The following is a 138,081-nucleotide window of genomic DNA, read 5'->3' on the forward strand; positions in this document are numbered from 1 at the left end:
AAGATGGGAATGATCCTCGTGCCCTCAGGCCGCACTGCATTATGAACACAAACCATTCAGAAACTATTTCCTGGACAGTTCCAGTAATTATTGTGAACACAGTTCACTCTGTAGTCTACCAATGAAAGATAAAGCCGTGCCATGCAAAAAAAAAAAAAAAACCCATCTGTGACTCTAATCCCAAAACACCACATTCTTCTGACTTGGAACTTTTCTCATAATTCACTGTTTTATAGTCGGATAACTCAAAGCATTTCTTGTTCCAAAGCATCTCGGCTGTATGGAGTCAGCTTACACATCTAAAAAGGCACAGCATGCTGGAAAGTAAAGAGTTTTGTGAAACAACATACGCTCCTGTCGAGACGTCGCTTTCAAAAAAAATCTCCGATGGCATCCAACATAACTGACATGGTGTCTATGTGCTTTCAACAGCAGCCACCAACAGCTCCGATGTGTGCAGCTCCGATCCCGCATCAGTCCACAACAAGACAACACTAATCTTTAAGATCAAGTATATTTGATCTCCTCACTTTCCAATCTGTTGGGATTACAGTCAAAATAAGCTTATATTTTCGATGAGATATTGAAATGTCTCACTTTCAACACATCATTTGATCATATGTTGTTTTATTGTAAATAAAAATGGCTTATCTTTTTTTACATTTAAAACACGAGTGTAATATAATGACTATGTTTTGACACGATTATGTGTAACGCTATTGTGTACACATCTAGTGTATACATACAATTGTGTATATGTATATAGAGTTATTGCATTCACACCAATGTGGATATCTATTTTGGACTAGTATTCATCTTGACATATTTAGATATTTTTGTGTACAAGTGTGTGTCATATAAACACATCTATGCATATCCAGATGCTTGTATATGGATAAATTACCTGGAATCATGCAGCTATAGTGGGTCATTGTGTGTATGTATCTATGTTTGTAAAACTACTGTGAACCAGTAAATAAGAAAACCCACGTGTATACTATCTATGTGTTGGTATTTCTGTTGTGTACCGTGTCCGTCCATCTACCTGCCACCTATTAATCCACCTCGGCGTTGATTTACATTAAATTCATGTGTAGATTAAAGTCTGTATTTAATTTCTCTGCTGTGTTCCGTTGTCTTCCAGCTCGGTGTCCGCTGGGTCCTAAAGCCCGTTCCCTCACCCACAACCAGCAGCTGTCAACCGCTCGGACAACATACAGTCAAACATAACACCACCTCGGTACTTCGAAAGCCGCGATACTTCCTCCACTTTACCTTTCTCGTTTCGAAACACCATCGTGGTCAAAACCGACAGCGCAACCGTGATCGAGCAAAAGGCGAGAGTGTGAATGAGTGGAGGCATGTTCATGTTGTCAGACCTCCACCTCCACCCCAGCAGCCGCACTACTACAACCACCAACCTGCTGCGGAGCCGCGCTTCCACGCTGACAAGAGAGCTCCAGTGATCCGGATCATGAGGCAGGACCCCGGGCAAGCAGGACAGGAAGAGACCGGCGGGTGGTGCTTTCACAGTCCGCTCGGAAACTCCTCTATTCACGGAGGAGGTAGAGTTCAGTGCGGCGAGCCGTGTCCGTCGGAACTGCAATACCGCCTGTGGCCGCTAGTGGCACATGGAAACACATCAGAACTGCAGTCCCCTCTGTGGCCGGTAGAGGCGCTGGGAACGATGGCTTACGCTTACTTACGAGGAAAATATTTGAATTTGGAATAACAGCAAAGTAGGGACATTGTTTTGAGAATAAAACAAAGATTTTATTGATGATGAATAAATAAAGTTCTAGATTTTGAAAACCAACCTGCACTGTAAAAAAATCATGTAACCATACCAATAACAAAGGAGAGATGTTAAGACAGAATAACATAGGATAAGATCAGACTTTATTAGTCCTACATGCGGAAATTCAGTCATCACAGCAGCTCCATATTTCACAAATACTTAAAGACAATTAGGATAGTTGCACACAAGAGAATAGTATATATATATAGATACATACATACATACAGTATTTATAAAACACGAATAGTAGTAGCAATTCTTACAGTATTCACTGTTCCACAGTGCCAGGACAGTTGCATTTAGACACATTCCGTTTCCTCCTGATGTTAAAAGGCATATCGCTCTCTTAACATCAACAGCTTGATATCAGCTGTACAGGTTGGATCAGCTTTTTGCTGTTTGTGACAATTTTATACACAAATATCTCAAGTGTGCAGATATTGTGACAAGGACGTAGCATCTGCTGACAAAGTAGAGACAGGGTTAGTAGTTTATACCCCGAGAACACTAAAGTTGGGATTTTTACCCAATTCTGAGAATTATTTGCATTTGTTTTACTCGTTTTGGCTCCTGCAGTCTAACCAATTTGATCCATTTCAATATCAAAATGAGCTTTTTAATGACATTCTTGCTTCTAACTTTTTAATATCTTTTAGACTTTTTAAAAAATATTTAAACTTTTCTAAAAAAAAAAATCCCATGTAAACAGATGGAGAAAGTTTTTTTTTTTCTTTTTTATTCTTGAGCCCACACCTCTTTTAAACCTTCACCAATTTAAACAATTCAACTTTTAAAACATTCAACTTTTAAAACTGTTTTTTATAAACCTCTTTAAACTCCTGCATATCTTTCAAACTTTTTCAAACAATTAAACTTTTTAAAAATTATTTTTAACATTGAAGTAGACGGGAAAAACCTTCAACCTTTAACCTCCATTAACTTCATACCGCTACAGGCTCGTCTCACTTTCAGCTAGAAACGTTATAACTTTTAAAATGTTGCCACATCTGCCCAGTATTCAGGCGACACCGGAGTCCCGCCAGTCGTGCGCACCCAAATGCTGCTTGCAACTTTAATTCTAATTTATTACCAAAAACAAAATAACCCTTTTTTGTTGTTGTTGATTTTTTCATTTCAGTGCCTTTTCCTCCCAGTTAATTGTTATTTACATATTATCTTATCTGGGTTTCATGTCCAGCTTGAAATAATGGTTTTAAACGTTTTTGTCCGCACACTTTGTTACATTTGTCAAACCTTGACAACACAATCCTAGAACATACTTTTCATTATTTCATAAATACAAATAGGGGAGGGGTCATACATGATATCTTTCCCAGCACGTGTTGTTGTTTTTCACTCTAATCTTTGTAGGCTATAGTCAGACCTCAGTTTGAAAACCACACACACACACACACACACACACACACACACACACACACACACACACACACACACACACACACACACACACACACACACACACACACCGCCCACCGGGACGGTCTGGTATAACTAATCAGGCGCACTACCTGGGAGTAGAGGCGCCCAGCGTTTAGTCTTGTAGGCAGGATCACGCCACGTCAGACCAGTGGGGATTAATTTATTCTCTACTACAGTGATTCTTAACTGGCGGGTGGTTGCGACCCTTTTTCGGTCGACTGCTTGTTTTCATCAAGTTTTCTTACATGTGCTGATTGAGAAAAGGAAAAACCCAGGTTGGATTTTATAACACAGAGGGCAAAAATAAACATATATGTGCATTAAAAAAACACTTGGGTTTGTTTAAAAAAAAGAAAAAAAAAAGTCTGAAGATACTGAAGTGAAGTGGAGGTTTTCATAAACAAGCAGCTAATCCAGTATAAACAGTATGTCTTCCTCACATCCCTTTTGCTGGTTATCTAAACTGGTTTCTTTGTTGTGATCTATCTTATGTCAACGGATTTAAGAAGTTGAATATTTCCTTGTTATTGGAGGTTTGACGGTGAAGTCTAAGCCAGCCTAGTTTAAACCCATTGATCTAAAACACCTAAATAAAAACTAAGTAATAAAGAGCAAATTGACAAACAAGCTGCTGCATTGTCAAGCAGTGCAGAGAGAAAATAAATCAATTGATCGATACAAATAACAGCAATGGGAATCACATTTATTTTTGAAAAGAAAGAAAAAAGACATATATGTGTCTATGCATGTACATTAGAGAAAAATCTAAAGTTATTAGTGGCCATTTACTTAAAAATGATTTTGTTTTTAACTGTGATCTTGCAGTTAAATTGTCCTCTTTCCCTCCATTGAGGAGCACCGTGATAATCTTTCTTCGTAGTTAACAGTAGGAATCTCCATAATAATATGCGGTTATTGTCTATGTCTTCATGTGTGGTAAGCGGGTGGAGCGCAGTACACCTGAGCTTCAATCTCTGCACTGGCTGCCTGTGGGTCAAAGGATTGACTTTAAAATTCTACTTTTGTCTGTAAAGCTTTGATCGGTCTATGACCTGAAAACATCTCAGATTTACTTGTAGAATGCGAAACATCCAGAGCGGTGTACCAAGTGTTTCCAGAGACAGAAGCAAACGAGGTGAAGCAACTTTTAGTTCCTACGCTTTTCACCTGTGGAACAAACTTCCTGAGCACCCGAGGGCTGCAGCCCTTAAAACACTATTATTTGCTCAGGCTTTCCACTAAACAAAACACTTGACTTATTCTATTTACCTTCATCTTAATAAGGTTTTTACTTCATTTACTGTCCTTTTGACTGATTTCTTAATTGCCCTGTTTTAATGTATTGCCTTCGTTTCAAGGTGAAGCGTTGTGGTGCTATAGAAAAAAAAAAATGTGCCTTGACTATGATGGTTTTAAAGGCAATTAATGATATGTCCAAACATCTTGTTTTTTGATATCCTGCCTGTGTTCTTAAAGTTTTGTGAGTCCAGAAATGTCTTGCCACAGGACGAATAACCCGGCAGGCCTTTCTGGCCTGGCTGCCTGACAGACTGCGCTCAGGGTGAAAAGAGCGCTTCACGCTGCTCACCTACTTCCCGTTTCACCTCGTTACTTTCAGAAGTTGAGGCTCAGATTGGAGCGAAGTCACTCCGGGACCTGGCACAAATGAACTTCCCTTCATCAGCCTCGGTGTGTGGGAGGAATCCACCGAAGAAACCACATGATCGCCGACACTTTAGTCCTGCGTCGCTTCTTCTGCCGTAAAGACATTTAAAGAAAACGATCCTCCTCCTCCTCCTCACCATCACCGTTATGCCCAACGTTTCCAAGATGAAGAAGCCGGACGTGAAGGTGGTCCTGCTCGGGGACATGAACGTGGGGAAGACGTCTCTGCTCCACAGGTACATGGAGAGGAAGTTCAAGGAAACCATCAGCACCATCGGAGGGGCGTTCTTCCTCAAGCAGTGGGGGCCCTACAACATCTCCATCTGGGACACGGCCGGTAAAAACCCGCATTTCTCTCCTCTCCTGTGTTTACTGGCTTTACCTGAGCCACACGCCTGGTCACCTGAGGCCAGGGCCACAGGGCACGTGACCACTTCAACACACTCACCTTAAAAACACACGCTTCGATCTGACGTACAAAATGTCTTTTCTCTAAATTGTGGCTTCAAACTTTTTGTTTTTGATAAAGGGCCTGGTTTTATTCCCCCTCCCCGTCCGTCAATCTACTTTATCGTTGACGGGAACAAACATGTTCCCGAATCAACACAACAAACATGTAATCGTTCTTTGCCTTTACAATGTAAAAGACTCCAGAGAGCAGGACAACACGTCAGATCATCAACAAACGCATAGATTAATATAAGCAATTTAAGTTGCATATAACAGGAAACAAAACAGAAGAAAAAAAACAACCTGGAATATAATTTGGATTGTTTTGATTAACGTGTATAAGATCTTTGCGTTAGATTTGAGATCATTATAAAAGAAAAATAGAATTTTTGGGATTGACTTTACAATCTGATTCCTAACTTGGCCAAAACGTATCATACTTTCTGTAATGTGACTTAGAAATGGTTGTAAAGTGCAAACATTTACAGAAGAGGAATATGATATAAGGGACAAGTGGTTTGGCTTGTTGTGATTAGTCTACATCAGGGCTGTCAAACGCATTTTAGTTGAGCCACATTCAGCTCAATTTCATCTAAAGAGCGCCGGACTGGTAGAATGGTTCCATAATATTTAAATTTAAAGTTTTAAAGTTTTACTTTATTGTGGCACAGAGTATGCTTGATGGAAATGTCTCTAGTTTTAACAACACAAAGTGATTACTATAAAAATCGTATTGCAATCTTAACATAAAGTGAATTTTAATGAAACTTTCTGGTGCAAAATACAATCAAATGTCCCCAAAAAATGTTTCCTACGGCTGCTGACGGGCCTCATGTTTGACACTCCTGGTCTAAACTGTCTAAATATTCATGCTCCATCCCCATTATGACCTGTGTGGAGGCCATTCCACTTAAACGGTTAACCAGTATATTTGATTAAAGCTCTGACATTTTGAAGCGACTACAGTAAAGTAAACCCAGTGCAGTCGATTTAGTGACATTTGCCCTTTAGAAAGGAATCAAAACTTAAAAACATTAAACCTCAGTCCTATTATTAGGCAAGACGGCCACATTTCCTCATAATCCACACTTAAAGTAAACGGAAGAAGCAATGGTGTGCTGATCGTGTGGGATTGCAAAATGAGAATCAGTGGTGACAAGAGTTCATCGGTTTTTTTTCGAAGAATCTATAGAGAAATACCTCTCATTTTGAGACAATTTAAATCTCTAAGTTGTTAAAGAAGTGCGACTTCAGCCAGTTTTAATTGCATTAATTGTTTTTAAGGTTGAAAATGTAATGAAAGGTGTTTTAAATTGACCGAGTTGACGTCTCGAGTGAAATATCTGAAATCACAATGACTTGGATAAATGAAAAAAAAAAAACACTAATACAAAGAGGAATGACTGTAGGAAAAGCATTTGCACTTCTTGATGGGTACATTGATTAAATCGCTCGGTTCTCATATGAATACTTTCTAAACAGTCAGTCTAAATCAGCATGTTTCCTGCCGCTGAACAAGTTTTCTTAAAAACAACAACAAAAAAAAAATCTTTCGCTTCTTCTTCTATGTTGCTCAATTTAGGAGTGATGTGACCGAGTCAAAGCATCTGTCAAACATGTGCTTTTACACACACACACACACACACACACACACACACACACACACACACACACACACACGTTGTTTTTTCCACGAAACCCTCCGATGTGAGAGGCGAAGAAGAGTCAGATCGTCACTCCGACTCTTTGTAAAAAAAATTGAGCGATCCCATTTCAGTTCATTTCGTCACAAAACTGAAATGTGTGAGCTTTCATGACTCTTATTGTCTCCAAAGTGACACAGCCTGTCCGGTTCCAGCCGGTGCTGAGCCTTTCGGTGGCTTCTGATTCTCTGGGTACAGCAGTTTCCTCGCACAGTCGAATACATGTATTTAAAATGAGCCGGTCCCTCTCAAATGCCCACACTAGCAGACGTGAGTGTGTTTGTCTTGTGATGGACTGGCGACCTGTCGGCCGGTGGCCCTGAATCGGACAGTGCTATGTGGAAGATGAATGGATGGATGAACTCATTTGTTTTCTTTCTCCCGGCAAGTCATTAATCCGGTTACCGCTGATGAATTAGATCACAGCTTCTTTACTTCCCAGTAATGTACAAACGCGAGTAACGGTAAATGTTCTCAGACAAACACAATCCTCTCAAAAAAAAGAACCATGACCATGTCACCGGTGTTCCTCTTCCTGTCTGCGCTCTGCGACCTCTGTGACAGATCCCTGTGAAGTTCATTCAGTTGATTCCGTTGAGTCACTGTTGGAGAATTTCCAGACCATAAAACTGCAGATAAGCGTTACAAGCGTTTTTTTTTTTTTTTTTTTTTTTCTGTAGTCTTTCAGTTTTTGGATCTGACCGCAGAACAATGTCATGCTGCCGCATGCTTCCCACTGATAAACGCCCTTTTTTTTTTGGTTTCTTTTTTCCAGTTACACTTACAATTCACACTTCCCCCTGGTCCTCCTAATAGTCACATGCTGAGGTTATGACGGGAAGACTTGACTCCGCTTGCTTCAACCCATCTTTTCCCAGCTCTGCAAGTAGTCGTATTGTCCAACACAGTGCCTGCGGGGCATTTTCGTAAAATAGTGATCCGTACAAACGTGATCTTAATGACAGCTATTGACTTTCCAAGACACATTTTTATGAGTATAACTTTGAACGTCTCAACATATGTTCAAACTGTCATGAAAGATATTTAGAGAATAACTTGAGATGAGTTCAGACTTTCAGTTTGGACGATATCGGGTGAACATGCAGAATGAGATACTATGTGAAGTATTACTTTAACAAATGTGATTTATTAAGTAGCATTACTCTTTCTGACTTGTGTCCTGTGGCGGGTATGAAATAAGAAAGTGCTATTTGTAATATTTATTAAATGAGATAATCACACATTTTCTTGTTTAATTAAAAAAAAAGAAGGGGGGACTCAAACGTTTCTGTTCAGTTGCTTTTATGGTGATGATGAGCTTTGATTATTTAACTTTATATTTGTTTGCCAGCCTTGTTGCATGCAGTATATTGTGCAGCCCTGAGCACGGTGGTGTTGTGGTTGGCCGTCTCACCTCACAGCAGAAATCCCCGCCTCAGAGTGGAGTCGACGTGCTCTTTTACCGAGTGTGTGGGTTTCCTGTCGCTGGTTTTAATGTCCCTGTGGTGGTTTGTGTGTCTCTGTGTGTGTGTTTGCACTGTGACGGACTGACGATTGAAAGGATGAAGCGGCATAGAAGATGGAAGGATGTTGTGTCTCCTGCCATAGTAACTCCATCTTGAACTTGTTTTAGCCCAACGTATATTGTTATTAAGAGTGAAACATTTATTCTATTCAGAAAGTGTGTAACTTGTAATGCTTTTGTGGTACTTGCGTTCCATTGAAGTAGCTCAGCAGCACGTGAAAAGAGCCGAGAAAAGTCCCAAGCAAATGCTGGGAACTTACTTTCTTTGTCACATACGACGGGAAACGGATTGTTTTGTGGTTCTGGACGGATGTGCAGATAAAGCAAAACTAACAAATGATTCTCACTCTGTATTTACAGTTGCCACATAAATACGAGCTGAAAGGCTACAGCCCTGCAATAAAAGGCTACAATTATGGAGGTCGCATGTTCCCTTTTTAAAAAAACAAAACACTTTCAGAGGTTTTATTTGGCTTTATCAGGCCTTTTGTGGTGATGTTGAAGCGTATTGTTAGACTGAGAGCTGGGAACTATCTCCAAATTGATTTAAGTGAACATCTTTTTATAACCCTTTAAACAAAAAGTTGAACATTATACCTCTTGTGAAAACTGCTATACTGTACTATATGTTGTATGAGGCTGCGTTAGTGTTGGTCCTGTCTAATTAACTGAGAGTTTGACCTGCCGTGGCCACACACACACACACACACACACACACAATGTGCCCTTTCAGTAGTCCTGCATATTTCAACAACAAAGCTTGCTTCTGTTTTAAAACTGCTGACTGTCTTGCACAAACCCCCCCCCCCAACAACTTGCTTCAGTTTATCACTGCTGAGTCTTCCTGCTGCCAAACAGCCATTTTAAGTGTGTTGTCCTCCTCTTGTCCTCTCAGGCCGGGAGCAGTTCCACGGTCTGGGCTCCATGTACTGCCGAGGCGCCGCCGCCGTCATCCTCACGTACGACGTCACCAACTGGCAGAGCCTCGCCGAGCTGGAGGAGCGCTTCCTGTCCCTGACCGACACCGCTCTGCACGACTGCATCTACGCCTTGGTGGGCAACAAGGCCGACCTCACGGACCACGAGGCCCAGCTTTTACAGGACTGTGACGTACAGGCGGAGGATCAAACCGACGGCCTGGACACAACGGAATCGCAGCTGTTGTCCGCCTGCCCGACTCCCCCCGACTCGCCTGCGTCCTTCTCCAGCATTCACAAGCAGGTAACCCACGAAGACGCGATGGCTCTGTATGGGCGAATACTGCGTCATAAAGGCCTGGATGAGAAAAGCAGTCTCCCTGCAGAGACGATGTGCTTCGAGACGAGCGCCAAAACCGGGTTTAACGTGGACGCCATGTTTGAGACGCTGTTCGACCTGGTGCTGCCTGCCATCCTGAAGAAGAGGAACGAGAACCAGAGGTCTTCCACCGTGAATCTGGAGGAATGCAGGGAGGTCGCCAGCAAGCGCTCTAGATTTGGCTGCTGCTAAGAGTAAGCAACGGAGCTGCAACCAGCAGGACAATCGACAAGTCGGCCTTAGCGCCACAATACTGTGACGGTACCTCGTTTTTGCCTTGAGTGAAACCAGCATTGACCACGACCCCCACACCTTTTTGATGCTGTGAAGATGGTTTGGAAAAGCGAATGCATTTCATAATTTCCAGTTGTTTTTTTTTTTTTTATTGTTTAAGCGTGTGTGTGTGTGGGGAATGGAAGTAAAGCCTTTAAATCCTTACCTCTGTTATGACTGAAACTGCACTTCTGTCCCAAAGATGTGTCTGTGCGCAAATCGCACAGATTAAAAGTCAATCACTGTTTTACTTTAGGAATTTCACAGACTTAAGGGCACTAATTAATAAATGGGTGGCACATTGCACTGTTTCTTTCTTTGTATAGTTTTTCTTTTGTATTTCAGTTGAATTTTAGGGTTCCATGTTAAGCTCCCAATTCACTTCAATTCCATGTTCTCAGTCTTTATTGCTGATCTTTGATTTATGAGCACTTTGGGGGTTTTCAGTGAGTGTACAAATGACGGCGTTGAACTTTTATGCATTCTCTCGCAATAAAGATTTTCTTATTTTGCAGTTTGTCTGCTCTCTGCAATCACAATTGAAATCACACGAGTTTAAAGAAACGAGGTTTAATCGTCACAATCGTGTTATGAAAACAAGGTGAAATGATATGATTAAAGCTGCAATTGTCAGTATTGCCACGGTCTGATCAGTCTGTTTATTTACCAACGAGATTGCCTCGGTAAAGTTGGACATCTGACCTACTTACTGTTTACTGTGTAAACTGTAATCAGGATTTGCTGCAGTCAGACTCTGATCCTGAGTGTTTACGTTCTGTGCCGTTGGCAGCTTGAATGCCCTCAATGATTAATAGTTTTGGAAGGAAAATGAGTTCAAGAAGCGGCGTGGAACCGATGGATGGAGGAGGGGGCGAGCCGTCGTGTAAAAATGAAAGGAAGTCAGATAACGTGGTAACTAAAGGGTTGAAGTAATTTTAGAAAGCAAAACTTCACAACTTTGTTTAAAAAAGACAAATAATGTAATGAAGACAAAATGAAACGTAAGAGCATAACAAATGTTACAGATGTACCAGTTATATCTTACTAGTTGTGTATTGTTATTGGTTAGATGTTCCACTAACTTAAATACTGTGTATATACTGTATATTTGCCATTCAAACAAAATGTACTACTTGTGAGCTCAGAGTTAATTGCTTAAGTTTTATTCTGTTTGAGAGGTGGCGGCTCGGCTTTACATGTATTTGATGTGTTTGGTCCGATCGGCTGGTGAAGTAGCTTTGATCAAAGTTTTGATCAGTTTTAATAAGAGGAGAGTAAAAATTATTTAGGGTCTAGTCACACCAATCTCAGAAAATAGCACCTGGAGGCTGGTAGAACAAAATCAACATTTAAAAAAAAAAAAAAAAAAAAAGTAAAGTAGAAGTCAAGTTCATTCAGATGGTATAGACATAATCAGTGCATGGTGTGAACACATAGTATAGTGAAATAGTTATAGACGTTTCTGCGGTTGATAAATGCTTAAAACAAGTTAGTGGTTTGCTGAAGTTTTATATAACAAAATAAGCTTTGTAGAGCAACAAAGTCAAAGCAAGATAATACTATCAATAGCATCAACCTACACAGTTGTTTCAGACTTGTAATGGCACCTTCTTTAACTCTAAACAGCTGTGAAGAAGCAAAGTTAGTGGCTTTCTGCGGGCCGAAGACCCAAAACGATAATAAAAAAAAACAAATCTCTGGTTAAACGGAAGCGGTGTGTACATATGTGCATCTTTGGTTCAGCTGTAGTGTACGTTCTCTGATAGTTATTGTGTAGCTGAGGTAATAAGTTAAAAAGCACCAAACCACATTTAATACACAATAATTGCTTCCCCTATAGTGCTGTTGTTTTCAGTACAGGGATTTCTTTTCTTTTTTTTTAATCTACAGTGTCGCTCAAGGCAACACACACACAGTCATTGCATATCTGAGCTCCGTGGCTCGCAGAGCAAGTTTCCCCATTGACACTGGTCTGAGTGATTCAGATCCCCTCCTTCGTTTGACAGGTGTAGCACAACGATAGGTACGACACTACGCCACCGTCAGTGGAAAAACTTCCATCGGTCTGTGAGACCTTCTCACAAGTTCTTCATGCAGACCTGACACCGGCTGATATGCGACAGGAGCTGGCCCGCCTTAAGCGTCTCTGCAGCCGGCTCGGTGTGGAACGACTGGTCCACCGAGGTGAGCCAGAAGCTGTGCTTGTTGGCAAAGTAGTGGCACGTTCCCATGGCCCCCCCGTTGCACTCGATGAATGGTGTCGTGCGGAAGTCCTCCAAGCAGGAGCCGGGCGACGACAAGGACTGACCGCCGCCTTCATTTCCTGCAGCTGTGTGCTGTAAAGATAAAAGGCGAGAGAGTTTCAGTGAGGAGGGTGTAAGGTCAATGTCGAGTCACTCGAGCACCAGTTAATGCTTCGCCTGGCTTCAGAGGTTTGGCCTTTCACTGATTCACTGATTCTGTTTGGTTGGTGGTTGCATGGGTCCAGGTGTGCAAGTTTGGCTTGAACCTGCATGACCGGATGACCACACTGACAACTAATGACTCGAAATAAATGTGTGAAATGTGTTGATATTAGAGTAAATTGTGATATCAGGTTGAGCACACCACAAGGTACCAGTCAAGAGCTTCAGCCATTGTTCTTCCTAATTCTTTGCATGACTCAATACACCATCCTGTGGTGCAAATTATATTGCAAGACCAGACATTATTGAAGAAAACTGTTTTAGTAAGTAGAATAAAGATGCCTGTAATCAGTGAACTGGTCTTCATCACCTCAGGGGACAATAATACATCTTTTATAGCATATAAAAAAATTTTTTGTTTAGCATTTGTTGCTTTTTGTTTTCACTTGGCTTAAGTTATTGTCATTGAACAATAATCTGTGAAGCACTTTGAAATGTACCTTCAAGTCAGGCTTTAGGTCTATCTCTCAGCAGCCTGTTTTCATATATTCTGAAAAGTTCACAAAACAACAAACAAAAGTAAACTGGGCTTCACCATAAGGAAGGAGTAGCCGATCCAGAGGCTGCGCCAGCCCGCCGGACACTGTGGGATAGTGATGTCCTGGCTGTGAATCGCAATGGCGACCGATGGAGCTTCACATACGGAGCAGCGGCTGATGTACGGTTTGATCTCTCCCTCCTCCACGGGCATCATGGGAAGAGGAGCCGTCGTTGACAGCCAGTAGGACTTATCATTTCTGCTGGCGTAGTAGCAAAGGTCCCCGGGATTGCAGTACAGGAAGGGCATGGAGCTGAACTTTGGGAGGCAGGAGCCAGCCAATCCTGGAAAGAACAAACAACCAAATAATTAGATTGAGACCCTGATTACTTTTAGCATGCTTCTGTCAGCAAGTGAACCCTAGACACGCAAATGAAACAAAATAAATGTCCAACCTATTGAGTGTAGGTATGAGCCTGGTGAAGAAATGCTTTGTTCTCATATCTAACCCCAAGGATAATCATTTTTAAACAGTGTCAACAGCAGGACTCAGATTCAAAAGGTCGGATGGTGGTTTTAGTGTATTTCACATCTAATTAGATCGTATTTCCGTTCCCTTGTACAAAGACCTGATTAAAAGACAAAATCTGGTTACTTGCTGGGAAGGGAATGTTAAAAACAGGCTTTGGCTGCAATTCTTAATTGAATCAGGGTGGGAAAAAAAACAAGGACTGCAAAGCATTATATAAAGCATCCATACAAGGTCATAGAAAACACATCATTGGCCATCTTTCATGTGAGTGAATAATCAGTTCATTATTTTGTAACAGAAGCATGTGAAAATCTCCAATAACTTCAGTAAGATAACTCCTGTTTGTATTCCTCCTCCGGGGAAAACTGTAGATGCATTTCCACTGCACTTGCTTCCTCATTGCTCATTTTCCCGCGCTGTCACAATTAATGGACTCAAAGTTCTACCATTAAAGATTGTGTTTCCCCCCAGTATTATTATTTATTTCAAAATGTAATTCTGAAATCAGAAAGTTGGTCAGTCTTGCAAAAACAAGAAGTGACTTATTCCACCTTTTTGCGACGACTGAACTTGTTATTCTGTTGTTCAGGACTCGGGAATCGGTTATTCAGACTTCAAGAAGCAGGTGATTAGTTAATCGTTCTGTCAAATTTAGAAAGTTGCTTATTCTGCATGTGGAAACTAAGAAGTTGCTTGTTTGCCTTTCACAAACCCATACTATTAAGCTTTTCCCAATCTTAAACATTCACTTTATACCGACAGGACTTACCGAGGTCCTGGTTGTGAGCCTTCTCTTGGCCCTCCAGGTATAGCAAACTGTAGCCGTCCCACAGTTTAGACATGCCCACTGGACACATGGGGGTCTGCTCTGACTGACTGTGTTTCACCAGCAAGTACCCCACGCTCACACTGCGCCCAGGCATCCCGGGTAACCCAGAGACACCCGGGGTACCGCGGTGACCTATTGAGGAATAAAGAGTTCATTCAAGCTGTCTTTTGTGTGTGTGTCGATTCGTTATCGTTTATACAACACATTTACATACTACACATATCTGACAAAATGAGCAACTCGTGCAAATTGACCTAAAAACAAAATTTCATTCAGAAGTTATCAGTCCATTAAGAAAGAAACTATTAAAACTCCTTTGTGACTGTTACTCAATCTTTTAATCCAGGTTTACTAACCTAATCCCAAACAGCCAAACAGTAAAAGACTCACCTTCCATGCCTTGTAGACCAGAGTGACCCATTTGACCATACTCTCCACGGAATCCAGGCGTTCCTGGTGTGCCACTGATCCCAGGCATGCCTTTCTGCCCAATCGGTCCCATGAACCCTGAGACGTACCAGGATACATGCTTCTTATTGACCAGTACAATTTGATGTCATTTTAAAGTACATTCAACAGAAAATGCAATATGACGAGAGCTGACCTGCATCTCCAGGAGGGCCGTGTGGTCCTGGTTCCCCGCTGCCCCCCCTTGGTCCCACGATGCCCTGCGGTCCAGGAGGACCCCTCACCCCTGGAACTTTGATGGGAAGTGGAATAGAACCCGGTGTGCCTGGCTGCCCACGGACACCTGCAGCGCGCATAGATCATCTGAATAGTGAACTCCACAAAGTGCTCGATGACCATTTTTTAGCATCTGGTTGGTTCCAGTTTTTCTATTTCTTTTTTTTTTTTTTTTTTTACACTTTTCAGAAGCTTTCAAACAGGAAAAAACTTTTAACTGAGTTTCTCATATTTTGAACTATATTTTGATATTTAGTCTTACAATTGATGGCTGCAGTTCCTCTGTATAGAAGACAATCTTAGTCCTTCTGCATTTTTGATATATGAACTAAAAATGGGTTTATACATTTAATACTTAAACACAAAGGTCATTTGTAGCTTTCTTTTTTTTGCAGATGATACCCACCTTTATTTTCTATTTGTCCCTACTTTTAAACTTTTTTTTCCCAAGTCTATGCAAAAAAATATGACTATATATAGTTATATAAATCAATTTGAACTGGTCATCACAAGCATTTATACAATTGTAACTTTATATTCCAGCTTATACATATCAAAGCATTCAGAAAGCTAAAATCAGACTGCTCACAGACGTGCATGAACCAGGACACATCACTATAATCCTAGCTTTGCTACAGTGGCTACTAACACTTTACACCTAATATTAAGGTTGAATTATTATATGTTTAACCTCAAATGACCAATCAACTCTCTGTGAATGATACCATAAAATAGATTAAATACAGAGGGAGAAGAAGTACTTGCTATTGGGGAAAAACATGTTAGCCTCTAATGTTAAAAACACATTTTCATATCTGTGTTAGGAAATGAACTTTTGTCAGTTACCTTCAATTGTTTGAATTTTATTTGTTTTTCTTTCAATTTTGCAGTAAGTACATTGTACTTGTTTTGAAAGATGCTCCCATATATAAGCGTACTCTAGAATTGACGGTGAAGAAAGAGAGACATAAATATATATATGGAAAATAGACGGATTACGTGCATAACTAACCTGTCTGTCCAGGATTTCCTTTAGGACCGACAAGCCCTCGTTCTCCCTTCACACCAGTTACGCCAGGATATCCCATCAACCCTTGTTCTCCCTTCACACCTGTCAGAGAAAAATGATGAGGAGGCAGCAAATTAGGTTGAAGATATGGGTGGAACCAGGCACTCTATATAAAAGATAATTAACAGGTAACAGCAAAACCTAGTTAGTAATTTAGAGTGGCTAAATTTAAAGTAATAATATTCTGAATGAAAAATAACATAAATATTCTTGCAGGAACAACTTCAGCTGCATCTTTGACACTGTCAAGCACTAGTTTTTAGTTTTCTTTGCAGTTGTTGACTGATGATTGTCATTTCAATATACAATCGGACAAATATAATATACAATAAATCGGACTTTAGACATCAGCTCATTTAGCACTGGACTGACTGAGGAACTTTATGGTTTTAAAGTTAGAATCCAAAGTCAAGCTGTTGTTAAACTTAAAAATGTAATCCATACCTTTTTTCCCAGACACGCCATTAGACCCCCTGTATCCCCCTGGACCACGCTCTCCTTTGAATCCATTGTTACCAGGTACCCCAGGAAACCCATTTAATCCTGGTATTCCCTTTTCTCCCGGTAGACCAGTCACACCAGTATTTCCTTTGGATCCCGGGAAACCTGAGAAACAAATTATTTAATTGTCTCCAATCAAAGGAGGGATAGCACTTAATAGTAATTGTACTTTTTTTTTTCTCCCTTTTTGAGAAATTTCCCACCTTGTAATCCCATCTGTCCTTTAAAGCCAGGATCCCCACTCCATCCGGGTCTGTCTGTCTTCCCATCCGGTCCTACTGGGCCACGGAATCCTGCTGGTCCAGGCTGACCATAGTCGCCTGCATAATTAAAACATCGGATTGTTTCAAACTTCTCCTGGAGTTGGACAGTCTTTTAATACACAGGAGTGAGGACTGACCTTGAGGTCCCTGGGAGCCTTTCAAACCCGGCGTGCCATGAACACCCGGCTGACTGTTGGGATCGCCGCCGTCTCCTTTCTGTCCTTTAAGTCCCGGCTCCCCAGTTGAACCAACAGTGTCCACACCTAATGTGATCGGAACACATGTTTCAGAAAAACTAAGCATTGATATCCTCTTTCTTCTCTGAATTTGCTGACATCTGTAATATATCTTATTAATATAAATGAAATGAATCTAGTTGTCTTTGCTTGGACTTCTTTTGGTCGGAAACAACATTTAAGGAAGAAGAATACCCAACAACAACTCTAGTTTTGGTAAAGCTCCAGATTTTGATTGCCTACAAACTAGACTTTACTGGAGTCACCGACATCCTCACATCCTCACATCGGCGCAAATGAATTGTGGTTTGTCAGCTTCGAGAACACATTTCTCATTTTCCATGTCCTCAACATTGACAAGTGACTTTGTGACAGTGATAACTTCAAATATCATTGGAATCTTGCCGCATTCTTGTCGCTTCCCTTTCAATTGTTTTTGTTGGCTTTTACTGGGGTTAGGTTTTTTTTTTTTATTTACCTCCCGCTCCGCTAAGGCCCTTCTGCCCTTTCAGTCCATGTAATCCATACAGACCCTTGATTCCTGGGTTACCTGTAAACAACATACGAATCAAGAAAAACAGTGATGTAACTTGAAGAAAAAGAAAAAGATGATCCTGTTCTCATCTTGTTACCTTTGTTTCCTGGGAAACCATCATAACCTGGATGTCCATCTTTTCCAGGAAATCCCGGAAATCCTTTTTGACCTTGGTTACCAGAAACACCCTTCTGCCCGTCTGAGCCTACAAAATAAACATTGGCATGTTAATGCAGGTCTTTTAGTCTAGTATGAGGTAGTGTAAGGGGATATTTTTTATTTGTTTTCTTTTACCTGGATAGCCAACGGCTCCTGGATCGCCCGGTGTTCCTTTTTTCCCATCTATTCCATCAAAACCAGGTGTCCCTCTATCACCAGATGTGCCAAATAACCCTCGGTCACCTGTATGAGTTGCCAAATTGAAATTGATCTTAAACCAAAACCAGAGGAAAACAAACAATCCCATTTAAAACAATGGATGTACCTGTCTGTCCTGAGAATCCAAGCTCTCCTCTCAATCCAGGAAATCCGGGAAGGTCTATACGAAGGCCCTTCTCACCTGTAATTTAAACAAATAATTTGATGTATTTTAATCACTGACACTCAATAGAGTTGAACAGTGTGAAAGTCTATCTATATGTAGTTTAACTCGGAGGTTGTACCTTTTACGCCCTTCCTTCCTTTGTCGCCTGGTGCACCATAGGCGCCAGGGCTTCCTTTAGTTCCCTGAAATGTCACATGCAGTCAGTTTGTCAGACTTGAGAATGTGTCGCTCTCCTCATCGTGATATTACCTTGCTGAGCATGTACACGTCAACAATGTGACATAAAACAATACAAACATATCCATGTAAGCTTCCAGTCACGTGTTATTGTAGGATTCAATATGACTGTGGGTTTGCTCACCGTGTTGCCAGACATCCCATCAAATCCCATAATTCCCCGGTTTCCCGTCAACCCCGGCATTCCTTTGATCCCCTGAAGCCCCTCTGCGCCTGGATCTCCAAGTTGACCTTTCACATTGCTGGGATCTCCAGGAAGACCGTGATATCCTTCAAGGCCGGGCACCCCGGGGAAACCCTTGAAACCTGTTGAAAACAACAAGACATGACATGCAGTTGGCCAAAACAAGTGAAGTGAAAATCCAGTTGGATTGAAGCCGCTCACCTCTTGGTCCAGGGAAACCTTGACTTCCCCCAGGTCCACTGTCCCCCTTGATTCCCTTCATGTCAACAATAAGCTGTGCAGAGACGATGGGTTTATTTCCAGGCAGCCCCGGCATACCTCGATCGCCTACATCACGGCGGAGAATAAGTTAACGTGTCAGTCACAATGTTTATGTGCATGGCTTATTTGTAAGAACTGCATTGAACCACCTCACCTTTCTCTCCACTTTGTCCAATAAATCCTTTCGGGCCCACTTGGCCTTGTTCTCCAAAGTCTCCTTTTTTCCCAGAGAAACCCTTCACGCCTACAGTGCCTCTGACCCCCTCGAAACCCCCCATACCTGGTGACCCCTTCTTCCCTGAAAACAAACAAGTCCCAAAAACAAACATTTTACCAATACTGTTTGAAACAATGTTTAAATACAGTACTTAATGTTAAATAATATTCTTCTTGATAAGCTGTGCAGGAGCAAATTAGCTCGGAAAACATATCGCTTTTGGTTGGTTGATAAAAATGTGGGCTGAGTATCATAACAATCAGGTTTTAGAGATAATCTCAGAGAAAAGATATCTCAACATGTGGAAAAGCATTTCAAACTTGCACATTTGAGCAATATTCTTCCTTATTACGAGAGGATTTAGGCTGGTTGTTATTGAGTTGGACCAGTTTTATATGCGACTGATGAGCTGAGGAACAAACCTTTCATTCCCGGAGGTCCTGGACGTCCAGGTGTTCCGGACGATCCTGGATCACCGGATGATCCAACGTCTCCAATGGCACCATTGCTGCCAAATTCTCCCGGGACCCCTTTCAATCCTATTGGACCTGGTGCACCAGGGTCTCCTTCAGGTCCCCTCCCTCCAGTTAAACCTGGTGCACAGGAGGATGTCCCAGAGGTAACCGGGTGTCATACGTGAATGCAAACATTTCTAACACCTTGTGTGTGTGTGTGTGTGTGTGTGTGTGTGTTTTCCTAACCTGGCTGTCCGACTGCACCACGTGGTCCAGGTTGACCTGCATAGCCAGGATCACCGGGGAAACCGTATCTTCCTGCCGGACCAGGTCTTCCTTCCTCTCCCGGCTGGCCAGATGGTCCACTGGTCCCCTTAAAGCCGATCATACCAGGCATGCCGTCCATTCCTGGACAAGAAGATGACTAAGTGAACAAAGTTTTCAAAATGATTAATATTATTTTTAAGTAACAGGGTGAACAGAGAGCCCACCCCCATATCCTGGATTTCCTGGGTCGCCGATGTAGCCTTTATCCCCCTGAAGTCCAGGCAGTCCTCGATCACCAGGTGCTCCAGGTGAAGCGTCCAAGATCTCTCCATGGATGCCCTTTACACCTTTTGCCCCGTATCGGCCAGGCACACCGTGCGTCCCGGGGTTTCCTATTGAACCTTTGGTGCCAGGGACGCCAAAGTCTCCGCGGGGGCCTGCAAAACCTGTAGCGGTGAAAAAAATCAAATAAAATCAATAGCAAACACAATTGAGTAACCAAAGTTTAGGTTTTCCAGTTTTTAGGGTCACTCCTTACCTTGTGGTCCAGGAGAGCCGCCTGTGCCTCGATCACCCGGTTGTCCCTTTTCTCCGTCTGCTCCAGAAAAGCCAGGGCTTCCTTTTGGACCAGAAATACCTGCAGGACCAAGATAATAAACATGGCATCAACGTGGCCCAAAACTGTTTTCTTGTAGAAAACATTAAGCACTTGTGTCTCATGTTACCTGAGGCTCCTGGTAATCCACTCGGTCCTGGAGGTCCAGGCAGTCCAGGGGGTCCAGGATAAGTATCGCAAGGGCCTGACACGAAATCAGAGATTTTCAGTATTCAAGCCGACATTGGGATTGACTTGAAAGACTAGATGTGAAAACATAATTAAATAAATAACTATAAACTACTTTGATGCAGGTGAGTCAGACTGTTGCCCAGCGTGGAATATTTTCAGACCATTATCGTTACATTACCTGATATTCATTGAACACCTATGATCAAAAACTGTAAACAGCTGAAAAACCATCATGCGGACATTCGAATCAACCACGAGCAAAGCAATACTGCGCCGTTACAGAGAAAGCAACAACATGAAAAGGTTCTTATACCAGCTACCTGTTACATCCACCTGTCCTCCATCTCCTGTCGGACTACAGCCGCCTTTCAGTTGCAAATGAGAGAGAATGAAAGAGAGAGGCATTCGGAACAAGAGTTATTCAAAAGCACAAGCATGATTTCAAACAAGCTCAGCTGCAGCTGGTTTGAAAGATGCAGCCCGTGCATCAGGGAGACTTCAGGATGCGCAGAAAGAAATGTCAATAAAATGGCAAAATATTATCCTGTCATGCTGACTTTATGATATAGTTTCTTTTTTTAATTTATTTATTTTTATCACAAGCCATTAATATTCATTCGCTTTTTAATTCCTTTGCATTAAATTACAAAAGAGAGCATTTTAATAGAGGCAAAGCCAAATGAAATTCTTAGTAGAGTGAAAACGGGGATGATCCCATTTAAGGGCTTGCAGGAGGAGTTTGCGACAAGAAAAATGCAACTGAATTACAACAAAGGCGGCGGCTGTTCGCTGCCTCTCACCTGGAGCGCCAGGGGTCCCTTGAACTCCATGATACCCAGCATTGCCGTCATCACCAGGTAAACCGCGCTGACCTTTGACGCCCACCAGGTCTTGACCGGGTTCCCCCCTCAGCCCGTCTGCACCAGGTTGACCAGGGCTACCCGGGTAACCTCTGTCTCCTTGTTTCCCACTGACTCCCTCGCCCTGGTCACACGAGCCGGCACAATTAATAAATACACTGCACGACAAATATGTTACTTATTGTGAGACGCGAGCAAACAAGACAATCTTTACTTCTGTCACCTGCTTAGGATAACGGAGAGATAGATAGATAGATGGATGGATGGATGGATGGATGGATGGATGGATGGATGGATGGATGGATGGATGGATGGATGGATGGATGGATGGATGGATAGATAGATAGATAGATAGATAGATAGATAGATAGATAGATAGATAGATAGATAGATTTTAGGTGCAATTTTGGCGCTGGGTGGGCAATATGGCTCTTTTGGTGATAAAGGTTGCAGACCTCCGTATTCTCGCACACCATTGAGGTAACGGAGGTTCAGCTGCCTCAGGCTCACCAGCTGAGCCACAACAGCGAGGCACAATGTAGGTAAAGTGAGCAAAAAAAACAGAAAATCACTGCATTGGATATAAAAGTGATGAATGGAGAAAACTGGTGAACTCACTGGAAGACCTCGGCTGCCAGGAAAGCCAGGCAGGCCATTTCGACCGACGGCACCCGGAGATCCAGGCTCACCATCTCTTCCTGAATCCCCCTGGTCTCCAGGATATCCTGTGGGACAACAGAAACACATTGACAGACACAAATACGATGACGGCAACCCACTTACGAAATGAGCTGAAATACACCCCGTACCTTTCTCTGTGATGGTCAACGTCTCCCCTTTTCGACCTTTAGGTCCCGGCACACCGCCGAGTCCAGAAGGTCCCTAAAACACATCGGAAACCAAGTGGGAAGGCGTTCAAATGGTTTGAAATTCAGAAACGAAGGAGGAAGATGTGAGAATATTTCTCTCTTACAGCGTAACCGTCCTGCCCGTGGCGACCCGGATCTCCTTGGTCACCTTGGCGACCAAACTCTCCCGTCATCCCGGCATCGCCTTGAACTCCAGCAGGACCCATTGAGCCAGGGTTCACATTGGTGCACAAACAGTCTCCGTGGTCTCCTAAACATGTCAAACAACAACAGCCAGGTCAGATTACAATGTTACAGATATCTAAAAAAGCATATTACAGTAAAATATAGCAACTGAGATTTATTTGCTGACTTACTTGTGAAGTCAAAGTAAGTACATTCCTTCTATTCACTGAATATCATGATCAATTATGTTTTTCTTTATAAAGTTTGCCAAAACCAGCCGCTTCCTCAGGCAGCACCGTTTCTGCAGAAATTCTCCATCGTCAGTTTTTGCCTAAAAGCACCTTGTGTTTGACACAATGAGGAGTCGTCGTACGCCACCTTTTCTTCCTTTGAATCCTGCGTTTCCGGGCCTCCCTCTGCCTCCTGCGGCTCCTTTGGAGATGTTCTCCCCTGGAGACAAACAGCACAATAAATGACCCTTTAATAAACAAGGAGAAAAAGGTATCACTGAAACTGCTCAGACCATTCGGTCATTCACTCACATGTTCCTGGGAGTCCTGGAGGGCCTCTGTCTCCGGGGCGCCCGTCGATTCCCGCACTTCCAGGGGCGATGGCGGAAAATCCTTTTCCCCCCCGTTGGCCTTTTTCTCCTCCTTCTCCTTTCGAACCAAACGGTCCGAAGAAATCCCACGCTGATAGATAACAGAGGGAGATCAGGTTCTGAGGCAGGAGGTTAGTGAGTGTCCAGCTCATTATAATCTCATCAATATTTGGCTACGAGCATTGGCGCCATCCTCTGTTCAGTCGTGGGTCTCATGAGTTACATTACATTAGGGTTGCATAGGGGTTGCTTTATTTCAGTAAGAAATAAAGCAACATCTAGTGGACAAATCTGGAACAGCAGTTACTCTGATTAATACATTTTTATCTCAGGCGATGTTCCAGTTTTCCTTTGTTTCTACAGCTTTCTATCATTCATTATTTTCATTTTAGTTCTTGTGAGGCCCTTTGTAACACGGCTTTTGATAAATAATTAAATGCCCTCACTCTAAACCCTACAACATCTGTATGACAAACAGCTGAAAGTTTGTAACAAATCTAATGCTTCAAAACCAAGTTCTTCTATTTGCTTCCTTTAGATCTAATCTGTTGCCAGCTGTTTAAAAAAAAAGCTATTTTTTGCAGGAATCTTTTGGAGTATTGAGACTGTCTTCTTAGCAAATCTAGATTTTCTCCGGTTGATATCCACCGAACAAAGTAGTTTAGTGAGTTAATCATTTCGTACCATCTAATTATAGCTTCTTCAGTTTTCTAAAATCCATCATTAAAGCTTCTGAAGATTGTAGCTTTTTTGTGAACTTGTTTCTTATCATTTATTCATATCAAGTGCTGCACTGCAGGTATTTTTAGGGGCTCCATTGAAATATATATATATATATATATATATATATATATATATATTTTAATTGTTAATTAGATTAATGGCAGTCCATGTTAAATCAACCTAACAATGATTCTGTTACTCTTGTCCATTGGGTGTCTTTTTAAGGTTGAACTACTAGACCAACTACTACTACTACTACTACTACTACTACTACTACTACTAATAATAATAATCATAATAATAATAATAATAATATTAATAGTAATAAATGTGAAGTATTTAACAGCGTACTTGTTATGTAGCATAAAAAACAGGAGGATGACTCTCATTGTGTAGCTTCCCTGAACGAACCTTGTTGCTGTGTATCATAGGCCAGACGTCCTGGTGGTCCGGGGATGCCTTGGTCTCCTATAGGACCTCTCTCTCCCTGTGGGCCCTGCTCACCTGGAGGTCCACTTTGACCCCCTAGTCAATACAAAAGGACACACAACATTAGTTCATCAAAAGTGTTGAGCCACTGTGGCAATAATATGAGACTGTGAAGCTCCATCACTCCTCAGGTTGGCTGAGGTAATGTTGTGTATTTTACTAAAGGTCAACAGTCACATGTTTTCTTGAACTCTTGTGTTTTACTCTCATGACACAGCTTCAGAAATATCACTCATTTCCCTATTGAGTTCCACTTCATGACGTCACAGTCAGCTCTATCTAAAAAAGTCTGTTTTGTAATGACTATTTTGTTCATGTTGTCAACTTGGGTGGTGTTTCCGTCACGTGGAGTCTGGTCCTGGGGGTCTTTCTGTGTGCAGCACCCCTCATTTCCTCCCACAGTCCAGAAACATGCAATAGTGACTCTAAATTGCTTCTAAGTGTGAATGTGGGCGTGTATGATTGTCTCTTTTTCCAGTGTGATTGGCCAGCGGTCTGCGCGGGGTGTGTCCTGCCTTCACCCACAGCAGCTGGAACGACTTGGATAAAGAGGTCTAGAACACTGATGGGCGGATTTATCAACTTACCGCCTGAAGACCACGGCCACAAAGAGCCTGATGTAATCAGCTCTCCGGCTTCACCTTCTTCTCCCTGAAACACAAGCTCACTGTCAGACTTGCAATGGTCAGCAGTTTTGAGTTTTCTGCTTCCTTTCTGTTTATCTTCCTGTCTTTTATTAAATTTTTATTTAAACAGACAGTTCATGGTATTTCTGGGAAACACTGGTTCCTTTTTTGTTCAAGAGTAAAGCTTTGTGGGTTTAAACAATGACTGAATGCACTTTATGAATATAAATGAACGACGAACTCATTCAAGTGCCAAGCTCATATTACTGTGGATAGTAACATAGTCCTCTCTCTGCACAAAAAACATAAATTCAAAAAAGGAATCTAACAAAGTGAGCAGCAGCATTGAGTCCCACTGCTCACAGTTAGGTATTTATATCTATAACATACACAATTAACTATGACGAGGCGACGTTAAATTCAAAGATTATTTTCCCTAAAGCGATCAATACCCAGATTTCAATCCATATTTCTTTATAAAAACTGTTTCATGGGATGGTTTTTAAGTTGTATCAGTAAATATGTTTTTGCCGAGGACTCTAATTAACTGAAAAGCTTGTTTTTATGTATTCACAAGATTGTTCAAGATTAGTTGACAAAAGAAAGATGATTACTGTGGAAGGATTTTATTTAATTCTGCTTATTGTTGTTGTTCTGTTTCTGTTCTTCAAATTGACGTATAACCCAGTGAAGGGAGCGTCAACAGCCATCCACTATGTACTTATTGTATGTACAAATATTAAATGTACTTGTAACTGTGTAAGTTTACCTTACGACCAACATAACCCTTTGGTCCCGTTTCACCAGTGTCGCCCTAAAAACAGAGTTGAAAGCATTCAAATACAAGTTCTGAACAATATAATCACATCTTATCTTTGACTTTTTTTTTTTGCCATTCTTTGTTCATCTGTGCTCGGAACTCCGTGTATCAGTACATGCACAACCTCAACTTTTTTTTTTATAGGCGAGCAACCTTATTTAGTAACTTCCTGCTGCATTCAGCTCATAATGATAAGAGAGCGACAATCACATCACGCATGCATGACTAAACAGATGGGACGTTTGGTACGTGTTGTGAGTGCGTGATTTCTGGAATGTGGAAAGTTACGACACTTCTGCTTTACACTTCTCATAAAACCACAAATAGTGTTGGGTTTTTAACCTACGTCATAAAGACATTAGTACTCAGTAGTATGCAAGATGATTGCGTTACCTACAAAAACATCTATAGGAAATTTATCAAACTTACAGACTTTTTATTATTATTATTATTATTATTATTATTATTATTATTAATTAGGACGATTGTATGTCAATCTTAATACAATTTAATAATCTTTAGAAGTCAGTTTCATAGAACTCACTTCTAAAGCACACAGATAAACCAAGCAATGAATAAGCTTTTCTCCATTTCTGAATCTGTCTCTTTCATCAGCTGAGAAATGTACTTCAGGTCTGTTGCTCGGTCTTAGAGGTGTTCAACATAATATCAGTGCGGCCGATCAGGTACTAGGGATTAATGAAGATTCAACATTTCTCTTCGGCCACACAAACTCACTCTCGGTCCAGGTCTTCCCACTCCACCCGACGGACCCTGCAGCAGAATATGACACAGGTATTGATATTTATTCAAGCTCAGCACAAAGTTCAGAGGTTGAAAATCGGTAGGAATGAGCTTGTGCTCACCCGTAAGCCCGGGGAGCCAATCAAACCAGTTTCTCCTGTGTTGTAAACCTGAAATAAACAAAAACAAACAAACACTAAAGGAATCCAATCTGGATTTCTGTTTATGTACAATTCCAAAAAATCCTGATGACATATCTACCGGGTCTCCTTTTTCTCCTTTGAGTCCTTTTTCTCCAGGAGGCCCCTAAAATCAAGACAGTACAATTAATATAATGACACACATTTATAAAGAATTTCATATTTGACAAACTATATTTTCAGGACACTTAAAGAGCCAACTTGAGCACCTGTTGATGTTCAGTAGGGGGTCCAACATGTGGACGGGTAGCATTTCCTGGGGGTCCTGGAAGGCCGATTTCCCCCTGTTGTGAAAGCAGGAAGTGCAACGAGAGTCAAACAATTCAAACAGAAACGAATCATCACCGTCCAATATTATACAAAGTTGTAAGGAGTAAACGAAAAGATGGAAGTTTAAATTAAAAACGTCTGCCATCCAACTAATATGAGGAAATCACTAAACCGATTCCCTGCGTCAATGTTTAAGCAGATTTTTGAACTTTTGCATGAAATCAAACGGTTGGGATGGAGCATATAAACCTGCACAACTTTTTAATTGTAATTTTCTTAAATTGGAGCTGTGAAATAGTTTGACTTAAAGGATCGTTGAAGAAAACGCTATCAGAGAAGCCTGCCAACACTGTTTTTAGTACATCGACAAAGAGTCACAAGCTCACAAAACAGTGATTAAAAAAGGAATTGAGTTAATATTTAGTTTAGAATCTCGGCACAAGTAAGAAGCAGAATAAAAATTAAAACACTGAAAATAGTAGGGCAGTGATTGTCTCGGTTTGATGTTTCATTCCTTGTGTTACTGTTGAGATTCGGACTCTGGTTTCAGGCTCCTTGACTTCCTCTTCTCGTGTCTGATTGCTGCCCTGATGTGTTTCACCTGTGTCTGGGTATGTGATTGTCTGCACCTGGTGACAGTAGAATATCTACTGGGTGTCTTCTGTGTGTTCTGGTTGGTGGCTCATCTGTGTTCCTGTGTGCTGCCTTTCAGTGCCTCAGTAATTATCTCCTGGGATCTTGTCGATGTTTGGTTTTTCTTGTCGGGAATCTGTTCCACCAATGGCGGTGTCTGACGTCCTCAACCCTCCCGAGCCAAAGTTAAAAGCGAGAGCCCCCAAACTATATCCTCACCAAAAACCTTAAAATCCTAATCAATATACATAAATTGATTTGATTTTTTTTTTGCATGCAAACACAAACCGAATCGTTATCATCCACTTGCTTTAGAAAAAAGGAGAAATCAAAGTGTAGGAAGATGAACTTCAGGCCCACTGCACCATGTCATACTGGCACTGTCTCACGATAAGTCATTGTTGTTTGAATGCTTCTTAACATATGAGATCCATAAGCAAAAAAAGTTGTTTGATACTTTCAATTGGAAATATCTGCAACTGTTTCAAGACCAATTTTCTAATTTTGTTATCACACTTGCAATACTGAGATCGTTTTAAGGGAATAATTAATAGTCGTCCCCCCCCCCCCCCCCCCACCAATCCAGTTTTTCCATTCCATTCTGATTCTGTTCACTCACTTGATCTCCTTTGACTCCTTTAAACACTCTGGTCATTGTCCCCTGCACACGGAAATAAGACACAAACACATATCTCACCATTAATTTTTTTTTTTTACTTGCAAATGGCACGAACGATATAAAATAAGATACAACAAACAATTAAATCTAAAAAAGGATTTCCTGTCGTCGCCTTACCTTTGGGCCACGGGGACCGGGAGGCCCTGGGGGACCCTAGCAGGGGAAACACACATTTTGAATGACAGATTCTGATCTGACGATGCAGAATTTAAGCAACTGATACATGTGTAGAAGAGACACTCACCTTTGGTCCTGGCAACCCTCTGTTACCTTCCCATCCCAGATTTCCTGGAGGACCCTGAAAAAAGTAAAAAAAAAATATTAATAAAAAATGAACCACAGTTGTATGAAAGCAAGATCTGGATATTTAACGGGATTAGATAAACAGTCTTACAAATATCCCGTTCAGTCCTGGTGTTCCTGGCTCTCCCTGAGGAGAGATGTGTAGAGATACATGCAGTTATAGAGAGATATACTGTGATGTTTGCAGTCCTCACTCAGTTTAATTTGAATTTGTCTTCCTCACCCTGAAACGCTGCATGTACACACTCATCTCCAAAGCGTCTCCTTTTTGTCCTTTACCCCCATTTTGTCCCTAAAAGTTCCAAAAAAACAAGGATACACAGCAGTGAATAATTAACTCAAGGTGTTTGGGCTCTACAATCCGAACAGGTTTGAGGTACTCACAGGAAATCCAGGCGCACCGTTGTAGCCCACTTGCCCTAATGTCCCTGCATCTCCCTGGGTGCCGTTGCAGCCGTCTGCTCCGGGCTTTCCTCGGGGTCCGGCGTGTCCCGGGTGGCCCTGCAGGGAGAAACACACAATCACAATGGATACTCTGCCAGCAAACAGCCACCTCATACCGCAGAATAATGTACGAACTTACAGGAATTCCATCGTTTCCAGAGAACCCAGGCACGCCAGTCATTCCCTGACAAGCAATAAAAATCCCTTATTTAAAAAAAAGATCATCACCATAATCTTCAGTAGTTCTTGAAAATCCATCGATATAAGGAAAAGATGTTTTACCACGTTTCCTTTTTGGCCTATGTGGCCACCGCGACCTTGGTCACCTTTGTGCCCCTTTGGCCCCTGGATGCCGACTTCTCCTGGTCTCCCTGGAGGACCCTGAGACCCCTGAGGACCAAGAGGCCCCGGAGCACCCTGATATATTTAGAAGAAGAAGAACAAATGGTTTAAATCACCTTCAGACTGTACATTCAGTGCATTGAATAAAGTGAAAATTAGCATAGCTGTGGAGTCTGGAGTGTGTTCACAAACATTTATGTGTTGAAGCAACAAAATCCAACAGATCATAAGTGCACAAGCTCCTAAATAATCAGGACTAGAAACAAAATACACTATTCACGTTATGCACAAGATCAAATTGTGCTTCAGCTTTATCATTACACTATCTAACATTAACAGATTTCAGTGCAAATACACCACATTTGAACACTAGTACTAGTTGCAGCCAAGAGTCGAAGACAAGTAAACACACATGCATGCATCAACTTTACAGCGTCATCAGGCAATGAAAGTAAATGCAAAAGTGACCGTTGCTCTTTATATGTGTTTTAAAACTGAAGTCAGGGTCAACGATGACATTCAGGTTTTCACTGCAGATCAGACTTTTGTGTTTCTTCACAATGTTATTATGACACTGTCTAGTCATCGACTTCATGCCTTTGATGAAATTGAAAATCAATTTATAGAGGTAGGATTAGAATTAATGAGTCAGTTTGAATAATGTGGGGAGGAGAAATTGCTAATATTTATGTTCAAATGTAAAGAGTAAATGTAAAAACAAAACACAGAAAACTTAAAAAACACACACTAAGTAAAGTACACCTGATAAATGTACTTATATACAATAACAATGTACAGATAATTTGTGTTTTTCCACATCCGTTATTCACCTTAAATAAAAGGAACAAAGGAACAACATTTCATAAACAATAAAGCTCACGAAACTCTCAAAAATAATGTTTGACATTTTTCTGTGAACCACTAGAGGGAGACATTTACTTCCACGTTTTTCGTGCCACTCTACTGCCATCTAGTGCTAAAAGTGTGAACTACAAATAGCAGGATCTCTGAAGAAAGTTCCTGCAAACTATTTATGAGAACACGCTGTAATATCTAAATTTTAAGTAATATCAAAACGTGTATTCATCTCTGAAGAGAAGGATTTAACAAAACAGAAGGAATTTGGAAGAAAAAACTTGAAGCCTGAATATCTCTTCTCACTGTGAGTAAATCATGGCACATGAAAGAGACCTGTCAAGACCATTTCACACATGCACATTGTTATTCCAAGTCTGATATAGCACAGAGAGGAGATTATCTTGAGGTAAATAAATCCAGACTCTGCTCTCATATGTGGAAAAAATGCAGCTCAAGTGGCTGTTGAGTCTTATTCAGACTATTTAAAATTTCAGACAGCCGCCTAATCGCTAATGGAAGTTAAATATAACAGTGTGATTATGATACTCAGAGTGATGAAAGAGAGAAGGCAGGCGTGTAGATATGAAAGGAGAAGCATGAGCCCTGCAGTGGCAGAAATGTCACTTTTTATTTTCAGTTTCTTCTCTTTGCCAGAAATATGGCTGCAAGTACAACTCGGGACACAATGAAACGGTCGTTACTGTGGAGGCTTTGTTTAGTGATGGTGGGGTGACTGGGGGCAACTTAAAGGTCAGGTGCAGTCCCCGGAGGAATGGAAAACAGGTGCTTCACACACTCAGGAACAGTGTGACAGTCAGCAGAGGGGCTCGAAGCACAGAACGAGTCGTTATGGAAACCGGCAAAATACAAAAACAGTGTTTTTTTAGTTTTTTTTTTACAAGGGTCGAAAAACATGTCAGTGTGGAGATACCATGGGAATTTTGTGTATTTGTGTAGACTGGGGGCTCCTAGCTGGTGATCTCAGTGGTTTGGGGGTCTGACGGTACTCAGAAACAGCGATGTTGCTTGTCCCCAGAAAAGAACTGCTCCGGGTTGTGTTTAATGAAGCCAGAGAATTAATCAAAACTGCGGGAAGCCCAAACAACGTCAGACAAGAACACAAACAAGCTCACAGACAAACATGATGCAGATGGAGTGAGGTGAAGATGGGGGAGTTGATGCGACCTTTGTGGAAGACAAAACCAAGAGGAGGCAGGAGCTATTAATTAATTTATACAAAACTAAACACAAACAATATATATTCTAACTGAGCCGCTGAGGCTAGGGTAAGGTGATAGGGCTTGACAAGAAGTAGTTTTAGCTGAGTTTAGTTCAACGCAGTGTCAGCAAAATGCATGTAACACATGTATCTATGTGCATGTGTGTTGTGCCCCTGTACCAGTGGGGCCTTAAATGTGAGCGCACCCCGGTGAGTCATGTTATTGTGGGGGAAAGAAAATGTCTCCGTTAGGGAAATCAACAGATTTTGAGTAGATGACATAGTGTGAGATTATGGTAAAGGTTCGGCAGGCAGTTACGGCTGAGATTAAAGTAAAGAAATGACTGCAGGTTAATGTGTGATTCCCACTAGGCATAGAAATACAACATGTGCTTGTGTGTCGTATCCTGAGTTTTGTATCGGTGTTGCTGCCTGTAGAGAAAGCAACCGGCAACAGCTCTGCCAAAACAACTCAAACTGAGCCTGAAACTTTTTACATTCACACATATTAAGCAGCCAAACTGCTGCCATGACATTGCACCTGCAGAATCAATCAGGGTGTGACGACACTGACGTATGATATATCTTCCCCACAGAGGCAATGGTATCAAAATTACTCGCTATTGTTCGAAATGCTAAAATGATTATTTGGAGTGAAACAAAACACCAACTAAATGAGAATTATCTGCAAAGTAAAAATTTGTTTAGAAATCGATAATATGAACCTTGGAGATACACTTGAGAAACCAGGAAGCTGTCAGGATGATTATAGAGGTCACATTATGCAGCTTTTCAACACTTTCACATGGTCTCGTTGGTCCAAAAACACTGTATTCAAAGTTTCTGGCCCCAAATCCAGGTTTTCTTAGATTTTGAGCCATTTGAATATTGGATCATACCAGCTGCATTCAGAATCTGCTGTGTCTGTGTGAGCTGGACTGGCTCCGCCCACACATGCCCATCTTGGGATGAGATGTACTTCCTTTCATGGTGCCATGCCCCAGAGCCGACCTGCGGGAGGGTCAAAGGGAGGACCTACCGGGATTGGCTAAACCCCCAATGACACTATATAGGGTTTGATTTCTGATTGGCTCGTTGGAGCAACACACTTTTTAAAAACTGAAACAAGCCAGGGAGAGAGAGGACAGACTTTCTTCACTTCTGGGTCATCATTCCAGCTATGGGGCCACATGTTCCCATCAGAAAGTGAATTTTGCACAACATGACCCCTTTAGGAAGTTATAAATTAGTCCTGTAAATTACAAGTCTATGCAATGACTATTAATCTGAAATCCCTGTGAACACGAGCTGTGAGTGCACATGCCGAGTATGTACAGTATGTGCAAATCTATTTTTACTGAGATACTGCATAGATAATGTGTGTCTAGTTCCATTTTATTTGCACTTCTTTATACTGACCAACGGGGATTGTTTCAGGCAGCTTGACTGGCTCTTGTTGAGTATGCACCGACAATAAGGGAAAATGTATCTTCGTCTTTAATATTTAAGTTTCAAGAAACACAAATATTCTCCCGGCCAAAACACAACCACATGGCGGGGATAAGAGTCATGCATACAGTCTCAGTCCTGCCAAAGTAGCTTCCCATGCAGTTCCTGTTAAGGTCAGAAAAAGCATGACACTATCTCAGGCAGAAAGAAATCACGTCACTGTAATACTGTGCCCATGATCGAAAGCTTATTATTTTAGAAAAGTGATTGATAAATGTGTACTGTGGGATTTAATGTCAGGATGACTCAGAAGAGAGTCTTTAATCTCTTCCTCATTTATTCATAGAATGTAGGGAATTCAGGTTTGAAATCCAGTTGCAGCACAAACTGCATTCATTCTTAAACTATCCTTATTATGATCCAGAATATGATATCAGAATTTTTCTGGATCAAATGTTTAACTTTGTTTTAGAGCAAACAAGCAAAAAAAATACTACGTTCCATAAAGTCTGTATTTACAAAACACGAACAAGTAATTTTTCAATTTCAACATTATTCTATTTCTAATGAAGAGTCCAGATGTAAAATACAGTGAAATGAGCAAAAACCATGCCTTCGATTTGCCGCCTAGATTTCACTTAATTACTAATCTGTTCCAACATTTGCAACTTCTAAACGCTTGCTATTGGTAAAACAAAAATTTTGTAGTTTTTTTCCCCCTCTCAGTTCAGAAATGTGATTATTATTCTGTAGTTTTCCTGGAGTGATGGTCCCTTCAGGCAGATGAAGTGAGATGATCTCAACGTGAAAACACAGCTGTAATTCGTCATCTCAACAAAACGGACGGAAATGATCAGGCTGACTAATTTTCTGAAGATAAATGAATCTGTCGAGGCAATGGCTTTGTGATCATTCACATAGATAAGGTGTAGACAAATATACAGTGACAGAGGAGAGAAGGAGCGCGAGCTGGAACGGAGCCGTGTAATTAAAAAAAAGCAGGACTATTTGGATGATGGTTGTGTGAACCGCTCTTTGTCTTTCTGTGTCGCTGAGCAAGAGAGATGAAATATACCCGTCTGATAACTGATAGCTGTGGGGACATTATTTTAGTGCATGGTTTAAATCTAAACTCTAAAAAACCTGATGAAAAACCTCCATCACGCCCACGTTTGAACGGCAGAGCGAGCAAAGTTTTCCCCCAAAACAAACAAACAAAAAAACAAAAAAATAAAACGGAAAATGTGTAACAGAAAATAGAAAAAGAGCTGGAGAAATACTTATGTTATTGTTAACATGAAAAATAAATAAATAGAAAAAATAAAGAAGGTGAATCTTGGGCTAAAACCACAATGACCAGCACTGGATTAACCAATTCACAGTTGGTTCTTAAACAGCAGCTGCAGGTTGAGGTTTAGTGCCGTTAAATTCACATCTATGCATGATAAAAAAAATAAAAATGCATTTAACTCCTGTGTCACAACCAGTAATGTTATTATGGCGAATAACAAAAAAAATTCCAATAATGTAAAAATTGGCCAATGGCACAATACCTGCCATTAATGTACTCTCTCAATGATGGTAGTAGGACATCTTTAACTATTTCATTACTTTATTGCCAGTTATTATGTTATTTTTGGCACAGCAGTGTGACTTATATATATTTTTTCCCTCTTCATGACATATTTTTTGACTTGTACTCAGATGCGACATACAAAATGCAGTATTCTCTCCACCTCTGGGCTGACCTTGGGACCTCCTCCCAGTTGAATGTGCCTGGTAATTCTCTAATGAGAGGGTGAGGGTTAAGACCACCACCCCCAGGCCTGCACGGTTCCAAGGGTTGTTTATTGTGTTCCTTGTTCATGGGGCATCAAACTAATCTCCTGTTTATTGAATCTTCACGTTTTTGTTTGGTGCAAACAAATAGAATAAGCGCATTGTTCCAATCTGTGTGCTTCTTTCCTAATTTGCAGGTTTCCCTGAGGAGGAGTCACATTCCAACATGGTGATTAAACGACCCGCTCTACCAACTCCCACCAACAGCCATCCTCACTTCCAAAAAACATTTCCGCCTCCTCATGTGAGTCCCGAAGACCGAGTGACTCTTTTGCAAAGAGAAGATAAAAATATTCAGGTGGATGATATTGGCTTTAACAATGACGTTGGTTCGTGGTGCACATATTTCAATCTGAGAAAATTAAGCAAAAATATTGTCATTTATAGGATTAATTTGCGAGATGTGAACATTTAACAGGTCAGGTCAAAGTTTGTGTCTCCTCTCATAGTGACTATTACACTCAAGTATATATTTAACAGCTTCCCACAGTGACTGAGATATTCCTTTATCTCGAAAATATTTGCCTGGTCTTCTTAACTTCTTTATCCCAGCACACTATTGGGACCAATTTGGGGTTCAGCGTCTTTCTTCAAGAAAATCGATTGTGACTGTTTTTTCTGCAAGATGCCTCCTTCTTCTTCTTCTCCTCCTCCTCCTCCTCCTCCTCCTCCTCCTCCTCCTCCTCCTCCTCTTTTCTCTCCTCAGGCCTCCCCACTCGTTGATTAGCGGTTCTGCAGAGCCCCACTTCTTCCATTCAAACGCACTCCCCATTCTTATCTACTCACAGGACTTCCACCCAGCATTTCCTCCCCTCTTCTCCAAACTCTCAAGTGCTCCCACATCCGTTTATTAACCTCTCGCATCCCTTCCTGTCGCCGCTGAGCGGAGGTAACAAAGTGCGAGCCGACAAGTGAACCACAAAACTGACCAGCTCGTCCCGAAAAAGTTTGAATCTGCGTGGAATGAGTCTGAGATGAGCTTCATCTTGTGATTTACCGAAGGACACCGAGCACATGTGCACGCTGGTCTGGTCGGGTTTGAATTCCTGCTGTTTTTGAAGGCTGCTCTATGACTTTAACAGATCATAAAGCTCAGGAGACACGTAAACAGTCTGCGCTCCCTTATTTTTGTTTTTGTCACAGATGGCTCGCGTCAGTCCTTTGGCTTCTCATCTCAACACGTTCCTCTTGTGAAAGTATCACAACTATTTTCCAGAATGTTTGACCTGATGCAAGAGCTGTTGACTGTAAAATATTTTTACAGGAATTTATTGGAATCTGACTATTGTTTCTCGATGATTTATATCGATAGTACAAGTTTCCAATTATATCATTTGTACAAGTTTTATTAATAGACTTTTTACTTTTAATACGGATGTTTGTTGACTTAAATCCAAAGCATGAGGCTATTTGTGTAAAATACATCCAAATAGTTTTGAAACAGGCTGAAAGGGAAAACATGTAAAGCAGCAATAACACCAACACGGCCTTTCATTGGTGTCTGTTTCTCATCAGCTCACTTCTCACCTCATTTTAGGGGCATAAAGTACCACACACACAAAATGCACCAAACACACAGGCACACACGGAGGTGTCTGATGACATGATGCTGATTAAATAAAGTCTGGAATTCTATTTTTCTCCTCTGGAAAAATGATAAAAATGTAGACAAAGAAGACAGCTGCTGCAGGAACGTGTGAGGATGATCCTGAGCAGCCCCAATAAGAGAGCTGGTGCTCGGAGCACAGCGCAGACTTGTGACTGATGTGAAAGGAACGTCTGGACACTGAGTGATGTGGTGCTGCTGAGGAGTAGAAGATGACTTCGGGTGGTGCTAACCCTAACCCCAACCTCCACGGGTGCAGGTGTAGGGCAGGTTGCAGTCATTCATGTCTTGCACAAGAGTGAACGGCGTCAAAATCAACGGAAAGCAGCTTAAGTAAAAATGTGTGATTTAAAAAAATTGCTTTTATGAGAAAAGTGAAAACTGTATCAGTCAGTAGTGATCATCGGAGTAGTGCATATTTTGAAACTTGAGCTTTTCTTTATGTATTTTCTAGAGTGAACAATGTTATCTGAAGGAAATATGAAAATATAGGGAAATTGAATTGTGTTATTTTTGAAGTATTTCCAGTGTGAACATGAACACCATAGTGTTTGCCCTCTGAGCTTTAGCTGAGCAGCTACTATTATCAGTTTGTGTATTTGATTGATGCATTATTCTGAGAAAATATTAGAAACGTTTTTGTGGCATTCAACACGTATGGAAGACGCTCCAATCAGTGACGAGTATCAATACCTACTTACAATATGTGCAATATGTTCGGGTGAGCACTCGGTTTTGCACTTGCAAAAATAATGCTACCAAGTGAAAGAGGAATACTTGTGTTTTTATTCTTCTTCTTGTTGTGTGCTTGTATTTTCTCTGGGCTCTTCATGCAGTGTTGGGTTGTGGAAGACTCTGAGCACATCGCTGCTGACAGTGAATAAAGACTAGTGAACACACACACACCTAGGGCCAGTTCAAATTAAGCGGGGATTTCTTGATACTTGCAGTATCAATATGCTTTCTCACGTCAGCACTTCACCTCTCGAAACTCCTTGAAGTGTCTTCATGATATATGACCCACATGAAAAACACTGCTGAGAAAATCTCTCTTTTTCACACACACTGTAGAAAATGCAGTAACCATATTATTCTCTCCCTGTGCCCCACTGCCTCCCCTTCTGTGTGCGTGGGTGTGTTTGCTTTTTCTCATTCCTAAATCAGCGATCTATTCAAAGTTCTCCCGGCTGACACCATAAATTTCATCGGGGTCCAGACTGTCCCCCGGGGTGGACGTTTCTGGAATGAACCGCTCAGAAACAGGATGGGAACGCACAGCCCAGCATGCAGACCTCTGACCTCACAGTGGAATAAAAGAAATCAATAAACAACTGGCCGGAACTGCGCTGGTATTCCATCTGTCTGTTATCATCTGACTGGAAACGAAGCAAAAACATCCCTGGTTTGGGTCTTTGTGTTCGTCTGAGCAGTTTGCATGGTCACCCTGTGTGTGAAGGAGATTTCTAGGATGGGATGAGTTGAGATTACTCTAAATGACCCAGGAGTGTGTGTGGTTGTCTGTCTCTCTGTGTTTACTTGTAAAAAAAGACTGGTGACCTGCACAGAGTGTACTCTGCCTTCATTAGTCAGCTGGGACCGCAGCTCACTGAGACTCTTGTTTGGAAAAAGCTGTAAGGAATCATTAAAGATTAAAAATGTCCAACAAGATAGAAACTGCAACAAATCAAAGAAAAATTCTTATGGGAGATAAACAGAAAAATCATCAAAAGAGCTAAACATTCGCCAAATACTTTTAATGTAGCCGCTTTAATTGGGCATTTTATTAATGTTAATCTTCAAAATCTGAAAAAAAAAATACCCTCCTATCTGCAGGATACACATGCATGCACACATCAAGTTTCCAATGTTTTGGGAGTCACACCTGCTCGAATGCCTGTTTTCTATCTACACTATTTATCCAGCTCTGCCGTTACACATCCACAAACAATGTTAATACCCCGTGCCTGCGTTGGCTTGCCCTCCTGGTGGTTGTTTACACTGGATCTCCTCAGAAATAACACTGTATTCTAAACAGAGAGCCACACGGGCAGAGAGGACCGGTGCTGCGCTGCAGGGACCCTCACCCCCTGATGTCATTAGTGATGGACAGGAAGCTGACAGCTTCATACTTCCTGAGACTGAATACGTACCATCACATTACCACACTCGCTCATTGTAAACTCCTCAGGGAAGCTTAAAATCGTAGTCGGTGAAGGTTGAAGAAATGCCACAAGTTAGAGGTGGACGACTGATGAGTAATTCCCAGCAGGTGTTGAGAAACACGGATGAATTGAGGCTCGTGTGCGACTGAAATGAGCTCATTTGTCCAGAAATTCACCCAAACATCCTGCATCCGTCAAGTATAAGACTGCTTCTAAAGGCATCGTTCAAAAGCAGGTTGTCATTGCAAGTTTCCATACATCCATTTTTATAGACAGCTCTAATATAAAGTCTGCAATCTATCAGAACATAGCTTTTTTTGTTTCATACATTCATTCCCTGGAAATAGCTTTCATGCATGTAGTGGGTGACAGTGGGTATGTGGCAGGCCAAAGTGACACTTCTAATGTGAATGTATCTTACTGAAATGTCATGTTGATGAAGATTTTTGTTTTTGGAAGACAGTCACATTGTGAACATATGCATATTCAATGAAATACTTACTTCTCTCTCACCACATAAATATAATCAGTCATATCTTGTGTCAATGTACAGTATATCCTCGTCAATATTCATCATATGTTGCATTTAGGCTGCAAAGTTTTCAGTCTATACACTAGAAAGAATTTCAGTATGGATATTAAACATAGCAAGGAGAGCAGCCAGAGCAAATCTACCCACACATACGACACAAGATAATGATCAATTTATCCCCATGAATTCAGTAAGCTTTGTGTTTAGTCACTTCACAGATGTTTTTCGAGTACAAATTTAACCAAAATATTTCCATATTCCTACACTTACCCACAAGTATTTAGTTGTTTCGGCATTGTTTGGTGAAAATATTAAAACCGCTCTCTGTTTTAACAACTAACTTCCAAGAGAGTGGTTTATATTGTGTCTGTGTGCTCTCAGGTCCCCAGACCCCGAATCTAACCGGAGAGCTTCTAACTGAAAGGTTTTCATCCAAATTCAAGTTAAACCGCCACAAACATTTACATAATTGCTGATTTTCTATTAGAAATGAACAGTTGATGGAGTCAGTTTAGCAGTTGGAAGCGGGTAAACCATTAGAACATGAAGAAATTGATTACAAGAGCAATCAGACCTGAAAGAAATGGAAACTTTAAGGAGCGAGGAGTTTAATGTTTATCACGATTAATCACCACTTGAGTTCTGCTTCTATTCCACATTGTTATATTCTGTATCAATAAAACTTTCCACTGAAATCAATCAGTGTTGTGCATGTTTATACACAAGCACTGTGATAAACGATGTTGTGTTTGAGAGAACAGGGTTCACACACTGCTTATTTTCTCCCTCCCACAAGTGTCTAATCGCCTCGGGAAAAACGGTAACGGAGCGTCTACAATTCTCAGATGCAGCGCTTCTCCAATCTCAGGAGTCACACCGGTGTGAGGAGAAGTGGTTTCAACATGGTGATGCTTAAACCGGCTCAGCTGTCGAGATCTGACCTGAGCTTCATGACGCGACTGAGCGAAAAGTAAATCACTGAGGGACGGAGTGAAGGAATCGAAGGCGAGAAGAAAACAAAGGAAGGAAAAGTGTGAGAGAAACCAAGGTGAAGGGGAAATGTTAGATTAAAAAAAAAAAGAAAAAGAGGAAAACAGGATGAAGGCTCAAGAACGCATCCGTATGACTAAGGGAAGATAAATAAGGTAAAGAGAAGAGAACAGAAAGAAAGAAATAAGGGACATGAGGCTCGGAAAATGACCCGCCGGCTCCTCTTTCTCTCTGACTCCCACAATCGCTTCAGTGGATTTGGTCCCACTGCTATGTGACCCGGCTCATTTGTTTTTCTTGGACACATTTTTCCTAGACTCATTTCCTGAAGATTCGCATCCTTTTACGTGTGATGCCCGGGAGGAAAAAGGGGGCTCATCCCCCCCCCCACCTTCTTGAGGGGCTGTCTGTGGGATTCGGGGTTAGGGGACAGGCTGGAGGGGCTCTGCTCGGAGAAGGAACAGGGCCCTAAACTGCATGCCCCGAGGAGGACTCAGGCAGAGTAAATAAACATGTGTAGATGATGTTTAGATAACTATTAAAGTATGTTTAGATCTCCAGGCTGCAGTCAGGAAGGTCAGCTCTCTGAAACCCCCGCTGGAGGAGAATGTCCTACTTCTGGAAATCCACATGCACGTGAAAAAAATAAGAAAAAAAAAAAAATGAGAAAAAAATGACAGGGAGAGTTAAGAAAAGGAAACATCGCCAACAAAGGCCACAAGTCAAACTTATAACAGTGTCTCATGAAGGGATAGCTGTGAGAAAGTTTCTACTTTGTTGCTAAGAAGATAAACGATCCAAATGCAAATTTTTCTTGAATTTTTTCTGACTCATCCTTGAGATATCGCTCATGTGATACCACAACATAAAAAAAAAATTTAAAAAAAAGGATTCAAATGGATGAAACATTAGTCATTGTTGTCACTTGCTTTGCTTCTCATGGAGCGGCGCTGCTCTTTGTTTAGTCCTCCGGTGCTGCTCGGGGACGAGTTTACATTAGAATTAATATGTTTAGACTTTTGGCTAATTTTTGCAGGCGCACGTGTCATTTTCACTGATCACGTGCACACGCATGTGCCAGACATCTGACAGCATCCAGACCTTAAAGAGCACCGCTAATGACCAGTGCTCATATGTGTGTGTGTGTGTGTGCATGTGTGTGTGTGTGTGTGTGTGTGTGTGTGTGTGTGTGTGTGTGTGTGTGTGTGTGTGTGTGACAGGGAGTGTGAACGAGCTGAGGGTGGGTGTTGGAAGATGAAAACTCAAGGGGGAGATCCCAGGCTGAGAACGGAGGAGTCTGGACTTCCATGTATCCCAGGGGTCCTGGGGGTTCTGACACCTGAACTATTGCCTCACGTCGGAGGAATGACTGTGGGCCTGCACGTCTCAGGCCTACAGTCCAAGCATATGTGAGCAGGACGCAGCTGCAGTGTGTGTGTGTGTGTGTGTGTGCTTGTGTGAAATAGCGGGATATGAAATGAGGTGTTGGCCTCACCTCAGAGATCAGCCACCTGTGAGCCCGTATAGCGTGTGTGCACGTCTGAGTGGATGTCTGTGTGTAACCAGGCCTATCACGGGTGTGGCACCTCTATATTCCCACAGTTGCACTTATCGCTGTGGTTATAATGTCATTAAAGCCTCCAGACATATATATATATATATATATATATATATATATATATATATATATATATATATATATATTTTATTTATATTATAAGTCCACAAACGAAAACTCGAGACCCTCAGAGAAGCTGCTCATCACAACCAGACACAGAGGAACATGATATAGAGTTATATTATGAGTTTGAGGTGAAAGAGAACTTGGAATGAAGCGTGGGAAAGTTATATCCATCTGGAGTGAGTTTCATTGACAAAAACTATTTTGTAAAAGTTACAACCCCAAACAGATTGTATGTACGCTAAACTCTATGTAAGTGGTTATATCTGGGACTTATGCATTTTTTTCCTGCTTTATTATAAGCAGCTAATTACAATCGTATAATTTATGATTGATTGTCATACTAAACATTGAGATAGGTGCCACTGCTGGTATTTTCTGGCAGCATAAACCATCTTTTCCTATTAGTCATTTATCGGGTTTGATGCATTTCAATTGAAAGTATGACTGTGCACACAGAACTGGAGCAATAGTTTTAAACATGTGCCAAATGCTCTCAGGTCATCATATTCAGCGTACCGATCTTTAAAAAATATGTTATATTTTCTGATGAGCACTATTCAATGTGGAAGTAAATACGGTATAATGCAGTTATATGCGAAATGTAAACTATTGTATCAAAAACATCTTGTAGTGAAATGTAGTAAAAATGTGAACCATCTGGTTCCAGTGGGGTTTAATAGCATCTGGCTAAACTTTTATAGAAATCCAGGGAGGAAATTTATTTAGCTTAAAGATTTTCCAAGCCAGAACTAGTGAAGTGTTTTTTTTTTTTTTTTGTCCATATAATACTTTTCAACATATCATATCGTGACTAAATGTTAAATTGAGGTGTTTTGCACCTAAAGTATTGAAATATCATCTGTTACCCTCTGGGTTGTGGTTTTTGAATGAATGACCTTCTAAGGGTTAAACAAACATTAGAAATTACTTTACAAATGGTTTGAGTAGAAAACAACAAGCAAAAGACACAATAAATGGATAAAGTCATAAAAAAAAAGAGATTTATAGTCGGACATCCAGCTGTGATCTTGGCTCTGATTGAGCTGAAACGGGGCCAGTACCATTTGTGTCGGGGATACCCGTTCAGTCCGCAGGATCTCATTCTGCACCATGCAACCCGTGAAGCTCGCCAAACCCACAATTCAATTTGGCAGCCAGAAGAAGTTTGTCTTTTTTCCCACGTAGGGATACAGCACCCAGGGCCACTCCAGCTGCGATACACATTTCACATCAGTGTGCAAAGGAGCAAATCAGGCCAAAGTTTCATGCACGTATAAATGTGTGTGTGTGTGTGTGTGTGTGTGTGTGTGTGTGTGTGTGTGTGTGTGTGTGTGTGTGTGTGTGTGTGTGTGTGTGTGTGTGTGCGTGCGTGTGTGTGTGTGTGCGTATGCGTGTGTGTTTGACTCACTTAATAAAAGACATACTAAGTGATTACCTTGGGCTATCATGTAAATTGCACTAAGATGGTATTTGTAATCTCCATTAAGAGGGCTGAGTTCCACCTCGAGATTCAGGGAATCACATGTTTACAAAATTACGGAGCACATGTTGCATCACTGCCATGTGAGAACAAATCTCTCAATTCTCAAGTCTACACTGGAAACATGTCTTGCAGGAGGAGTAAATATGAAAGGACTTAAAGGAGATAATTGTTTCCTCCGCAACCGGCCCCCGTTGTAGGTTTCACAACAGGGTCTGATGGGGAACACATGCTTTTGCTGTTTTGACCCAAAACTCTGGTCAGGTTTCTTTTTTTTTTTCCCTACAGACCTGAGAACGCTCCCCGTCAACCAAAACATTTCATCACTGCAGAATGCATACATCCGAGAGACCGAACAGAGTTATTTACCAGGTATTTATAACAGTGCAGACTCTTCCTGAATGACTGAATGTAAAAAAAACGTGTCTATACTGTATGTGTTTTTTCCCCCCAATGAAAAGCAGGAGATGAATGGCACCAAAGTGGAAGATATCATTGGTTAAACTCTAACCCGGTGTTACCTAATAATCCTCCATAAACCATTGTCAGTGAATGAAAGATTACATATAAAGGAGATCGAAACATTTCAACCTTTAACCTTTTTTCTCCTACTGAAAGAGGAGACGGGGTCAACATTAAGGTGGTCAAAGGATATATAAGGATAAAACCAGCATTGTAAAAGTGCATTTTTCCACCCACGCACAGCTGTTCCACTAATCCCCAAACCCTCTTCTAGCAGTTATTGTTGCGGCGACTGCCAAGCTTTCCGCACGGATGCAGTTCACAGTGATGCTGTTCAGAGAATTACGACTCAAAACTTTTGACTCCAATTCAAACAATGAATCCTGCGATTCTGATATACATTGACAAAAAAATAGAACAATTAAAAAATACAGGATTTCTGCCGGATTTTTCTTTTTTCACCCCCATTTTAGAAGTGAATTACATCCAGGGTGTTCCCACTGCAACGTACAACACGTAATTGAAATCAATCAAACAAAAGCTGCACTTCACAGCCAAAAACAACCCGACTTGAACAGAATGAAATAAGTTGGGTGGCTGTTGAAATGTGGTGTGTATTACTTGGATAAATGACATTAAACATTAAAAATTAAACATGAGTTACTTGAACAAACAAAGTCTGTTGTGTGAACTACTTAAAAGTACCTCTTCAAAAAGTAATTCATTTACTTGTCACTGCAAATACTTATTTGGGAAATAACTCTTGTGTAAGTTTTCTTAATTAATATAAACACGTTGTTTTTCTTGTAATGTAACTAACACATTAGTTGAGCCATCATCACTGTGCGGGTCAGTGATATTCTTATTAAGTTGCATGACTTAATCTGGATGTTCTTATAGTTTTTGTATTAAAGTAATGATGAAGAAACAGGAATAAAACAGCTGAAACAAGCTACCAACATGCAGACAGCAGCAGGCAGCTCTCACACCGGGAAAGCAACGTTTATTTCGGGATACTATTACAACACTGACGTAAATCCAACGCCAATTTAAAAATCACATTGCTGCCATAAGGACTCCGTTCAGTTTAATGAAGTACTACTCTTCCAATAAACAGTAGCTTGGTGAAATTCTGACAAGGTTTGGATAATCCTCACAGCAGCTCTGTAGGTTTTCAACAGTTGAGCTGAGCAAAGGAGTTTTGCTGTCAAGTTAACTTACTGTATCAATCTAAACATCTTGTGTTTCTGACAACTGTCTATATGTGTGTATTTTTTACAAAAAGATACTCTTTTCTTCAGATCAACAATCGCCTGGTTGTTTTTGTATCGCAGCCGTCGTCATACAATGTGAGACTAAGAGTGTTTTAAAGGCTCTTAAAAGACAGACCACAACTGCTGCGGGGCAAGAGGTCAAACTTTCTCCACAGTAATGGCAAAAAAATAAAAAAATAAAAATCTACAGCTGGAGAATTCGCAGGTGTATTTGAAGAGCAATGATGTTTATTGTGCATATTAAAGCGAGCATGTGTCTGAAAGCTGCTCAGTAACTCTTTGCTCTTCACGGCTTGTTTTGTTTTAACTTTACATCAGAACGCAGCTTTATTTTCATGTGGTTGTCTTCTCGTCGATGTGAGCTCATCTTAACATTGCACTCTTAAACTCCAATGTAGAGACCAGGAGAAATGACGACTCACACAAATATGCATACTAACCATTCATCGTGGTCATGTTTCATTTGATTTTTGCATTGACTGTTTTCAACAATTGTCACTGAGCATGTCTGAGAGAAACTACCTGAAATGTTCATTTTTCTCGCTGCTTTAATGACAATTGGCCACATCATCTCACCATCAGCGTTTGTTTTGGTTACTAGTGTGAGGTTGGTTTTGGTAACTCTTAGAATTTGTGTCTTTGTACTGGTCATTAAAGTGACTTACGGGTAGTGTTGCCTTCCTTGAAATGAAAAGCAGTGAAAACCTATTACTATATTCCTTCATAGTAAATGATCTTTACTTATAAAGAGCTTCTGAATAACAGATTCAACTAAGTTTAAATAATCAGTCACACACTTACACATTAATGGTGATGGGTGCCATGCAAGTTGCTCTCGAGATGGGGAATCGAGCCAATATCCTGAGAAGTGGTTCAGTGTCTTGCCCATGTACTCTTTCACATTTGGGCAGAGTGAGATGAGGATTGAACCGTCGACAGCTGGCTCAGTGACTGTGACTGAAGTATGTCTTTATCTCTCTAACCTTTAACTCAACAACCGCTGATTGTATTTCCTAGACTCCTTTTCTTAGCACACTGTGATGTGTTCACTCACACAAACAGCTGGTCGCTGTCTGTTGATGTGAGCATCCTCCCAATTATCTCCTAACAGCCTCTTTTACACAAGACACCTCCTCTTTCCAGAAATCTTTGGAAAATAAAAGCCTGCTGTCCATTGGCTTTAGTGAGAGCAGTAGGTTTTCTCCTCTCTACCTTCCCTAGCGCCATGCTCAAACAGTTGAGGTCAAGGTCAGGGGTGAAAAAGGATGGCAGGGGCAGATGGTTTCTCTGATTACACTTTTGGAGCTGAGTTTATAGTTCGAATCTGACATCACTCATCAGGCGTTTTGTCTGATATGTGACGGTACATCAGGTTTCCACTAAAGTCTGGGAAGATACCAGTGTTTTGGTGAACCACCTGAATAACTTAACTCTCCTTTAATGTCGGCCAATTAGTTTCCATCAGAAGAAGTCCATCATGTTTTGATCAAAGTTTCTGAGCACAGCTGAAAACTCTCCCTTAATCAGAGAGACCGACATGATGTAGATGCAGGAGGTTGAGTTCAAAGCTGCATGCTTATACAGTCACTGTCGGCTGAAGAAAAGTAGCCGGGGAGTAAGAAAAGCCTCCTTGACTCTGTGAATGTCTTGCATTTTTGAGTTTTTATCAGACTGAAGGGTTGTAAAATACTTTACCGCCGAAAGGTCAAAAATCAAACTCTCTTTAGGGCCTCCAACGTCAGATGAAAATATAATCAAAGGTTTTTTTTGATCCTCTTTGAATCTAGCACATTCCTCTGTGAGTCTGTTTTAAGGGCAGACGGTAAAGTCTATGATGACATCCATCGGTGCAGGACTCAGACAGTAGGTATGGACTTGTTTTCATGGAACAAGGAAATCTTTGCCATTTTTAGCTGAAGCCAAACACAGACGATCTTGTTCCCACAAAAACAGAGAGCGTCTATAATAAAAAAAAAAAAAAAAGATCAGTGGACTGTCATTGTGCTCAGCTTCCTGAGACGTGTGTCATTTCCTGTCCTACATCAGCTGTGGCAGCTTTTCCCAGGGTGGAAAGGACAACATCCCACCCATCTGCATAGTGTCTACAATGGTTGCTCCATCATGTTTCTCTGCTCCGGGTCTGTTTTGATGTATATCTTTGTGCCCCCGTCACCATATAGGATGAGGAGCAGTGAGCTCATGCAGATGAACTTCTTCAAACTCAAGTTTTTCCTTTTCCCCCCCTCTGTCGAACCAAGAGCCACTCCCTGTTTCTGTAAACTGGAGAAAGACAGAAAGACACTCGCACAAAAGACATCATTGATGCAGCTAAATATGACCGCGTGTTCAGTTCCTAATCTGGTCCTGGTCTGTTTTATAACACTAAATCACTTTCAGAGCTCAGGATTTCGACACATTTCTCTAACCTCACTTCACAGCGATCATAAAAACAGCTTCATGTGGTCACACTTGTGGCCACATTTTCAGGTATAAAACAAAGTATTGCAAACCACTTCACATGGCATCATGTGGGGGATCTGAACAGTGGCATCTCTACATTTTGCAGATGGTTTTGTCCTTTCGGCACCATTACATGAGGGCCTCCATCATGCATGGGAACAGTTAGAGTGCCATGTGGTCAGGATGCAGATCACTATCTCCAAATCTGATTCCAAGGCATTTTAACGGAAAAAGAGGACGTATTCCATCCAGGTGATGGGCTAGACCTTGGCCTAGATCATCCATAGATACACAAACTGTAACCATATTAAGATGGCTGCCGTATCAAGCAAGTATGAGGAAGAAGGAACTGACCTATTAAGCAGAACTCTCTCTTTACCCTCCCTCCAGCTCTTCATGACAGAGTGAGGAGTTCAACCATACTGGAGAGACTAAAAGTTTAGCTGTTACTCCTCCACATTGAGAGGAGCCAGATGAGGTTGTTCGGACATCTGATTAGGATGCCGTCTGGTCACTTCCGTATAGAGGTTGACCAGGCAGGTTCCACTGGGACGAGGCCCCGAAGTCCGCCCAGGACCTACGGGAGAGATTATATCTCTGGTATGGTCTGGGAGCGGCTTGGGGTCCACTCGGAAAAGCTACAGCAAACTGCTGGGGACAGGGATGTCTGGGTTTCTTTGCTCTAAATGCTGCAAACAATAACCCATGTGGACTAAGTGGGAAAGAAGATATATGATTAATATTTCTATAAAGTGAAAGAGTTGAAAATTTACAAAGTATTTTCACTTTTTTGCGATACCTAAGTAAAACTGTTTTAAGCCCTCCGTTTGAACACAAATTACAGAAACTGTACTTTCTAATATTTACTTAAGCAAAGAAAATGATTTCACAGTTTTGCTTTTACCAAAGCCTTTTTTAATACAAGTAAAGAATGTGAGCACAATCCATTCATGATAGACAACAACAAGGATTTGATTTAAAAAAAAAAAAAAAATGCTGTAAGTTGTAAACTGGATGTTGAATGGTGTGAACTTGAAAAGTAATGGGACAAGAATCCATTTGGCAGCGTCTAATCCCTTTCAAATCCAAAAATGCATGAAATTAACATATTAAGTTCCCATCAAATGATCTGTTTCATTCTCAGGGTCTCTCTGTCCTTCTCCCTCTCTCTATCTGCCTCTCGTCTCTGTCCAGCCAGACATTTAATCTTCACACTGAATATCTCACTTTCTCTGTAATGGTGGCTGTTTCGGAAAAATCAAGCATGGGAATTCTAGCTTTCATTCATGAACTGTCTCATGTGATCCCGTTTCCATGAAAACATAATCCATTTCCCTGTTCCTCCTGCATCACTTAGGAGATACACATTTTTTTCTTGGAACCACTTTTTAAAGTGATTTACAGTTATTACCGCAATGACGGCCAAGCTTTCTGTCAATACCACAAGTTAGAACCAACTGCTGGAGAAATATTCAGTCATTAACATTCTACATGCGCCACATTGTTCACCCGCTTAGTGTTTGGTGGCGGCATCTCGGGTAGAAAATAGTTGATTCTCAGTAATAAAGAAAAGAAAATAGGTTAATGACTGAAAGCAGCAATAAAAACTTAACCAGCTATGAAAAAACTCAATATAAAGTAACACATAACTGCAGGACTTTTGACAGTAATGACAAAAACCATTTCATTTGGGACATAGTTTCAATAACTGATGTTTGATTGAGTTCATTTCTTATGTCAAACTTGAAGTCAGAGAATTCTTAACATCTGTCTCTTTCAGTGTGTTAGCATTAGCATTTTTCTAAAGCTGTAGTCTAAACCTAAAAAAAAAAAGCAGTTACTATTTCACTAAACTTCTGTTTATTAGAGGGAGTGCCTTGTCATAACTGAACTAATTAAATGGACCAGACTGTAACAATAGTTAAAATCCATACTATTCATGATACATTAGCAGTTCTACGTAAAGTTACACATAAAGGTTGTAACACTTTCACCACGTTGGTAGCTCAGTTCAGGAGTTTTGTTGCTCCTTGTTGATTATGAACAGTCAGAATCAAGATTTTAGAGCATCTTCCTCCAACGAATTCATGTAACTTCCGCTTTTTGAATGAATCAGTCATTATGCTGACACACACTGCAGCAAAAATCCACATTATCAAGATTAGGCCTCATTGACTTTTATATCAGAGAAGAGTTACTTTCATTATTTAGTTTTTTTGTTGTAGTAACTAGAGAAGTAACTCAAATTCACTCGCAACTGAAATCACTTATGTTCTGTAAGTTTCAAAACGCTGAAACTAAGAAACTGTAGTTGTGAAAACCTGTGAAACCGTCATCGAGCTGATGATACAAACAAAAGACCTATTATTGTGAACAGTAGTCTATTGAGTCACAATACAAACAAACATGATTAGAAAAAAGGAGTGAAAAGAAGTGTTGGACATATGGTGCAGATTCTGTTTCATTGACAGAAAACAACTTGCACCTAGGGGAGTCCTCACAACCACCAGCTGTGCCACGTCTCGGCCAATCCAGACAGCTGCATAGGATCAGCTCGACCCTTCCAGTAAAAATCATCACTGTGATGCTTCTCAGAAGAAAAAATTTGGATAGAGACAGGCTCAAAACAAGGGTGAGGGAGGGATACACGCATCTATGGGGATCTTTTGTGTTTCCATGTACTCGCATCAACAGAAATAATAAAAATTAAAGTTGCTAGCAGTCTTGGCCGGGGCCTCGCACTCTGGACTCTGGCCCGTCGGGGTCTGCCCAATCATGGCCTCTGGCCCAATGATGGCCTCTGGCCCAATCATGGTCTCTGGCCCCTTGAAATATTGATCAAATATTAATTTTAAGGCTTTCATAAAAAATTACTTTTATTATGAAAGCCAACTAAACTCTAATGTAGCTTGTGGCATTGAGGCCACCACCTAACCCCAACCCTATCCCTAATTTTTCTGGTTTCCAGAGATAAGGATCTACTATAGTGAGCGTGGATGGTGGGGGGTGGTGTTTCGATAAAGCAAAGCAAGCCACACTCAGCATGGGTTGGCAGTGTAACCCTAACCCTAGGGTGGGATCAAAAGTGGGCGGGACCCAGCTAATGAACTAGTGATCCGTAGCCCTAGCCCCTCCTTCAGGTCACCCCAAAAATATCAGCTCAATTGAACAAACTTTGTTAGCATTCTAACTAACATGCTAGTCTGGTACCTGTTATCTACCTGAAAATTACGTAAGTTACTTCCCAGGTGTCTTTGACCTGGAATCTGGTCTTATCTCACATGCTAATCTGCTAAGCTAACTAGCCTAGCATTAGCATTAAAAAGTATTAAAAGCATTAAACTAACCAACTAACCTCTAATCTAGTTTTGGTTTGATCTCTCTATGACATTCCTACAGGCCGTGGTCGCCGTTGTAGTGTTTTTAGGTGGCGCTAGAGAGCCCATTTTGACACTCTGGGGGTTATTTTTTACATTTCCTTAATTTTTTTGCCAGTCTTGATTGGCGTGCCAAATTTGGTGAGCTTTTGAGCATGTTTAGTGGGTCAAATTTGGGCTCAAAGCCGCTGCCCTAACATACGAAATACAATAGAGTCCTGCCATAGGAGGCCTGGCCTTTCGTGCTCGGTCCCTAAAAACAAGCTTGGAGTTAGATTATATGACGTAAAAAGTCTCCTGAACCTGGCAAAAGATCCAATAAGTCATACAAGACAAGTGACAGATGAAAACAAAGAAAATGTATCATGTCTGCCCTTTTAGAAAATAATATCTTATCTCTGAGAAACAAATGGCTTCAGGAACAAATCTGTCTGAGTGCAAAATGTTTGTATAGTTCATTTCAAACAGACAGATGGAGGATGTAGGACCTATGACAAATGCATGGGAACTGTTCACCCCTCCTGGCACTGCCAAATAACACGTAGTCACTGAATTACAGATATCGTTTCCTTCTTGTCTGGAGCGGAGACACACGGGGAGACAAAGTGAGGAAGGTGGTCCGCTGACCCTGTCGTCTGAATTTTGCATCCTTCTCATGTGGAATGTGAAACTTCCCCGCTCGTTCTCTTTATGTCTCCTGTTGGGGTTTCCTGTATCCACAGCGTGCGCGCACGTCAAAGGGCAAAGTTACTGCAAAGCCGGGCTGGTGAAATCTCCACACACGCCAAAGTACAGTTACTAAACATTCCTGTCCTCACCTTTGCACTTCTAAAGGACACCTCCCTCTGGACCAGTTCTCTTTGGTGGGGTGGGAGTTTTATATTTCAGTCGTTGCCTTTACCCCATTATACAACTAAACTGAGACATTTATAGTTCCTATGAGCACCCTTTACGAGATAAGAAAAACTGAAGACAGTGGTCAGTTTACCTTGTGAAAAGTATGAAAGTTACTACAACTTAAAACGATTGTAAAAGTATCGTATTCTCCATGCAGACTAAGTTCTACTCTTTTTTTTTTTTTTTTGTGAAACCCCGTCTCCTAGAAACGAGTTGATATAAAAAGCATATTGCTGTCTGGGTTATGCTCAGAGAGAAGTGCAATATAACTTTTTTTAAACATATAAACATTTATTTTTTTTGCTGGTAGTGTAGCATCATTCTGTTGTCATACAGTGATATCTAGAGTTATAACCAGAGGTATGTAGTATATTTTGATGTGGACATTGCTTCTCAATACAAGTTGCATGACCAGCCAAACAATAAAAAAATAAAAAAAACAGTGTGAAGATGATCAGTTTGACTGGATTAATTTAGACAACAAAAAAGAATCTTCTCAACTCATGAAAGGTGGCATGTTTTCTCTTTGCCTATGTGGTTTTTGCTTGAATATCAGTTGGTGACAGTAAAATGCCCGTGTTTGTAATTCAGTTGTGGGAGTTGTCCATATCTATGTGTTTGATGTTTGAAAGACAGACTATCTGAGGATCTGTGCGGCACGCGTCTGAAGGAAACCTCAGCCTTTAGTCACGCATAAAACTGGTCACTCACTCTGAGCTTGTTATCTCAATATGTTTAGTCTATGTCTGCCTCTCTGATTTCAAACCCCTCTCTCCCTCTCGCTTTTCTCTGTCCCTCATTCCTCTCTAATGGGTCTCCCACACTTGAGGCACTCGCTTCAGTCTGACCTTCTCTTTCACATGGGTTAATGGTGTAAATGTCAGCACTTCAAACTGCAAAGAAAAAAAAAAGTGTGATAAATATTTCAAAACTAATGACTTACAGCAATACAGTCTGCCATATGGCCAGAGGCCGGTGTCAGACTCAAATACTGACATCATAGTGAAGTTACACTGCTTCAACCCTCTGTCCGCTCACCGTTGCTCTCTTGTACTCAAACACACTGTTTGTCTTCCCCATTAAAAACAAAAGTTTCAGGATCTGTAGATGTGGCCTGACTTTTAGGTTGACTTGGGTTTTTAGGTTTCATGAACAAACACTTCTGAAGAGATAACATAACCACAGGCAGAATTCAACATGGGGAACTTGGCATTTCAAGAAACTTTCACATTTTGACATATTCAGGTGAGAAAAACTGGCAAATGTATCTACGTAGATTATATTCCCCCCACTTGGCTTAGTCCTTTTTACTGCCTGTTTATCTGTGGAAGCGTCAGAGTGGACCTGACTGATCTCCAGTAAGTACCGTACTGTATTTTCTATTTTATTATAGATGGCGAGCTCTGGCCGTTGTACTTTTAGCCCATGATTAATCTTCTTTGTTTTCTTCATCACAGCAACAGTTTCTCTACTTTTATCAAGCCACTCAACCGTTTCAGACACTGTAAACTCTTTCTGCTATTCTGTTAGTTTTTTTTATTTTTACAACTTATTTCAGATTTATTTAGTTTGAATTGTGCTCTGGAGATGTTTCTTTTTGGAAACTGTTTGCTCGCTTTGCCAGTGAAACAGGATGAGAATAATGGAGGTTTCTTTGGTAGCTGTGTTCTGTCATACAATGCTGTCTTGTGGACCCAGATGGTATGTACTGGTATATTTTGATATACGTAAGTTCCTTCTTTATATGTCACATGACCTGCTAAAAAGCTGAAATACTTGATAAATGTCCTATTTCTGTAATAAATATTTCGTTTTATGAAGATGACCAATTGTACTTTACCGTGCTGGAACAACCCAAGGTTATTTATATATTAATTATCCAGCACACAATTGAGTTATATAGCGCCTCTGTGTACGTTTTACAACAGTACATTTGACTTTTCCTTTGGTGGTCCCACCCCTATATGTTCCTTTTGATAGATTTTACAGTTTATATTGTCCCCTCAACAATGAAATCTTGAACACAATGTGGATATTACTGCACATATTGTGCTTTCAATTTATATTGCAGGTATGGTGAATGGCATTTCAGACCAGAGGAACCTTTCCACAGTTACTGGAATGTTGGGAGATTTGTGTGTGTTTGTGTTTGTACATGTGCCTGCGTGCGTGTGGGTGTTTTGTCTTTTATCATATGAGTCAATGGGGATGATGTCCAACCTTTTAGGTTTCTCAAGCTCTTTTTTGAAGGGATGTTTATGGTTGCTACGACTGACAACGTGCTTTCCCCATCCCTCACATCTGTGTTACGTTTGCTTATGTCATTTCCCAGGAACCCTTTGGTGGTTTGAATACAGACAACACCAAAAAAAAAAACACAAAAACCAAGCCCTGTAGTACCAGGTCGGGACACTCTATGTGGAGATCCCCTTCAGAGAAGTTATTTTTACAGCTCAGATGAAAAAGGGCTTGAGTTTCTGCTGTGTGACCCACAGTGAGACACCACCACTCATCCAGATTTTTAAACAGGAACATTTATTCCAAGCAGCCTTTGCTTTGTATTTGTCCTCTCGTGAACCACCTACACAGGGGAAATGTCTGATCTCACACATGAACAATGCATTGCTGTAAAGCTTTGATGGCCGATTGGAGACTATCTAGTTCAATATCACACATGACGGTGCTGTGAAATGCGTTGCTAAAACAGACAATTGTGGCAGATCTCATTTCTCTCCTCTCACATGCTTTTCTTCCTGCAGGTATTGTAAACATCAAATCTACAAATCTACAGTGTTGTTGTATTTGGATCCTCAGCAGTCCCTATAATTCAGTTACAGGCCCAAATTAAAGAATTGTGTGTGATCAGAGCACGTCATCACATCAGATAAAAGAGAAAAATAAAGAGTGGTTAAAAAAAAAAAGGCTTTGGGGAGAGTAGTTAGAGAGTAGTGGACCTACCCTGGCCCCCTTCTCTGGGAAGCATTGACATCCTCCACTGCAGTCTCTTCCTCCACACTGGCCACTGTGCTTCTTCCCACCCTGTCAGACAGAAAACACAATGAGAGTTAGAGTTCAGCGGAGACAGCACTGACACATGTAGCTTTACAGCATATTTCTACAGACACAGCAGCAACACAACAAGACCCGGAGTGGAGGAGAACCTCCGCGCATCGTAGGTGTGAGCGGCTGTATTTATGTGCACTGTGGTTTGTGAATACACTGGTTTCTGCCGGCTCTGTCGCATTAATGGGGACGACGGTTGCAGCTCTGTCTGCACAGTTGTGTATATTCGTCTGGTGTGGCGAAGAACGTTTTGGATGTAGCCGGAATGAGTCACGGCGAACATTCAGACAGAATAGATAGCCATGTGTTGATGAAAAGAAGCTGGGTCCGGCCACTGACGAGGGGACAATTTGTCTTTAGATGTCTGCATACCAACCAAACCACCCACCATCAGAGGCCGGTCTGTGTGAGACATGACACGAGCGCTCACACCGCCCGCCTGTGGGGTCAGCGTGGACATGAAGGGATCAAAAGAAGCAGTCACACAAACGAGGTTTCCCAACCCCACAAGTCAAAGGTGTGGAGACCCAAAGCTAACTGAGATAGCTGGGGACATTAATTAAGACGGAACGGGGTCGTGGAGACCTTTGCATCAGATAACCCCTGATGCACAATCCCTGTTGAACACTTGTGCGTTCTAGATTTGTACAATGGCTGCATTTCTTCCTGCTTCAAAAGCAGAAGCACAGCTATGTGAAACCTCCACAAGGCTGTAAACACAAAATGCTGAGAGCCACACCTTAACGGCCGGTACTGAAAAACAGATGCACATCAAGGCTTTAGCTCCAATTCATTGCTGGAATTAATGAATCAGCGATCTGAATGCTTGTTTATTAGATTCACAGGTACTAAACACTCTCAACACTGTTTTCCATTTAAAGGCCAGACTGGAAACAAAGCTTTTTCATAGTTTAAAACGTTCCCTTTAATGTTTTCCCATTATGCATTAAAGTAAGCCTGAATATAACACATATTAATAGCAGATACAAGTTTCCACAGGCCATTAAGTAGATTTTCCAGGCATCTGTACTTTACTTGAGCATTTAATTGCAGACAACTTTTTACTTTGAATCCCTACATTTCTTCAAAACTATCTGAACCTTTTAGTCCTCACATGATCAACACTGGCTTGTTATTTGTTTAAACTCTCCAGATAGTGTTTCAGAGGTCCAGTGAAGATGTTAAAGCAGTAATAGTTACCATTATTGAAGCTTCATACTGTATGTTAACAAATCTATAAGAAATCAAGTGACTCTAATAATGACTGAATGCTCACCCCATGTTAACCCATTCACACACACATACACATGCACACATTCACCTCAATGGAAATGGAGGTTGCTGCCATGCAAGGTGCTCAGTCCATCTATTGGGTGCAATTTAGGGTCAAGGACACTTTGACTCGTGGACAGGGAGAGGTGAGGAATCGAACAAGCAGCCTTTCAACAGAGAGACAACCACTCCACCAACTGATCCAAAACTATGATCCAAGTTAAATCATGAATTCAATTAATCATTGGATAAGCTGGTGCATCCACATGGACGAACATGGTACTTTATGTGGACTTTAATAAATTACATAAACATAAACAAGAAGTACGAAAGTCGAATCAGTATTTTTACTTGTCCCAAAGTGTCTGTACTTCTACTTAAGTACAGATGTGAGTACTTTGGCCAACTCACATCACTTTAAGGGCCTTTCCAGTAGCATCGATGCATAAATCTCCGACTATTAACATTGCAGAAAGGCACCATGTAACTGGATCATTCTATGACGTCTCTCCCTCTAATCTCTGCCTACGTCCACTGCCCACACACCCATACCATAGCCTGCTTAGGCAGCGAATGCCGCAATAATACCCCCCCCCTTGTCCGTTGTAAAAATCTACAAAAAAAAAAGATCACTTTATGCCCACAGTGGCAACAAAGCGGCAGATAAAGAATCAGAATAATTCTCACTCCCTCCTCAGCTTGACAGCAGATCCCAGAGTCCCCGTTTACAAAGGCCACATTGAGACCCTCGTCACACACAAAGACCTCCTTTTACGATGGAGACGCTGTCCTTTAATGATCCCCTATCTCCAACAAAAAGACCCTCTTCCTCTCTCGTATGGAATGCACAAGGCTGCATTTCTTTGTGAGCTATCAGTGGGTCTGAGGGTCCCTTTTCAAACTGCTGTTTGATATAGTTAAGACATGCTGTTTAATGTAGCCGGCACGCTACGGTGGCAGATTCTCTCCGTCCAAAAAAACAACATTCTTTCACTGAATATGAGCAGAGTATCTGCAAGACAGTGTGAGCAGAACAAGCATTCTTTACAACATTTTACCGAAGGAAGGTCAATTTAATACAATAGGGATGCTACAGAAACACGACACAACCTTTCCTCCAGACTGAGGTGGACGTCCAAAACACGGACAATGGACTGCGTCATCTCCGGATGGGCTCACAAAGGAATCGGTCCCATAAAAGCAATTATAAGTCATGGAGCAGCGCACGCTCAATTCAACTTTAAAGTTTACGGGCTGGAAATAGCTGATGGCAACTTCTGCAGAGGACAATAGGATTGTGCTGAGATATCCTGTTTTCTCCACCCACAGTCACAATAACCTGCTGTTTGTCAAGATCACCTTTTCCATGACTTCAGTACACCTTGGAAAATAATCTATCAACTGACGCTGTGAACTGTGAACAAAGTGAGAAAGAGAGAAACGTTTATAAGACTGATGAGCCTTAATAAACGTGTTTACTCCTTTGTGTTTATTTTGAGATGATGACTTTTCCGTGCAGGTGGACACAATATGGTCAGGCTCACTTTGAGGACCCCGGGCTACCTTCATCTTTCCTCCTTTAAAAACGCTACTTTAAAACTCAAATGTCTTATTTTAGTCTTCTATTGACCAAATTTTCCAGACAAGAAGTCACGTCCGTTAAAAAATGCGTCATAAAGAGAAAAAAACGTTGACGTCTGAGTCACAGTTTTTGTTTGAGTCCAGACATCGCCGCATCGTTGATAAGCCTCTGCTGTCTGTGAATTTGTTTGTTTTCAGCTCTGCTCTCCAGCTTTTTGGTTTCAGCGACATTTATCTTGCTCTGTCAGTCAAATACAGTAATAATGATGGTTATGAGAATTCTGTTATCATTCAGTGACATCATGTCGTCCCAGATGGTACACACTGTAATATTTTGAAATATTAATTGCTTTTTATGATATGCCCCATGGAAAGCTGAACAACTCAGAAAAGTGTGACTTATCTGGAAAATGCGGTTAACGTTTTCACTGTTTGTTTAAATAGCATTTTATCTGCTGTGGGGTTTTTCTTTGATGTGAAGCATTTTGTAACTTTTAGTAAGGACCAAAAAATAAAAAAGAAAGGTCTCTTTTCATTCCAGCGTTTTGGGCCATTAAATGGTCTATCACATGAATCATCCTAATAAGAGTAAAAACAATCCAAGAGGAATGACGTATGAAGTCATGGGGACTGACCAATAATGGAATAATTAGATAATGGTGTTATTCTGAAAGAAATACACCTCAGACCAACATAATAAAAGCAACACGGCACTGAAAATATATGTTTATTTCTCCAGTCTGATATGACCATTGATAATAGGAGCTGCAGCTGGATCATTATGCACAGAAAAAGCCAGAGCGTTGACCTGCCTCCTGATAATTGTGTGAGAGTGCGCCACTATGCTAAGCCGTTTTCTAGTTTCCATAATTTATACTGAATTTATCCGAGTTAGGTTTACGAGAGCTGGAGTCTATCCCGGCCAACACAGTGCAGTCCTGTGAGGCAATCAAATGTCATCAATTAAACCCATCAAACATGTAATTGGACTTCCATAAAACATAACAGGGTGGCACAGTGGTGTACTGGTACACGTTAGTACCTCGCAGTGAGAAATCCTGGGTTAAATCTTACATGGAATTTAGATAGAAGTATATTTCTATGTCTTTGTTATGAGAGCTTCCAGACAACACTGTGCGACATGAAAACATAACCCCATCCCAGAGCAGCTCCTGGTCAGTCTGATTATCCACGTGTGGTTTCCCGTTCACCGTGCGGCACTGCATCATTTTTAATGTCCTGTGTAAACTGCCTTTGGTGGTCTGCACTACTTCGCAATCGCAATCACGTGCACACGCGTAAACATCCAACCATTAAAAAAACAGAGCAACTACTTTTCACATACAAGTGGAGCAGTGTATTTGTGTCGCACACACACGTAGAGGAGAAATAAATTCTAAAGTTTAATTCCTCTGTGTGTTCTCAAGCAAGTCAATGAATCTATTTAGCATCGCAGCAAGAACGATGGGAGTGTTGATGATGGGAGGTGTTTTGTTAGAAGCAAATTAAGTATTTCTCCTCACAGCTTTTGGGAATATTGATGTTTTCAGTCTTGAAGATACAATATGGATATGTTGAAAATTGTGACAGGTTTATCGATCAGGTCAGCAAGTTATTAAATACGCCCCAGGATGTGTAGCCACAAGGTGGTGTATTGAGTCACTCAGGGTAAAATCAGTAAGCATAATAGTGGTTGAAGCTCTTGGCCAACTGTTAACAATAATAAGAGAAAGGTCAACAAAAGCAAGTGAATTTAAAAAACAAAAACAAAACAAAACCACACAAAGTCCTAAATTATGTTGTCCTGTGCTTTAACTCAAAGATAATGATTAATAATTAACCATTGTAGAATATAAAATGTTTAAGAAAATTATAATAATTTTAAAAAAGAATGAAAAGAATGAATATGAATAATTTCCGACCCCCGATGTTATTAGGAGCTTGTACATCTTCCTTCTGACAAGGGCCGACGGGCAACGGTCGTATGACGAGCTCTGCATGACGTAAAAATTCACAGGAATGTGTGAATACTTTGGATCAGTCTGTGAAAACAGAGCCAAATGAGGCTATATTTTCATTGCAGATGTCTGTTACTGATATGTGACTCTGGTTCTTCACCCTGTGTCATGAAATACTTCAACCAATACTGACTGACTGCTGGGTAGTAACATGCAGTTTCAGGTCTTAGTGTATAAGTGTATACGGTGTACAAACTACAGTAGGCAGATTAATGTCCACCCTATTGAGGAATTGTGTTTTTGTTGCCTCCCTTATGCTTTATTACTGCAGCAGTGTCTCGGTCTCGAACGTGCCCCGACTCCTTCAACTGCACCGATGAAATAAGACCAGCTGGGTCAACACCACTCTTTCTCACGCTCAGACTATCCCTCAGGTTGATGCATATCCTTAGTACATTATTGCTATTAATGCTATCAGGAGCACGTTATGTAATGTTTATGTGGCTTTGTGAAGGTTTTGGATCCGCATTACGTTTCTTTAGTGGAAACAGGTGTCCCAGTGTGAAATACTGAAGGTGAAACTAGACACACTTTCTCATTTCATTTGTATATTTAAATGTAGTCTTGAATTTTCACAAGACCGTGTAACCAAAGCAAACCATAGGCTTATGATAACTGTCAAAATACTAAACGTTAAATATTTTTGTAGTAAAAAAGACTTCCTGACAGATATCTGAGTAAATTTATTGATGTAAGCAACTGATCATTTGCATCGTTTGTGGGAGTTAATAGGTAATTGGAGCGAGACTGTGGTATTGTGGTTGTCACTTTCACCCTATACTGAAGTCATGGCATGCCTGAGGGGAGATTTCATGTTCTCACTGAAGTCACATGTGATTTCTTCAAGTTTCAATCTACCTACAATCCAAACACATGCATGTTAGATAACTAAATCAACCATAGGAATTTTATTCCTGAGTTAACCTTAAAGAATATTAGCTCAGTTCTCGCTCCCTATAGTCCAAACATATCATATAAGATCAATCAATGAAGAGTTGATTGCAAAAAAAGAATGAAGAAAAAACAAATTCCCAGATGTCTTGATATAGTTTTATAGTGTAGGCAATCAACACGTCCAACCTTATTATCCCCATTACCTTAAAATGAAGCCATACACTCCTTGTGACCATAATCTTAAGTGGCCATGTCATTGTGAGTTTCCTGAGTTTCAGTCTGTACCACCATCACACAGTGTGTTGAGACGTGCTGAGGGCTGGTGTGTGTGTGGATTTGTCTGTGGTCAGCCTGAGTCACCATGGTCCTGGGTTTTCCACGTACTGTATACATTAGGGTTTACCGCAGACATCACCACTTCCTCACCATTTTTATCAGAGCCAAAGCTAACGAACATATTTCAGGAAGGCTGAAGACAAAAAACTGGAGAAAAACACTGACAAAACAACATGAAAAGAAGCAATAAATAATCCCAAGGGGAAATTATGTATGAATTTGACACTGAGTGGGAAGTAAAATATGAGAATCATGGGAGTTCTCGTGACAAGAAATACACATTAATCACAAACAAAATGACTGGACCCAAAATACAAAGAAACCAATCTTGACATTCTTCACCACAAAGCCTTAAATAAAGAGAGCTAAGGCATATGCATGTGTCCAAGTCCACTTATTTTTTACCACCAGATATTCTGTGTTAAATCTAAACAGAGCCAAAGATGGAGGTTTTATTAAGGATTGCAAAGGGTGCACACACAAGTCAGCTGACTGAGAGTGAGGCTGCCGCTCCGACAGAACCTCGGCCTAAATATCTGCCATGAGCTCAGTGAACCTCGTTTATGTCGCCACCAGAGACCAAAATAATCCAGAGAAGTTTAGGATTCCTCTCAATGTGACGGCTGTGTAAAAAGCACAAACTGTCCCAGGGTGACACGGAAGTCAAATCACATTGAAGTCGCAATATTCCATATCAGTAACCTTCCAATTCCCAGAATCACTTAAAAAGTTGCTTTTGGACATTGCTGGATTGTAGAGGCGTTTTCATTTCCTGCTGTCACATATTCTTCCTCGTGTGGGAATGTTTTGAACATTTTATTAAAAGGTTTTTGCTTTGCAACCCTAACCCAGAAGTGCAAACAAACGCACTGCATTTAAATTCTGACCCATCGTGTACTTGTGTGTAAATGTGCACTGCCCCACACTGCAGATCCAGCTGCAGGTGTTTAATAACTTCATAGGAAATACTTGTGTCAAACGCTTTCACCAACACACAAAGCTCCTTACAAACCACTTCAACTCCTGATGAATATCGGCAAAACCTGTCCGTCAATGAGCCCATAGTCACACACAGGATTAAAATAAGTATGAAACACTTTGCTACTGGCTTCGACCTTTTAGTTTACACTCCATCCAGAGCACTGAGGTCAAAATCCAGGTATAAAAAAAGAAGAAAAAAACAACCTGTGGTGATCAATCATTTTTGGAATAGCACCCATTATCAAATTATAGCTGTCCAGACCATAAATCGGTTAAAATCATGTTTCAATCATGCGCATTTCTTTCCATTAGTCTTCGGCCTCAGTTAAATTTGACTTAGTTTTTCATTCAAATTTTGGAGCACAGCAAATTGTATCCTGTTTTATCAGCCACTGATTTTAAGTTTTATTGTATTGTATATTGTACAATACAATATGTGAAAAAAAGTATGATCTTATTGATTTTTTTCAGCACTTTGGTCAATGAGAGTCGATTTTCAAGTATAGTTTATCAATAAACTTGACTTAGTTGGTCTGATGCATACCAATATAGCATGGCTCGGAGTTATATACAGAGTAGTTAAACTAATGAGTGACTTCAGGCTAATTCTGCGGGTCCAAATGTCTCTGGAGATTAAGTTGCTGGTGTTGTCCTCCTTTTATTTCCAAAAGCAAGGAAAACACATTGGGATTGGGTGTCTGGCCCAAAGACACTTCAGCACAGGTAAAGTTGATGCTGGGTATCGACCAGCCAACCTTGGGAATGCAAGACGAGACGCTCTAGTGAATGAGCAGCAGTTAGCCTCGAGCGTTGCATGAAACAGACGCATCACGAAGGCAAACAAGTCGTAAAACAGTCGGACACATAGAGGGAAGAGGACAGATGTGAATCCATCACGTCGGCACACAGCTGCACATTCCACATCTTGGCCCGGGAAACTCATTCAGTGAAACATCTGCAATACGAAACTTTAATCAATTTACGAACAAGAACCAATTGACGGAGGATATTGACTAATACAAATGCACGTCATAGAATTAAATGTTCAGTTTCTGCCCATAATTGCCCCCATACACATTGAGAGCACACATCCATTGCATTCACTGTCAGAGACTCTCGGACCTCAGCAAGGAGAGGTGAGAAACCGACCCTCGAAACGCTTGTTTCTCGGTTTTCACACATGAAACGACACAGTGGAGCATGCAGAGCGTTGCTGTGGGAGGGCCCCCCCCCCCCCCCCCAACAAGGTATCGTATGAACAGACATCACAGTCGAAGCTGCAGGTCAGCGATGCTGTTTGATCACCACATTGGTGGTGACACAATGACACGGAACAACAACATCAGGACAATGAGGAGTGAGATGTAAAATACAGCTGCTGTGATAATGACAAGGAAGACTCTGAGGGTCAACAGAAACTAAATCCCACTACAAGGACCTTAACTAGTTGACCTGTGGGCTCTTTGGCAGAAGCTGCTACTTATCCCTAAAGAAGACGTTGACCTGTGACTTTTCCACTTTGGCCTTGGTAAAGAGGAATGTCTGATCCCACTATTCAACTTTGTAGATCCTATTTCCTCTCTACTACAATGTCTTTGAATTGGTGGATCTTCAGAGGGTTGTTGTGGCTGCCACAGACATGAGTGGACTTATCGGCTTTCTGGAAGACAAAATATATGTAGACATTGCAAAAATTTAAAGCAATGGTTGAGAAAATAGGAGGGTTAAATATTCATTCATTCATTCATTAAACAAAAGTCCTTTGTTGGTCAAAGTTGCATCTATAGACGATGGTCAAAATATCTATTTGGACAATATACAGTATCAGTATCTGCCACAATGCCACAAAAAAATTAACAACTGTAATGAAATGTGAACATCACAGCACAGAAAAGACCTGACATGCTCAACTGGAAGCTGATCTACTAAGTGAAATCCTAACACCCAACAAAGTTATCCATTTAGTGGATTATAACAACATTTTTAGCAGATTTAGTCTTCGTTGGCTAATTTGGTTGGTTTAACCTCTACTTGCCAAAATCACACAGAGGTAGAAAAACAATTGCAAATTATGCTCCTAATCTGCACAGATTATGGGTTAGTCATATTACAGCTTGGTTACCACTCTTGGTCTCAATGTTAAAGTATTGTATAATTAGGGACAATAAACCGTAGACACAAAACTAGACAAAAATTTTCAAGAATAGCTTAACTGACAAAGGAAAAGACCAATAATGTGTATTTATGAAATTTGCTTGAAATATTGTAATCCTCGGATTTCACTTACATTTAAATACTACATGTTTGAAATCTGTATTGTTTACGTGCATGCTATAACTACAAAACACTTTTTTCCTTCTTCACCTTGTCTGCCAGCTTGCTTTGTTTCTGTTGATTCATGAAAAGTCCAGGAAATTAACTGTGAAATAACTTAATATTCAAACAAGGTCTGACAGATGTTGATAAACTCAGATAAACCTTTATTCAATTTGAACCATAGAAACCTGTGAGATATACTATACATGCGTAGATCCATGAGATGTGTGTGTGTGTTTGTGTGTGTGTGTCTCCCCTCATTTGCAGACTGTATATCAGCTCGTCTGTCACTGGTGTGATGGGCCAAGGCTACAGCTGCCCTTCATCCTGCTAACGATGTAGACGTCCAAGACATAATGCAAACTCACTGAATTTGAAACACTTGGAGACGAGGAGCTCTGAGAAAACGTCCAACACACATCCATGACGGGAACACGCTGCGTGACATGACTTGGGAGCGTATCTGCTCTAAATCTCCGTGCTGGGCGTACGATACTCCCGCCACCAGCTGAGAATCCTCTCCGAACGTCATAAATTTCATTGTGCATGACAGTTCAGTTCACTTCAGTTTAGTGCTAGAACGTTACCGCCGTAATTTAGAATAATTGAATAATTAATTACATTTAAACATATAGTATTGAATAATTAATTACATTTATTTTCAATTTGTCAGCAGTATAACGTTAACAACTACACCACCATCTGGCCCCTGTTTTTCCAGTTCATTCACAGTGTGGACGTCTGTTGCCTCAGTTTGTGTGATTAAAGAATGAAACCGTTTCTCTGAAGATTAAGTTCATTCTAAGTTCGTATGTTGACATTTACAGTGCTCGATGGTATGAGCATACAAAAGGGAAACATTATATGTACACAGGGTACAAGCATGACCTTCACATATTTAAATGTAACCAATATTGATATAAATAAACATAATCTTTTAATATCGTGTGGCGAGTTTATATCCAAAAAGGATATACGCTGCTGTAGTTTGAAGCCAAATTAGAAATTTTGGGAAAATGTTGAGCAGGCCCCCTGCAGCCTCAGTAACTTCAGGACTCCACGAAGAGCACTGGATACACTGGATACACTGAATATGAAAGCGGAAGGAAACTTGTGACTGTGAGGATAAACATTAAACTGCAAATGTCTGTGAGGGAGAGCAAACACAGACTCAACAGAACTGAAGAGCCAAGTCAGTCACCAAATCATGCAAGTCATTGTTGCTGTCTGGCTCCGCGACGGGTGCAGGAAATGTTCTCATCATAAAACAAGCAAATAAAACAAAAAGTGTCATGTCGTTGAAGTGGCTACCTGAACATACTTAATCTAAACTAGTTCAGTTATGAACTCCATATGTAATAGTTAGTTTATTGTTTTTTTTTTTAATTTCCTATAGAGTTTTCTGACTGTTTGTATTTGGGTTGTGGATTTTTGGGATCTTTCTGGGCCACAATATAAAATGCCATGTTTATTAAAAAAACACCCAAAACAAAATAGCCTGAAAAGTAGGGCAGCATGTCAAAACACAGTTTATACTTTCTGTGCAGCCTCGCCTTCCGGCAATAGTTCAACACTGAGCCGAATCAAATAATCAGGAGTAGAACAAACATACACACTGTACGTACAGAAGCCGGAAAAGACAAACATCAAACATAACCCCAGTTTGTGTTGGCTTGAATATAACTGAGGCATGTCTAAATGTCCCAAAGGTCTCTATTATAGTGATAAAGGAAAACTTTGTGGGCTCTAAAATGGGTTTAACTTCTCACCCTCATATCTTCTTTGCATTGAATTCTGCTTTCCGCTCCGTCTTGAAAGGGGAATTTCAGGGTGTGTTCACACTTATCAGATTGCTGCAATTAAAACCAAATCTGTTGCAATTTATTTCTAAAAAGTGTTAGAGCTATGGAGGTATTATTGGTGAAAAAGGTTTGAGCGCTTGTTAAAAGTGCAATTAGTAGTTGTGTACCGTGAATTTGCAGTGGCAGCTATGCTGCTTTCCAAACTCTGGTGCACAAGTGAACCAACACCGCTTCCAAACAGCCTCTGTTGCGCTTCCAATTGAAGATGAATTCAAGTACAATCCATGTTTGTAACAAAAACCTCAATGTAATTTATTAATCACACTTTAATTTCATATTTAAAAAATTGTCCTTTTGAATTATATAGAACTTGGAAACATAATTCATCACAGCTCAGTCAGTTGTTTGTGAGCTGGATATTGCATATGTTGATATTGTGATGATATGATTTTTGATATATTGTGCAGCCCTCCTTGCAACTAATTTATGCTCTGTGTAAAGTATTTGTGACATTTTGGCATTGCATCACATTTAGCTTAGCACACGGCTTTGTTGTCCAAGTTATATTACATTTGTTACGGAATATGTTTGAGGGATGTTTAAACTATGAGTGTGAACACAAATCGAACTGGATGGATGGATGGATGGATGGATGGATGGATGGATGGATGGATGGACAATCTAAATCAGAAAATGGCTTCACATTTGTGGACAGTGTCAAACTGAATGTCTCTGTGAGCAATTATAAACCCACAAAAACACCTTTACAAAACTGAACAGAAAGATAAAAGTAAATCCCAAAACAGAATGACGAGTTATCTTAAGAAAAGTGTATGAGACATTGGAGCCCTTTATTTTTTCTAAAATTTACATTTTAAGATAATATCTTGACACTTGTGTGAGGAAGTCAAGTTGAGTTTGAATTTTCTCTATTTGCTTAACAAATCGACTGCAGATGATCATGTGATTTATCTAAAAATTATGCATAACTTTGCTTTTTAATTTCCTAATTAAATTAGTTTCAATTAAAACATGGGGCGATGACAATTGCTGACGTTAAACTAAAATATCAACTGTGTAGTCAGCTTGTCTTCTGATATTGTGACTTTATCATAACCACGACAACCTTCGCCACCTTCACATGGGGCGGTTGTGAAGGGGAAGGCCGGAGGGAGCAGGACGTGACTTTGAAGGAGAACATGACCTCGAGCGGAGGGACCTGAAGGAAGTGGAAACTCTTTCGGCGCTGCTGTGACTCCGGTATAAACATGGCTCTGTTTTCTGCCCTCGACCTGACACACTTCGACCTCCTTCGCTCCTTAACTGGCCTCAGGTCAAGCAGACCGTCAACTACCGCCTCCCATTGGGACACGCAATCAGGGCTTCCTGCTACAAACTGAGCTAAATCAACCTGGGACTAAACCCTCTTGTGTCCTGGACCTTGCTACAAACAGGCAATCTGTCAGTCCTTGTTATGCTGACGTTCCTGCTGCTCACCCCTCTAATCATATGATCAATGGCATCCAGATGGGAGGATTCATTCAGTAGAGTGGGCATGTGAAGAGCCGTGCTTGCTGTTTCAGGGCTGCTTGTCAGAAGACAAGAAAAGCCCAACATGAGGAAAATGACAACTGGCCAATGATGAGAAAGGAACTAATCAACCTGTTTATCAATGTCAATGTCACGATAGACACACATCCAAACAGTTTATTGTTGCTGTGAACCAGTGTTGTTCAAGTTACGGGAAGTTTGTACTTTATGGCAGCTATTAGATACTTTATTTAAGTAAGAAGCGGTCATAGTTATGTGAAAAGAAGTGGCGTTACTTTACTAGTCACAAAGCAAAAAATAACGAATTGCTTGGAAATGTAATGTGAGCTTAACTTTCTCTCTTAAATATAATGTCTTGAGAGTGTACACATATTTATATTGCCATGACATGCACTGCGGGCTGCACAGTGTGGTAGTGCATGAGTACTCTTGCACTGTGAATATCACTTTGAGTCCAGGTTAGGTTATGGGATCTTTCTACGTGAAGTTTACCAGAATTATCTGTTTCATGTAAAATATGCATGAATGTGGCTGTGTGGGTGTGTTCGATTCCTGCTTAGCTGGCATCAGCTCTGAGTTGCATAAAGAGGCACATCACACAACTGGATGGACATATTTATCGGGCACTTTGACACACATGTAGGTCACATGTTTGTGTATGTGTGTGTGTTGTGTCTCAAAATGATGAGCATAAACTGAAGAAAAGCGAGAGAGAGAGAGAGAGAGAGAGAGAGGTTGGGGGGCGAGACAGGGGAGATTGGACACGGTGGTGTTATCACAAAGTGCACATTTAAGTTTGTTAACATTCTTCACATGGCAAGAAGTAATTCAGACTAATCAATTATAAACAGCGAGGATTGAAATTAATAGTCCTTGAGTCTCTTCCAGTGGGATAAAAATGTCCAAAGCAGAACGGTGAGATGATGTATAATGACTGAGAGTTTCTGGAGGGTTTATATCACCTGTGAGATTGGACAAGTTGGAGCCTCCAGTGAATCCCCCACAGACCCTAAAAATCCAATTATCAAGAATGACTTCAGAAACCGAATCTCTGTGTGGGCACCTGCTGAGGCAAACTGTCGGAGATAATTTTGTGAGAAAAGTTTTAAGCATGTTCTTTCTGTAAACACAGCTGAAACAATCCTTCCAACTGAGCTCACCGAGGAGCCTCACCTCCGCTGAGGAGAGACAGACGACCAGAGACGCACGTGCAGGAGTTGGACACGAGGCGGGGGAGGAAGACATGAGGCGAGAGTCGAAATGTGAAGAAGACAAGCTGAGCAAGAGGAAGACGGAGGACGGAATGTCTTCCAAGTGACCCTTTTCAGAGAGAGATTGAGCGAGAGTGAAGGGACAGAAGACAGGGGAGATATAAACCAGCGGGCAGAACTTGGCTATAAAAGGAAGTGAGGGACAGAGCTCAGAGACTGAAGCCTGGGAGGACTGGGAGGACTGGGAGGACTGGGAGGATTGGGAGGACAAAGAGTTTGGAATTTTTTCAGCGCAGCCTGATGGGACCCCTGTGTCCCTCCATTAATCACTGCGAGATGGAGAAAGGGCGAAGGACGGGGGCGGATATATATATACAGTATGTAGGGATTTTCCATAGAGAGCATCCATGATGAAGTTACTTCCGAAACTTCATTCCAAGTTAAATAAAGTGTTGCGATGCTACTGATTCTCACTTATGGCTGGTCAACAACTGTTTCAATCAACCTGTAAAGAAATAAAATCAGAAAATACAAAGTTTCTTTAAGAACTGTCATTCTGCCAGCACTAATATTCTTGAAGAATTACATTTTTCTGTATGTTACCAAGGGTCAGAGATCACAGAAAGGTTTGAGATTCTTTCTGCTCTCTGAGGATGTCAGAATTTGTATTTAACTTAGAAGGCTGCTGCTTCTGTATGCTGTGAGACTGGGTGTGTCCACCTGTGTTTGACTTCACTTTAATGACTCCACATGTCAGGGATAGTAGAGGGAGTCCACATACCTTCTCAGAGGCAGTCTGGAGGGGCTTGAGGAAAATGAGAGTTGGTAATAACTGCAAAAACCCATATGTGCTGTAAGATCTGTGGATATCGGCGTGGACACATGCCTAATCCACAGGTTTGGATCAGTTCTGGTGTAAAGGATTGCGCAATCTGAGGGGAGGTCCAGCTTGTAGCAGATTTAGTTTGTGTATCTCTTTGATATTCCAAAAGTAAATATGCAAATTTGCCACTAAATACAATTAAAATGATACAAAACTTACTTGTGCATATTGGTATTGAAACATCAGAGGTGTTTCCTTTCATGATTGTTAGTTTGTCACTTTCCACAATGATAAGTTAGGCTCTGCCTTACTTTCGTCCCTCGACCGCATGTTCCTGGTACAGAAACACTTCAAAGATTAAGGCTAAAAGTACATTTGAAATGGAACTATGCTGTTTATAAATTGAGGGCGAAGTCGAGGGAGAGTTTGTGCATATGAGTGTGTACCAGGGCAACGGTACATGTGTGCTCTGTGTCTGCAGGCTGTCACACATGACTGGGAATGAAAATGGAGCATGAACAGTGATTACCCACCAAATCACAACACTTGCTTTTCCTTTGCCACAGCTGCCTCGAACGTATTCATCACTGCCGTGTTTTAAACAACAATGTCATTAAAAGGTTGTTACGCCAACCAAATTAATGATGGAGTCAGGCGAAGCAGAAGCTCATAACAGTGTGCTGCATGCAGTTCAAATTTTGGTCTCTCGAAAGATTTTGATGAGTTTTCCTAGCGTTTTTTTGTCAGCCATTGTGCCCACTAAATTGCATCTGCAGCAAGACTAACATCAGATTATTTGATGGGAGCTGTTAGTCAGCTGGATTTTTTATCTTGCAAAATAAATGAGCGTGACTCAGAATTAAAAAAAAATCCCTTCTTTTATTTATTATCAGGTTTTTAGCAACCTGCTGATTATGCTCATGTCACAACCACTCATGGATCAGTACAGTACAGTGGTTAGTACTGTTGTCTCACAGGAAGAAGGTTTTCCAGCTTGCTGGCCATCACTTCTTTTCTGTGCACGTTCGGTTTGTGTTTGCGTACGTTTGGTCTAGATACTCTGGCTCAAGCTGTAAATCTACTGATGCTTGTTAGATTAATAATTGACTTTAAATAGCTACTGGTCGTATGAGAGTGTGTGATGGCCTGTTTTTGCTAATCGGACCTGGGATGAACTTGCAACTCCATGAAAATGTCTCAATGAAACAAAACAATGGCCAGCAAGCTCTTATATGTCACATTTACATTCATTTCCCTTTTGGTTATTGGTTCATGCAGAGTATGAACAACATGGGGTTTATGATGCGAGTATAAATCTCTCTAAACTCTGGACTAGTGGAACTATGTGGGGTCCAGTAAGGCTGTAAAGAAACTCTTGACACATTTAACTCCACCCAGCTTCCTTTTCCTGTTTAGAGAGCTTCTCTGGATGATCTATTTTCTCTTCACACAGTTCTGCACTCAGGATGTTTCCCGTAAAGTTCAACTACACTAGACCTGCAGATAAACACAATCCACACGCTCTGCACGTGTGAGAAAAAAAACCCCAACCTAGTTAATACAAGAAATCTTTGAGGATCCCACAAGAAACTGTAGATAAATCTTGCACAGATTTCCGCCACTAAAAGTCACTGTGTTCGTTAATGTTCCGAATTGTACTGGTATGCTCATTCAGGAAATGTGTCCACCAATGGGGAAAGCAGCCAAGCGCACCGGGTCTTTCCTCAGATTTACAATGAAAAGCTGTAGTAACGAATCAAACAATCACCACCAGAAAGTCACGTTTCATAAAAAAACAAAACAAAAAAAAAACACTGCTGAGGAAACAATATTCAAGCAAACAAAAGACACACGTCCTCAACATCCACTACCATGTGAGTACACACGTACATGCCAGTTTATTGACACAAATGCTGTACACATATAGAAAGGTCATAGGGTTTCTTTCTGGGGTAAGGCCAGGAGCTGAGTGGAAACTGTGTGGCATCTCTGTTTCAGCCGCTCTTTGCGCACACAACACACACACACACACACACACACACACACACACACACACACACACACACACACACACACACACACACACACACACACACACACACACACACACACACACACACACACACACACCAGTGACAGGGAACCCCCACACATGGGCTTCTCATCTGAGGCTTTGGCTTCCTGCATACCAGCACAATGGGCTCTTCCCTTGATTGTTACAGCCCCTTCAACTCTCCGTGTCAAACCCACGATTTTGGCATTGGATGTGCTTGCCATTTTTTCTGGCCTTATCATAGGCAGACATCTTCCCGTTGGCCCGGACGCACACCTTCCTCCACCATAAAACAATCCCATTTGAGAGGTCAGTCACGTGTCTGTTTCCATTTGGTGACCCCATCATGCAGCACTCAATCACAGTGAACGGCAAACTTATGCTTTAAACATTCCCGAGGACTGTATTTCCATCCTCTGCATTTATGTTCCTATTCTCTTATGGATATTCAAAACACACACATTTTGATTCACTTAATAGTCATGTGGCTGTGGCCCTGCCAAAAGCACGCATACAGAAACAACATTCATCACAATCATCCACTTATAGGTGAAAAGAGGGTAATTGCTAAAGCAGACGTTTCTGCAGGCCTTCCACGTTCTACAGTAACCTGTGGCCAAGTATGTCTTGTCCATGGTCGGAGATCAAAATCCCACACGTCACACATCCCCTGGCCGCATCGCTCCCTAATTCCACTGTACTTGAACACATCTTGAAATATATTTGAGAATCAAAGCCTCTCCAAGGGTCCTATATGAAACATCCTGTTAACATTACTGTTTCAAGAGCGTTCCTTCCACTGCCAGCGGACACTGATAAACGATATTGCTGTGAGTGAGATGGGGAGGGGAGGGGACGGCGGTGGTTAAATCCATCCACCTCACGCATTTGTTGACTTTAGGTTTTAGTTTTCTAACCAAAAATTGCCGACTCCATGTGGGATTGGCCTCGTTCAAACAGACTCAAGGTCCTTTACTGTCGAGCAATTCAGTCAAATCAGGTGCAAAAGCTGATTTTAAGTGTTGAGCGTCCGTCGATCTATTAAGACCTGAAGTCCCATTTGTGTCCATCCCTGAGTGCTCGTTTGAGGGGTTTGAGTGCTTTTCCCTGTGGAGTGTTTATCCACAAGTATTTCTTAAGATGGCAATGAATTCCACTGGTTATGGGTCATGGCATCTTATGAATTTGTTCCCGTCGGAACTATAAGGAGAACTGCATGTGTCTGGCTGCACATATTAAACACCCAAAGGAGCAATAAAGCAGTTATCGGTGTCAATAGTAGAACTTCTGAAAGCAAGGTGGGAAAAAAAACAAACAAAAATGGAGTGAAGACCCAGATTTACTTAAGGCCTCTGATATTTGCTTGTCGAGTTTACAAGTATTCCCTCTGTCTGTGAGGACTTTCCACAGGTTCTCTGGATTGCTAAGTAAAGGGTTAGTTGGTAGTAGAAGGGGGAGTTAGTCAAACTAGTTCTGACTTCACCCAGCTGGGATCGGCTCAAGTTCCTCAAGCCCCCTCATGTCTCCTGCCCTCATGTCCACTGATGAATGAGACAGTTTAGTTAATATTTCAGCTACAATTCAATCAGAACTCCAACCAGATTGTTACTGTCTTCATGATACAATGTTGGCATTTAAACAGTTGGTTGATGAAAATGTCTTGCTCTTTTCCCAGATTTCACCGAAATGTAATCAGAAAACAAAAGACACATTGATAGGTAATGACAATAATTAATCCCCAATGGGCATGATAGATGGCCCATAGCAACAACCAACACAAAGAGGTCCTATGTTAGGCTTGGAACAAAGTTGTGTACAGGACATTCAACATAGACTTGTTACAGACCTGTGCCTCAATATAAATGCATATTACACGTAGAGGGAGATGCAATGTCTTCCAAGCTCTGTGAGGGGGTGGGTGGGTGGGTGGGGGGCTTTCACTCTTTGGAAACTCCAGTTTTTGATTGATTCCTTCAGACCCTTTATGAAGGCTCAAAATAAGAAATCTGTGGAGGGCCGACCTGGCCAAAGAAAATGAAAGCAGAGAAATAACATAACGGGAGACCGTCTGACTAAATTTGCACTTTTGCACTTGGTTGTAAACACCCAAAAATGGCAGCAATAACTGTGAGAAGAGAGAAATAAAGTTGGGTTACAGACGTGTCTGAAGTGCTTTGCAGATGCTGTTCAGTACATATCAGATGAAACATATCAGCGCCATTAGGACACGCAGACTGCATTGGATGATCACACTGTTCAGAAACCTTTTCACCCAACACTTCGCTATATTGCAAGTGGAGGAGCGACTTCAAACAAATTTCTGCAGCTTTTCAAAGGAGACAATCCAACTTTCACAATCATTATATAAAGTGACTGGTTGGCTGTGTTTCGGTGAGAAAGAAGCCAGTGTCTCTTGGCTCTTTATCTTTTCTATGATTTTGTTTTGGGGTGACAGACAGAGCAAGACTGTAAATTACATTCAAGAGAGCTTAAAAATATTGATCACATATATAGTGTATTTTCACCACTTCATAAAGCACTGTTAATCACATTCATCCAATGATACAATGTGCCTTACAAGGTGTTTCACCTCCATTCTATGTCTCAGCTGAGGACACTGAGGCATGTACAGGGTGACATGGGACATCGGACCACTGACCTTGAGATTAGAAGATGACCCACTGTGCCAAAGGAGCAATGTACCAATGTAAGCTATTTTCATCATGTGATGTGCTTTTTTTCACCGCCTCCCGGTGTCATATTTGCCATAAAATCTTTATAAACTTTTAAAAACTTTTGTAGTATACCTTTGGCTCTGACGCCTGATCGCAGAGGCTCAACTCAGTGTGCTGGGTACGTGACCTTATGGAAACCTGCTTGTTTTCAAGCTGCATAGTGTTGAATTATTAGAATTACAATTTAACGGTCACATAAAAATACAAGAAAACACAGCTTTTAGTAGCCAGGGGAACTCCACACGTATAACGTCACGAGTAGAATGATGGTGGGAAACATTTGTACAATGGTTAGTTTCAAAAGAAATGAAACAGCCCCATGGGTCAGATCTGGATTTGATGCTAAACAGAAACATACTTTCCAAGAAGCAGTAAAGATGAAGAAATCCTGCATCAGATGGGAAATATAGGCATGGCATGCTCTTGGTTACTGTTCTCCATTATGTTTTTTAAAAGACAAAACATCCTCAACCACCTCATTACCTGCGGCTCAAAGCTACTGAAGTGAACTCCATGTGCTGTCAACAAACTCTGCATAGTTCACAGATGGGAATATTTGACCTTGAAGTCAAAAACTGGCTGTTCATCCCACACAGAAACTGAAGCTTTTCATGTTTTTTCGCAGGTTGTTTGTTTAATCGATGCAAGCTGTTCCTCCGTTTGACAGTTTGCTTGAATACGAAGAGCACATGGGTTATAACAAACTAAAATTAGCCTGAAGTCTCCCAGCTATCGCTGCCTTGGAGAACAAGCTACACAAAACACAGAGGCGCTGAGCAGTGTCACACACTTTTAATCAAGCCCAGACCAAATCTGATAAAAGCAGGAGACAATGGATCCCTTTCATTGCACAGGAGAAAAAAACTTTTCATCCGAAAGCCTTGAGTATGATATTAAAAAAAAACTTCAGGCAGCCACAAGACATCCAGTACAAGCTGGAAAACACAAAACTAAAACAGTTTCATGCGCTGCATGTTGGCAAACAGAAACAAAGTGTGAGTCAGAGTCACAATGGTGGGCACTGAAATGCCCTCATCACCCCTACAAAATGATTCTTCTGAGCTGAGAGTGAAGCCCTGATTGTACACGCCAGATTTCAACAATATGCAAAGGTTTCAAAGTACAAGTTAGTGGACAGTCTTCCCAAATCTTAATCTTAATTTTTATTTTATTTTAGTATACTTTGACTTTGCAAGTGTAATTTTGACAACCACAGAGCCGGCAAAGCCTTGGCCCCCGGTTGTATCTCTGGGCTCCAACGCATTCGGTCCCAGATCCAAGTCAGGTATAACTACTCAGCAAACAACCAGTGATTCTGGAAATTGAGGAGATTACCAAAACATAACCGGTGTGATTATGCACTATTAAAGTGCAAAATATCTAGATTCTTCTCTATAACAACAACAATAAGGCAAATTTAAGTGGAAATGAGAGTATTGTAAAAATGTAGTTAAATTAGCTAACAAGATGAACAAAAATGACAATCTGTACAAATTTTCCACCATTCAGCTGATGACATCTCTGATAGGAAAATATGCAATAAGACCAACTGTCACTGGGTCTCTGCTTCAATGCTTTGCTGCATGAACTTCTAGACTGCACCCTGAACTACGACAGTTTCCTATTGGATCAGAGCGCAACATCATGATACACAAACCACACAATGAAGCCTTAGGTTTAGTTCTCCAACACACGTGCAGTCTACACAGTGACTCTCATGTAGTCTCAGATTTTGACCACATTTGAGGTTTTGTACATAACGCCGGACCGCTGAGCACGTGGACGGGTGATGATATTTGCATGATTTAAACTCGTCAGTCCAGAAACAAACAGGAGGAGTTGGTTTGAAGAGTCAATTAAGTAGTGCAGTTGCTCTGATTGTGTTGGACTGGCCAAGTAGCTGGCCACAAAAAAATTATAGATTCTTCCTAACTTACCAGTTTAACAAACTTTATCTGTATCAACCTCTGAGGACACAATATATTTATCGAAATGCTGTATTTCAAGAAAGAACAGAATAACCAGGGGGAACATTATTATCCCCAAAAATGTTTTTGAAAGCTTTTATCAAGATGACACTATTGACGTATTGATGTGAAAAGGATTTTGGACTCCTCAGATGTAATATATGAATAGAACAAGATCAATCAGGGCTAATACGCGTGTGGAGAATAAGCACCTCCAAAAACACTTCAAATGGACAGACAACTATGTGACTGTTTTGATGAAACACAAGTAAACAGTATATTATTGGCCTCAAGTCCAAAATATTATTAACTGTGCTTTTCAGTTTAATTTAAAAACAATGCTGTAGTAGAGATTTTTTGGTTGAGTCTAGTCAGCAGCTGGACTGTGGGAGGAAACCAGAGTAAACTCAGAAAAGTCATGACCGCACAGGGAGAACATGCAAAATGAAGACAGAAAGGCCCCAAACATAAACCAGGTATATTCTTGGTGTGGGACAAGAGCGCTGACCACTACATAATTATATCCATCCATTAATCTTCTACACAGCTTGATTTAAGTCAGGATCGTGGGAGTGCTGATTGCGGGAGGAAACCAGAGAAAACCTATGCACGCACTGGGACCGTCCTACTATGAGGCAATAAGGGGAACCACTCCACCACCCTGCAGCCTGTGGTCATGAGACCTTGAACGTTTCATTTAACTGACAAGTTCCTGTCAGAAAATATGAATATGTGCAATCAATCTTAAATTGGTAAAAGTTACTTTGCAAAGCCTGACAAACTTGTATAATATGTCACCCTGCCTCCAGAGGCCAGGACCTCAACCCCCTAAGTCCAGGTCAGGGGGCCAAGTAAAACACAACATATCCCCAGCGGATCCTCCTTTTTTTGTTTGTTCAACGCTTCACATGTCCCCATTTTACCCGGAAAATCTGCGAGATGAGTCATTTCACAGGGAACTGTTTCCAGTTTTGTTTCTGTTTACCAGCATGCAGGAGAGACACCCTGACTCAGACACGCCCACTGCATGCAGCTGCTGAGCAGCTCCAACCAAGACTAGCCCAAACCGATAACACGATCGGCTTTATTTCAGCTTTAATAGTCTATAAACTGCCGTTTTCATGTGGAAGTTAAAAAAAACAACAACAACAAATGAACACAAATGAAACTTACTGCGTGCACTCCCGAGGCGAGGATGGCGATGGAGAGGCACAGAAGCAGCAGCCTGTTGAAGAGAATTGCAAGAGTTGAAACATGCAGATTAAAGAATGTGATGGCACTATACAGGCGTGAGGTTTGCTCATATTGTGCTTACCTCTGATTGCTCTGTCCTCTGCTGTGTTGTCCTTGCATGGTCCCACTCACGCGGACCGCTAAGTGAAGTCCCACGCTGCAGAATTAATTGTAGAGACTCTCCTACAGCATGACTACCAGACCTGAGACACACCAAGACCCCTCGTGTTAGCGATTACTCTTAAATCATGAGTCCACGCATTTCATCCACGTGTGTGTCTACACCTTCATGATTTTAATTTTTTTTTCTCCCCAGAATATTTTTCTCCACATAAATGTGTGACGTCACATACATTTTTCGGGGTATTCCATTCATTTGCGATTGCTTTACAAGTCATGCGTAAACTTACAGTCGCTCCTGTCCTGCGCGCAAAGGTTCGGTGAAGGAAATCGGTGTCGCGAGAGCCAAGAGATGCTCCTTCTTCCCGGCCTGAAAAGTATCAAAACAGACACCTGTGGCACGATAGGAAAAACCTCCTCGAATTATCTTGCAAAAGCACAAAAATAGCACCGAGTAGTCCCTCTCCTTACCGAGAAAAGCCAAAGTGTTTGTTAAACAGCAAGGTTGACTCCGTTTGCATGGGCGAGGGTGGTCGTTTTGGGGAGGGGGTGTGGTGCAGCTGAAACTAGACCAAGTTGCATTGATCAGAACTTCACATCGTCTCGGACAAAGATGCAGCTAAACGTGGCGCGGTTGCTCTGCCGATAAGACTGCGAATTACCTGAAGAGACAGGACGAGAAGCGTTGAACAGGTGGCTGTTTGGCGCGCACCGCTCCGCACGACGCACGCTTTCCACCGGCGCACCGCCGAGATGCTCTTACCGTCCGCCGCACCGCTGCTGCTGCTGGCGGCTCTCTATGCAAGTGTAGACCTGACAGAAGCTGAGGTGAGTGGAGGGAAGTTTTCTAACTTTATCACAGTAAGCCCTTATTAAAATATTGAAGCGAAAACTTTCTTTATGTGTAGAAAGTCACTGTTTCATGCAGTTCTTGCGTAACCGGCTCAGTTGTGTCTTACAGGTAATACTGTCACAGTCCATTTTCATGTGTTTAAAACGTTTATTTCACCATTACTGAGATGTACACTTTTTCCGACTGATTTTCGTGAGATTTTTTAAATTTTATTTATTTATTTTTTGGAGAGTCTGGTGAATTTTTGCGCACTTTTTCTTGTTGGGTTCTTGACTTGTCATGCTGCTCTGAGCAGTGTAAACTGGGTCTAATCCCAGTCCTGCCTCCTCCGCTGCTGCTGGAAAGTAGAACGGGAGAGGGTGGGGCAGCAGATGTACCCCCCCCCCCCTCCCCCTCCCCACTCTCTCAGTGTATCTGATCATTTTTGGGGTATGTTTAGATGATCAAGTATAAATACACCTTCAAAGGCGTCTCATTGTCTGGAGTTACTGATCTATTACACATAAAATACAAACTGCTCATGTCCAATGCAATTGTGCTTAAAGTATTAACTATTGATGTTCCATCAAAAATTAATAAACAAACACCAACACATTCTTAATCATTCTTTTAGAACCTTAACAACTTCTGTGGCTTGAGATATGTTGCAGTCCAAATTGAAACCCGACCTCTATGAGAATGAGCGTTTGTTCTTCTGTAAGGACTACTTGTGACTAAAGCTGAGCGCTCCAATACTGTACAAGCTGGTCTCTTGTTCAGTCTCTGCTGACATATTCTGCAGCACCATAAAAGCTATTGAGAATAAATCAGGTTAATAAAACCGACATGTACTGTCAGAAGCACTGATGTTGATCTGTTAATTTCTTCACTCTTAAAAAGGAATTGCCACAGGTGCACTGCTATTTTGTGAACTGTACTGGGTTTGAGTTGCTCTTTGTGTGACGCTCTCATGTTCTCCCTGTGCATGTGTGGCTTTTGTCTGGGTGCTTCTGTTTCCTCCCACAGTACAATTATATGACACGGTGGTAGGGCCGCAAAGTATTATGTGAAGTTATCATTACTTGATATCAATGGTAACCAGTGTACCCTGACCATCCTATGGTTCTCCCACCATTGACAGTCCCCCACAATCCTAAATTGGATGGGAAGTTTTTTCTTATCTAAGAGTTGGTGACACAAGACTGGAATAATGTTGCCATCACACCAAAAGGACATAAAGAATAATGAACATAGACAGTATTTCAAGTGAACTGACTCCACCCCTTACAGTATGTGGCTCTTTGATCCATTGGATTTCCCACCCTTACTGACAGGCTCTGTTTATTCAAATTTCTTTGGAGACGTTATGGAGTTATAAAAAAGTTTAAAAAAAGGAAGTTTGACAAATACAAGTTTCTGAGCTTTACAAGGTGGTACACTCAAAGATTAAGGCTTTGAAAATATCCAAAAGGAGATTGGCAAACATGAATGGAGGAGGAAAAACTTGTTTGTGACTTTTTTTGTTTTATGATTCTGTGTGTTAGAATTTAATCCCAGGGTGGGGAACCTGTCAAACGTCACCCTGCCTCACGCCAAATGTCAGCTGTGCTTGGCTTCAGATCCACAACATCTGGACAAAGAGGATATCTGGATGAGATGGTGTTCAGGCTTGTTTGGGTTTTTGATGACGAGTACCACAGTGGTCTGGGGCTTCATTTCAGAGGGCGAATTGACTTTCAGTCAAAACCCCGAAGACGAAATAGTTGAGGGGGGAAACAAGCGGTTAAGCAGCTTATTCGAGCCCACAGCCGGGTAGTGTGTGAAGTTTCAAAGCAAATTACCTCCTCACTGGGGGGGCCTGGATTCATCCTGCTGCCATTCAGGTCTCTTGTAGCTGGAATTAAGCTGCACACCTTGTTTATGAGGACAGAATCAAAGTCTTACTTTTGTAATGCTGGACATTGGTCCCAAAATCCATCTAATCAAATTCATGCTTTCCAAATGTAAATGTATTTCCTCCATGTTTTCTAGCTTTGAGCCATGTTTCTTTGATGTTTCCTTGCCCAGATATTGTAATCATCAAAACAATCCTCAACCACCTTATTATTCACTGTAATCTGCAATTCTCCACTCAGATGGAGCTTTGATTCAGGAAGCTGCGTGGGATAGAAGTGTATGTTTTTTTGAGCCAGCAGATCAAGTTATACAAACCAGCTGAAGCTACTTTGATCCTGAGTGAGCTCAGAGTTGTAACGCAAAAAAACACGAGACAGGCACACAACATCTGGACGTGGATGACGACTGAGGAGGTGTCGATCTGGCTGAACATCATGTCACTGAACTTGACGGCATCAATGAAATTGGAGTAATTCTACATTGTTTGGAGTCACTGAAGGTTATGATCCTTGCAGGGCTCACATCCATCCAAACCACAGTGGTGTACAAAATGGAGATTTCCTCCACAATTACACACATTGATAAACGATTGAGCCATTAATCTTCTATACCTGCTTTATGCAAATTAGGTCTTGTGGGCAGCTGGATCCTCTTCAAGCTGATACAAGACAAAGAGCAGGGCCAATGCCACACACACCCACACACACACACACTCCGAAGAAGTGTGTTGCGGTTTGTTGGAGCAGGTCACCTGGAGAAAACCCACACGTCTACAGGAAGGACATACAAACTTCACAGTAAAAGACCCTCTTGGTTAACCAAGTTTGAGACAGGGACCATCTTCCTGTGAGATAAAAGCTCTAGTCACTGTTCTCTGCACTAAAACATGTAATGTAGAATTAATTCCAGCTTGAAGGGCATGAAGTCAGTGCCTTGGTTGTGGTGCCCAGATCTTTTATCTTCTTCTCCATCTCCAGATGTGATGATGAGTTTGTTTGGGTTTCTTCACAGTCACTGCATACATTTGGTTAATCTAAAGATGTATCGTATAAACACAACACGGTCCAACACGTGTGCATGCAAGCACTGGTTACTGCAGTAACCCTGCTGCCTACGATGGGTCAGGCTGACTTTAGAAAAGTTCTAATAAGAAGATAAGATATTAGATTGCCCCGTTGTTATTCCCCTGTCCAGTAAGGAGAACAGGTATTGAACTTGAGTGAGGACCTTTGCTCCGGGTTGTTTTGTTTTATTGCTCGATTTGATTCTCAGTACATTTCTCAGCTGTTTCTTGAATATCAACAGAATAGAGTTTCTCTCCCCTGGCGGTCATTGAAACTGGACATTATGAGTCATTGGTAGCTCTTAGGAGCTTTAGGGGGAGGATGAGGAGAAAAAGGGCAGATTAGTAGATTCCTGGAGTGAGAGTTTGTGTGTGGGATGGTAGATGGAAGGATTCTCAAATGTCAGTAGCTGGTGGGAAAGACACACTCCTCCGTCCTGCTCCTGGCTTGGCGGTAAAGTTCCTGGACAGGGTGCATCCCAGGGAGGATAAACCCAACTCCCAGAGGAGGAGGAGGAGAGGGCACGAGGAGATGTTAATCCTCAAGCAGCCGCGAGGAATGTTTTGTTTGTTGAAAGCTGAGAATCATGACTGAGACTTGATGTGTAGGTGCTGCCGTCTTGGAGTGCCGACAGGGCTGCTGGTAGTTTTGTCTGGGCCTCATCCTATAGACCTGCTAGACCCCCCCTCCTCCTCAACAAACCTCCCCCGCAAAGACAGCAGCTGACTCTGTCACTGCAACTGACCACCAACCAAGCATTGCACCCTGGGAAGGTACAACCTGTGTGACCCCTCTCCTTGTAAAAATGCCTACATTTGGAATAGCTGTGATCATGTTTGAGTCCCTGTTATTTTGACAGGCGTCTTTAGGTAGCAGAGATAATTCCCCCCTGACCTTGTTACTCAAGTACTGTGGCAGGTATGCCCCGTTTTCTGCTTGTGTGTGTTTCTCCTTGTGTGTTCCCCGTCTGTGCCAAGTGAGGAGGCGATTAAATAAGTTGGCTGAGCCGTGTCAAAGCCCTCTTCAATTAACTTGTGGCCTGAGCATTGTCGAGAAGGCGCTCCGTTCAGATTTCTCACTTTTCACACATTAAACACTTCTTTTGTCCCACGCTAATAATTCCTGCACTTTTCCTTCTTGAGGCTCACCTCAGATAGTTTTTTTTTTTTTACACGGGTTACTTCCCAGAGGGGTCTTTTTTTTTACATGGAAGGCACTATTTAGTCATTTCACTGTGAAACCGGTGAGTCATAAATGTCATTTGCGGTTAGGACGGAGATGGTGTAATGGATACATCCATCTGTCAGGGCGGTGGGAGGTGGAGAGTGATGTAGGGGAAGGCTGCTACAAGAAGGAGAAGAGGAGGTGACAAGTTATGAGCCCCGCGAGTGGAGGAATGTGTGTCGGAGCCAGAGATGATGCCCCGTAGCAAATCTTTTAGTCTCACTATCTGGTCCTTGACCTGCACTTCCACCGTCTACTGCCAAATAGCCCAACCCGTGGACAAGTGATAGTATCTTCAGATTTATTTCCTCAAGTTTGTTTTTCTTTTTTCAGCCTGAAAGAAAGTGTTGGCTGTCTCTATCCTCTTTCATTTTTGTGTGTCTTGCTTTAGATGTAAAGGACAGATGTGAAACTGAAGGACAGTGTTTAGTTAAGGGTTCTGCACGCAGACAATGCATGATTGCTCTATAATAATCCCTCCAGGCAACGTTTTGATCTGTGAATACTCTTCACGCATGTGGTTGTGTGTGTGTGTTGGGTTCAGATCTGAAAAGGTAAGAAAGATGCCACATTAGATGATTTGATAGGCAGATTTTGAGCCACGGCGTAGTGGCCGTCCCAAATTTGGTGATAATAAGGCGATAATAAGGCCTTCAGCTGTTGACGTAGCTAAAGTCCACTGAACTTAAAGTTGCTCATCATGGAGGGCGAACAGCTCACACCACAACCTTAACAGCACTGGTTCATGTGAATTGGCAATTGTCAGTGTCTAAAGTTTTCAGAGACTGCTTTACTAGTGAAAAGTGAAATCCAATCACAATATACATCCTGAAACTAAAATTTTTACATATTCTGCATGATTTTGATCAGTAGAAATTAAAACTACACGCAGACGAGGCTGATAATGTTATGTTTGTTTGTAACTATGACTGGAAGGGTTGGGATTAGTGCTCAGCTAACATTGAATCAAATAAACCACACATTTGTCTTTTCGGAAGATTGTTTATTCTACTGTAATTGGACCCTGTATTGTCTGGGTTCAGCACACTCTGTAGGACAAACATGTAATGACTCTCAAATTAGTCAAATTTGACAGGAGGGTAATATATGAGTGGGGGCCTTTTTCATTGCAATTATGAAAATTTCCTACTGTTTGTTAAGTTCAAACAGTAGGAAAAAAAGGTCCAAAACAAACATTTTCTGAAAATCAAGCTCATCTTTACAAATCAGTTAATTTCTTGCATGATGATGATGATGATGATGATTGAAATTGGATGGATATTAAGGTAGAAGGATGTCTCAACCGTTGATGTTTTGACTTTAATTTAGTCTGTTTCTTTAGAGGTACTTGGTCCCAACCTCCAAGATAACATTTAATGGAAATCATCAAGACATCAAAGATAGAAGCAGAATGACATTTTGCTTGTTCTCATAAAATGTCCATCCAGATCAAATAAAGATTAAGTCGGACCTGACCTACGAGAATAGTTTGTGCTGTCTCGTCACCGTGGAACTGAATGTTCCTGAAACAGCATTACTTCAGCGAAAAAATAAATCATATATCAAATTAAAAAAAAGGTTTAAAACAATTGTTTGATTTGGTCTAATGACATTGCTACAGGTTGTTTCAGGATTGAAACTCGGGTTGGATTTACGTCCATGTTGATCTATCATGCAGGCCAAAGCCACCAACAACGAAATCAGTGAGATTAAACAAACCAGTACTTCTAGTAACTAGCAGCTGCAAGCAGTTAGTCATTTTCCGTAACTCGTACAACACTGGATAAGTTACAACATGTTCTCCTGATGTTAATGACTCTTAATTGCCCAATGAATGTTATCCCTGCAATATACAACTTTAATTAAGTCCACAGACTTTGAAAGAGTAGAATCAGAGAGTCACTGTATGTGACTGATGAAACACATGTGGCAGTGTGAGGAAATCTGAGAGAAATGAGCTAAGACATAACACAACTGGTAATGTTCATGGTGCAAACATGGGTCACTGCCCTTCTGACAACTTGAACTTTTCCTCCCCAGAGACACATGCAGTATTTCAGACTTTTGCTAAATAAAAAAAAATCTCTTGAATTCTTTTATGTGTAAATTCAAAGGTCTATGACCCAAAAGCCCTCTGGTAAATATAAGTAGGTAATTATCAGCATTGTCATCACACCTATGGTTCTGTATTGTACTGTGAAGTGTTTTCAACATCTTTGCAAAGAACATCCATCCATCCATCCATCCATCCATCCATCCATCCATCCATCCATCCATCCATCCATCCATCCATCCATCCATCCATCCATCCATCCATCCATCCATCCACCCATCCATCCATCCATCCAGCCATCCATCCACCCATCCATCCATCCATGCATCCTGTGAGCCTCTACAACTAAACTCTGAATTAGTAGATATATGAAGCTGTTGCTCAGAGTCACACCTTGTAATTCTCTCTGGTTCTTCTTATTATTACATCGCTCGTTACTAAAGTTCAACTTTTATCCTAAAAAAAACCATAGACAATAACAACAAACAAAAGATACACTAAATTCTGTCTTTTTTTTCAGAAATAGGCAACGTTTTGAATATGTACATACAGTAAAATCCAGATATACTCAGCATGTGATGAGTGAGGGAAAAGGCTCATCCGTGTGGTGGGTCGATTGAGTTAAGGCGGCTGTACAACTGAGCGGGGCACATGCTTCATGTTTGTCTCGTGATCGATTAACTGATTATTGGTTGTACCAGAATGTGCTTCACGTTTTGTGCGCAAACAATCTCAGCTTGCCAGTGGAGACGTTTCGTATTCCTGGCATGTCTGACAAAGACAAATAACCAGGGTCTTTTCGGCCTACTTGTCTCACTGAATAATATCCTCATTGCAACAGAGCTGGGGTTACTCTGTTTTCTTACCAGCAACATTAGAAACGGACTGTTATGGCACGAGACGTACAGAGGAGGTTTGATAGAAATAGCAGACTGTGAGTCAGACTCAGCTATAATGCAGAAGATCCGGGCGTTCTCGTGTGTCGATACGAGCCTTGAACCTCTTTCCTGAAGGAACAGATGCTTTATTCATCTCCTCCTGTGTAGCTGTTTTATGTCACTGTGCGCAGTCAACAATTAGAGATAGATGTTTTTAGCGGCTATGCTCCTGAATCCGTACAAACTGATACTTAAAGTGGTAATCTGGAGGTGGAATCATGCTAAGTGATAACACAGTGTAACACCAGTGTGTAGAACGGAGGGTTACATTTTCAATTGATTCGAGTGTCAGAGGTTTTGTCAGGGATCATCGTCTCTGTGGCCTCCATGTGGTGAAATGGAGACCAAGTTGGCGTTACCATCTCCTCTGGTGTAAAAACTGCAGTGAGGTAATGGTAATGCTCATGTGAGAAAAGACAGTTTGGAAACAGGCAAACAATGGAGAGCAGCTCACTCGATTAGATGACTATCATCTGAAGGGTATGGCATGCTAATGGAGCTAAACTGCTCAATTACACATTAGTTAATTGCAGTTCTGAAGTGCCGCAACAAACGCCTTCTTTCTCTTGTCCTTGGACATCCGTCTTTCTCATACTCGAGTCCTGCCGTCTCTTTTCTGTATCTTATAGAAGCCATTGTGTTACTGAGGGTGATGATGAGGAATTTAAGGAGGGTCATTTCCTCTTTGAGAACCAACACATGAGCCACATGCACGAGTGGAAAAGCCTCGAAATAACAGAATCTTATGAATTGGAGCATGCGCACACACACACACACACAGATCCTGTACATGCAACCCCCCCCCCCCCCCCCCCCCCTCGTTGGATGCATTGTGCCACATTGTAGAGAAATGCTTTTAGGAATTAGTAACTCACATACCAGATGCTCCCATTTTATATGTGCCTTGGTTTTCTATTTAAATTTAAGTTTTGTTATCATAATTTTATTTTTTTAACTCAGTACTAATGCTTGCCTGCATGTTGGTCCAGAAATATAAAATAACTCAACACCTCCTGGATTGATTGCAGTGAAACGTTGGACAAACATCCATGTCCTCCAGGGGAATAATACACATGGCTTCGGTTTCCCCCTGACTTCTGATGAAGTTTCCACCATGAAGTGCCTCAACAGCTTCTTTGTGGATTAGTGAAAACTTTACTACACACACTGTCGGTGCCCACACAATGATTCACATGACTTTATTGGCGATTAGTTTTTTTTCGCTTTTTGCTTCAGTAAATTACCATAAAACGTCAGTCTCTGCATTTAACTGGCCTGCTTGAAATGGTTAATTTGACATTTATTTGCCTAATAGCTGAAGTTCCTATTAAAATACCGGTAGTCTACCTTAGAAATGATAAGTTGTTGTCTTTTTTAGAGTTTCCATCCATTTCATCGTCATGACTTTGGTTGAAGGTAGGTTACATCCTGCTCAGGTCACCAGTCCATCACAGGGCAAACACATAGAAACAGTGAGGTTCTTGCTGTGTGGAGAAATAAATGCTCATACTGGTAATCAACTGTGGGTGGGACTTGAGCATGTTCCCTCTCATTAAATTCCATTTTATAAATAAAACACCAAATGGTTCAGTGTTCAAATGGGACTCGTCAGAATTGGATTCACTTTGCAGCCCGTTTTGTGACAGTAAGTCTAAGAGCATAGTCGACGTTAGCATTTACTCAAAGAATGTTGCTCTAATGGATACAGTTTGCAGAGCTTGCAATTTTTATATACAAAAATTCTTATAAATGTGAGTTTGTGTGAGAACTTTTCAGTTGGAGAGAATTTGGCGTCCGCTGAAGTCACAGAGGTCATTCCTTGTCCTCACGTGATGACGTTATTCCCAGATACCAGGGCACTCTCGAGACAGACGCAAGGCTGACCCAGCCCCTTCTTGTCTTTGTGAGCATAAAAGGCAAGGAAGAGGCCTTCCTCCTCAGAGAAAGAATGGCTTCCGAAGTCCCATATCCTGTGCCACACCGCTGCACATTCACTGAGGAGCCACAGGCAGAGCTGAAGTGCACATGGACTGAACTGGCCCTTTCTCAAAGAAAACAAACAACTTAACAGAGTCATTGTTGCCCCCAGTTTCCATCACCACCCCCAGACCATTTTCTCCCACTCGCTGCCCCAAGAGCAGATTTGTTAGCGGAGCCGAATGTGCAAATATCATTCTTCATTATTTCGATATTTGATTTCCAGACCGCATATACAGTACCTCAGAATGATTTACCTTCAAATGAATTGTGCAAAGGTGGAAAGCCTTTAAACGGATGTTTGGGTGGATTTAACCAGTCTGGATCCTGGGGGACTTGCAGAGGAATGTTTTTCAGCTTTTCTTGTCGGTTTTTTGTTCCCAACACTCGTGTGGGACAATAACTGCCCAGACCAGTGATGTGTGGGCACGTGAACAGAGCACTGCATAGAAACCAAATAGTCTATCTCTCCCACTGGCAGAAACAACACAACTTAAACAAAAACTCTCAGTACGCATGCCAGATTTCTGATGTCTCAGACTTCAGGTTTCTGTGAGAGGGCCGCGGCACCGTCAACATTTGAGTGTGAAAAAGTTTTTCCGAACAAAGAGACAGCTTGAGGGCAGGGGTGGAGCGCTCACAGTATGTGTGTGTGTGTGTGTGTTTGTGCAGCGGTTGGAGCAGGAAAAGTCTCCTGTCATGCCTATAGATTAGCAGGAGCCCGCCCTAATTGCTTAACAAGGTAGCAATTCATCCACATTCTCATACATCCACACAGAGACACTGAGGAAGAGCTGAGTTATCTAGATGACCTATATATTAACAGCTCTGTTTGACCATCCCAATCTCCTCTAATGGCCTGAAGAGAGGTCAGAGGTCAACAGGATGATCCTCTGGGTGCCATGTGACTGGTCAAGAGGGGTCCCTGACAGACTGACTGATTAAGGGAGGTCAGCCGCCTTTGTAATCTAAGGCAGCATTATTAAACAGTAGCAGTCGGAAGCATGAAACGTGATGTAAACATGAACTGCGCCACTGTCAAAGGGTGTGGTGTTGGTACTGACGTGCAACTACAAAAAATATTAATACATTTGTTTTTGTTTTTTAAAAAGCGGGTTAACACAATGAACCCCCTGATGCTGGTATTTCCCGGAATTCCACTGTGTCGTGTGCACGTGCTGCACATCTACATTGACACACAAACTGGGGCAAGCAGAAAAGCCTGAGAAGTCATGCACAACAATTTTCCCATTAACTGAGTTAAATATGCATGCAAGTATTCCTGGGTGAACTGTTGACTGGCGCTGTGCGGCTGTACAGTGTTTCATGTCAGGAGACATGAGACACAATTATTTCCTAAGTTCCAGAGGATGACCTGTTGTTTGCTCCTCTGTGCACCGTTGGTCTCTCCAGCAGCGTTCACATTTTCTCACTTATATGAATCATTTCCACTGCTTCACACAAGGTGCTTTACATTTGGAGTCACATTCACCGCGGAATAGCCACAGCTGCTATACAACATGCTCAACCTGCAATCACAGCTATTTGGGTTCAGTGTCTTGGCCAAGTACACTCCGACTTATAAATGGGGTAGGGTGTACTGTAGAATCGAACCACCAACCAAATACTGAGCCACAGCTCAGCTTGATCATAGGGGCATTCAAGACGGCATTCAGGAAAATGTATGCAAAATTTATGATGACATTTTTTTGATCTGACATTTTATTTTGCCACAGCAATTATGTTTAGGTGGAAGCTGACATAAGCCTGTCACTTCTCAGTTTGCACAATTTCTGTTGACTTGTGTGCAAACCCGCTCTCACATTATGGATTTGATGTGTGATTTATAGTAAGAGAGTTAAGCTTTGACTTTAGCATGTTGCTGCAATAAGCTTTACAGTTCTCAATGTAGTCCCAATTATGTTGATCCGACATTAGAACCCCCCAGTGGACAGATTGTGAATAGCAGTTACTTATATCTAAAAAGAACTTGGAGCAAAGTTATTCTTTGTCTTATGTTCTAAAATATACTTATACTTACTATACTTATACTCATGCTGCTGCTCTGTGCTGTTAAGAAGATAAAGTTATGAGAAAAAATTATGTTATATTTAATGGTTATCATGTTGCACATTTCTTAACTCAGGGCCTCATACTGCAGCTCCCTGCAGTTTGATTTCTTTGATGACATGCAGTATTAACCTCGTCACGTTTGGTCATGCATGGACAGGCCGGTGACTGACTGGTGGGGTTTGATACCTTTCTTGTATTAACTTTGTGTGTGTTTGACTTGTGCTTAGTCATCTCATGTGTTTTCTTAGAATCTTTGATTTTCTCAGTGAAACATAGGGATTTGACAAACTTGCCAATTGTTGTTATTTCAGTCTTTCACAATGTCTGGGATTCATTTTGTTTACATCCACTGCATGTGTGTGAATGTAACACATGTGAGCTTTCTGTGCAGGCGTGAGCTGGGCCTCTCTCTCTCTCTCTCTCTCTCTCTCTCTGTATCTCTCTCTCTCTCTGTGTGTGTGTGGGAACAAACCCGCTGAAATGCATCTGCTTTTGGTTACAGAAGCCCTGAATTATTTGTGTGGTGCAGATGAGTACCTGCTGCCTTCAGCCAGAACAGGACATGTTTTACATCAAGCTGGACTCGGTGAATAAGTGCAGGTCTCTTAAATGTAGGAAACAGAAAGCACAGCCTTACTTTATTGCAGAATGTAAGTATAATATGTCTCCAGGTGTACGACTCTCGGCTTTGTCTTGTATTTCTCTCGTGAACTGATGTGTAACTACTGTGTGTGTCATTTGTCCTGTTCCTGAACAGTTGAAGGACTCTGGGCTGACTCATTTAATATCACCAGCCTTTTGAGTTGGAAGTTTTGCAGGTTTTTCCTTGCATTTAGCAGGTATATCAGCATGCCACTGCTTGTTAAAAGTGGCTTTCTAATTAAAATAAAGATTTGAGAGTGATATCAATCTTGTGATCTAACTCATTGCAAGATGCTAATAAGTTTTTTTGTCTAGAAAATTGGGATTCCTGAACTTTTGAATGATCGCTGAAGATAAGATTTGATATACCGTACTGTATATAAATGTCATTATTTTTAGTCTAGTTCAGATTATTAGTTATTAGCCTACTTTGAGCAAAGTAGACATATCATGATTGATTGACTGAACTGCGATAAGTTCTGTTTCAATATGTATTTATGCAGTCCACATCAACATATTTGGCCAACCAGACAGAGCTGGACTGTCATACAAGCCCACCCACTTGGCAAATGTGAGTCTCTGAGGTCACATACGCAGTAATTTAAGGGGCAAGAGAAAGAGCACTGTTATTTGGAAGAACAAATTTCCAAGTGCAAATGCTTTGTCTTCATTTATGTGTTTGTTCTTATCTCAAATGGTATCGTTATCGCCAAGATTATTGCATGTCACATGTTCAACTGATATCATGCAGCCTCAGTGTGAACCCCAGTATATGATACCACTGATTTTATTTCAGTTTAATACCAACTTAAACAAAAGCTGATGGTCCATCGCAGGACTCCTTAATACTGGTTGTTCGTAAGATTACACAAATCTGACTGAAGTTGCTTGGAAGCAGAATTCATCTTGTACAGTGATATAATACAATGTTTCATGCGATTTAACACTCCAAACACAACAATTAAGCTTGAATTAAAAAAAAACCCAAAAAAATCTACCACATGAGACAGCTTTCAGTCCCCATGGACATCAGTGAGTTCCCAAAGGTTCCTTCCTTTGACCACTTTTAATAGATACTGACCGACATAGATCATGCTCTGACCCTGTCATTCAGCCTCCACAGTCAAATCTTTACTGCTTTTCTGCTCACATCGTTTGAAGACAAAATGTTGAATAGTATTATTATATCCCTCCCACAAACAGGAGTCATGATCAAAGAGATAATTGGTCATCCAGCTTTAATCCAAACGCTTGGAAAGATAAGGAACTTTAAACATTTTACAAACTTGTTCTTGTATTTTGGTTCTATATCAGATGAAAATGTATGTATGCCTTTGTACAAATAGAAAGGCTGGTAGTCTTTGGATATGTCTAATCATGTAACGGCAAAGATGTTTGAAAAACGTTCTAAAGCATATAAAATATGAGAGTTTGGGTTCATAAATTAACGAATGAATGTTGCCATGACTGACAATTTATGTGACTAAAGATAGAGATTAAAGTGAATTCCATACACACTTTTAAAAATAGGTCACAGGCCTTATTTGTCATTGACCCGTGAAAAATGCAGTTTCACACTGTAACGCCCCGTTTTGTGCACGTGCAGCACGCTCTCCCACAGACACACACTCACGCTTGTTTACAGAGCGAGTTGCACCAGGAGTCTCGTCTTCCAAGTATGGCAGTCGGACAGAAAACGTTCCCCTCCTCCTCCTTCACTCCTGTTCTCTCGGCCTGTCTCAGGACCAGAGAAGGCCAGGAATGCTCAACCCTGCACAGGCTGAGAAAACGTATCAATCCTCCTCCACTCATCTTTTATTATTTCAGTATATCTCTTTCTATCTCCAGCTGTTTACAGTGTGTGACGCTTTGTGAAACCAGCATTCCTGTAGTTCGTAGCACCTGTGGAGCTTTTTTTTTCTTTTTTAAACACAAAACCCAAATACAAAGAAATCCCAGAGGAGCTGGAACGAGTCAACGGCCCTGAAACAATGATCTCATAAAACTTTAATGATATTAAAATCAGCCGTGCGGTAGCGGCTGATGCAAGTGTTCATTAGCAGGTACCATGCTGTCGGTGTCGGCGCCGTAATCGTCTCATTTAGTGCCGCTCAATGAGCTTCGCTGCCAAGTGAGATCAGTTTAACATTTATGGAGTAAAGCTATCCTAATTGTCTCCATATGTAGGCTGCAATTGGATTCGATGCCCAAAGTACATCTTTATGGGATGACTTATACAGGTTAAACATCTAGCCACTGTGGGAAATGGACTGGAACAGAGTAAGATTTCATTAAATGGCTTGTAATCAGGATTGTGTCCAGATTGTCTCAGAAGATGTGCAACATGTGTAGGAATTGTGACATTAACCCATTATAAGGCTCTTACTAAAACACAATTCTCGAGAGGTTCTCAGTGGTATCTAAGGTCACATTCATAATAAATGAACATAATTATGTAATATTATTATAAATAAAACTGTATGGAAATGAGTAAAACTAAATAAAATTGTAACTGTTTTTTTTTTTTTTTAGCATAACATTCGGCTAAATATGTTGTATCTCTTCCTGGATTGAAGTAACCCTTTAAAATGTTTTCAAAACTTGATACTGGTCATCCATTACTACTGCCTGACAATTCTTTAATTAAATAGTTAAACATACATAATGGGACTCATTTTATGGCTGCTTTGGATTCACAATTTAAACATATAAGTATTAATGAGAAGACCTTGCACACTAACTGGAAGTAAAAAGTGATTTTCAAAGGAAAACATTAAAAATACACTTCAGTTTTTGTGCGAATATGTCTGAAATTGAAAGCGAAGATTTGAGGCTTTCTGAAAAATACCTCGCAGGCAGCTAAATTTTTTTTTCTCCAAGTCTTCTGTGATTGTAATTACGAAAAGTGAGCAGAAAGATACTAGATATGCTCTCGTGGCCAGTGAAAGATTAAAACAACCCAAAGACTCCGAGAGAGAAAATGCCTTTTGTAAATGTTCTTGTTGTTCCATTCAATTCACCAAAGGACCCAGATGTTTGTGTGAGAGTTCGCCGGCTTTTAGGAGCATTTACAGTGTTGCAAAATATTTACTGTCGGGACGCTCAGCCAGAGTCTCATCGGATGTCATTAAGAGCAATTAGGTGAGCCAAGTTGAAAACTCCCAAAACACAGACTAAAATGCAAACCCGAATCCGTGTGATGCAACAGTTTGACCAACCAGTATGGGTTAAGGTTGTGTTTTAAGTACAAATGGTTCAGAGATTATGTGGCAATTTGAATTTCCGCTTGTACACCAAAGCGAAACCACAGAATTACAAGGATTCTGTGTATATACAGTGCTTCACCATGGTTTTTCTCCCCTTGACAAAAAAGAGAGGACTGAAAGTTTGCACTCACGTGCTACTTTAAAATATACTCAATTACAAGTGAAAGTTCTGTTGTATTTATTTCAGACGCTGCAAATGGATTCTTTTCACTGTCATATGAGAAAGCAGATCTTGTTTTAAGACAACCGTGACAAAGTGAGTCCAGACCTTTTAAATCCATCACATATGTAGGAGTCTTTAGTCGAGGTGTTACAGTGGAATTAAGAGACAAATCACCACACAAAAGTAGGAACACACCACCGGAGCTATGTGCTTGGCTGCTTAGTGAATCCATATCAATGTGAAAAGGAGGCTCCTATCTGCTCCCCCACAGCCGAGGAGATGACCGAGGGAGAACGCTAAAATCTAAAATTCTACACTGGTGGAATCTCCTGATGCTGTCGAATAAACAACAGCGTCCAACCTACAGCTGTCCCACATTCTTGCTGTGAGTGGTTCTGGCTCAGTGGGTTGTATTACAATCCATATGTTGGTGGTTCGATCACCCACTGTGGTCCATGTGTTGAATTGTCTTTGGACAAGACACTGAACCTGGAGTTGTTTCTCATGCAGGTCAACTACATTGCCTGGGAGTTTTTGCCTGAAGTGCGTTGGGATTCCTTATCTCAAAACAAGCTATATAATTAAAGTTCATTTACCATTTAGCTCTACTTTGAGTCTGAGCCTGGGGGGCCTTTTAGTGTTAAGTACGCATGTAATTCTTATTTCTTTAGTTTGGTTTTCTTGTAAGGTCCAAAAACATACATTTTAATTCTATTAGAGATCCTATATTACTTATAGATATGAGTGTATAGCTTTCTGTGCTTGTCCTGTCAAGGACTGGTGACCCTATGGGATCAACACTAACACTTTTAAGTTGGAAATGTATGTATGTATGTATGTATGTATGTATGTATGTATGTATGTATGTATGTATGTATGTATGGTTGGTTGGTTGGTTGGTTGGTTGGAAGGATGGATGGATGGATGGATGGATGGATGGATGGATGGATGGATGATGGATGGATGGATGGATGGATGGATGGATGGATAAAGAAGAAACGGGTCATGGAATGACAAACCCTCCCACACTTCAGTACTCATCCCCCCCCTCAAGATACCCTGGAGGTTTGTAAGTTGGTCCAGCAGTGGTGGGAGGTTATGGCAGGAATGTGATGTCGTTTGAAAGTTTGTACATGACGCTGAGCAGATGTTTGTGCAATCTTCAGTTTCTTTTTACATTGAAGAAAAGACTCCAGGAGGTACTTACAGCTGCTGTAAATGTTACAGACTGACGTGGTGGCCACGTGGTGGTAACAATGAACCCTCCTGTCATATTGCCATATTCATCCCTGAAAGTAATCTGTACTTTTATGTCAGTGATTTAACACTGAATTGAAGAGTTGCACAGTTCAGGAAACACCGCAATGCACTTCTAATGTTCTGCTACAAAACATAAAGAGAGGATTTCACCTTTTTTTGTGGGAATAACTTACAATAAGATGTGAAGTCGTGAGTCACACAGCCACTAAAGACTGAAGGATGAACTCAATGACAGTGAGAGCTGCAACAACAAAACTGTCTTTGTGAAAATTGCCCTGTCAAAACCTCTAAATGGCAATCTATCCATGGTTTCCATTCTGCACAATATTTATTTAATGAAAGAAAAAACAACCGAGAGGCCAGGAGTGCAGCTTCCCCCTTCCCGCTACCTTGATTAGCTGGAGCAAGGTTAGGATCTTATCTTCCCTGAAAGAACACAGTGGAGTCATTTTGTGCAGAAAAAGACACACAAAAGGCCACAAAGCCAGTAGATTTAGAATTCGCAGTGGAGGTGAGCGATCATGTCTTAAATGTGATGCTTTTAGATTGTATCGCACTGTCTTCTGCCCGGCGGGTAAATATCTGTTTCCCTCAGCTTCTGAGGAGAAACGTGTGATAAGATCAAAAGCGACAAAATAGATCTCCTCATTTGCTGTTTCCATGGTAACGCTGGCAAAGTATTTGTGTTAACATGAACAAAAAAGGCTTTAAAGCCTGGAAGGTGATCTTGTATTGGAGGAACTTTCTTGAGAACATTTATTAGACCGGTCTTATGAGGCTTCACTTCTGTAACTCTATTTCCTAAGTCAGTGATGTAACAGCTCTTTACACTCACCCCTGGTTTACATTGAGAGTGTTTATATTAAAGTCGGACTGTCTGGACGAGCATCGCTCGCTGGATGAGGCCCTTAATCTCTAAGCAAACATTACTCATCACTTCCTCTCTGCGGGACTCGTCTCTTCTCTGAACGTACGGGTCTGATGATGTCAGACTTATTGAGCAAGTGTTGTTGAGACATCGGACCTTTTGGGAAAAGGCTTGACCTGGTGTAATCCCAACCACCTGGAATATAACACTGAGCACCCAAATTCATCCGTCCGCATGATGAAGCCTTGTGAACGTGCCTCTGTGTATCATGCCATAACTCACATCCAGCGTCTTCCAACTTCTGTTGGCCTTCTTTCGTGCTTCTGTCAAATTGAGCCTCTGGGTTTGTGTGTCTGTGCCAGCTCCCATCGCTGTAAACAATCTCAAGCACCCAGTCGCATACACACAATTATGACAAGGTGCCGTGTTGTGCCCGGTCCAGCAAATGTAAACCCTCTGTCGTGATTCTTCACAGTTTGGAGACACCCTCCAGACTGCCATCAGAGTCACATAAACACGTTTCAGGGACACAAAATCCCGGCTGCTGCAGAGCTTTCCTGGATCTGATACACTTCACGCAAAGCTCAGTGACTCACTGCACGGCTTAGTTCTTCTAAACAGTCAATTTACTCTATGATGCTGTTGTGGCAAAGTAAGATCCTCCTCATTTCTTAATTCGATCAGTCCTGAATGTGCACGTGTAAACGTTGTAGTGTAAGAGCTTTTTCTCTGAGCATCGCACGAGAAGCTTTCTAAAGGTCCTTTTGTTGTGAATTAATGTTAACATTAATATACAGGATTTTAATCTCATTTGCAGTGATATTAAAGACACAGTTATTACCATTTTAATGCTGAGAAACGAAAACAGTTCTTTCGAATTAACAGAAAAACCCTTGCACAGGTGCACTGTGCAAATAATCGATCAATTATTCACTGAAAGAAACTGTTGATTGTGCTGCCGAACTCTAACCCTTAGTGCGGCGCAACTGACCAATGCCTATGTGACCAATATGTGGTTATATATAAGTAAGCAGTATTTACCCCCAAATTTTGACTTTTACTTTCAGTTAAAATGTAGAAAAAATCATTTGTTAAAATAAAATATACCTTTGAAATAAAGTGATATTAAAGCGGGGGCAGCAGAAGAATCAGGTGGATAAAGCACATTAAACTATTTGCTTAAAAGTATTTCAACACAATTTCTGTCTTTGTTCCTTCTTGGGTTTGTATACCTGTCCTTCCTTAATCTGTATTTAATCTCTGTATGATTGAGCGAAGTATTCCTGTTAGAAGTCACTCCGTCTTGTGCTGGCAAGCTGATCACATCTCATCCTGTGTTCACGAGGTTTTTTTTTGACGGCGATAAGATCCCCTCACCATCTGATAGCGGGTGGGACAGTCATCCAATCTGAGGCTGTGAAAGTCATTAAGGAGACACTCCTTTTTGTGTGGACGTCAGCTGGATCGCTGTGCCACTTCTCCTGTCTGCTGTTTGGGTTTATGCCGATGCTTCACAGATGAAGAAGGAAAACAAACAGGAGGAATGAAAGAGAAGCTGCGGTGATCTACCTGCAGATCAGCATGCTGTGTTTGAAGATCCAGCGGCAGACGTCACAGGACCGTGCTCTCATTGTGCTGTCAGTGTTGGAATTTCCCGTCTCGCTTTCCAGTGTGTTTGAATCACTCAGAGGTTTAATATATTTTCAAAGCAAATTACAAAAAGTCCAGACAAAGGACAGTTTCGGGGCAGACGGAGAGCAACAGGTGGATGGGCAAGAACTTGTTCCCCGATAGCTGTGATCTGCGCAAGCATTTCCAGCATTGTATCACAATCCTTTAAATCCCTTGTTGAGTTGCCAAAAACCCTGTCAACCAAACACCAGGAGCCCTTAGTGCTACAAGCCAGCAGATTAGTCATAATAAACCACACATGTTGGTCATTCTCAGAGTCAATATTGCTTTCCTCTGTTTGTCTTTTGACACTAATCTGATCTAAAGCAGGTGTGCCTTAAGCTTCCTGTGGCATGGTAAGAAAAGAAAAGAAAAAAAACAATTAAGCAGTCGCAAGTGGTGAGGTGAGATGGAGTGAGCGAGAGGTGTTTTAGAGGGTAGAAACAGGCCACACATGTGCACTACTTCGTACTACATGCTTACTACAGTGGAGAGCAAGTGCGCGGGGACCGGGTGTGGAGAACCGGGGGCTCAAAGTCCTGGGAATAAAGTCTATTTGCTGGGTTTCCCATGCTTTCAGGGTCACATATTGATTCAGTTATTCGGTATGTTGGAATCTAACAGGCCAGACAAACGGTAAAGCCATGCATTCAATTACAGAATATGTAAAATTAAACATGACTTACGTACAGTATTAAATGTCAGGTTTAGTGGGCTGAAAACTGGAACAGTGAATAATATCGGGGCCACTCGTGTGTGTGTGTGTGTGTGTGTGTGTGTGTGTGTGTGTGTGTGTGTGTGTGTGTGTGTGTGTGTGTGTGTGTGTGTGTGTGTGTGTGTGTGTGTGTGTGTGTGTGTGTGTGTGTGTGTGTGTGAGAATGTGAGACAGACAGAAATATGTGTAGGTAGTGTAGCTGTGTACTCTCTCCTCAATCCTGCAGAGTCAGTCCAAAGCACTGACAGGCTTTTGGCCGGACGCCTTACACGTGAGTCCGGCAACAGCTGGACGATGGAGGGGAGAAGGAAGAGCGGAGCAAAAGAAAGAGAGACAGAGCCAAAGGCAGTACCGGCCAGTTCCCAGGCTTTGGCCTCTAGAGACCCCAGAGGAAAGGAAGCAGGGTGGGGGTAGGAGAGGGGGGGGTGATGGCTGAGACCAGCTGCGGTGATGTTCCCCCGCCTGCAAACAGTTCATGCTGATGTCTGGATGCAGCTGAAAAGAAACCCCAATTCTTCTAGTTCCTGGTGAGATCATGACTGAAAGTGAAGGGGCAGTCGATAATAAAGCACATGCTGTTGTGAGAAATTAATCCCTCAACCGTCACCATTCAGAGGAAACACATGCACATGGACATGGACTCGAAACCCCTGATATCTCACTGTGACATGAGATAGAGAGCCAATACACCACTGTGTAATCCAAAGAGTAAACAGATACATTATTTACATGCTCTTCAGAAATGTTATATACTGAATATACCCTGGTTATTACGTGTCAGATTAATGGGGAATTTATCTCAGAATATGCGTGTAGTAATTGAATAAATTCAACATAAAATGAACTCCATTCTTCACTCCAGAAGTTGGGCTTTGTGACTTTCTACTGCTGAACATCATGTTTGTAGTCTTCTGACCATATTTACATACAGAAATACATCTGAATGAATCAGGAGAGATGTCGGCTAATGGTTTTATTCCGACTTCACAAAGCTGTTGACATGATCACTTAAGTAATCGATAACTCCAGAACTTGTATAATGATCAGGTTGAGTCATTTGTAAACTGGCTCACTGCTCTTGTGACAGGTAAGAAGAAAGTAAAGAGGAGATGTGAGCCACTGGGTTTTATGGACTTCCTCAACGTTGTGTTCATTAACACGAAACAAGACACATGAACACTTTTCAAACACCAAAAGTAATTTCCATGGATACAAATAATCTCTTTATTTCTGCTGTTCAATTAAAATTCTAAATTGAATCAAATATATAGTCTTAGCTTTATAAATGTACACATTCATATACAGAAGCTTAAACACTGACCTGACAAACAGGAAATAAGATTTGCAGCTTTGATTTCTTCAAAATTAGTGAGGGAGCAGGATGGGCACAACCACGACTTCCTATACAGAGCATACCTGTCTGTCACACTGCCACCTGCTGCCTGAAAACTGCTACAACACTCTTATTCACACCTAGGGGTAATTTTAGACTCACTCAATGGCTTCAAATAGAGATTTTTGTAGGACTTGAAGGTAAAACCGATGGATGTACAGGGAGAACCTGCAAACTCCACAAAGAACCCCCACCCCCAAAACCTCAGCTTGAACTCTTTACCCTCAGGCTTGACTGCCCACCTCTCCAGCCCATGTGCAACCCTGTTTTTTAAAGTGATGTATGAAAGGCTCCAAATTGATTTGCTGCCCCCAAGAGGGCAAAAAATAAAGGTTTCCGATACAACTGAGCCCAGTTGCACAAACATACGCTTCTTCCCAGTGTTGTTTCTTCCAAGTGATGGTCCATTTATTTTTATGTTTCTCTTCATCCTCAGGGCTGTGGTACCTCATGTGGGAAATGTGACTGCAGCGGCGTCAAAGGGACAAAGGTGAGATTTTCATTTGGTTCCTGTGAATTATCCCCACCTAGCGCCTCACCTAATGCCCCATCAGATAAAAGTTTGAACTTGATTGAGTGCAGAGTTTGTAGGTCAGCGGCGACTTGCGAGGAGTGACAGTGCAGCCCATGTCCTCACCGAGCGGGTCAGCTCGGTGAGGACAAGCTGGAGCCGGGCCCGGGTGGAAAAGCAGGACTTGGAGCTCCGTCACGGAGCAGAGACCAGGACGGGAACACAGATCAGGCTGAATCAGAGCGTGTCAGGACACACAGCTGGCCTGACGGTCTTATTCCCATCAGATGGGGGGCGGAAGAAGCTCATTGTGTTATCGCTGCACAAGTTGTGCAGACTTCAATCATGAAATGTCTGTGAGGAATGGAGCAGTCCTCATTTCAACATTCTTGTTTATCTCATGCAAATCCTTCATCTGAAGATTAGAAAAATTGGAAATTGGCTATAAAACCATATTTCCTTCTCTAAAGACAGCTGATTGCACACAGACAGAAAAGTCTTTGATGAGAAAATCTGAAAACAGAATCTTCTTTTTGGTAATAAACCATTGTAAAAGACCAAAACTATAAATGTACCCTAAACTGAATTGTATCATTGTAGCCAGTAAGTTCAGTATATTTTAATAATCAAATCATATTATACCGTTTCCCTTTATTATTACCGCAGTTTGTTGATCTTGCTTATCAATGAAGTGTTTAAAATTGTACAAATGTTAAATGTGCTAAACTGTAAAGGTTGATTGGACCATCCAAGCTAAAAACAACTGTCTCATATTTTCCACTTTTTAGATGTATTTTGATATAAAGATCAATATAATATGTGGATAAGGCATTGTTTTAAAAGTTGGGAGGCGTTTTAAAGTTATTACATCTATGTTGATTTCTTATTCACTGGAGCTTCTGTGGTTTGACTGGCTCACTTTTATATTATGACCGCTTAAGGTCATCTGTCTACTTTTTGCCACAGTTTGGCCTTTTGAGGCTCATTTTAACGGCAACAGGAGCCAAATTCGCTCCCCAACAACAGATGTATTGACTGTGTTTGGTGGAGTTCGGCCAATCGCTGCAGATTCAAAGCACCTCTGTGTTTTCAAAGCTGCTGAAACACTCCAAACATCCCACGCGATGTCTCATTTGAGCCGTATTTCCAATGAAACAATTTCCTCGTATTGGCCAGCAGAACTCGTCGTGTTCATTTCCACGGGATGACATGCAACATTCCCCCTGATTGATGTGAGTCAGGTGTTGTGTTGTGGGAATGGAAATCAGCCCTTCAACAGCACGTTCTGTGTGAATGTTGTTGTTTTGTGGTTGCCAAGTATTTCATTACTGTCCGTCATTGAGAAGATTACCAGGACTCAACGCTCCCTCTTGAAGCAAATGCTGCCATCTAGTGGATGACTGCGGGATATATGTGGGTCAGTTTAAGGACACAGAAGGACCAATTGTTTGGACTGATTAGGAGATATTGCATGAGATCCCGATTTATATTGTTGGAAGTTCTTAGACACACTTACAAGTTAATCAAATATTGCATTTTTTTTTTGTCGGATTTAGAATTTAGAATCTACATTTTCAATAATATCTCAACTCGCAAATATTTGCAGTATTACATTGTACGATATATGTAGTAAATCACTTTGTTTTCAGAACTTTTTCAAGTCTTTTTCTCCAATATGATTTTATTTCCATGATTGAAAATACCCGTTTTCATGAAATACTTTGTTTGTGACAGGGTGAGCGAGGGTTCCCTGGTCTTCAAGGCAATATGGGCTTCCCGGGGATGCAGGGACCTGAGGGCCCAGCAGGGCCCATGGGCCCGAAGGTGAGTGCACACCTGAGGCGCATCAGAGACTTTGCTACTGGTACAACACAGTTATTTGTACTTTTAGGTGATGATTTGTCTTTTTTTTTTTTTTTTCTGAAGCAGAAACCAAAAATGTTAACTATGTTCTGGGACAAAGAAAAACATAAATCAGTTTTATAACAGATGTCAAGTTTAACACGTTTTTCTTTAAAATAATTAATCATGATGTACTCTATTTTTCAGGGAGGCTCAGGTGAGCCTGGAGCTTCAGGTGTAAAAGGAGTGCGAGTAAGTGATTATGTCTATTATACACCGTAATCCCATCAGACCTGCACGACAGCACATGATATGGCCCGATTTCAAATTGTTGTCTGAAGTAAAGTGGTGCTGATATCTTGGGACAGTGAACCTGATATTTGTGTGATTTCTCAGGGTCCTCCTGGTCTACCAGGTTTCTCAGGAAACCCCGGACTTCCTGTGAGTGATCTGCCGCCATGGCTCCAATCTTGCAACACAGTTTTTTCCCCAAAACATTTTTTCCTCTTTCTCCTACCCTCTTTTTGATTATCCTCCTAATATCTTCTTCTTCCCATTAAAATTCACATCATGGCTGTGTGTGCACTAATTGAAATGCACCATTTAGTGTGTAAACAGCAATATAGTTGACTATTACGTTGCATTTTATATACCTATTTGATTGTCAAGTCATTTATTTGTTAATGAGGCTGGCTTTAGTTATTGTGACTACAGCAGGGCAGACTAGTAACTATCTCTCATACATTGTCTTCTCGTGTCCTCATGCTCATCTTCATAGGGCATTAATGGAAATGATGGCCCGCCTGGTATGCCCGGTATTCCTGGATGCAACGGCACTAAGGTAAAACAGTCTCCAGTTATAGTGAGCTCTGAATCTTTTGATAATATGAACCTAACGCTCCTGTTTGTACCTTCGCATTGTGTGTTCAGGGAGACAGAGGAAGAGATGGAACTCCTGGTTTTCCCGGTCTCCAAGGTCCTCCTGTAAGTCACAAGTCACAATCAGCACACACATATAGAAGCAAAGTTCTTTTAAAGAAAAGCTTTATATTGTATCTGTCAATCATAGACACTTAACATGTGCACTGTTAAAATGATTTCAACATGATGTAACAACACATAGACAACAAGATAGTTCAGATTGTAAACTCTCGTTTGTATGTATATGAATGCATCTTGTTCATTTATCTAAATGATTTTCTCTTATCAGGGTATCCCAGGAATTCCTGGAATGAAGGTCGGTATGAAATTATGAATTTTTGTCATGTTATATTATAATAACTTGCGACCACATTTCATTGATGTATTTGCCTGTGTTTCCTCCTACAGGGTGACCCCGGTGGTGTGATCGGAATCACTCCTCTGAAAGGAGAGAGAGGATTCCCCGGTACACCTGGACAGTCTGTACGTAGTGTGTGTGTGTGTGTGTGTGTGTGTGTGTGTGTGTGTGTGTGTGTGTGTGTGTGTGTGTGTGTGTGTGTGTGTGTGTGTGTGTGTGTGTGTGTGTGTGTGTGTGTGTGTGTGTGTGGTTATACTGGTTAATGTTTAAGAACAAGTGGACCTTGACTGTCATGTTGAACAGAAATGTGTGTGTGCTGCGTTAGTTAATACTAGTTTTTCATGTTTTGCCCACTTTGCCTTCCTCTCAGGGCTCACCCGGCCACCTTGGCCCCTCTGGACCTCCCGGACCACGTGGCTATCAAGGACCTAAAGTGAGTCACACCAACAAGTCAATTCACAAAAAAAATACTGACTTTGTATGTTTGGACTGAAAAACAGATCGATTGGGGAAAAGTTTGTGAAATAATTCTGAACTTTTTATCTCTGTACAAACAACAGCATTAATATCAGTGTTTTGTATCATTAAGAAGCAATTTCATGTAAATTTTTTTTAATAAAAGTCACATTAAATCTCCACTTGTTACAATTCGTCAATATACTATAGAATAACGTACAAAATCATCTAAACCAGGCAGAGTTATTGCACTTAATGCAAGCCTGTTTTACTTGATCACATGTACTATCTTTGGATCATCTAATAGAATAACATGGTGGATAACATTTTTAATTTCATCACACACTTAATCAGCAGTATCAGACATATAAAAAACCTCACTTGTAGCATTACATTGGGTGTCAAAGCCCCAACAACACTGACAGTGTTTGAGTCGTACAAGTAGGGATCATAACGACTGACAATTATTACTTATGAACTTCTTTTGAATAATTAAATGACGTTTTGACAGGGCGACGCTGGTCCGCCCGGGCTTCCTGGAGAGAAGGTAATATTTAATCTTCTGTGGAATAAATCTTTGACGGTCATCATTTACTGATATCCTGACTTGACGGCGATTTCATGATTTAAACCCCCTACAGGGTGACAAGCTGTCCTTTGTGAGCGAGAAAGGAGATAAGGTGACTTATTTACTTATTTATTGTACTTTTTTTTTGACTTGATCATTAAAAATGGGTTTATTATTTGTCACAAAGAAAAATCCAAAGTGATCTCTTTGCAAGTCCAATTTTTCCGCCCCAACAATGAAAGAAAAAGAAAAACTTCTTGTATCTCTGCTTCTTGACGGTTTGTACTCGTTGCATTTCGCTTTGGCCTTGTGTTGTATTTTTCTTTTATCTCCCATGTCTCTGCAGGGTGATCGAGGATTCCAAGGCCCACCCGGCCCCCCTGGACCCCCATCGGTTGAAGGACAAGACAGAGGACACATCACAGTGCATGTACCAGGACCACCGGTACTCTCGCAGTCAATGTTTCTAAGTTTGAGTGAATCACATGCAGTTGCTAAAATGTTGTGTTGTTTTTATACTTTTTCTTTATAAAATGGATACTTACTAATCAAACTTTTGTTTTTTTCTTCCTGAAGGGGTTCAGAGGAGATAATGGAGAGAAAGGAGACACAGTTAGTGTTTTTCTCTTATATATTTGTATGCGAGACTTCCTGTACCATCGAACTATTTGTAATCTTTTGCCATGTTAAAAAACTGTGCATTTCCTTCGCAGGGCAGTTGCATTAATGATGGTGTCAAAGGAGAGGACGGCCCACCCGGCCCTAGAGTGAGTATTAAACAAAAGTCACTCTGAGGCGGACAGTGGAAGCTCAATAACATTTCTCAGCAACTACTGATAGATGCATTTGTTGTTTGCATAAATCACTTTATTACAACAAATTGAATCTAACCAGAAGTGTCTGATCTGTATTTTAGGGAAAATCTGGCAAGGATGGAGAGGAAGGACGAAAGGTAAGAGCTATTTCATCGTCCATTTACATGATCTAAAACCTACTTTTTTTTAATGTGTTTAGTTTTATGGAAAGTAAAATCCATATGGCTGAACTACAACATATTCTCCTTTAGGGTGAAAAAGGCTTTTCTGGTGCTCCTGGATATCCCGGCTCTCAGGTAATTGATACGCAAACAAATGTGATGTTACAATGAACGGTTTATAGGGAAAGAACTATTTCACATTGCTGCGTTTAATCCACATTCAAGTCTGTTTCCTTCATGTCTATCCTCAAACATGGACCCAGGGCTGCTGCTTAAAACACATTTTTCTTGCACTAAAAACAGGATGAATTGGTATTGAGTTATTATAAAGTGTGGAAATGATTGGTGATTACTTTTGGTCGGTCTAATGCTGTTCAACAGATTTTATTTGAGATAAGACGAGCACTCACAGGTGTTTATTTAATCAAAATTTAAACATTCAGGGATTTTAAAGCCCTACATACTACGCTACATGGAGTTGTATGTTAAAGATGGTCATAATCAGACAGAGTGTATCATTGATCTTTTTTCCAGGGGGAGAAAGGTGATCGGGGACCTCCTGGTTATGTAAGTTGCCGCCTTCCTCTTCATTTCCATCCATGATTCTCTCCCTCACTCTTTTTTTGTAGCAACTCCAAGAAAGACCAGCAGAGGCCGCTACAGTTCATTGAGATATTAGCCTGGGTATACAGTATTGTGACGTAGGCCACAGACATGCATACCTAGATAGAGCTTTAGTGGTTGCTGAAGCACGCTTATAGCCTCCAGTATTTGCAATTAATATTCATGTCATTTTCATTAAATTCATGCTCAGTTTGCAGTTATTTGATTATTTTTTAGACGCTATATTACTGTGGCATGATTCACATTTATTCATAGAATAGAATAGAATAGAATAGATGAGGGCAATCCTTGCAATTCATAATTTTATGTCCCTTTATTGTGTGATGTTTCTATCGCTAATAAATAATCATGGTTAAGGTTTCACAATTTTATTGTGATAAATACTTACAAAAATTTAAATTTAAATTAAACCTCACCATTTGAAATGATTTCTTCTCAGGGTACTGGTGCTCCTGGCTCTCGAGGTCTCCCGGGTTTACAAGGAGAAAAAGGTAAAACAATGCCACAGTGTGCCAACAAATGCTCACAACCGTAGAAATACACAAACTTTCAAAGATACAAAGTGTGGATCGATTCAGTTTCCCTTCCTCCTTAATCCCCAGGTTATCCTGGTCCCCAGGGAGAGGCGGGCCCGCCAGGTAAAATAACCCGACACTGCAGAAAGTCTGCTCTTCTCAGTCAAACACATGGTGACAAAAGAAATGCACACACTCACACACTCATTGTTTGGTTTGCACTTCAGGACGGCTTGTTGAAGGGCAAAAGGGAGAAAGGGGTCAGAAGGGAGATGTGGGACAGAAGGGGGACAGAGGTGTAGAGGGAGACTCTCTTTTTGGACCCCCTGGACAACCGGGACTCATTGGACCGCCCGGCCCGCCCGGCCCACCAGGTATGACACATCATTGCAGTGAATGACGACTCCGGCAGGTTTGTATCCACAGACAATGAAATGATTATATGTGTGTTCCACCTAGTTGATTCTTCTGTATGTGACATTGAGAAGGGCGCCACTGGCCCACCTGGACCTCCTGGGTTACAAGGGGAACTGGGACAAAAAGGTAAAGATGACGCTTTCGCTGGTGACATGAGTCTTGATTGCTGCTCCTTGAATTTGAAATAATGTTTGTGTGTTTGATTTTAGGTGACAAAGGAGACACTTGTGTTCAGTGTGATGGCAACGGTGCAACTGCTTTACCCGGGCCTGAGGGTCCTAAAGGAGAACGAGGTGGGTGGACGATAATACCGGTCAATTATATGAACAATGCTGTGGCCATATATCTCAAAATGTTTTATCTTTAATCACATACTTACATGTTTCCTGGATGAGCTAAGGTGGTTTGATTTTACCTGACAGGTCCTCCTGGTCAAGTGGGTGCAAAAGGAGACAAGGGCAATCCTGGACTTTCTGGACAACCTGGAAGAACTGTGAGTGGAATAACATCTGAGACACAGAAGATCTGAAAATATCAGAATATACCATTTTTCTTTTTGCTCATGTGTTTATTGTGCAGGGATCCCAGGGAACTCCTGGATTGATGGGGCCACCTGGTCCAGTCGGAGAACCTGGAGATATCTTCTTAGCTCCTGGTCTGAAAGGAGACAAAGGTCTTCCTGGTGTCCCTGGTACTCGAGGTCAACCAGGGCTTGATGGGATTCCAGGGAGAGATGGACCCTCGGGTCAACCTGGACTCAAAGGGGAACCTGTAAGTGCTTGTGTGTCGTTTTTATGGTCAGACACAAGATTTATAATTAAGTCAATTCACTTAAAATAAACAAAAGTAGTCTTTTTCCCTGAATTCATTTCACTTTTACTTAATCTTTTATCATATCTATCACCTATCTTTTCTAATGGTGTCCAAACTATGGCCTGTGGGCCCACTGCGGCCTATAGTCCATTTCTAATGGTCCTCATGGCAAATTATGATAGAACATGGCCCCACATATTAAACTTGCCCTTGACCGTATTGACCAATGCAGCTTATTCTTCATGAAAGAAAAATGGTGCTGCTGGCGACCAAAAACTGCCGTAAAGTTACATAAGATACCAAGTGAGAGCAAAAAACAGTGGGTGATGCTGCCATTGGTATTTTGTCAGTATGTGACTATCAGTGGAAAAAAGAATCAACGTCCACTAGATGTTGACTTGACACTAAACTTAAGAACAATCTCAGTCTAAAACCTTTTTTTTTTTCCTAACTCTGCTTTCAGGCCAAAGAGGGCATCAAGGGTGAACGTGGGCTACCTGGAGACCCTGGTCTTTTTGGGACTCCTGGAGAGAGGGGTCCACCGGGTATGCCAGGCTTTGGCCGTGCAGGAGAATCTGGAGAGAAAGGCAGTCAGGGTAGACCTGGACATCCTGGAGCTCCTGGATTGCCTGGTACGCTTGAGATCTACACCATAAAAGATCAAATAATAAACATCAAACTAGTTCTAATTGCTCCTCTGAGACAAACGATACCCTGTTTGTAATGCCCTCAAATGAAAGTGATTATACTTTTAGAGATAAAAAAAAACAACAACCATATTTTACCCCTGAAACAACATCTAGAAAAGGTTCTTCATCACTCAGGTCCTCACAGGACACACACACACACACACACACACATGGGTACATGTACACAATGTTGGGTGTTCTTATAAGTTCTACCTGAGCACATTAACTTGCTGACACGTATGTGTACGTTTGTCCCTCAGGGTTTAAAGGTGAGCCGGGTAAAGGTGTGAGCACTCCTGGACCTCAGGGTGTTCCTGGACCAAGAGGGGAAAACGGCCTACCTGGAATTCAAGGTGAGCAAATTCTGACACTATTGTGGCATCTTTGTGTAGATTTCCAAAGATGTTCCCAAGTTATTGACAGGAAAAAGTACCACCATGACATTGAAACTGCAAACAAGTTAATATTCCAAATCACCTTGATCTTGACCGCATCTATTGAGTTATATTTAGCCTCTTACAAAGCCCATAATCTAAATATTCTCTTTACAACAGGTGGCAAGAATGTCATCGCTTGGCATTAGAAAATTAAAGCAGACTGAAATGTAGTCAGTTTTCCACAATATCTGAAGACTTGGATGAAATAACAGCATTGACTTCAACAAAACAAAATGTGAGTCCTGTTTAATATACACTTTTATTGTCATTTGAAGGTGAAAAAGGTCTACCTGGAGACCAGGGGTTCCCAGGTCTTCCAGGACAAAAGGGTGAAGATGGACTTCGTGGAATTGGATTTCCAGGCCCAACTGGCCCTAAAGGTGAAGTATTCTGTGACTGTAAGAGTGAGGAGAAAACTGTGGCACACAAACAAAACTGAACTCTGATGAAATGTGTTTTTTTTTGTTAATCTTTCAAGGAATCAGTGGAATTCCAGGAGCTCCAGGATTAACCGGAGAGCCGGGGAAACCAGGACAGGACGGCTTGACTGGAAACCCTGGTGCACCTGGACAAAAAGTGTGTACTTGCTGGCACACCATTTTATTATTGACTTTATATTGAAATGTCAGGTAAAATCAGTCTTTGCTTTGCAATGCAATTCAGGGCTTATTTCCATGCCTTTTCAGGGTGAACCTGGACAGGGTCTCCCAGGTCCAAAAGGTTCTCAGGGTGACTCAGGAGTTAAGGGGTACCCCGGAGAGAAGGGTAACATCGGGTTCCCTGGTATACCCGGGCGAGAAGGACAGACAGGATTACCTGGACCTCAAGGAATTAAAGGTACGGCATCAAACCTTCTCAAGATGTTCAGCTTTTATTTATTCGGTGTCAAATTGTACAATATGGTTAATTTTGTTTTCTTGTTTCTTTGAAATAGGCGATAGTGGGCCTCCGGGACCTCCTGGATTGGCTGGTGCGCCTGGACCTGCAGGGAAAGGCTCAACTGGAGCCCCTGGACCACAGGGTCCGCCTGGGGAGCCTGGACCATACGGTTAGGGCCAACTTTTGCCATTTCATAGTCACCATGTGCTTGTGTTTCTTTTTTTTTCTGAATTTGAACGGAGATGGTGTTTCTGTGAATCTTGTTCAGGTCGGGAAGGTGTAAAGGGAGAGAGAGGCTACCCTGGTGCTCCCGGTCTAGATATGTCTGGTCCTAAAGGAGATAAGGGAGCCCCTGGATTTCCTGGGGTTCAAGGTACTAAAGGACTGCAGGGTCCTACAGGCCAACAGGGAAGGGACGGACAAATCGGAACCCAAGGTGAGAACCAAGTCAAGTACATTTAACTGAAAACATCCCCAAGATCAACTGTAGCATAATTCCCTTTAGAGATGAATGAAGTTGTTAAATCTTCACTTTAAATGTCGTAATTATATAAAACTCATCTGCACGACTATAATGTTATTTGGCGGGCTTTATACTGTATGTTTGAATGGTTCCCCACCTGAACTCCACGTACTTTTTCAACCCCCATATTCTTCTTACCAGGAAATAATGTTCATGTATTACGTAAAATACCACTCAGTTATTGATTTGCGTGTCAATACATGCTCATAACTTTAGTCAGAAGTCATCAGTTCTCTGATGTTTTCGATCCACATGTGAGTGGTAAATATTCTACCTAGTTTCCCCACCATACCACATTTATATTGTTTACCTCCATAAGATATTAAACATTTAATCATGTGTGTTGATAAATGCTCACATTAATTTCAGTCTGTTTGATTAAATTACTCAGCATTTCAAGCGCTGCTGACTACTTCTTTTGGACTTTGAGGTCTGCTGAATAAATAAATAAATAATCGTGTCATCTGCAAATAAAGTTCACTGAAACGTGTTTCCAAATTTGTATACTCACAGACATATATGAGAGTACGGTCACACTTTTTTCAGTTTTTTTCCCCGCGTTGTGTCTGCATTGTCAGATCATTTTTACTGAGGTGGAAAATTTAATATGGTGGTTAAAAAAAAGAGTGACAATTTGATTTTCACAGGTCAAAATGAGACACGCCCCCATTATATGGGGAAAGAAGTGACAAAAAAAAATTGCTTATGTCTACCTTATGTCGATTTAAACTGTTGATTAATTGCAGAACTCTAAAGTTGCATATTTGTGTGTACAGGTTATAAAGGTGAAATGGGAGTCATGGGAACACCAGGTGTACCAGGGTTTCCTGGACCACCAGGCCAGCCTGGATCTCCTGGGCTGAGAGGTAAGAAACACCAAATGATGGAGAAAAAAAAGTCTCTTTTTCTCTTATTGGTCTCACTGTGCGATGGCTTGAAAGGTGTTTCAGTTTAATACAGCACTTATAAAAGCTCCTCTTGGTACCGTTCAGGTGATCCTGGTATCACTGGAATAAGAGGCAGCATTGGAGGGTTTGGTCCTAAAGGTGAAACGGGAGAGCGAGGAATTCCAGGACCCCCTGGAAACATGACTGAAGTGGAAATGGAGCACATGAAGGGTGAAAAAGGAGACATTGGAGACCGAGGTAAAAATATCAACCTGACCTTTCAGCTCATTCTAACGCTCGTTTAGGGATTTGACATGTACAAACCAATCATTGAGTCTGAATGTTAGGCTGTGAAACACTCAAATGAATCTGGTTTGATTTTGCTGTCAGGTCAGGACGGATACTCTGGGGAGAAAGGCCACAGAGGACTTCAAGGAGACCCTGGAATGCCAGGCAAAGATGGAGAACCTGGAACACCTGGACAACCAGGTGACTTACCTGACCGCCCTGAATTACGCATAAATTATATAACATATTTCCATATATACTTAAAACACATGCATGCGCTCAGCTTTTCAGCATCTGTGGTATTTTTCAGGTGCTAAAGGAGACTCCGGTTTTCCCGGCGTGCCCGGACACATGGGACCGCCAGGCCACAAAGGCGGCGTTGGAGAGATGGGAATACCAGGTGTGAACTGAAACACACATAATGCATGAGAATGAAATACCAAGGAGTGTGTTGGTAGGCGTATATTCGTAAAAAGTTTTTGGAGATTAAACCATGTTTTTTTTTTTTTGTTGTTTTTTTTTTAACAAACTAACATTTTATTTTCTAAAATAGTAGTTGATGATAAGATGTTTAACTGCTGGTAACGACGCACGACACATTGGTATCTGCTTAAAGGTGGAGCTTTGTTGAACTCAGCAGTAGATTCCTGATTACATACAATTTTAAAAACAGTTCCCAGTTCCCAGTGTCACGATAGACTTCTGCCTCGCCTCCAGCCATCGTCATTCGCATGCTCCCGTTCCACCGGCTCCTCCTACCGTCCTCTCCATCCACTCCCAAATCATTTGAGATGCAACATGTTAAAGCTCCTAATGAGATAACCGACTATTGTAGACTTTGTTCCATTTAGAAAAAAGAAAAAAAGTTCAGTACAATCTGTACAAATATGCATTACATCCATGTTTGAGCCAAAAAATTAGAATCGCTGCATTGATCATTTTCTGACTGGAATCAGATTATTTACACAGTGAGAAAACTCACAGCTTTTGCAAAGATAAACATTTCCTGTTCGTGTGTCTGTGTGCAGGTCCATCCGGGCCAAAGGGCACCAAAGGAGACATTGGTACACCGGGACATCCTGGACTGAGCGGAACAGATGGAACAAAAGGAGACTCTGGAGTACCTGGTGAGCCAGGTATTGGTATCCCAGGACCTCCAGGAGAAAAGGTAAGCCATGCAATCTGTAAATCAAATGTTTTACACAGATATCATGGGTGGGGATATGCTCAATCCTTTATAGGGTACTCGCTAATATATGTATGAATTGAAAATTTGGACCATAATTTGCTGTTAACTGATATTTCTATCATAAAGATAATGAAGTCAGTTTGATGATAAACCATTGCATGGTAAATATTCACTCAGTTCTCTCCAAAAGTGGTGTAAAATGGACTAAAATCACATATATTTCATCATCTCGTTTAACATAGTCCCTGAAGAATTCCATGAACAAAATTCAGTGTGACTGCCCCACAATACAATATGTTATTTCACAGATAAATACACTAAATATGACTTGTCCACTGACTGGGAATAGCTAAAGAAAATCTGTGGTGTAAATATTTAAAAAAATACTACACAATTATGACCTGGATCAGTAGGTAGCGCTGCCATTATATAGATCAACTGTTAATACTACTATCAATTGCTTGATTCGACGAAAACAAGCTACCAAATATAGGCAAATATTTCCCTGAATGAGAAATACATGACAAATAAATATTAATTTGAAAGCTGTGGATGTGATCATCTCAATCATTTTCTGTAATTACAGAGATACTCTTACACATCCGATTTAGACTATAAAATAAGCCCAACTTGCTTGTTTTTAGACAGTTGGAGCTACAAGTTCTCAAGATTACTGGCATCCCAAAAACCCCTTTGCCTCAAACTATTTATTGACCATCGTCCTTCTACTGACTGATGCGTCTTCACCAACTCCTTCCCTCCATCAGGACGTGCACATACTTACACTATGTGAAACCCTGCTGCCTTTCTTTTTACTGAATCGTTTGATGCAATCTGCAAATTCAATATTAACCTGAGATTGTTTTTTAACTCACACCCACAGTGAAATTATTCAAAATGAATCATGTCTGTCAATTTTTGTATTGTAAAATTTCCATTTTGAAGACTGCTTTCTAAGGTGCAACGGCTTGCAAAAATACAGCAACGCACACAAAAGTTACTTTAAATTGCCTTAACTAATAAACTGACTGGATTACTTTTAAAAGAACTAACTACTAAATGAAACCAGCTACTCTATCCACCTGTTTTTAACAGGCCTCTGTGTAAATTCCTCTTCTTGTGCAGGGTCTGATCGGCCAGCCTGGATTCCCAGGGTCACCTGGAGATAAAGGCCAGAAGGGTTATTCCGGTATGCCTGGCAAGCCTGGACTGCAAGGGCTTAAGGGAGACCAAGGGCGCGACGGGTATCCAGGTCAGATTTTCCACTTTTTTTTTTTATCATATTAATTCAGTCTACTCAGGCTATTTGAGTTTTTTTTCTTGACAATATTTTTGAAATGTGTGTTTGTGCTGTACAGGTCAGGCGGGTCGGCCAGGTGACAAGGGGGTTGGTGGACTTCCAGGATCTCCAGGAGAACCAGGTCAAGAGGGACCTCATGGTGAGTCGACCTTCTGGTTTTGTGCAAACACACTCATTGCAGTTAATTCATTGGTCATTCAAAGGTTAGTACAGTTGGTTCTTATGGAGACGTCAAATGAAATAAGTTTGACAGGGTTTAGTCTGACATCTTATATATTGTCGGACATACATTTACATAAAATACTTTGTTGTTGTACTTAGATCAATGTTTTCAGGAGTCTGTAGCCTAATTGAGAATTAATTTTTCTGATGACTACTTCATGATATTTTATATCCAGCAAACGATTCATTTTGTGTTTCAATAGATTTGATACAGGCATAATCATGATTTGTATCTTCGCTAAGGATTAAGCCTCTGTTTCTACATTTAAAAACACAACAATACTACAAATGTGCCGATGTACTTACGATTTGACCAAGAGTGCTTGTGACCAAGAATGTTCAAGATACCTCAACAATGCATCGCCTCCCAAACAAAAGTAAATTCCGACATTTACTTACACTAACTCCATTTTTCCAGAAGTATCTGTAATTCTATTTCTATTTTGGTGAAATTCAGGATCTTCTTTATGTTGCTGGATAAGATCAATGTACTAATACTGACTAGCTACGACTACATAAATCATCTAGTCATATACTTTAAAGATTCCCTCGGGTGTCTCAAGCTGAGTGCACATGTTCTCTTCCAGGTAAAGGAGGCCTGCAGGGACCTCCCGGATCCCGAGGAGATAAGGGAGAGCCTGGAGTGGATGGCATCCCCGGCTCCACGGGAGAAAGAGGAGACCCAGGTTTGTGCCACAGGAAAATCTGTAAATGCGTGTTTCTTGATGTCTATCAACATAACTCTACCTTATCAACGTAATAATAAATAAAACCTATAGAAAGGAGGCTGAAACGGAGGTGTCAGAGCCTCAACACATGGATATTTTTTTCTTTTTCACTGGGAGTGAGCGGACTTGGACAGGATTAAAGAAGAGTAAATTAGAGGGAGAGCTCATTGTGGAGAGTGAAGCAGGAAAAGGACAGAGACCAGGTTGAGATGGTAAGAGGATGTTAAGAATGGAGTGAGGACATGCAGGAGATTGGTGTGATTAAGGAGGACAGAGCAAACAGAAGATGATCCACTGTGGAAACCATTGATGGGAATATCTCTATATCACTGCTCAGGGTTAAAGATTACCTATAAACTCAAAGCTAAAAGTTGATCAATGTCTTTAAAATATCATTATTGCAATTTTTCAACAGTAACAAAGAAGAAATGTTAGTTTAGCTGAAGAAGCTTTGACTTGGGAACAAGTAGGAATCGCTCAACAATCCTGACAATGCTGTCAAATTATCCTTTTTTCTAAAGAGGTTATATAGAAAACCTAATTTTTTCTTTCTTTAATCACAATCATTTTCAGTTTTTTTTCATCATATTAACAAAGTACCAAATATTTTGAAACGTTACCATTTTGCTCTTTCCGATCTCATCCTTGGTTTGACCATTCACGCGTCACACAAGCCGACACTATCAGGAATCACAGTGTACGCTATTTTCTGCAGGTATACCTGGTGTTGGTAGGCCTGGGGTTCCTGGACACAGTGGTCACAAAGGTAAGAGCCCTTTTCTTCAGATTTTATATTTTTTCAGTTGCTGGAGATCATCAGGGTTTCATTGGGTGACTTTCTCTTTCCCTCCTGCAGGAGACAAAGGTAGCCCTGGCTTCCCCGGCACTCCGGGTCAGTCGGGCGTCCCCGGTATCAAGGGAGACAAAGGATTTCCGGGCTTACAGGGACCCTTGGGTGAGCCTGGAGAGCAGGGTGTTCCAGGACTTTCACTAGAAGGCCCCAAAGGAGACAGAGGAACACCCGGACAACCCGGAGAAGCAGGTGTTGTAAAATATGTGACATGTTGAGAATTTGTTTGTGATTAATGGTGTGTCGTCAAAATATAGTCTAATAAATACCTAAGGCAGGGGGACACCCTGGACAAGTCACTAGTCCATCACAGAAACATACATGACAACGGGCAAATTTAAGAGCCACGACGGCTCGGTGGTATGTCTTCACTAAATACACTAAATCTATTTATAATGGCGTCACTCATACTGAGTAAAATTAAAAGCCTTCTTTACAATGAGATAATCAATTGATGATTGATCTGGCCTTTTGGAAAGTTGCCTGCTTCTTTCTCCAGAGCTGGCTGAGTTTTTCAGATGTCGCTGAATAACATACCGACAACCCTGTTCTGCAGGCTCGCTGTTCATCTCCTTTTTATCTAAAAACTTAATTTAAAGGTCCCTTACCATTGTGTAATGGTACCATACCATAAGCAGTGTTCCTTCTCTCACATGTTTTGTATGGGGATTAAATCCATTGTAGAGATTTTGGCAATGACACATTGGCCCAGTATTGCTGTGGTGTCCAACCCTGATCCACGTGTCATTCTGAATAGCAGAAAAAAACAAATCTAAAACGCGCACTACAGGGACTCTTCAAAACAATGTTGGAGACCCCTTGAAGGATCAAGAACATAAAAAGGAACAAGATAAATCAATGCTTTGAAATCCTGCATGTTTTAGATGTCTACCGGCTCCAACACACCTGCCTCAACCCTCCGCCCAAATCTAACTTTAATTCTACATACCGTGAGTGAGCCAAACCAGAGGACACTGCAGGTTCTCTTCTGCTGGTGTAGAATTCTTCTTAGCACTCCAGTGTTCACCCCACCAACCAAAGCCTGTTTATGTGCGTGTTTGTTTGAATATGCGGTGTCCTGATGAGCTGTCCTGGGTGTACGTGCTTCTTTTACTCCAATATTTCTTTTTGTCTTCATCAATCAGGACAGCCAGGTGCACCAGGACTCTCTGGCGTTCCAGGCCACGGTGGTCACAAGGGGGACAAAGGAGATCGGGGTCTGCACGGTTTCCAGGGAGAGACGGGACACAAGGGTGATTCTGGCACTCCTGGATTCCCTGTGAGTCGTAATGCTGGCTACCAATTCAGCTTTCTTACCTTCCTCTTTCATGTGCATTCTGATCAGAGATGACTTAAACGTCACTAACACCTGGTTTTGTGTTTGTGCTGGTTACAGGGGCCTCCTGGCCTACCGGGTATTAATGGAGAGAAGGGAGAGAGAGGATTACAGGGTGTTCCTGGCTTCCCAGGTGAGGATATAGAGTGTCATGAGCTTGTGCTATGTGTCTGCAAGTGTGCAAGTCAGTATTTGTGAGTGAAAAACTGAATATATTAAAGTATATAAGAAAATATGGAAACAAATGTGCTTTTTTTATTTTTAAATCAAGAAATTGAAAGCTCATAAACACTAAATACCTCCTCCAGGTCCAAAGGGTACCGGCGGGGACATTGGATTCAAAGGAGAATATGGAGACACAGGATTTCCTGGAGAGAAAGGTATTTGAAGGGTTGATTACATATTTGTTAAAAATATCAAGTAAAAACCAACACTGGTAACTCAAACCTTCTCTTTCGATGATACTGTGCATTTTAGGTCATGATGGCCCTCCAGGTCCGCCGGGCCCCAAAACCTTTATCAAAGGAGACATCGGGTTCCCAGGAAATTCAGGCTTACCTGGACCTCAAGGACCAGCTGGGCCTCATGGACAAAAAGGACAGCAAGGTGATGATTCTTTCAGACATTTGACCTATTTATTTAATCAATCATTTTTAAAGTATGAAACCCCGAGAAAACACCGAGACTCTTCCTGCTGCTGTGCCCTTTCCCAAAGCTCTCTGATAGGTAAACCCTGTTCGGTGCCTGGATCTCTAACACAGTAATTTGGTTGCACAACGATTTTTTATTTAATTATTTTTCTGTACTTAAATAACATAACTTTCAGCCAGTCTACCAGAGGGCCAGACTATAGCATCATTTAACATAAAGAGGTAAATGAATACCTGTAAATTCAGCTTATTGAATCAAAGTACATGCATTTGGTGATGTCCACCTCTAATTTCACCTTATATTATATTATATTCAAATGTTGTCAAATGACGTTCTTCTTTACGTAGACACTTTCAAAATTTGTCCCACAGGCTGCAAAGAAGTCAAGTTTGATACCGTGGCTGCTCTAAATCAACAGTTTTTCCTCCTGCTCAACCATTTTGATAACGGTTTCTTTACTTTTTTATCCTCTCTCAGGTGTGACAGGTATTCAAGGGCCAAAAGGTGAGGAAGGTATCCCCGGTTATCACGGTCAGCCTGGAGCTAAAGGAGAGCCCGGTCTGTCAGGGCCACAAGGTGAGAAGTTCACACAGACTGACGTCATTGGCAGACGTGTTTTGCCAAATCACTTGCTAAACTGGATGAATTCACTCTATACCTGCAGGGCCGATAGGATACCCTGGCCCTCCAGGTCCTGATGGTGTTCAAGGTCAAGTGGGGCCCCCTGGACCCTCCTCCATGGAGCATGGGTTCCTGGTGACACGTCACAGCCAATCAGTGGACGTACCATACTGTCCTCAAGGAACCTCGCTCATATATGACGGCTACTCTTTGCTTTATGTACAAGGCAATGAACGCTCCCATGGACAAGATCTAGGTGAGAAACTTGAGACAAGAGAATAAGAAAAGGAAGAAGCCATTTAAAAATGTGCTTGTGGTTAGTTTTGATGAGTGAATTACATTCCTTCTGGCTCTGTGTTGTAGGCACGGCCGGCAGCTGTCTAAGGAAGTTCAGCCCCATGCCTTTCCTGTTCTGTAACATCAACAATGTTTGCAACTTTGCCTCCCGCAACGATTACTCCTACTGGCTCACCTCACCTGAGCCCATGCCGATGAGCATGGCGCCCATCACTGGAGAAAACATCAAACCCTTCATCAGCCGGTAAGTCAACGTCTTCATCCATGGTGTTGCGCCAGTATAAAAAGACTTTGTGTAACACTTTGTGCACCCTGCTCTCCGTCGTGCGTGTGAACAGATGTGCAGTATGTGAAGCCCCAGCGATGGTGATAGCAGTGCACAGCCAGACCATCATGATCCCAGCTTGTCCTCAGGGCTGGGACTCTCTCTGGATCGGATACTCCTTTGTCATGGTAAGAACATCCGCACAAGTGAGAGGATCTGCCAGCTCATGGTCACCATGCAGATGTGAAAGCAAAGCCTCATTTCAGACGATTCACTAGATTGAATTAAATCAGGCAAAGCTTTTCATCTGAACCATGAGAATGGGTTCTTCAGGGTGGAAAGGAAACATTCAATGAATTGAGGTAGTTTGAAGACCAAGTTCCCTAGAATAAATATAAAAGAACAGTTAGATAGATAAACAGTAGAGCAGAGGACAACAGATAAACAAGTAATCAACCCCTTGCAGGCTGGATGGGACCAGTAACGTTTAGCTTCACACTAATTGTAAATCATTTGCATCCAATTAAAGTCGTTCAGTTTTCACATTATTGTCCTGACTGTGTGTTTTTCAAATTAGATTCAACCTAATCTATTGGGTGTTGGCTCATTTCATCCGCATCATGTGCTGCGGTTTTTTAAAATGAACCTGAATGATAGTCTTTGTACACAACTTCCAGAGAGTCTCCCTCATTAGTTTGTGTGTGTGTGTGTGTGTTTTTTTTCCAGCACACCAGCGCCGGGGCTGAGGGTTCAGGCCAGGCTTTGGCCTCTCCTGGTTCCTGCCTGGAGGAGTTCCGCAGTGCTCCGTTCATCGAGTGTCACGGCAGAGGAACCTGCAACTACTTCGCCAACTCCTACAGCTTCTGGCTGGCGACCATCGAAGACAATGAGATGTTCACGTAAGACAGAGCACTCACACCCAGACATTGTTAAACCAAGTGTTTTTGTTCTTAACACCTGAAAATACGTGCTTTGTTGAACTCTATAGAATCACATTCACACTAGAGGTGAACCGGTGAAATATCTGTGACCTCAGAGTCAAATATGGCTACAGGAGCTGTACATTTCAGTCTGCAGTGCTGTTGTGTGTGCCCAGAGGTGAAACAAAGATAGGGGATGATTTTCTTTCTTAAATATTGATGAAAACCCTGAAGGGTGATGGTAATTCATAAAAAGATCATTTTTACCAAAACACTATTTCTCCAACTGAAGCAAGTGCCTGCAGGATTTTGACAACTCCAACTTTAAAAACAGTCTTTCCTTCTGATGATCTTTTACATTGAAGACATTTTTTCAAATCCTTGCTGAAGTTCAACCATTTAAAAAAAGAAAAAGAAAACTTCAATACCACTGGAGCTAATCCCAGCTGACCATGACTGAAGGCAGGATACAACTTGAACAAGCCACCAGTCCAGCAAAGCGTAAACACAGAACCCCCCCCCCCCAAAAAAAAAAAACCCTTGCATGCTAAGGAAGTACATGCAAACTCCACACCGAAAGATCCTCCAGCCTTCACTCGCTCAGAGGGGAAACATAAATACTGCGCGAGTGCTGCAGTCACTTCTAGTGTGTGGTGTTCCCACTGAGCATGGCTCCAACATTCACAATAATGAATCTACCATAAAAAGTTTCCATCCAAAGAAAACATGTAATATCTAATGACATATTGCTTAAGTGAGCTCTCATTTCAAGACCACGTGGTCCAGAAGACTTGATTTCAGGTGAAGTTATGCCACAACTGAACCATTAGCACTCTGTTGTTCCCAGGCATAAATTACTTTAAAGTATCAGTTTAGTTGTAATATGCAGAGTTGTTCCCTAATTTTGTTCCAGAAACAAAAGTAAAAGTTAAAACTTCTGTGTGTGGTAACCCGGGATGCTCTTGTGACGTCTTATGATTCTTTCACCTTCCAGGAAACCGGTGCCGACCACTCTCAAAGCGGGCAATCTCCGAACGCACATAAGCCGGTGTCAGGTGTGCATGAAGAGGACATAAACCCCGTCGCCCAAGACGTCCCTTTTTAACAAGCAACGAGGCAATAAGTGCGCTGAAGTCGTGGACTTGGCTTTACTTCCTGTTTTCAAAGGATGGTGCTATTTCCCTGCATGGCATGTATGTGAGGAGAGAGATGGAGGACGTTGAACTCGTACAGAACCAAACCACAGAGACCAAGTGGCCATTTGCTCCGTGCGGAAACACACAATCACAACATGTTACTAAAGAATGGCACCCAGTTTACCACTGCACTGACTACATGCCCCCTCCGAACTGGTAAACTGGTGCTCACTTTGGAAGGGCTGTTTTTGTTAGGTGCTATTGATTCTTACTTGTCTGCCTTATTTCTCTGTCTTGTCCTTATTTTCTTTCCCTACCAAGTGCCACATGAGTCAAAGGTATAGCTACACATTATTATAGTTTTTCACACCCTATAACCTGTTTAAACCTACTAATGTAAAGAATGGGACTTACCACTGGTTACAGATGCTTGTCGTTTGCTAAAAACACATAATGTCGCCGACACGGATATATAGCAATCACTTTGTTGTAAATATGATGCATTCCTTTTTAACATAGATCAACATACTTTCCTCAGGTTATTACTGAATTACTTTGTGTGTCATTAAGCCCTTTTTATTTATGAGAATATAAGAATATGTTGGACTTCAGTTTGCCTGCGATAAAGATCCCAAAACCACATTTCAATGCGTGATATCCAGCGCTTTATTAACACACAAAACAGCATTGACAGGTGTGTGTGTGTGTGTGCGTGTGTGTGCGTGTGCGTGTGTGTGTGTGTGCGTGCGTGCGTGTGTGTGTGCGTGCAGAGTTCACATATATATATTGTTGCACAGCCTTCTATCTGAAACGAATGCACAAAAACAGATAAACAAAAAAAAAGAAATTCATATTTTCTCCACATTTATACTCATTGCGCATAACTGCATGTATGAGGATTTATTCTCTCAAGTTACCCAAATCTTTCTCATCTTTGATCCCAAAGAAATGCACATGTACAGTATACATACTCACACATAACATGTACTTGCAGTTTCGCTCTATGATTTTACTGTTGCCATTTGTTAATTACTTGTGTAAGTGTAAGGGGAGATCATGGCCACAGTTGTACATTGAAATCAAAGTGTCTATGCAGACGGAGGCGCTCTTTAAGGTCTTAACATGTTTGTGTTTTTATTTTTTTATTTCCCCAATATAACAGCATTCAAAGCTAATCGCAGTCATGTGGTGTCAACGTTAAAAGACTCCTGGCCCCTCAGCATTGTTTCTATGTCTCTTTCAAAAAAATAATTAAAGTTGCTACTGTTAAAGTTACAGCAATTATTCAGTGGTGACTGCAACCTGTTTGTGTGTTGTACCTGTGCATCATCAACCATTTGAGCAGACTTTTCTTGTTGTTGGCATGATCTCAAGTGATCAACAAACAGCGTGACCTACTTCAATAGACAAATCTTCAAATCCCATAGTGTGTAACTCCTGCAATAAAGAATGTGTGGTCGTGGTTAGCTCCCGAACCTTACGGTAAGGTCACTGTATTTTGAGGCTCTGAATGATTCATAGGTGTGAATGTGAGTGTGATTGTCTGTTTCTCAATTTTTGCCCATAGTGAGGGAGTTGATGAACTGTTCAGAGTGCAGTCTTAATTTGCCCAAAGTAAGATGGAATGAGCTTCAGGTTTTTTTTTTGTGTTACAGAAATTTTGTGAGAATATTCTGACAAACATGGGGACAAAAATTAGAGAACATTCTGGCTATGTTGTCTGCACATCCTTGTCCTAACAGACAAAAACAAGTTTTATCAATCAACTTAACATTCATGGCTTTGAATTGTAAAATTCATTAAAAGTCCTGACAAAAAGACCCTGAGCACTGAAACCCCCCTTCATGCAGTACTTAACTAACGCCACATGAGGGCAGCACCCTCCCAGTTTGAAAGTTTGTTGCTGACCATTATCTCAAAGCCTCACTGTTTGGTGCCTCAGACGGTTACGTTTTTAATATCTCTTTATATTTTTCTCAAGCTGCGAAATAATAAGGACAGCAAAAGCTTTGCACAAATGTACATTGAACAATAATCTATGCGGAGCCTCTGCAACAACACTTCAGAGTGTGATGCAGCCACTACCTCAGCACTTCTGCTGGGACTGAGGCCAACAAACCCGTTCACCCCAGGAAAACACAAACGGATCAATATGCTCCGCAGAGAACCAGATAACCTCTCCTTTCAACTCCGCTCTCGTCTTTCATTTATTACCGGAATCCTATCCCTTGTTTCCTCTCTTGTCACCAGACAGACAAACAGAGCCCTTGACCCTAGTGCGGGCTTCATAAACATGTCCGACAAGGCCTTGACCTCTGACCGTTAAGTACAAGGTGAGTCAGGTGGGTGTTGGACTCTTTGACCATTCTGCACTGAAAGGCCAAATGGTTAAATGACAAGCTTTAGGGGGAAGACGACCATGATTATGTGCCCCAAGGTTAAAATACCTGCAAGTTAGGCGAAGGCTACATTGAAAAGAATGAATAGATAACAACTTTTCTGTTTCTAGTAGTACAGAGATGAGAAAAAAAAAATTGGGGGGGCAGTGTACCATGCAAAATTGACTTCCTTGTTTGTGGAGGAATTTATTTATTGAATTATTATTCCCATTTAGATTGCACTCGCAAGGCTTTTGTGTTGCAGCCACATTAAATTCGAAGTCAAATTTTTTTTTTATTGTGTTTTGCATCGTCTCAGTTTTGATAGAGAATGTTTAAAATGCTCTATTTCTTGGCAACAAAAGTAGGCATACAGCTTATTTCAGAGTTGTTTTTTTTTACCTCCAGCCATTCATCCATCTTCTGCTTTAGGGTTGCAGAGGCCTGGAGCTGATTCCAACTGAAGGCAAAGGGAGACCGGGACAGCTCACCAGCCTGTTACAGGGCAAATCCCACACATAGCACAGGGAGAATATGTAAACTCCGAGTGGCCCTCAAGCACAGACTTCTCTATCTATGCATGCTTTGGGACTGTGGGAGGAAACCCAGGCAACGCACGGCACATATGTGAAACATGCAAACGCCACACGGAAAAGCCGGGTCTGTAGTTCAGCTCATGACACTGAACCTGTGTGTGTGTGTGTGGGTGAGAGAGAGAGAGAGAGAGAGAGAGAGAGAGAGAGAGAGAGAGAGAGAGAGAGGTATGATATTATAATGAATGTGTGTCTGCAGGTCTCTGTTCACTCACTTGTAGTGTTTTATTCATTTTGTCAGGTGCACAAATGCAACCCCCCCCATCAGTCAAAAAAAAAAGGGGGGGGGGGGGGGTCAAGCTCACCTAGATACGGACAACTATGGGCCCGTGGGCCACATTAAGGCTGCTGAGTGATAATGTTAGTCATTTACCCTCACAGTTGTCCATCCCTAGTCTGTCTGTAAAGCTTCACGTTGACTCTTCCATTACTGACACCTCCGTTCTCCTGGGTTTTCTGCTCAGCCTAATTATATTAGATAATTGGAAAATTTACATTTAGTCAGTCAAACTGAAATGCCATTTCTGACTATGACAATTAAACAATTAACCAGAATAAGGCAAATCTTTCCAATTACACAGAATTAATAATTCACAGCAAAGGTTACCGGTTATTATATAAGAGTTAGTCCTACATTACCAAGGCCATTCCTTCATTAAAGGACCGGGTGAGCCAATTTTACCTTGAAGTGAATATGACAAGAAGATGAGGTGATTTTTTATTTTTTTTTCATGTACAGTAATCTAAATGGTAAATGTACTTTACTTATAAAGCTTTTCTAATTGCTTTAGCTGTGTCAAATGAGCTCTATGTCCATCTACCTTGCATATTGCTTTATGGTTGCATTGCAGCTGATTTCTTGTTTGTATGATGTGATATAACTGGAGTACTTGAAGAAAAAGAAAAAAAACCCACACAAACAGACTCAAACCAGGGAACCCAGACCACTACAGCACAATGCACAAGATGTGTGCTTTAAATATCACACACACACACACACACACACACACACACACACACACACACACACACACACACACACACACACACACACACACACACACACACACACACACACACACCTTACACCGAAATATATTTGGATAGGGTATCAGTACCACGTGCTCGAGGTCGCAACTCATCCTCTTTTTAGGGGCTTTGGAGTTCAACGTTCAACTCTTTAAGCTTCTTAGTCCTCCGGCTTGTTTGGTAATATTGCTAAGTTGAGACCCAACTTAAGGTTTACACTTGCCTTCAGAGATCCGCTGGTTCAATAATCTGCTCAGGACTGTTTCATCCGGCGATGTCAGACTGTTTGATTGACACCAGATTGAACTTGCACTCCGGATTGGGAGTGTGTCAGGTGCTTTGTTTGACCCTCACCAGCCTCATGAGTGGATCAAGTCCGAAAGCCTCCACGTTTGAAAGCACCCTTTCGACCCCGGCTCTGTCAATAGAGATTATCTTGTAACAGAAGCCAGGCTGGACACATACCAGCAGACGTACTTATACAACACTTACATGTTGCTTTAGTTTGAAGCTGTATAAATGGGATGCACAGCACTGGAACTGTTGCTTACAGAGTTTCTACATGGTTTATCACTAGGAATTACTGTCCACATGTTCACATTATTTCAATTTAAAAGCTGAACGTAATAAGCTTCACACAAAAAAAACCCAACAACTTGATTGTACTAGAAGCTCAACACTCCCACACAGATGTTTTGAACGCGTCAGCAGATAAGACCTTCCCTCACGTGGAAGTTGAGCTTGAAATTGTGTCACCAACCTCAAAGTTTCAATAAGAGAGAGATTGTATACTTTTGATGGGGAAAAAATGTGCAACAACGTCAACACACCCACGCACGCTGCTCTGGAGGTAAAGTCACTCTGTGCTTTTTCTCTGTAATATTGTGTACTACTCAAAATAATGTCAGTGGAAATGTATGGCCAGCAGGCGACCTCCAGCTCTGTACAGGTATATCGTCCAGCTTCATATCAAGCAGAATATTGTTGTGGTCTTCTGTCACTGCAGTTGATCAGTTTCAAACTTTTTTCTGCCAGCATTTGTATTAATTCGAATAAAAAGCATTCACTACCGGTCAGTATATCTTGAATGAAAAGCAAAGTCCGACCACGTTCTGCTAAGACCAAAAGAGTTTTTTTATACACTACAAATTATTTGGCACTTTTCAAGATTTAAAATCTTGGTTTTTTTTAGACATGATAGACAATTTTGACTTGTTTTAAAGGTTATTTACTTATTTTTAGTCCTAGATTTCACAGTATAATCTTGATTCTAGATGTGAAACGCATATTTTAACATTTCTTAACAATTTTCTTGTGAAATTCTGTGTTTATATCTTTATATCTTATATCTATCTCATATCTGGGCAACCTTTATTGCTGTGTATTTTCTGCAAATATCATTTCTAGAAATGCCAAAATGAGCATAATACAGCACATTAAGTTGAGGAAATTATTTTACTTTACATGTACAAATTGCCCACATTTTTTTGCCATTTATAGTTGTTCTAGTTTAGAATTTAATTTTAGCAGATTTTTTCCCCAGCCAATCTAGCTTAATTTGTTTTAGCCATTTTCACAGTCTCAACCTTTTTCTTGCTGTCACGGTTCACATTTCGTTTCTTGTGTTCTTTTTGAGATTCTTCCTCTGGTGTCAGGTGCCTTGGCTTCCTCTCCTTGCGTCTGATTGCTGCTCCTGCCCTGATGTCTTTCACCTGCGCCTGAGCGTGTGGTTGTCTTCACCTGGTGACTTATATTGAGCATCTTCTGTGTTCATCTGTCTTTCTGTGTGGGTTGTTCTTTAGTGGTTCAGTCGGTGTTCCTGTTTTCTGGTGCCTTTATTCATTTTCTCCTGTGAGCTGCAATACAGTTTCTCGTGGAGTCAGATTGAACCATGTGAACATAATAGTAAGTAGTGAGGGTGGGGGGGTCAATTGGCAGGTCAATTGGCAGTAGAAACCAATCTGTTTTAGTCCTGAACTCAAAGTAGACTGAAACAAGAACATCTTCAAATCACTGAAAATGAAATGATGAAAACACCTAATTTGTGGTTAAAATTCTGCAGTAATCAGAAAAGTGTTGGCTGTCATATTAATCTGACCTACAGCCTCTCAACTGTATGATCGGAGGGAGATGCAGAGAATTTAAATTTAAATTGATAGAGATGAAGGCTGTCACTTTTAAATCTGGACCACAAAGTTAAAATAAAAGTTGAAGGTCTTCAGTGAGTGTGTTCAGTCCCTTATCTTGCTTTTGTTGGCGAGGTAGGATGGTGCATTTGACTTTATTTCCCACAATCAGCATTATAATTCGGTTGGTCACAATGGTTGTTTTCTTCAAGATCTACTTTTTCAGTGCTGTTAAGCTATCCAACAGAATTCTGAGCAGCTCATGTGCAAAACAAGAAACTCGTTTCCACATGGAGAGTGGTCCCATGGGCCGTCTTCTGTTGGAGCCAAACACACGTTCACATCTACGGGAACTTGATAGTCATCAATAAATCTCAAATGCATGATTTTTGGACTGTAGGACAAAATAAAACAAACAAAAAAAAATATATTTATTTTTTAACCTCAAAGTGAAAAAGAGGGCATATTAATATTTTCTTGGATAAGTGACCATATTTGATTACTTCCTTATTTCTTTCTGTTTTCCCACAAAATAAAAATGATGATAATCAGAGAATGATTTGTGTGAAGCGTTACAAAGAGCTGTTGCTTGTGTTGAATTGTGGGAATTTTTGTAAATAATAACAAAGGTTGACACTGTTGCTTAAAATGTCTCATACATGGTGATAATCACTCACTTGTTTTGCCCTCCCACTTCACAATATCTCCTGAATTAAGTTGTTGTTTAGAATATCTGAAGTCTGGATAATTGTTACACCATATATATATATATAACTTATTGCTCATGTCACATTGTGAGATTCTTATTGTGTTTCTTACAGAAATGCATTGAGAAATATATCGTATTTAGACACATTTTCAGCTAGAAATAGATGCTCAGTTTTACACTTTTCCTCACAGATTCCATTATAAATAAAACTCACATAATGGTTCCAGTTCGGTACTTGCGTGACATTAAAAGAATTGGCTGAGGTAATTTAAAAAGTTAGAAATTTTCCACTCTCATGTTAGTGGGTTTATAAAGGGTTCAGTCTAGTTCTACACTTGTTCAAATTAGAGTATTATTTCCTTGTTTTTACGATGGATGGTAACTCCACACAATGATTAGCAAAACATTTATTTGTCAGGATGTAGAGACAATAAGACATTATGGTCAATCTATACCTGATTAGTTAAACTGTACAGAAGCTGGACTACTTTATGGTTTCCTTTCCACTCAGCTATCAACAAGTAACTTATGACCAAACCTCACAATGGATGTAAAACTTCTACCACTAAAACTACCTGATGTCTCGATACTATATGGCCCAGACTGTTTGTGCCAGGGCCCAGATTTTTTTGTGCTGGGGTGCAAGCGACGCCGCCTAACCGTAGATAACCCATAGCCTATACACTGAACCTGATGAACCTTGTCACGCGTATTACAAATGAAAGTTCTGAATGAATCTGAACATGTGGAGTCATTATTGTAATTATTTCACACTAAGGAAATGGGGATAATGTGATCTCAAGAGGCGCCCGCACTGCTGTTGCTGTTTTTGCTGATTAGGATTATATATAAGTTCGATAAAGAAGATTTATACATTCATGTGATGTCCACATAGGTTATTCCTTTGAATTCTCCACAGTGGTGCAATACAAACTTCATATTGAGTTATTTTTTATCAACCAACCTACAAACATACACATTCCTGTAGATTTATTAGCCTCTTTCCCACGGAGTCAGATATTTTTAGTCACGTTTTTGAAGAGCCAACCACCATCTACTCTATGAATCAATCAACCTTCTATCACTTTATACAGTCTGGGGTCATGGGGGGCTGGGGCTGTTCCGAGCCGACTGTAAACGAAGGCAGGATACACCCTGAAGAGATCACGACACCATTACAGTGCAGAGACAGACACTCACATTTAAACCTGCAGGCAATCTCGAGTCGTCACTTAACCTTAAATGCAAGTTTTTATACTGCAGGGAGGAAATATGAACATGTGAACATGCAGACTCTACACAGAAAGACCCCCAACTGATCTTTAACTGGTAATCTCAGTGTGAGGTGAGAGTGCTAATCATTATACTACCTCATATCCCATCTCTATTCCCTGCCCTGCAAATTTCATTGGAAATGGGACATTCTTCCTTTCAGAACCTCTGAATCTCTTCTGCCCTTTCCTCACCTCATCCTTCAACCGATTCAGGGCTAATATTCCCATTAGTGATCTACCTCTCTGCTCCATCACCACCAGCTTATAGACTCTGCTCCATTGTCGCCTCCCTCCAGCCAGGTTTTGTTCTCATGAGCTCTAAGCAGTTTCTTTTTAAGCATACAAAAACCAGAGGAACCAAAGTAGAAAGAAGAAAACCAAACCCACAGGTAAAACAAGTCAACTCCACACAGAAACACTCAAGCTTCAGTAGAATTTGTCCAAGTAGTTAAATTTCAAAACGTTAATAGTAGAAACAACAGGGGGTGAGAGATAAGAACATCATATCATATCATCATCATCATCTCTTGACCTGCTGATCAAACAAAAACAAATGCTACAGACAATTGAGGAATAATTGAATTATCAGTAATCTCAATCCCAAACTGAAAAACAAAAACATAACAACCCTGAGCACTTAAATGTGTGTATATTTAGTGTGAATAATAAAGTGAGAATATCAAGGTGTGGGGATAGAGCGCCCAAATGCAGATCAGGGTTTAAATCAAATGTGATATAAAGGTCAATGATCATCAAGTCATAAAAATGGCTCTCAAAAAATTACTAAAAGCATTCTGAACTAATCGAGGACGGCCAAACACCACGGCCAAGTCAACAATAGATCTGGAGAAAAGTAAGTGGTTCAAGAGAAACTAAACAGATGGACCAACAAGGACAAGAACACACACACACACACACACACACACACACACACACACACACACACACACACACACACACACACACACACACACACACACACACACACACACACACACACACACACACACACACACACACACACACACACACACACACACAAACGGGTTATCTACAAAACACCTCAGCGTTGGGAATAATCAAGAAACAGGAAAAACACCTGCCACAACATGACAGATGACAAATAGACTTGTCCTTAATAGACAGAGAAGATGACAAGACATGACCAGACCTGGAGATTTAAACACAATATCATGATATGACCTCGACATATGAACAGAACACGTTGGACATGACATGACAGGTAAACCACAACACCGAGACACGACGTGACAACAGAGTATAGACAGTTAAAACCCTATGAGCAGACATGACAGACTGGAAATAAAGAAAGAAATATCACCCATAAGGACCCAATGTTCTGTCACACATTCAGCAAATGCCCTAAGAAACTCATTGAGCACCTCTTCCCAGTTTTAAGGCATGAATGGTAAAGTGATTTCACTTTTCCACCGCTGGAATAGTCCCCAAAGCTCTTCACACTGTTAATCACATTCACCCATTCACACACCAACGGAGGCGGCTGCCATGCAAGGCACTCAATCCATCCATTGGGAGCAGTTTGGGACTCAGAGTCTTGCTCAAGGACACTTTGACTTGTAGACAGGGACTCAATAGGGACTCAAAACCTGCAACCTTCTGATTGAGTCGACGACTCTACCAACCGAGCCACAGCATGAAATCTGGAGCTGGGATAAATGAAAAGTGAAAGAAATGTGATTTTCTTGTGGTTTAAGTCAGTTACATGTCTGTAATTCGTCTTGTAGGAGAAATGGTTGCCGGTTTCTGAGGGCTAAGGATGCAAATTATGGACAAGTCAACACCGTGACAAAAACCACGGAAAGCTAAAATGCAAGGAAACCGATTGGGCAGGGGTCCTCAACGTGTAAAAGAGTCTCCCTTCACAGAAACACATCGAACCCTCCCAAATTTCACGCATCGTTTGTCTCACTGCAAGAAGCGGTTTATGGTTGAATGTTGTTTTCCACATTATAAGATGAAATGGAACACTTAGCCAGTAAAAAGCAGAGCTTTTCCCGTGCTCGTAGATAGTTCTGAAATTTGAAATCTGGTGAGTCTTTACAACTGCTTCTTTCACTGAAGCTTTTATTAACCATTTTAATTTGCCACCAAATAATTCTGTAATAAACATGTGTTGTTTAATGAAATATTGTTTTACTCCACCTATATTTCTTTTTGTTTGATGATTTTTTTTCTAAAGTTTGAATTAGAAAGAAAAAATTGGAGACACAAAACCAAATACTTCATCTTTACTATCTCTACACCTTTTGGGTTTGTTAAAGCGAAGTTCTGATTTAACTTGGGCATCCATCTGTCAGTGGGAATCTGCCTTAGCGTGAGAGAGAGTGAAAGAAAGAGGATAGGCCATTACGTTGTTCAGACTGTAACCGCATGTATAAAAAGGTTACATGCTTTTCATCATGTGCACTGTAATAAATGGGTGAAGTGCACACAAGAGGAACACGATGCTCCTACTGCAGATTATAATCGTAGTAAATTGAGCAGTGCCAAGTACACGTCCTGCCCTAACAAAACACAAGTGGATATAAAGTTCATTGTGTTGTATCTTTTGTGTGCAGAGAGATCAGACTCGCAGCTCTGTGACGACCGTCTGTTTACGGACATCCTGCATGGAAGGAGCGACATCAGTGAAGTTGTACAGTATGTAGGGCAGCATTCACACGTGTTGCAGCATCGGTAACGTAATCCCATCTGTAGAGCCTGGCTCTGGTGTGCGGCCCGATCACGATGGCAGCGCGATCAGAGATCCACTGTGCTCGCGGTGAAGCCAAACATGGTGCTTCCTCTTCCTCTTCCTCCGCCTCCACTTCCTCCACAGACAGTTTAACAAGGTGCACACTGTCCACTCAGAAACGTGGAAATAGCATGGCACTGTATGAATGAGAGGAGAGCAGAACGCCTCCGCAGCCGAGCGGAGGAGTAAAAAAGAAGAGTGGACGTCACAGTAACAGAGAGTGCGTGGGCACAAGAGGAAGAGTGGGAGTGAATTTGTTGGAGGCCTTCCAGTGTGACTCTCAATCTGTCTTTTATAGTTATTCATCTCAGTTAAATCACTCTTACTCAAATAAATCCCCTACAATCATATATATTTGCCAAATACGTGTTCTCCCGTTTTCCCTACACAATAAAAGAGGCTGTGATTAACATCCTTTACAGGAATCAGTTTTTTCTCTCACATGGATGCTTGGTTTGCCAAATCTATTCCATTTGATGATAAAAATTCAGCATGAAAGAAGACTTCATAAAGGTTATCTCCAGAGCATGACAAGATCTCTCAAGTTAAAGATGGCAGCAAAACACTTGGTCTTAATCTCTCGAGCTGTCATTCTTAACGTGACATCCTGACAGCCCATTTCATTTCTTAGAGAGTTGACCTACTTCAGTCTGGCATTAACTATATAGCAAAATCTTTACATTTATGTCCGATGAAGCTTACTAAATAAGTTGTATCATTTTGTTTCTCTCAATTATGGTGATAATCTTTAAAGTTATGAGCTTATGAGGGAAGTCATCGAAGGCCTTTTTTTCACACTCGTCTGACCAGACATCAGGACACTTTAGGTTTCTGTTGGTCAGTGCTCTGTGTGTGGGGGGCTTATGGTTGCTCCTCCTCCCAGTTGGAAAAAAATATATAATTCACAGTACTCGCATGACAAGAACAAACAAATGGAGGCCTTGCAATTGGGCAGGCAAAGCGAGTAATTGCCTAGAGCCCCAAACTACAATGAAGCCCCCAGAGAGGGCTGACAGTAGTTTATATCATTAACAACATGCATGATTTAACCCCTTCACGTAAGCTCTGTGTGCACGACAGTGATGGACTTGAAACAACATATATTTGATTTTTGTTGCAGAAAGGTTTTACGTTTGAAAAAAATACAAATTTTGAAAAAAACTGCACAAACCCTGAAAATGCAAGAGTTTGCATGTTGGTGCTTTATCATTTTTTCGGAATACAAACAAGCATGAACGCACACAGAAAACAGTGCAACGTAAACATTCAGTCTCCTTAAAACTGGATTCAGGAATCCACCGTTGTTATTGTTGTTGATCTACTTGCACGCGAGCAGAAAAAAATGTTTACTTGAACCTTGGTTTAGCATGTACAGTACTCCGCTTATTGAGAGAAGCTGTGTTGTACCTGCTCACATGGAGACGGAGGGTGGTGCGTCTGGAAAGCGCTGCAAGCTGAAGGCCATTTTCAAAAAGGACTGTTTCCAATGACTTCTAATGCCTTTGTCATGTAATCAAACAGCGAAAGTAAAACTGAAGTTTTTAAATTTTATTTGAAAACATTAGAGGTTTACTGTGATATATTTGGTGTACTCATGTTGGTGAATAACACATCGCATTGAAGCACAGTACTCAATATTGTATTGGCAAACTTCAAGGGGAGATCTGTGCGATTTTGGTCAGTGGGCCTATTTGCAAGTTTGTATATTAGGAGGTGCACCTTCATGCTGACTTTAAAGTATTGCACTATAGGAGTATCTTTTAACATCTTACAATTCAAATGTTCTGTTTGCACATTTTTCAGTGAATGAATTGAATTTCTCTCCTGTTCCCACTCTATGTCATCATTCCACATCACTTACTTGGTTTCTCTTCTGTAGTCTGTACTTTCATGAAGGATCTGTGACAGTGGAGCTGAAAGTATGTGACCGGTGCCTCCTGCTCCTATCAAGCCAGCAGTCTGTGGATTACCTTTCTGTCTTTTGTCAGTTTGTTTGTTCTCTGCCTCTGTCCAATAGGGGAAGTCTCCATCTTTCCCCTCACTCCGACCGATGAAGCAGAACACCATTCCTTCTGGAGTCTGGATCTAGTGGAGGTTTTTTGTTTTTTTAATCTTCTTTTCATGTGTGATTGTTATTTATATTTGAATACTGTGAAAGCGATATGAGATGGCAATGCTGTAATTGGTATATAAATAAGACTGACACGAACTAAATTGAACTCATTGAGTTCAGCTCTCCAAGTTAGCTTCAGACAGCCCGTTTGTTTTGGCGATAGACTCGGTTTGAGTTCAAAAGGTCCTATAACTATAACAGAAAGCTTTGTAACATTTGCGGCTGCTCTGGGTGTAAAAAAGACTGGCAGTCAGCACAGGATGGCCTCGTCTGGGCCTTCTGGACCATCAGTGCGATCAGATGGTTGGCATTCATGGCTCGTCCATGTCTAGTGCGGGAAACAGAAGACGGGACACAGTGTAGGTGGATGTCAGACGTAAAAAGAACTAGAGAAACAGCCACAGAAATGGAGGCAACACAGAAGAGCCGGGCCGTGAACGAATCCTCGTCGGATTATTTCACGTACCATTGCCATCTGGTTTGGACGTGTTGCCCGTCGTAATTGCATGTGGGGGATGATGTTGGAACAGGTGATTGATAGGTGAAGAATGAGGTGGATAAATGTTCTGCATAGAACATCTTTTTCCGTGGCCTGGGCCTTTTCAACAGAGGGAGCAGCACATGTGTTCTGATGTACGTTTCCTCATATTCTGTTATCAGTGCAGTTCAGTGTTAAAACAAGAAGAAAAAAGGTACGCGCTGTATGTTCTGCGTCTTCACACCAACAAGGAATAGTGATTAGGTGCTGTTCTTTCCATGTGTGAGAGAGGGATTGTGGGTGTCGTGTGAACATTAGCAGCCAAGGGTGTGAAGACTCAAAGTTAGAATTACATTTTTGGTAGAACACAACTTTTGTTATTTGGTGGGTTTTTTTTTTTTCCTTTTCTTTTTTTAATTGTAAAAACCTGGAAAACAAACACAAACACAGCTTCATCCAAGACTGCACTTTATTTCAGTCATGGTACACGACACCGATTGCTTCCTTAGCTTTTGTGATCCATCACATAATAAGGGACTAATGATTATTAAACTTTAAGTTGAAGAGAAATGCACGGGTGATTATGCACGACACCACAGCATTAGTCTTATTGTCACTTTCCAGTGTAAAAGGTTTGAGGGGGAAGCTCCTGGCTCACTGCACAGTACAACATACTTCATATTCTAATCCATCAAACAGACAAATCTACAATTGGACATGATACTTAGTAAATAACCTTTTACTGTGTTTCATGCTAAATTACCTCAGTTAATAATACAAGCTGGATGCTGGAATTTCTCATTGACTTTTCTGCTTCATTTACATGCTGAGTGAAGTCTTCACTTACCTGAAGCATAATTAATGAACGGGCTCCAGCTCAAAAGAAGCCTTATTACAACACATGTAAGAGGATAATTTGAAAAATTGTAAATCTGATTTTAAGGGAAAAAAAAGTGGTGTAAATGTATTTTTACGTATGTTTTGCACAAAATCAAACTCTGCAAAGAACTTTAAGGCAGAGAGATGCAAGGGGCAAACAATCTGTTGTGTCCCATATGTGTTGCGCCCCTGACTATCTGATGACATTGTCTACAGCGTTGTTTGCTCTTTCAGAAAGCTGGATTGTTGATTTTCTCAGCAGCTGCTGAATTATTGAACAAAGCCATCATTACACCAGCAGACCAAGTATTTACAGTACTATTAGGATTGTTGTGCTGTTAATGGGCCCTTCCATTAGCCTTTGTGAAGGCCAGAGCAACACCTGCATCAACAAAAATACAAACGCACGTACACACATACATGCTGGCAGACACAAATACTGTCACACAGTTGTTGTCGGGGGACCCTCATGGGAGTTGGTTGTTTTTCAATAGTGGTCCGAGTACGTCAGAAAATGTGCTTACACCATGGCGACACATGCTGGCTCAACACTATTATGGTGCGCGGCTGTCCTTCAGCATCTCCGGAGACTGCAGATTAAACACACAATCTTGTACAGGAGCCCTGTGGCGACAGCATGTGTAAAAAAATGTAAGACTTCTCTGTTGATGATTACCTTCTGGGTGTGAATGCACATGCGTTTCTTACCTTTATTCTTCTCTTTTTAAGCTTTTGTGCCGTGAGTCTTTTCCATAATCGTGGGCAGTGAGGGGAGGGCTATGAAGAGGCCGGTAACTGCAATCCCCTCCAGAGAGATAAGAGACGCCTTTAGCCTTTCACTCTGGAAACTTCCATGTTTATAGCCTCCACCGGCTCCTCTGCTCCTGCAGCAGCTGACAAACTGTTACATAAAGCCCCATAGTGGCAACAACATGGTTTCTCAGTTCTTAATTTACTGGCTGACCTGATCAACATGCCCATTTCACACACTCACACATCAACACATATCCTTTAAAAGGGACAGATTATGAAAAAAAAAAATCATATAATCACCTTTTTAAGTGATTATAAATGTATAATATTGTATCTGGCTTGTCTCCTAGCTCTTAAACTTAAATAGTGTTTTGTCAGCTTTCTAACAAGAAATCCAGGTTTTGTTTTTTGCATCGTTCAGCTACTGCCCTGCTGTTGTGTAATGGTTACAATTGCACTACAGTAAGTATCTCCACCCACAGGCCGGAAAGAAAAAGAGAAATAATGATGTCTGGACTGATTTTATTTTTGACGGGAGTGTCCTGGTAACTTAAGGCAAAAGCTATTATGTTTGTGCCCAACATGAGAATTTTACAGTGAGTATTTAATTGTTGTGTATTTATTCATTGAATATAAACAAAAAAAAATATTTATAGCTCTGTATATACAAAGAGGAAAGGGACAAGTAACACTGCAACAGGCAAATCCAACAATCATAATCTCATTGTGTATACAAACATAGTAGGAGTCAAGAGACAACAATGCACAGCTGACAACAATCAAGGGTAAGAAAGAGAGGAGCATTGTTATAGTAAAGAAGAATGACAACATGAAACACAAAGACCCCAGGAAACATAAGGGAATACAAGGGAAGACAAGACTAAATGCAGCAATGCACAAATCTAAAATTCTAGGACATGGAGGTTATATCAGTAGCATTAGTATTGCCCCTTGTGTGAACGTCTAAATCTAATCGAATGCAAGAGCTGGATTAATCATATTTATTTACTTGCTGTCGAAAATGTGGTTTGTAATGCAAAACAGAAGTCACTCTCATTCAATATGTTTTCAATTAGTAGATGCAACTGACAACTATCACTAGACAAAGAACTATAATGAGCTTCTTCATATAATTCCTTGTCTTTTTCCGTGTCTGTTTCAGTCTTTTGCCAAACTCTCTGCCATTGAACCCTGTCTGATCCCCATAACCTTCTGAGGGCATATGAAGAGATCAGGCTTGTCATTATAATCACAGCTTAATTTCTGTGTTTAAAATGAAGGTGTGGGAGAGGCGTTCTGCCCTTTAATCTTAATTGGAGGATCAATTCGTTTGATGAACCAATCCTTCGGCGTGTAGTTACCAGCACATGTGAAGCCTGGTGATTAACTGAGAGTCTTTCCTGAAACCTTGCAAATTATCTGAATTGATGCTGACAGACCCATGCTGTGTCTAGTCTGTATTTATTAAGCGGTGACAGTGTGTAACTGAAAAAAAAAAAAAAAAAGCCAATGTTGTTGATGAAGATAAGTGAAACTGTGGATGGTTGGCGGCAAATCTTCCCATTTGATTACTGTCACACATGAAAGCTCAGATCATCATCTACTGGATTTCTTGCATATCAAGGCTCCGACCACATGTCATCGATGTTGGGACTCAATAGTGTGAGGTTGCAACCTGTAAGGCCACCATCCCTCAGATCCCACGGGCCTCCAAATGCAAATGTGTATCTAATGACCTTCCCTTAAATCCCTTCGGTGTATAATTCATTCTGTACACAAGAGCAGCTTTGCGTCAACTATAATGTCTCTTCTGTGTGCCATTTATTTCCTCTGCTGTTGATCTTTTGATTTCCCCCTGTTCAGATTTAATGTCACGTAAACTAAGTCCTGCCAGCTCATTCTTCTCTTTACGCAGAATGACCTCTCTTGAATATTTTTGTTGATATCTCATCCATTCACAGCACACTATACGTGCAAATATACATTTAATCAGGCACCTACATGTAGAGCTG

General features: G+C 41.2%; 4 protein-coding genes across 5 annotated transcripts in view; 2 read left to right on the plus strand and 2 right to left on the minus strand.

Moving 5' to 3' along the window:
* The window catches only part of naxd (NAD(P)HX dehydratase), an 11,368-nt gene extending 9,809 nt beyond the window's left edge, over positions 1 to 1,559 (minus strand). The window contains exon 1 of the mRNA XM_080478770.1: positions 1,422 to 1,559. The gene's annotated coding sequence lies outside the window, so the exon portion shown is untranslated. The remainder of the gene's footprint in view (positions 1 to 1,421) is intronic.
* Positions 1,560 to 4,796: 3,237 nt separating this feature from the next.
* rab20 (RAB20, member RAS oncogene family) lies at positions 4,797 to 10,788 on the plus strand. Its single transcript, XM_080477866.1, has 2 exons — positions 4,797 to 5,240; positions 9,477 to 10,788. The coding sequence occupies exons 1-2, from the start codon at positions 5,051 to 5,053 to the stop codon at positions 10,067 to 10,069; spliced, it is 783 nt and encodes a 260-aa protein (XP_080333992.1). The 5' UTR covers positions 4,797 to 5,050; the 3' UTR covers positions 10,070 to 10,788.
* Positions 10,269 to 78,226, minus strand: col4a2 (collagen, type IV, alpha 2). Of its 2 annotated transcripts, XM_080477861.1 has the most exons (48): positions 77,998 to 78,226; positions 77,670 to 77,790; positions 77,528 to 77,579; positions 54,710 to 54,790; positions 29,403 to 29,537; positions 29,260 to 29,304; positions 29,061 to 29,177; positions 28,900 to 28,968; positions 28,768 to 28,803; positions 28,618 to 28,671; positions 28,491 to 28,526; positions 28,314 to 28,355; positions 27,001 to 27,075; positions 26,853 to 26,897; positions 26,714 to 26,761; positions 26,586 to 26,621; positions 25,797 to 25,841; positions 24,989 to 25,052; positions 24,324 to 24,437; positions 23,131 to 23,280; positions 22,967 to 23,038; positions 22,528 to 22,673; positions 22,364 to 22,436; positions 22,173 to 22,279; positions 21,495 to 21,678; positions 21,015 to 21,059; positions 20,633 to 20,707; positions 20,446 to 20,544; positions 20,132 to 20,353; positions 19,887 to 20,048; positions 19,608 to 19,778; positions 19,123 to 19,266; positions 18,909 to 19,034; positions 18,648 to 18,829; positions 18,405 to 18,468; positions 18,227 to 18,301; positions 18,037 to 18,144; positions 17,840 to 17,947; positions 17,686 to 17,757; positions 17,109 to 17,234; positions 16,912 to 17,028; positions 16,652 to 16,813; positions 16,151 to 16,249; positions 15,059 to 15,205; positions 14,845 to 14,961; positions 14,395 to 14,586; positions 13,151 to 13,437; positions 10,493 to 12,486 (listed from the first exon to the last, which is right to left on the minus strand). In XM_080477861.1, the coding sequence occupies exons 2-48, from the start codon at positions 77,705 to 77,707 to the stop codon at positions 12,229 to 12,231; spliced, it is 5,022 nt and encodes a 1,673-aa protein (XP_080333987.1). In that variant the 5' UTR covers positions 77,708 to 77,790; positions 77,998 to 78,226; the 3' UTR covers positions 10,493 to 12,228. The 2 variants fall into 2 exon arrangements, with proteins under 2 accessions (XP_080333988.1, XP_080333987.1); XM_080477862.1 differs by lacking the exon at positions 21,015 to 21,059 and having other exon boundaries at positions 10,269 to 12,486.
* A 75-nt stretch (positions 78,227 to 78,301) lies between these two features.
* col4a1 (collagen, type IV, alpha 1) lies at positions 78,302 to 121,598 on the plus strand. Its single transcript, XM_080477865.1, has 52 exons — positions 78,302 to 78,535; positions 100,179 to 100,232; positions 101,988 to 102,077; positions 102,303 to 102,347; positions 102,492 to 102,536; positions 102,874 to 102,936; positions 103,026 to 103,079; positions 103,306 to 103,332; positions 103,425 to 103,499; positions 103,745 to 103,807; positions 104,342 to 104,377; positions 104,472 to 104,510; positions 104,745 to 104,843; positions 104,975 to 105,010; positions 105,112 to 105,165; positions 105,315 to 105,350; positions 105,465 to 105,509; positions 105,909 to 105,941; positions 106,438 to 106,489; positions 106,601 to 106,636; positions 106,741 to 106,887; positions 106,973 to 107,056; positions 107,140 to 107,223; positions 107,353 to 107,423; positions 107,510 to 107,701; positions 108,207 to 108,375; positions 108,693 to 108,785; positions 109,145 to 109,249; positions 109,348 to 109,445; positions 109,556 to 109,706; positions 109,804 to 109,917; positions 110,017 to 110,184; positions 111,048 to 111,137; positions 111,264 to 111,416; positions 111,549 to 111,647; positions 111,757 to 111,846; positions 112,475 to 112,614; positions 113,761 to 113,887; positions 113,994 to 114,074; positions 114,745 to 114,843; positions 115,601 to 115,651; positions 115,742 to 115,927; positions 116,881 to 117,014; positions 117,132 to 117,204; positions 117,380 to 117,451; positions 117,549 to 117,677; positions 118,200 to 118,298; positions 118,387 to 118,599; positions 118,707 to 118,884; positions 118,979 to 119,093; positions 119,632 to 119,804; positions 120,820 to 121,598. The coding sequence occupies exons 1-52, from the start codon at positions 78,461 to 78,463 to the stop codon at positions 120,899 to 120,901; spliced, it is 4,917 nt and encodes a 1,638-aa protein (XP_080333991.1). The 5' UTR covers positions 78,302 to 78,460; the 3' UTR covers positions 120,902 to 121,598.
* Positions 121,599 to 138,081: the final 16,483 nt, after the last annotated feature.

This window comes from Lipophrys pholis, assembly GCF_963383615.2.
Source record: "Lipophrys pholis genome assembly, chromosome: 13".
NCBI lineage: Eukaryota > Metazoa > Chordata > Actinopteri > Blenniiformes > Blenniidae > Lipophrys > Lipophrys pholis.

Bases quoted from the DNA above. Each gene is read 5' to 3' on its own strand.
- col4a2 (XM_080477861.1), bottom strand. From the start codon at position 77,707: ATGCAAGGACAACACAGCAGAGGACAGAGCAATCAGAG. The intron at 24,438-24,988 runs GTAAGTTGATAA...TGTATTGACTAG, and splicing joins GTGGCCGTGGTCTTCAGGCG to GGGGTCAAAGTGGACCTCCA. The intron at 19,779-19,886 runs GTTAGGAAAACA...CCTGTGCACCAG, and splicing joins TGGTGCAGTCGGACAGCCAG to GTTTAACTGGAGGGAGGGGA.
- rab20 (XM_080477866.1), top strand. From the start codon at position 5,051: ATGCCCAACGTTTCCAAGATGAAGAAGCCGGACGTGAAGGTGGTCCTG. The intron at 5,241-9,476 runs GTAAAAACCCGC...TTGTCCTCTCAG, and splicing joins CTCCATCTGGGACACGGCCG to GCCGGGAGCAGTTCCACGGT.
- col4a1 (XM_080477865.1), top strand. From the start codon at position 78,461: ATGCTCTTACCGTCCGCCGCACCGCTGCTGCTGCTGGCGGCTCTCTAT. The intron at 100,233-101,987 runs GTGAGATTTTCA...TGTTTGTGACAG, and splicing joins GCGGCGTCAAAGGGACAAAG to GGTGAGCGAGGGTTCCCTGG. The intron at 119,094-119,631 runs GTAAGAACATCC...TTTTTTTTCCAG, and splicing joins TCGGATACTCCTTTGTCATG to CACACCAGCGCCGGGGCTGA.